The 144,179-nt window shown below is 38.9% G+C and overlaps 9 protein-coding genes across 9 annotated transcripts; 5 read left to right on the top strand and 4 right to left on the bottom strand.

Moving 5' to 3' along the window:
- Positions 1-28,115: 28,115 nt before the first annotated feature.
- On the top strand, positions 28,116-28,451 carry LOC114322186 (uncharacterized). Its single transcript, XM_028269451.2, has one exon. The coding sequence runs from the start codon at positions 28,116-28,118 to the stop codon at positions 28,449-28,451; it is 336 nt and encodes a 111-aa protein (XP_028125252.1).
- Positions 28,452-44,488: 16,037 nt separating this feature from the next.
- LOC114322179 (nucleolar GTP-binding protein 1) lies at positions 44,489-49,443 on the top strand. Its single transcript, XM_028269442.2, has 3 exons — positions 44,489-44,885; positions 47,002-49,058; positions 49,173-49,443. The coding sequence occupies exon 2, from the start codon at positions 47,024-47,026 to the stop codon at positions 49,046-49,048; it is 2,025 nt and encodes a 674-aa protein (XP_028125243.2). The 5' UTR covers positions 44,489-44,885; positions 47,002-47,023; the 3' UTR covers positions 49,049-49,058; positions 49,173-49,443.
- A 5,020-nt stretch (positions 49,444-54,463) lies between these two features.
- Positions 54,464-56,706, bottom strand: PRIN2 (Serine/Threonine-kinase). The gene is made up of 3 exons (XM_028269440.2): positions 56,207-56,706; positions 56,007-56,105; positions 54,464-54,913 (listed from the first exon to the last, which is right to left on the bottom strand). The coding sequence occupies exons 1-3, from the start codon at positions 56,540-56,542 to the stop codon at positions 54,716-54,718; spliced, it is 633 nt and encodes a 210-aa protein (XP_028125241.2). The 5' UTR covers positions 56,543-56,706; the 3' UTR covers positions 54,464-54,715.
- Positions 56,707-59,696: 2,990 nt separating this feature from the next.
- Positions 59,697-68,088, bottom strand: POL{LAMBDA} (DNA polymerase lambda (POLL)). Its single transcript, XM_028269439.2, has 14 exons — positions 67,440-68,088; positions 67,207-67,344; positions 64,747-65,103; positions 64,475-64,568; positions 64,253-64,383; positions 63,985-64,047; positions 63,436-63,615; positions 63,302-63,355; positions 62,618-62,706; positions 61,825-61,915; positions 61,100-61,180; positions 60,795-60,862; positions 60,261-60,345; positions 59,697-60,167 (listed from the first exon to the last, which is right to left on the bottom strand). Exons 1-14 carry the CDS (start codon positions 67,548-67,550, stop codon positions 60,069-60,071), a joined length of 1,641 nt encoding a protein of 546 aa, XP_028125240.2. The 5' UTR covers positions 67,551-68,088; the 3' UTR covers positions 59,697-60,068.
- Positions 68,089-79,624: 11,536 nt separating this feature from the next.
- On the bottom strand, positions 79,625-80,557 carry LOC145800835 (uncharacterized). The gene has a single exon (XM_082890580.1). It carries the CDS (start codon positions 80,555-80,557, stop codon positions 79,625-79,627), a length of 933 nt encoding a protein of 310 aa, XP_082746706.1.
- Positions 80,558-83,507: 2,950 nt separating this feature from the next.
- EMB3108 (DEA(D/H)-box RNA helicase family protein) lies at positions 83,508-91,075 on the top strand. The gene is made up of 8 exons (XM_028269437.2): positions 83,508-84,044; positions 85,716-86,003; positions 86,150-86,272; positions 86,366-86,805; positions 88,118-88,445; positions 89,265-89,417; positions 90,407-90,458; positions 90,756-91,075. Exons 1-8 carry the CDS (start codon positions 83,709-83,711, stop codon positions 90,806-90,808), a joined length of 1,773 nt encoding a protein of 590 aa, XP_028125238.2. The 5' UTR covers positions 83,508-83,708; the 3' UTR covers positions 90,809-91,075.
- A 2,941-nt stretch (positions 91,076-94,016) lies between these two features.
- UGT74B1 (UDP-glucosyl transferase 74B1) lies at positions 94,017-96,897 on the bottom strand. Its single transcript, XM_028269438.2, has 2 exons — positions 96,155-96,897; positions 94,017-95,123 (listed from the first exon to the last, which is right to left on the bottom strand). Exons 1-2 carry the CDS (start codon positions 96,800-96,802, stop codon positions 94,386-94,388), a joined length of 1,386 nt encoding a protein of 461 aa, XP_028125239.2. The 5' UTR covers positions 96,803-96,897; the 3' UTR covers positions 94,017-94,385.
- Positions 96,898-108,016: 11,119 nt separating this feature from the next.
- On the top strand, positions 108,017-109,066 carry LOC145800834 (uncharacterized). Its single transcript, XM_082890579.1, has one exon. It carries the CDS (start codon positions 108,017-108,019, stop codon positions 109,064-109,066), a length of 1,050 nt encoding a protein of 349 aa, XP_082746705.1.
- A 32,765-nt stretch (positions 109,067-141,831) lies between these two features.
- Positions 141,832-142,227, top strand: LOC145800832 (uncharacterized). The gene has a single exon (XM_082890578.1). It carries the CDS (start codon positions 141,832-141,834, stop codon positions 142,225-142,227), a length of 396 nt encoding a protein of 131 aa, XP_082746704.1.
- Positions 142,228-144,179: the final 1,952 nt, after the last annotated feature.

Genomic DNA, 144,179 nt, shown 5'->3' with positions numbered 1-144,179 from the left:
GCTGCCCAGCGATGTGGTTGGAAGCGACCACGTTCCTGACACCCGGCTGGTCAAATCTGCCGTGAAGTCCATGACCAGGGTAAGAATTTCAATCTTCTGCTTCAATTTTTACAAGTGTTTGCACGGTTTCTTCTCTGATCAAATTCTCATTTTGCAGGCCATCCAAAAGCAGCACTTGGTCGTGGAGCGCATCCACAGACTTCGGCAGAAGGCGAGTGATACCGCCAGCCAAGTCGAAAGCCTCCAAACTGAGCTTGGCCGAGCAAGGTCATCCCTCGAAGCCGCCAATTCCAACAACAACAGGCTGCTCGGCCAACTTGAAGCAGTCGAGAAAGAGAAAGACGGGCTCCGGGCCGAGCTTGACGAGCTTAAAAAGTCCAGGAAAAAAGACTGTGAGGACGCCAACAACGCCGGCTTCAACGAAGCCGAGGAAAACTACAAGAAACAAGTCTTTGCCACCCAGGACATTTACTTCAAGGCTGGATGGAAGGCTGCCTATCAACAGCTCGGTCAGGGTCCTGACACTGACGTGTTTTCCTCTCCACCGGCTGTCTTCTTACCGACCTACCTCATTCCATATGCCAATGACACCTTCAGCGCGCTGCAAGCTGAGGCCGAGGAAGGACTTGAAGAAGAGGGCGAGGCAGACTCTGAAGGAGAGGATCAAACCGAACAGGAGCAGGCCGGCCAGACTAGGACCGGTGTCCAGGACCCAACTGCCACAGTCAACCTGGAGGCTGATGAGGAATTCCCTGATCTCTCCCCCCTAGCTTAGGTTTCTCTTTTCTGTTTTAGTAAATGTAACCGGGCTAAGTTCCCCACCTTTTTTATTAACTTTTTATCAATGAAAAGCTTTGATTTCATCAAGTGTTTGGACGGTCGTCATCAACTCCATTTTCAGCAAAACATCTCGGTATAAATTGAAAAATTGAACATAACACCCAAGTTGAACTCACCAACTTTTCCAACCGGAATAAATCAACTCGGTTGGGGATCCTAAGTTGGGCAAAACACCAACACTTCCAACCGGAGTAAATCATCTCGGTTGGGAATCCGAAGTTGGACAAAACACCAACTCTTCCAACCGGAATAAATCATCTCGGTTGGGAATCCTAAGTTGGGCAAAACACCAACTCTTCCAACCGGAGTAAATCTTCTCGGTTGGGAATCCGAAGTTAGAAAAAACACCCGCTCTTCCAACCGGAATAAATCATCTCGGTTGGGAATCCTAAGTTGGGCAAAACACCAACTCTTCCAACTAGAGTAAATCATCTCGGTTGGGAATCCGAAGTTGGACAAAACACCAACTCTTCCAACCGGAGTAAATCATTTCGGTTGGGAATCCTAAGTTGGGCAAAACACCAACTCTTCCAACCGGAGTAAATCATCGCGGTTGGGAATCCGAAGTTGGACAAAACACTAACTCTTCCAACCGGAGTAAATCATCTCGGTTGGGCATCCGAAGTTGGACAAAACACCAACTCTTCCAACCGGAGTAAATCATCTCAATTTTTACATAAAAACAACAGTCCAAGTGCTAAAGCAAAATTACTTCTATATATTGACAAAAAGAATTATATTCTGAAGTGCAAGCCAAAAGATTCCTTTGCACAAGAAAAGAAAGCAAAAGCTTAGAAATAATACAGTTCCAAGTTGGCCGCATTCCATGGCCGGGGTATTGCTCTTCCCTCTAGATCCTCCAAGTGATAAGCCCCCTTGCCAGCCAGACCGGTGATCTTGTAGGGTCCCTCCCAATTTGCCCCTAGTTTGCCTTCACTTGGCACCAGGGTGTTAACTTTCCTCAAAACCCAATCACCAACTTTGAATGGTCTGGGGTGCACCGTCTTGTTGTACTTCTTTGAGAGCTCTTATTGGTAGGCGGCCACATAGATGAGGGCCTTCTCCCGACGCTCTTCCACTAGGTCCAGCTCCAAGGCAATAGCCTCGGCATTCAGTTCGGGCTCAAAACTCTCGCTTCTTAAGGTGGGCATGCCAACTTCCAAAGGTATGACCGCCTCCATGCCATAAGCCAAAGCAAATGGAGTTTCCACGGTAGATCACCGCGGGGTTGTTCGGTATGCCCAAAGGACGCTGGGTAATTCCTCAGCCCATTTTCCCTTTGCCTTCTCCAGCCGTTTCTTCAACCCAGCCAGTATAGTCTTGTTCGATGCCTCGGCTTGACCATTGGACTGCGGGTAAGCCGGGGTGGAGTTGTAGAATTCTATCTTCAAATCCTCACAAAATCCTCTGAATAGGCGACCGTCAAACTGGGTGCCATTGTCAGAGATCAAAATCTTGGGGACGCCAAACCGCGTGACCACGTTCTGCCAGACAAACCGCTTCACGTCTCTTTCTTTGATGGTTGCCAAGGGCTCAGCTTCAACCCATTTCGTGAAGTAATCTGTGGCAGCAATGAAGAATTTCCGGTTGCCCGGTGCTGTTGGCAGTGGCCCCACTATATCTAGTCCCCACATGGCGAAGGGCCAAGGACTGGTGAGGGGAAGAAGTTCCCTAGCAGGCTGATGGATCTGATGGGCGAATTTCTGGCATTTTTCTCACTTGCGGACGTACTTTTGTGCGTCGGCCTGCATGCATGGCCACCAGTATCCCTGCGAAATAGCTCGGTAGGCCAAGGACCTGCCCCCTATGTGGCTGCCACAAATGCCTTCGTGAATTTCGTACAAAAAGGCCTCCACACTACTCGGGTGCACGCACTTTAGATAGGGACCAGTGAAGGACTTTTTATACAACGCACCAGACGGAGAGAGCCAAAACCGCTCTGACTTCACCCGGACTTTGTGTGCTTCTTTCTTGTCAGTTGGTAGAGTCCGATCTCGGAGGAACAAGATTAAGGGGTCCATCTAGGAAGGACCTAGCGCGGCGCAGAGTACATCCGTCTGCCCGGCGTCTTCAATGCTTGGCCGTGGAAGAAAGTCAATTAATAGGGGGTTTGGAGATGTGCTATCTACCATCGAGGCGAGGCCGGCCAGCTCATCAGCTCAGCTGTTTTCCTCACGGCCAATCTGTTGGACTCTGATTGCCTGAAACTGCTTGATGTGTTCCCTGACCAGAGCTTGGTACTTCGCCATTCTGTCATTCTTTGCTTCGTAAATCCCAGAGACTTGGTTAACCACATGCTGGGAATCACTGTACACCAGTAGTTCGGCAGCCTTCATTTGAATAGCGCTCTTGAGCCCGGCGAGAAGAGCCTCGTACTCAGCCTCGTTGTTAGATGCTGGGAAGCCAAGCGTGATAGAATGTTCAATGGTTAGGCCATCCGGGGAGATAAGAACGATACCTAGGCCGGCACCATGACGGTTGGACGCTCCATCAACAAAAAGCTTCCACATTTCCCCCACAAAAAGCTTCCAGCAGTCTGATGGGTCCTGAGAATTGCGAAGGGCAATGGGATCACGGTTTCTTAGCTGTCTGGTTTCAAGTTTCGTGTTGATTGGTTCCACTCCAGCCCCCCTTGGTGATTTAGCACCGGACTCAACAAGTCGGTCTACAATGCTTAAGTCCGTAGGCGAATCACCAGGTTGCGGTATTATGTCGGCCGCAGGCTCTGTGCTGAGTAGTTCCATTACTTCACCCTGTGGCGACGCGGTACCGGACAGAGTGGGTGAGATAACAATACCCGACTCCGTCATCGCGTCACCGGTTAGCTGAATTGTACGAGTTGAGGGTACTACGGTGGGGCGCGCAAATTCCGCGTCGGCAACTCCACCCAGTTGTGGTATCTCGGTCAAGCTTGCAGTCCCTTCTTCTTCGGCTGCGGCAATATCGACCGGGCATACCGGATGAGTTCTTGGTGAAAATTCAGCAACGAAATCGACCAAAGTTTGGGCCTTTATGGCTGTGCGTGGTTGGAACTTTACATCAAACTGTCCCAATTCGACCGCCCACTTGAGAATTTGGCCTGAAAAGTCTGCCCGTTGAAACAAGGCCTTAAGGGGAAACTCGGTCAGTACGATGATGGTATAGGCGTGAAAATAATGCGCCAACTTCCTTGAAGCCATCATCAATGCCAACGCAAGCTTTTCCAGCGGCAAGTACCTCGTCTCAGCCGGTAGCAAGGTCTTACTGATATAGAAAATTGGGAGGTGCTGGATTCCTTCAGCGCGGACTAGCACCGCGCTGACTGCGTGCTGGGAGACGGCAAGGTAAAGGTAGAGTTCCTCACCCTTCTTTGGTGTAACCAACAGTGGCGGAGAAGACAGATACGCCTTTAGCTCGGCCAAAGCTCGGTCACACTCTTTGTCCCACGAGAACTTTGACTTCAAAGCTTGAAAGAAAGGGCGGCAGCGATCTGATGACCGGCTTATAAACCGATTAAGCGCGGCGGCCATCCCGGCCAGATGCTGCACGTCCTTGGCCGAGCTGGGCTGCTTCAACTCTTGCACGGCTCTAATCTGAGTAGGGTCTGCTTCGATGCCTCGGTTCGTGACTAGGAACCCCAAAAATTTTTCGGATCCCATGCCAAAGGCACACTTTGACGCATTCAAGCGCAGCTTGTGCTTCTTTAGAATGGCAAACATCTCGGCTAAGTTGGACAAATGGTTTGCCTCATGTCGGCTCTTTACCACCATATCATCGATGTAAGCCTCCATTGTCCGGCCAAGCAAAGGAGCAAACATTTTGGTCACCATCCTATGAAAGGTTGCCCCGGCGTTCTTCAAACCAAAAGGCATGACTCGGTAGCAGAAGAGTCCCCTTAGAGTCGTGAAAGAGGTGATCTCTCGGTCAGGCCCATGCATGGCGATCTGATGGTAGCCGCGGTAGGCATCCAAGAAACTGAGCCTATTATGTCCAGCCGTCAAGTCGACAAGCTGGTCAATTCGTGGCAAAGGGAAGCTATCTTTGGGACAAGCTCGGTTAACTGTCTTATAATCGACACAAACTCGCCACTTTTCATTCTTCTTGGGCACCACTACTGTGTTGGAAATCCACCGAGGGTAGTGCACTTCCTGAATTGCTCGTGCCTCAAGCAGGTTCTTCACCTCCTCCGCAACTACCTCGGCGTGATGCAGTGCCGATCTCCTTGTTCGCTGGATGGCTGGCTTTGCTCCAGGGAAGACGTTGAGGTGATGGCAGATAAAACTTGGATCGAGGCCCGGCATGTCGTAAGGCGACTATGCGAAGACTTCGATGTTGGCCATCAAAAACTCGACCATCTCGGTCCTCTCTTAGGCAGTAAGGCTGGAGCCGAGCAGGAAGAACTTATCCGGCCAGTCTATATCGAGTCGCACTTCAACCAGGTCCTCCACAGCTTTGTCTTCCGCTTTAGTGCCCACATCCTCCAGAACTCCTCGGTCTTCCGGTCCTTCTATCATTTGCACGAATCCTTTGGCAGCCCGGCTGCCGTTCACTGCCACGAAGCACTGTTTGGACATGACTTGATCCCCCCAGATCTCCTTGATTGCCCCCATAGCCGAGGGGAATCTCATCACCTGGTGGTAGGTCTACGCTACAGCTTGCATAGTGTGAAGCCATCCCCTTCCAAGGATAAGGTTGTACGTCGAAGGCACTTGTAGCACCCAAAACTCCACTTGCTTGACCACGGATCCCGCTTTGACAGGCAGGATAATCTTTCCCAAGGGCCACTCTGGTTGCGAGTTGAAACCAACCAGTGGCGAAGTTGCCGGAGTCAAGTCTGTCTCCCGGAGTTTGAGCTGCTTGAACGCATCAAAATACATGATCTCGACCGAGCTTCCCTGATCGATCAAGATCCGTTTAACATCAAATTCCTTGACGCATAGTGTTACTACTAGGGCGTCGTTGTGCGGCGTCTGGATACGCTCTAGATCCCTTGAGGTGAAACTAATCGCGTCTTTTTCTTCAGTCTTCCCCCTTTTGATGGCTGGCTGTACCGACAAAACTTTCCTCATATGCTCTGCCTTTTTTATCATGCTCCGGAATTCGCAAACACGCTCCGGCTCCACGATACCATGGATGACATTAATAACTCCTTGTGGTGGTGCGTCTCGGTCATCCTGTCCCCTGGGATCGACCGGAGCCTGATTCGGCTTTACGCCGCCATCAATGTAAAGGTCTAGGTGCCCGGCCGCGACCAGCTCTTCTAAGTGTTTCCTCAAAGGCAAACAATCCTCAGTCCGGTGGCCTCTCTCTCGGTGGAATGTGCAACGATACCGCGGATTGTAGCCCTTCTGACCATCGCCCAACTTAGCAGGAAACCGGACATACTCCTCGTCTCGGATTTCACTAAGTATGCGATAAATTGGAATCTTGAAGACCGTGGTGATGCCAGTCCTTGCCTTCAATCTTCTGTTGGCATCCGCAACATCATCTCAGGTGTAGTCATCCTGGTCGTTCCGACGTCCTCTACCCCGGTTCTTACGATTCGAGCCACGGTCTGATTCCTCTGCTCTGTCACTTGAGCGGCTGGACTCTCGCCCAACTGCGTGCACTTTGCCTGCCATCCTCTTGTCTGTTGCTACCGGAGTTGACTTCATGGTAGATGCTGACGCATCATCCTCGACCCAGATGTGCTCATTGATGCGCTGCATGAGATGGCCCATGGACGTCGGTTGGTGCATGGTGAGCGAGTCCCGCAGTCTATGTCCGACCGGGAGACCACGCTTGTATTGAGTGATTGCAAGGTTGATCGGGCAATCCAAGATCTCGTTGAAGGTCTCCCAATACCTGGAGTTATATGCCTTCAGTGTGTCGCTCGGTTCCATCTTGACACTTAGTAAGTGATCGACTTCCTCTGGTGTTTTTGTGTTGGTTTTGAAGCGCGTCACAAAGGTTTCGGCCAACTGGTGCCACCTTTGTATGCTCGCTTCCGGTAACCTCTCGAACCACTTCAAGCCCAGCTCGCCTAAACTTGACGGGAAGATAAGGCACATAAGCCCGTCATTTCACCGATGTCCGGCCATAACCTGTCGGAAGTGGCTTACGTGCATGTAAGGATCAGTTTTTCCGTCGTAGAGTGTGAACTTAGGCTGGTGGAAGCCTGTCGGAAGCGGTGTTGTTTCTATTTCTGGGGAAAAAGGGGTAGCGCTCAGCTTGGCCAGGTCCGTATCTACAAAGAGTGGCGCTGTTTGGCGGGGTGGAGGCATTCCGACCTCCTCGCTGGCGTGAACCCCATAGGATAGCCGTTGAAACGCCGGCACCCTTTGAGCCTCCCAGCGGCGAGCTCGTTCCTTCATGACTGCTCGCAAATCCTCTGAGGGAGCAGAATATGAGTACCTCGACGTCGTCACCGGACGCGAGGGCTGGTATGTGTTATCCTGCGTGCTGGAATTTTCTGCACGAACGCCTGAATCATCAACTTTGTAGCTTCTGGTAATGGAAATGGATGGAGTGTGTCGCTGACTCCGACTGCCTGAACGGCGGGATGTGGTGCGCTCACTGTGGTCTATCACTCCATCTACACCCTTCCCCTTGACATGCCGTTTCAGTTCCTTCATCTCCGCCGCCATTCGCCGGATGACGGCATCCTGGTCCTTCAACTTATTTTCCAGACGTCTGGCGTGTGAGTCTCTTCTCTGCCGGTGACCGTCTGGACTACGTGAATGACCATGACTTCTTCCGCGCTTATCCCGCGCGTCTCCCGACTGTCCTCCGGTGGGTGTCTCCAAGTCCGCCATTGGATGGATGACGGGAGGTCCTTCTCTCCTTCGGGTGAACTCCGGCGTGGCTCCGTCTATGGCAGACAACGGAAACTCCTCGTTGTTCGCCATGGACGGTGATCAGACGAGCCTGGAAGACAAGGTTTTGTCTGTCAAGCTTCCCACAGACAGCTCCAATTATACGGGGAGCGAATATTCAGGCAAGCCCGTATTTCTTTCTTCCAAGTTCCTGTCTGTCCGATCGACCTTCGAGCACAATGGCGGTGAGCTACCCGGCGGTGTGTGGCCGGAAAACCCCTCTGACGGTCAAGTTAGCACACACCTTAGGATAAAGAGAGAGAGAGAGAGGAGTGTTAGAGTGTAGGAGTTCCTTACAAAGTGTTCCTCTCCCCGCATGGGGGGCGCAGACATGCTTATATACCCTTCTGCGTCCCAAACCTGCTCCCAATGGTCTCTCGACACGTGGCTCTACTATCCCATCTGTCAGCACAAATCCTGCTGGGCGTCACCTAATCTCAACTGCCCGCTCACTCTATTGGGAGCTCGGCAGCCGAGCTGCACCATCTTGTCTGCCAACGGTCGTGCTATGCTTCATGTCCAAGCACTCCACTAGCTAAGCTTAATAAGGACCGGGCTAGGCAACATCTCGACAAAGCCGAGCAAACAGGTACCTCGGCTGACCACGCCTTTCCGGGCGCCGGTCACTTAAATTGACTTGCTTCGCCTCCGTCAAACATGTAGCTCGGTCCAACTAAGCGTTGCATTAACCGAGCAACTTCTTTCCAAACTGGGCCACACATCCTCGGCCCAACACTTGCCTGGCCAAAATCTGTCCGGCACAACTCTGTCCAGCCCAAATCTGTCCGGCATAACACTTTATCATTAATCTCCCTCTCACTAAGAATAACCATACATTAACTGTACACAGCCCAAAAAGATAGAGGCTAATTACATAATTAGAAAGAAAGACAAAGGATTTTTCATTGTTAAGTTTCCCACTTAGACTGGCGCACCATTGCAGCCTGGTCCTTGTGTTCCTAACATACTTTATAGCAACCAATGGGGTAGCACACATCTTGTCCCAACACAGATTAATGCAACCTGGAAGAACCAAGATTACACAAATATGTAAATACTGCATAACATTATTCAAAGCAATGGTCATAGTGTAAAAAATAAATAAATAATAATAATGAGACTCTCAATACACAGTAAAGACACATCTCAATAAAGAGAAAAAAAAGTTAAGGCTTTGGATAAGACCATGACAGTGTAAAAGATGTGAGTATTCTAAACTTGCAAACAAATCTCACTCCTTTGGATAACTAAGTCATTCAACCCACAAAGGTAAATAACACTCAGCAATGATAACAGGTAAATGACACAAAAGTAAATCCTAACACGATTGCCTAGGCACGAGAGACTTGTGGGAGAAGACGGGACTCGATTCGGGTTCCCAGTTTGGGAGTTAGAGTCGAATTTCGATCTAGGCAAATTAGTTCCTTAAGAAACTTAGTTAGAATTCGAGGTGTTGATGACCCAAAATACCAAATGGCGTCAGATTAGCACGAAACTTGGCACACACGACCGCCTAGGCATGAACGACTTATGGGAGAAGACGGGACTCGAATCAGGTTCCCGATTTGGGAGTTAGAGGCAGATTTTGGTCTAGGCAAATTAGTTGCTTAAGAAACTTAGAATTCGAGGTTTTGACGCCCGAAAATCACTAAACGATGTCAAATTAGCACGAAACTTGGCACACACGACTGTCTAGGCACAAGAGACTTGTGGAAGAAGACGAGACTCAAATCAGGTTCCCAGTTTGGGAGTTATAGTCGGATTTCAGTCTAAGCAAACTAGTTCCTTAAGAAACTTAGAATTCAAGGTGTTGATGTCTCAAAATCACCAAACGGCGTCGGATTAGAATGAAACTTGACACACATGACCGCCTTGGCACGAGAGACTTGTGGGAGAACACGGGATTCGAATCGAGTTCTCGATTTGGGAGTTAGAGCCGAATTTCAATCTGGGCAAAATTATTTATTTAATCATCTTTGTAATTATATAGTAGTTAAATTTTTACGTTTTTTTTGTAATTAACATATTAACACATAATTATACTGTCATTAATTATTTTTGTTTTTTGTTTTCAAATATTCCCGAGTAGGAGTTTGCTTCTTGTGGAATTCATGCTTGTGAAGAATGCGGTTAACTTTTGTTTTTGTTACCCACAGAGAACGATGAGGAAAACTTTTGTTTTTGGTATATGTTATTTTGAATTGTGAATAACATTATGAATTTAAACATTATATATGTATTATACAACTTTATATAGTGGGGTAATTTTGCTGATGTCTAGTTATGAATGCAAGAATATTTTAATTATGGAGAAATTATTATTTCTATAGATGAATTTTTATATTATTATGCAATTATTGATTTCTTTTTTAATTTTTTTTTCATTTAATACAAGTAATTTAAATATTTTTAATAATTTTATTGCGGGACATTTTTTTTTTTTTTTTGTGGCGACGGAACCACCTCGTAGCAAAAAACATTAGAGCTAAATGTATTTTTTTTGGCACATAGGCAATGCCGTTGTAAAAGAATTTTGGCGAGAGAGGTCATGCCATCACAAAAAAAAAAAAAAAAATCGCGACAGCATTTTTTGCCGTCTCAAATAAAAATTTTAGCGATGGTACAACATTGTCGTCGCAAAAGGTCTCATTTTTTACATATTATAGACGATAGTAAAACATTGTCGCAAAAGCCAACATTTGCCGTCACAAAAAAAAGGGCACGCTAAAATGTTTTAGGAACACCCTCTGTTGTGACCCGTTTTACTCTTCTATTTGCGTTTGACGTTTGTTTATAGTTTTCAAAAATTAATTTCACACTCACTTTTGACAACTTTTTCTTAGGCGGGAAAATTGGAGCTAACTGGTCGTCTTCCGGGACGTCCGGCCGGTTGACTAGAACAATGCAATTTTTTTTTTTAAATTTTTTTTTGTAACAATTGCCACCTGTTATTTTTTATATTTTAAATAAAAAAAAATTATGAGCTTTGAATAGAATTTTGAGTTGTGTATTTGGTTATGAATTGTAAGTTTTTGTATCAAATATCAAATGTCACATCAAAACTTTTTTCAAAACTTTTTTCAAAACTCATTCACCAAACAAATTTTTCACACTCAAATCATAATTCCAAAACTCACAAATTCAAAATACAACTCCTATTCTCAAATCATATTTAGAAAACTCTACCAAACACTACCTGAAATTTTTGTAGTGACATTTTTTTTTTCTCACTGCATGATCCAAGCAGCTTGTAAATCATTTTTTGATTGTTAAAAGTAGAAGTTATTACAGTAACAAAACATTCAACACCTACAATAAGAAATTGAAAATTATTTTTATATGAGTTTTTGTTTATATTTTAATCAATCTTTTGTAGTTTTTAAATACATGTAATCAATTTTACATCTAAAAAATAAAATAAATTTACTCAAATATTAAGAAAAAATCACTAAAAATAGATGAAAAGAACCATGAATATAGTCCATTCATTTTTTACTGTAAATGAAGAGTTACAAATTGAAGTTTGCTTACTGTTCGAAATATGAGGCAAAATAGAGGGATTGTTGATGATAATTGAGAAGAGGGAGAAGAGGCACGAGCTCGTTTGGGAATTGGGTTGGCTTTTTGGCTTTTTAGTTATTTTAACCTGCAGTTAAAAAATCTCGTTTGGGATAGGTTTTTTGATTTTTTTGACTTTTGTGAGAGAAAATTGAAATGATTATGGGTTGAATATGACATTTTGTCCTATTTAGCTAAAATAGTCTACTTTCTCTTATATGGCTATTTTAGCCCCAAAGGGCATGCCAAACAGAGAGGTGGTTGTGGTAAGGATGTGTGAGATTTTTTTTATTTTAAAAAATAAAAAATTTAGATTGAGAACTTGGAGGTCCTAGAACTCTCATAGTTAGAAATTTTCTTTCCCTTATATAATAAATTCTACAAAAATATTATATATATATAATAATGTAGCTGATTGTGGTTTTTTTATTTAAAAATAACGATGGTGCAATACACATCAATTACTATACTAATTAGTGTACTGTGGGTTTTAATTTTTGACCACACAACCAAGAGGAGGAACTCAGCTGGAGAGCACCGACAAAATAAATTAAGCCCAACAACCCGGACAAGAAGATAAGAATCTGGCGGTGGTTCATCCACCCGGGGGCACTCCGACAATCAAGTCAATAATCAATACCTCTCAAAGATAACAAATTGTGCTTAAACTTACAAGAAAGAACTTACTACTCATTGTGTATCACACACACCTGAGACCCACGAGGGTGTAGACATCCCATTTTTTACCGTCCTTAAGACTTGGACGTCATCGTTTGAACACTCGATGATTACCCTTGTTCGTGTTCGTCTTGAGTTCTCGGAGGTTTCGGCCGCGCGCCTTGCCTCAAGATCTCTCGACTTGTTTGTTTTGTGTTTGGTTTTGCATCAAACACTTGTTATTTTGCTTCTGAGGGGTGGAAATAGCTTGTAGGCCATCCCCACACCTCACCGGCCATGGCTTGAGGCCACCGGCCTTGTTTCCTTGCCACCGGCCATTGGTGATGGTCGGTCGGCACTATTGATGGTCGGTCGGCATTGTGTTTGGTCGGCCGGCCACTGATTTTGGTCAATCAGCCACTTTTTCTGGCCGAGACCTTTTCTTGAGGGGGTTTGAACCTTTTGGACCCCCTGTTTTAGTTTCTTAAGGAAGCTTGAACCTTTTGAACCCCCTGTTTTAACTTCTTGAGGAAGCTTGAACCTTTTGAATCCTTGGTTTTTAGCTTCTTGAGAAAGCTTGAACTTTTTGAACCCTTGGTTTAGCTTCTCCAAGAAGCTTGAGCCTTTTGCACCTTTCCTCTAGCTTCTCCAAGAAGCTTGAACCCTTTTCTAGTTTCTCCAAGAAGCTTGGCCCTTTTGTTTAGCTTCTCCAAGAAGCTTGGCCTTCTTGGCCCTTTTGCTCCAAGCTTCTAAGAGAAGCTTGGGCCCTTCTTCCTCTATAAATAGAGAGCCTCTCCTTCCAATACAAGGGTTCCAAGAAATTTGCCCAAGACAAAAACATATATCTCTTTTTATATCTCTACATCCAAGCCTCCAAAGTACTTGGTTCTTGACCTCTTTGCACCCCAACTCCTAAGCACACACCTCCACCATTCATCTAAGGTTCTTGGAGGGTCTTGTGGGGGCTCAAGACTTGGTTTTGACTCAGAAAAATCTGCTGGAGTGCTGGTTTTGAAGAAGGTCTTCAAGGATGAGTTTCTAAGCCTTAAATCCCCTGTTTTTGTACACACTTTTAGCCTGTCTTGCATGCTGTTTTGAGCTTAACTTATAACTGAAAAAAGTCTTATTTTTGAGTGCTTTAAATAGTTGTTTAAGGTCACTTTTATTTTTGGGGCTGTTTACCCCCTCTTAGGCCTTGTTTGGCCCCATTTTGTGCTATTTTTGGTGAGCTCCGGGACCACCTTGTTTGGGCCTCCTCACCACTGAAATCTTGAGGGATTTTAGTAAGAAGGAGAGGGCCATCCCCTCTCCTTGTTGTCTTCAAAACTTGTCATTTTAGCCTCATGTGTGAGCACCTTCCTTGAGTTTATGTTGGCCATGCCTTAAGTGTTATTTGTGCTTATTTTGCCATAGTATAGCACTGTTTTCACTTGGTTTAGACACACCATGCTTGCTTTGCATACTTGTCTTGTAATGCCATGAAATTGCCTTAACATGTATCTAGCATTTAGACCACTATGCTTCTTTTGGCTTAACTTTGTGAAGCTTTTATGCATGTTTTAGTGTGTTTGAGGACTGTTTTTGGTTGTTTGGGTCATCCATGGTTTGCTTTGTATAGCTACCATGTAATCTCCCTTGTAGGCCTTGAGTGTTGGACCCTCTAGCATGCTCTATTTGCATTATTTCAGTGGTTTGGAACCACTTGCCATGCCATTTTAGTCCTTACAGCATTCTTGTATGTTTGCATTTGATGCTCCTTTAATGCTTTAAGAGGTTAGTGTCTTATGCTCCATGTTTGGTCCCTTTTGCATGCCTTGAGAATTAGGTCATTTAGATGCCATCTAAGTGATTTTTGGGGCTTGCTTTTGCATGACTTAGGACTATTTTGGCTCACTTTAGTCATTTGCTTCATGTGTCACATGGCCATAGTTTAAGTCCTTGGGTTAGGTTGCATGCCTTGCTTGCATTGTTAGGTGGATTTGGTATCATCTTAACATGATTTTCAGAGTTTAATGTGCATACCATTTGTCCATGATTATCCTCTTTTAAGTGTGCTTAAAAGATGCTCTTTAATGCTTAAGTGTTGGGCCATGTTTGCATGCATTGTTTGTGTGTGTATTTGCCTCCATTCCGTAGCATTTTGGCTTCCTATTTAGACATGGCCGAGGCTTGTCCATATTGGTCTAAGTCCACCTTTCGCATGTTGTTCAAATGTGATCACATTGCTACATGCTTGCATGTTTCGGTTGCATAATGTTTGCATGCTCATTACTTGCATTGTTGACACATGCTTAGCTATATTGCATTTTGTTGCATGCTTCCCCCATGTTCATGTTTGCATGCTTGCCCTCATGTTCATATTGCATGCTTTGTTCACATGCCTAGGTTGCATTGCATTGAGCATGCATGCCTTGTCTCTTGATTAAGTGATAGAGGTTGGGCCTTATGTGTTTGTTTGCATTTCATTTGAAATCAAAATGCACAACTTGGCCTCTTTGGCCATCACGCATTGAAATGCGCGATTGGTGGTCCGAGGGTCAAGCACCATCCTCCTTTGAGTCATAAACAAGATAAGGAGTGTGGTTGGTGCAAACATTGCTTGAAATGCATTGCCATGCCATGTTTTGCCCTCTGCTGCTGTCAAAATAGGTTTCTGCAGGAAGCTTTGGCCGGCCGACCATCCTTAGTGCCGACCGACCAAATATGGATGGCCGAGAGATCAATCAATGGTCGATGATCATTACCAATGGCCGGTGATGATTCCCCTTAGCCGGTGGTACTCTACAGTGTCCATGGAGCATATTTTGGGAGTTGTGAAATTTTCAGAGGAGCAGAGCAAGGTAAACAGAGGCAACTTGTGCATGGCGACGGATTTCCAAGCAAACCCGAACACACGTGCATTGGACCCTCTTCCGAGGCCTTTTACTACTTTCTTAGCTTAGTTAATTTGCTTAACTAGTTAAATGGTCTGTAATATTTAATTAGCTTGTAGGTTAATTAATTTGTATTATTCTTTTGGTCCCTCCGAGCAAGGGGGAATTTGTAATAAGTGTGGGTGCGTGTGTGCATGTCTTCCAACCTCCACTTCTTTCTCCATTTTACTTACCTGCTTTCGAAGGTTAGTATTAGGGCATATTTAAATTAGCATACCTTATGCTATGCATGCGTGCATCCATACATTTGTCTTGCATGCACCGGGCTCGACGCATCATACTAACTGCATTGTATTTTAATTCTAAGTTGAATACGTGTTAGTTGTAGCATCATCATATGTCATCTTAGAATAGCCGAGCCTATTGTAGTTGCATCTTGCATGTGTTGCATTAACCATCTTAACATGAACTAGGATCATGCATATGATTACTAACTAGTTTCTATTTTGGCTCGGAGTACTAGGTGAGCATTTATGCTTTAGCATCTCACATGTGTGTGAATGTTAACATAATAGCATGCTTACCATGAGGCTATGTGCTTATGTGATATAACTGCCTGAATGCCTGTGGGTGAAGGTTGAGTTACTTAAATTGGAACAATGCATTGAATGCGAGTTTTAAGCCCACTTGAGAGTGGCAAAACTATGTTTTCTAAGCCCACCTGAGGGTGGCAAAATTCATATCTTAGCCTACTTGTGAGTAGCACCATCAAACCATTTTCAAATAAACAAACATGAAATGTTTTGTTCCAATTCAGGCGATCCAATCTATACTTGTATGCTGTGCGCAACACATAGTAAATCTAAACTAATAACCGGAATAAGAACACATAATGTCTTCAAAACTTGATATCATGGTTAGTAGAGGCCGATCTTTGATCGGGCGAGTGGGGGTGCTCATAGCTGACTTTCCCCAATCGTACCCAAGTTCCCGAGCCGAGGCAACTCTGGTGATGACGGACACGTGGCCTTAGGCAAATGAGTCAGGGTTTCCTAAATTTTCCAAAATAAAATATTTAGGTGGCGACTCTTTATCTGGCAAAGCAGTCCATGTTTGGCACTTCTTTTCTAAAAATTTATTTTTCTCAAAACGAATTGTCGGATTTGGACTCTTTGGTTCAGATTAAGAACTGACACGAATCGAGTCCGAACTGTAGCATGAGGCCCGAGGGCGCGTCTACAGAGGGTGCTCTGCTTTTATAGCCAGCACTGACCTGATCCTTGTAGAAGCCTCATTTCGGTAGACTCATGCTCAATACTCATCCTAGACTCTCAGCTAGATAGGGATAAACTCTCTAAGAGCTTTATCTTTATCCAGACGAAGATCCTTCCATGTTCTAGGATTCTTGTCTTTTATCCACTCATCTCGGATTACGGTATCTCCACAGATTGCCTTGACATTATGACCAAGCCACGTGGCACCTCGGTTGACACTTCAGTGTCACCTTGGCCACGTGCTGTCATTCACAACTCTAAGCCAATAAAATTATATCACATTATCCAGGGTAATTATTTAGTTTTCCATTAGTATACTAATTGATATGTCAATTAATAAGTATAACTTTATTCTAAAAATAATACCACATCATTTTTGTAATGGGGCTAGGCTTGCTGTTAGGCTCATGGGGCCACCATCGGTTTTGTTTTGATAATCTGAATAGAACTCATTGAGTCCTTTATCCTTGTAAAAAAATCGCATTGATCGGATATCGATAGCTACTTGATTGGATCATATTTTTGTCAACAATTGAGTTAAAAAATTATATTTATCATTTACAGAAATCTAAATTGATCAAGTAGCTATTAATATCCAATTAACGTGATTTTTTACAATGATAAATTACTCGACGAGTTTTGCATATTGCACGATTCAGATTATTGAAACAAAATCTGTGGTGGACCTCCACGAATCTAGCAACACTTTTCAATCCATTCTCAAACCAAAGAGAAGTTTGGCTTTTATAATAAACTCTGTATGAAAATCCTTATAGCTCAGTATTTTCATATCTATCTATATATTATATAAGGAAAATGGGGTTTCTAACTCACAAGCCTTGTGAGAACTCCAATATTCCAATTTTAATTTTCTAATTTTTTGATTTTTTTAAAAAAAAATAAAACAAACCTCAGCATTTATTGACATCTCCCAACCTACAATCTTTTTTAACTTCTTCCATACCTACTGTCACATCATTTTCAACTTCTTCTATACAGTTAGTGAAGTGATTGTCAAATTATTTTTATAAAAAATTGAAAAAATAATTTGTATATTAAAAAAATATCCAAAAAAATCTAAATTCTTATTAAAAAAATAATAGGTTGCAATTGCTAAAAAAAAGAGAAAAAATTATACTGTAAAAAATAATTTGTATATTAAAAAAAAATCTAAAACAAATATAAATTTTTATTAAAAAATAACATGTTGCAATTAGTAGAAAAAAATTATTTTCATTAAAATCTTAAAAAAAAATTCCATATTAAAAAAATATCTAAAAAAATATAAATTCTTATTAAAAAATAACAGGTTGCAATTGCGAAAAAAAGAGAAAAAAAATTACACTGTAAAAAATAATTTGTATAGTTAAAAAACATTTAAAACAAATATAAATTCTTATTAAAAATAACAGATTGTAATTGTGGGGGAAAAAAAGAGAAAAAAAAATACACTATGCATTTCATTAATAATACTCAAAAAATATGCTAAGTATTTATGTAAAGGTTTGACACGTGTCCACTCTCAAATTATTAAGTGAATATAGATGAAACCAAATAACTCAGTTTTAATAGCTAACAAATATTAGAAACCCGACCATTGAAACCTAATAACTATTAATTAATAGAATTCAACAATTCAAAGGTCTCAAATCACATCTAATTGTCTTCTCAAATGTTTCCCTTTTTTTTGGTTCACGCATTCAGTCTAATATTGATAGAGAAATGGGCGTGCGGAAGAGTAAAAGATATTAAAATTATATATTGAGTTATATAATTGTTACAATAAAAAATAAAGGTTGTATTTCTCTTCTATGACGATTTATCTAGTTATACCTCAAATTAAAACGTCAAGTGTGTTTCTACATCATCATTGAACGTTGTTTTTATTTTTTTTAGATACTTTGTCTCATAATTCTTTGTGTTTTGTGTTATAAAATTTATTACATATGTGTTTGCTAAAGCTATTAGATATGCAAGAAGTGCAAATTATTTTAATGTCATTATTAGGATTAGATGTACAAAAAACACATACAAAAAGTATATAAATAGATAAGATTTTATAAAATTTGTTTGTGAGTCTTACTTCTTGAAAATCCTAAAATTCCTTTATTTTTTGTATTATATTTTATATTTAGTTTCTGTACTTTTTTTATTATATAGTTTTCTTTATTTTCTTTAAAAGTTTATTTTAAAAAATTAATTAATAAACAAATAAATCATTTTCTATTTCAAACAATTTCATTTTTGATTTTATTTTTTATTTTTTCTTAAAATAGTTTTAGTTTTGGGCAATTACTTACTTTGTTTTCTATATATTGTAATTTTGTACATTTTAAGTGTATGATATTTTCGCTAATACACTCGGAGATACACTATGAAAGAAGTATCATGCGAAAATCAAGTAGGAAGAAGAAAAATAAATAAAACAATGCGATGAATGTGAAGCAAAGATCAAAAATCAGAATTCTCAAAACAAGCAAGCAAGTAGAATAGAATGTTTAACAATAAACATTTGAAAATTTGCAACCAAATTTTATAACTTTCCTTTTTGCTAAGAAAATTCTATTTGGCACTAATTAAATAAAATACTTTTTTTTTTAAAATTGAAATTAAAACTATAGTAAATTTATGTAAGCATAATTGTTAGCCACATTTTTTTACTTAATATGCAATATTTATATTGGTTATCATTTTCAGGTTTTTTTTTTAAGTATTTATATAGACATAACAAAATATCATTAAGAATAAATTTTTTCTTAATTTAATTATAAATTTTGTCCGTACGTTATTTTCAAATTTTGAATAAAAGTAAACATAAAATAATTAATTGAAAATATACTGTATTTGTTATATTTCTTTTTCTATATTCAAAAAAAATTAAAAATCACAATTTACATACACAAATAATTATAAATACAACTAGTACATAACACGGTGAAACACTAATTCAATAAAATTATCTAATGCAATTGTTAGTTAGTCATTAAATATTGTTTGTGATGACGTCTCTTCTTGGTATGGTGACGCTCATTCCATACGGTACTGATGATGTCAAAATCATTTATCAATTTAACTTTTTTTTTTTTATGTTTTACATAAAAACGAATATTAAACTCACTAAATTATAGGTAGCTTCGCATATGTTTAGATCTCACAACTATAAAATTACATTATTTTTACTCTTTAAAACAATATATATAACGACAATTAGATTTGACTCGTTGATATTTTAGATGCAGGTTTTATTGTCCTATTTGATAATTCATGTTTTGTTTCCCTCATTCTTCATTAAATTTGGTTATTGAGATGTATTGGTTGCATTTGGACCGGGTTGATTGCTCGTTTTAAAATTTATTGATGCTTAGAGTTTTATTCCTTCGCTCGAGCGACATTTCTTGCGCTCAAGCGGTCTTTGTGAATATCCAGTACTTTTGTAGGTCTGCAAAAAATACTAGGAGTTTGTATTCTTTGCTTGAGCGAAACTTCTTGCACTCGAGTGATGGTCTCTTGTCTGTAAAACTACTGGGAGAATGCATTCTTCTCTCGAGCGGTGATTCCTGTGCTCGAGTGACGGTTTCTTGTCTGTAAAACTACTGAGAGAGTGCATTCATGAGCTCGAGTGGTCACACCTTGTTGTGTTTGGTCGCTTGAGCGATACTTCTTGTGCTCGAGCGATCTATCTGAATTCAGCAATTATAAAATCACTTTTGTTCACATCTGGATCATTTTTCTCTCTCCATTTGCCATTGTTGAGCCTTCAAGCTCTTTCTTCTTTGTTTTCATCTACTTTTACATATCTTTGACCCTTAGTTCCATATACCAAAACGTAGAGCTCAACGAGGGCTTTTATTTAATCTAAGTGGATCGTGTTTTCATTGAAGTTGGATTTTCGGGCTTTCTTCTCTTCATTATTTGAGATAGGGATTGTAAGGCCCCGGTGTCCCACATCGGGAATGGAGGGGGAGTTCCTGGGCTATAAAAGTAAAAACCTGGACCCTTATATAGCATTGAGGCCTTTTCTCGGGTGGTGAAATCCCTAACAGAACTCCACAGTTAAGCGTGCTTAGGCTGGAGTAGTTCTGGGATGGGTGACCCACTGGGAAGAATAAATCCGTGCAAGTGTGGCCCAAAGCGGACAATATCGATGACGTGTGAAGGGTCGGGGCGTTACAAATGGTATCAGAGCCGACTCTCCGGAGTACCGAGTGTGGGCCCCTGGCGTCTCTCGGTGCTTGTGGGCGGGCTTGCAAGCTGGCAGGCTACTGCACGGGGACGTGCAGCCTTATGGGGGGTGGATTGTAAGGCCCCGGTGTCCTACATTAGGAATGGAGGCGGAGTTCCTGGGCTATAAAAGTAAAAACCTGGACCCTTATATAGCATCGAGGCCTTTTCTCGGGTGGTGAAATCCCTAACAGAACTCCACAGTTAAGCGTGCTTAGGCTGGAGTAGTTCTGGGATAGGTGACCCACTGGGAAGAATAAATCAGTGCGGGCGTGGCCCAAAGCGGACAATATCGATGACGTGTGAAGGGTCGGGGCGTTACAAGGATTCTTTTACTTATTTTCAATACCTCATCTATAGATAGATATGTGGTTGATTTTATTGCATAAAAATCGCATCTATTATAGATCTTTTGAAAATCATGAAAGCAGATCTAAGGTTTGATCTTCGGGTTTCAAATTGATTAAATTGGTTGTTGTTTGATTAGTTGGGGAGTGGTTTGTTGTGTTTATGTTAAGAGGAAAAAAAACCCTAATTTTGATAATTTGACCTAACGAACTAAAAATGGGTAAAGTTGATTAAAGATTGTGTTTTGATAGTTTAAGTTGTGATTATTGTGTTGTTAGTATAAAGAATGAATAAATTATGGTATTGAGAATTTATTTGGATAATCATGTTAAGTTAATTTGGATTATGGCTTGAAATCCTTAGATGTGGTTCTATTGAAATGTGGAAATTTGTTTTTGGAAAATAAAATAGTTGTTTTTGAAAAGAGAAAGAAACCATGGCGTATTGAAAATCTAGATTTGAACATGAGGTTCGGTTTTGAAACTTTTGAATATTGTTATTATCATTGTTGTTGGGCTTAAAGTCAAGGGAGTATCGGATTATCATATTATGTATACTTAAATACTTATGCTTTGAGGTTTTGTCATTGGTCATCAGTGGAGGGTGGCATTCTGATATTGAATAGATTATGTGTATGTAGTGCACTCGGAATTATCTGTATTGGTTGAATAGATTTTTGTGTATGTAGCACACTCGGATTATGTTTGTTTGTTGAATTATGTACTGGTTGAAAATGTGCACGCGCTAAGAATAAGGGATACCATTACCTTCCAGCTAGCGCCTGGAGAATTGGTTGCGCTGAGAATGTAGGGTGCCAGTACCTTCCAGCTAGCACTTGGAGAACTTGGCAGAGGTACCATTACCTTCCAGCTAATGACTGGTGAATTGGCATGAGTATTGAAAATGTGTATCCTTGGCTTACCGTGCTTGAGGTAGGTAAAGCGTTGTTGGGTTTTTTGTTATTATCGTGGTTCCATTTATGTATATCATGCATTGAGATGATTATTTTGTGGAGGATGTCAGTATCTTAAATGGTTATGTGAGGAGTATTTTATATGTATTGTCGTTATGTTCGTTTGGGATACTTCTAATCGGAAATTGTAAAGTGAAGTTAGTGTAAGTTCGGTATTCAAAGAAAACGTAATTGGGTTTTGTGGGTTGGTTTTGAAAACTTGTTGTCGTTGAGTAAGTATAAATTTGAAAAGGTAACAAGAAGAAAAAAAGACAAATGGTTGTATTGTCGAGCAAATTGAACATTATTTAGGGAAAATATCTATGTAAGTATATTTTCATATATAAACCGACACTTACGTATTTGGTATGACTTAAAGCACTCGTGATCATAACTATCTGTATGTTGTTATTATTTAGGATCATGTTGGGATTCGTGCTGAACTTTATGTTCATTCCACGTTGCCAATCGTTTTTTAGGTGGATATCGAGAAGTGTTTCAAGATCAAGGATCTTCATTATCTATTGGCCATGAGGCCTTTTAATTGCCAGCCGAATGCCATTGTCATAAAAAGGATTGAACCCTTTCTCTTTCATGTATTAATGTAAGCCTACGGGCGATATTGTAATTATGTCTTTTGTTGCATTTGTTATGTAATTGGATGAGAGAACCTTTACTTAATTGTCTTTATTGATGTATTGAAGTTCCATACATTACATCTAAAATTGTATTATAACAAAGGATTAGGTAATGTTACCAGTAGTAATAAAAAGTGAGGCGTTACAATATATTAAATTTAAGACACTCAGGTGAGATGTCAGACTTTGAAATTATTAGGCCAATAGCTTTAAACTAAATTTTTTTAGTTTAAAAAATTATTTGTCCAAAATGATAATTATTTGTCAAAAAGATTATCTATTTATTTATTTGTTCAAACATAATTCATCTGTCCAAATATTAGTTATTTGTAGGGGTGTAAAATTGGACCGGCCAGGACCATATCAGGCCTCGCAGGCTTCAGCTAAAATTCGGGTCAGGCTGGCCGGCCTACGGGCTAGAAAATCAGGCCCAGACCCAGGGGATATTCGGCCTTAGGCAGACCAGTGAGCCAAGTCGGCGGGCTTAGGTTTGGGCTTGGGCGGGCCTAAACAAGTATTTTTGTTTTTCTTTTAATTTTTTTCAACTAAAATTTTATTATTTTCCACTAAAAAAGACACTGGGTCTCGGGCGAACCAGGCTTTGAATGGCCTTAAGCGGGCCGATGGGCCGGGCTAGACTTCAAAATGATGGTCCAAGTCCAAGGTCTCAGGTTGGGCTCAGGCCCAAACAGGCTTAAACGGGATGGGCCCACCCCGGGCTGCAAGCCATTTTTACACTGTTAGTTATTTGTACACGTACCATTTATCTATTCATCAGTATATCCAATGTCACTTATCTGTCTATCTCACCACTACCAACCATTGTTGTCGACCATTGGCAACTTTTTCAGAGATTTTTCAACTTGTGTCCTTATCACAAACAAATATTAAACGTTGGACCAAATAACATATGGCCTCGTAAGTATGGTCTTTTCACCAATTAATTCTTAATTTTATATATATTTTTATAATTAATAGTAGGGTCATGTAAAATACGATCCAATCCACTAAAACTACCTAATTTGTACCGATCCGCCCACTAATCGCGGGTTGATTTGATTCGCGATTTGAAATTTATAATCTGCATTCGAAACCATGCTGTCCTACCATAGTTAATATGTTTTTTTTTTTTCAATGAAATATCAAAGTAAAAATTAATATAAGAGAGATCTGAGATTTGAAATTTGGTATAAATTAGTGTTATATATTATGCAAATGTGTGGTAATTGTTTAAAATTATTCTTCAACCAATGAATATGTTGAAACTACTCAAATCATGATTTGGTTACGGATAACAATTTTTTTAATCTGCCTTCATAATTTGATTTTAATTTTATCTTCAAATCATATCACACTGTACCACACGCACCCTTAATTAATAGTTTGAATGTATAATTATATACTTAAAAAGCAAGTAATATTAATGAAAATTGCAAGGATGTCCACGTAATCAAATCAACCCGAATCTTTTTATGGTGGGTATGAGTTCAATTCAATCCATCATCAGCATGGGATTCATGTTCTCAAAAATCATATCCTCAGATTTATTTCATTTCTTTATCGAATGATATGACATATTTTAAATTAAAATTAAGATTAATTAATTTGCTATATCATACAAGTCTGAGAAAGAGCACACGACAAGTAATTTGAGACAAGAATTCCAATCCCTCTGTGATGTAATAGTTGAAATTAAAGGAGTAGTGATTGCCTGTGATCCCAAATGATTTTTACCTAGTGCCTAAAATAAAAAATAGTTGCAAACATGGTGGAAGAAAGTATAGAATGAGCGTTTGGAATTGATTTTTTTAATATTTTTTTTTTGTTAATTTTTTTAGTGATTTTATTTTATTTTTACTTCAGTGAATTAAAAAAACAAAAAAGCTCTGCTTGGTTTATTTTCAAATTTTTTTCTCAAAAATTAAAAATTAACTTGGTGAAAAAATAAAAAAATAAAAAAACACTTATTATTTTTATATAATTTTATCTTTTGGAAGGGTAGAATAATTTTTTAAAATTTAAAAGTATTTTTTTTATGTTTATTTTTGTCAAATTAATTTTTATTTTTTCAGAAAGAATTCTAAAATTAGTGTCAGAAAATCGAAGCAAACATGACCTTTATATTTTAGAATATAATCGACTAGAAGAACAAATAAGTAAAAACAAAAATAAAATAAAATAAAATCTAGAAAAAATTCACTAAAAATAAATTTAACATAATTTGAAAAAATATATATTAAAAATAAAAAAATTGAAAAGAAATAGTATATAATTTTTTTAACTGAACACCAAACAAGGTGACGATGAGTGTGACAAAAGATGAAGTGGCATAGTTACATATAGACCCCCACCTTTGAGACACCAATGTGAAGGTGTGTCGTACATATGATTTGCAAATTGAAGTACTCAAAATACTCTTTTCACCTTTTTTGTGGAGCATAGTCATGATTTTACCTTTTGAACTCAATGCCAACCAAAAAAGTTGCAAATAGTTGGTGAAACAATAGTTTTATATTCTATGTAGTTTTCAAAATCATAAAATAATTAATCCATCTCTCTCACACTCTCTCCTAGAAATCAATTTACCTTTTCTCACATATTGTCATATAGATTCCAATCAGCAGTGAAATTATTCATTCATTCATCTTTATAGTCTTATGATGACCACAACATTGTCTCATATCCAAATCCATGGTTGTGCTTTGGAAAATTGCAAACCAATTATAAGCTTGTTATTGCCTATAGTAAATTAAAACTGGCTAATTCACTTCAAAGATTAATTTAAGTTGTGTTTGGATATAATAATTTTGGGAATAATTTGTGGAGCGAAAAAAGAAAAATTAATAAAAAAGGAAAAATGTGAAAAAAACTAATTAACTTATTTTTTTGTAACACACCTCCGGATATCTGATACCAAATCATCGTCCATTTTCTTACTTCTTCGATAATATAGAGTTGACTAATCGATTGTACAAGTTCATGACGAGGAATGGGCCAGTGAAAAGGGAGAACAACTCAATTGACCAAAAAAAAATAAAAGAGTATCACAATTTTTATTTTTCTCTTTACATGTCACTCTTCAAATTCAAGATTTAAACAATCACATAAGTTGTGTTTGAATCATTGATTTGAGTATGGATTTAGAAAAGAAAAAGAAAATTATGAGTAAAATATAAGTGAAATTTAATTATATTTTATTCACATTTTACCTTTTTTTTTCTCATTTTATTTCTAAATTTCTAACCAAATTCATGATTTGAATACAGTCATAGGATTTGGTCATGCATGGCTTAAGCACTCTAATCTTTTTTTTCTTTTTCTTTTTTTAAATAAATAATTTAATATTATGCAAACCTTGAAAAAACTACCATATGCAACTCTAGAAACAACTAGCATTGTACACACCAGACCTCTTTGGTGCCCTTCCAACCAACAATAGCCAACTTCAAGTGAAGTAAATGACCCCTCAATGTAGGGACAGTTTTTAGTATGGATCTCTCAAATGCTGTCTTCCAATAGTTTGTCCAATTGATGTTCTTTACATTTGGTAAGCTCTATAGGGGTACCCTAGAGTGACATAATTGTCACGTCACATGAACTTTGGTGCAAAAATGAATTTAATGTAGTTTTATTTTGAAGAAGTTCCTCATAAATTAAAAAAGAAAAAAGAGGGATTAGAAGACACCCTTGTTAGGACCCGTGCTATGCAGTATCTTTTCTTTTTTTATTTTTTCATTTAAACTTATACACATGGTCCGATTATTAACCTATGTTTATGGATGAAGAATGATTAAGAATTTTACTATCGAAAAAGGAGATATTACAAATAAGAGAGTTATCTCTTAATATCATCTTAAACAAGAAGTTATTTTAATATCGTAATTTCAATCTATAAAATAACTCGTAATATATATATATATATATATTAAGATTCAAATATAACAAAAATTGGGTTTTTTAGATTCCTACCGATAAACCACAAGTACAAACCGAATAGAATACCAAACGCAACGGGTTTATTTGGTTTGATTTTGGAAAAGTTATTTTTAAAAAAAAATTTCAAAATTTTGTTTGGTTTGTGATTTTTCTGAAAAAAATTTCAAAATCACTTTGGATTCGTTTGGTTTGTATTTCTGAAAAATTTTTGAAAAATTTTCTCTACAAATAAGTTTTTAAAAGTAATCAAACTAAACAAATTTTTTTAAAAAAATTTCTCAAAACTTGTAAACCAAACAAGTTTTTCAAACAAATCTCTCTCTCACACACACATCAAATCAATCACTTTTTCCAAAACCCTCTCTCAAAATAATTTTCCAAAACATCTTTTAAAAAAAACCAAACCAAACAACTTTTCGTACTTTTTATCTCTAAAACACATCTCTCAAACACAAACCAAACGTACCCTTTATCTCTCTTAAACATCAATCAATTACTTTTTCTCTCTTCTCTCCTTCTCAATCATTTTTTCTCTCGCACACATTTACTCAATTACAACAAAATATCAAATCATCTCAAACTCCCAAATTCCAAAACTACTTGCAAAATATACAACTAAATAAATCAAAAAAAAATTTAAACTCTCTCCTCAAATTTTTTTTAAAAAATCACTCTCTCAAAAGCAAATCAAACACACCAAACAATTTCTAAAGGAGCATTTGGATCTTGAATGAAGTAACACTGTTTTGCATTCTGTATGCACTGTAGTTGATGGAACAATTCATGACTCAACATTGGCCTATTTATTACTTATTGGAAAATATTTGAGGGACACAAAATTAGTGGCTCAAATGACTTAAAATTGTCAAAATGATATCGTTTTGCGTCGTTTTGTGCTCAAAATGACGTTGTTTTGACAAATTTAAACCATTTAAATCACTAATTTTATGACCCTCTAACATTGCTGTTACTTATTTGGGTAGTACTCCATCAAAGAAGAAAATAACTGTGCACCATGAATGCAGCAAAAATTATTTTAAAAAAATACAAAAACATGCACCCACTGTGTAATTATTTTCTCAAAAAAAAAATAAAATAAATCACTGGTCGTTTCAAAAAGTAATTACAAATGATTAACTTTATCAATAGGTATAATAAAAATTAAAAACTTTTTTTATTAATATATAATTACTTTTTCAAAATTTCATTGGGGTCCCCCCCTAAAAAAAAGGTTTTGCAGTTTAATAAAGAGTTAGAAGTCTTTTTCAGTACTAACAAAGAATTCGTTTGGGAAATGAATTGATTTTTTGATTTTTTTAAATATTTTAGTCTGGAATTAAAATGTCTCGTTTAGAAAAGACTTTTTAGTTTTTGACTTTTTATGAGAGAAAAAATGTAATGATTATAAGTTAGATGTGATGTTTTATCTTATTGAGCGAAAACACTTATTTTATTTTTTTGTTAGGCCTCGTTTGGCAAGTGAATTTTTTAGCTAAAAAGTCAAAAAGTCACTAAAAAAATCAAAAAGCCAACAATCCATACAAAAAAGTCAAAGATTTTGTTTTCTCTCTACTTTTTGCACATCTTTTCGTAAAAATCAAAAAGTCATTCCAAACATACTAGTTTTTTTTAGCTCATATTTTAGCCAAATAGTCAAAAAATTACTAAATTAACCTGTTCCCAAACGAGGCCTAAAATAGCCCCAAATCCAACCCAACCTTTCTTTCCAAACAAAGCCAAAAAGAATCATGGTGAAATTACACTTCAGTCTAATGTTTTAAAAATATTTTTAAATAAATGAGAATTTTTATGAACATTAATAATTAAAGGTATAAACTTTTTTATTTATTTATAGATCTTTAATTATTTTTATGTAAGAACTACTTGCATGTAATTTTTCCAAGAATTATTGTACTCATAACCTTTTATTGATAGTACACATAATCTTTGGGAAGTTAGAGACATGCTATAGCCTGGAAGCGGAAATGTGGGGCATTTACAGAGGTCTTCCCATAGTGCTCGAGAAAGGTCTTGCCAAAATTGTCATTGAGACTGACTCCACCATAGCCCAAGAGATGATCATAGATGGGCCACCCCCAAACTGCCTGTATAGAGCCATTGTGGAAGATGCCCGTCACTTCCTCCAGCGGTGCAATTGTTCCATCCAACACATTATGCAAGAGGCCAACCAATGTGCGGACAAGCTCGCCAATATGGATACAAATCAAGTGGAGCATCTGTTTGTTATAGAGGGACCTCCACCAGAAGTTAGAAGTTTTATTGTAGCGGATATGATGGGCACAGCGTATCAGAGGATCTAGCCTCTCTGCCCCTTTTGCCTTTGTTGTTTTGTTCTGTTTTAATTTCCGAAGTATTGAAAAAAAAAAGAAGATAGTACACATAATCTTAACATTGTAATCATGATAGAATTATAGGATAAATTACCTCCATAAATTATCTCAAAATAAGTTGTCTCACTCCTCCCTAAAATAAAATAACCTCAAATATACTGGATAAAAATAGCTTTCAAAATAGGATTTCTTGTATTACAAAACTTGAACCAAAAGAACAATTATATTTTAAAATAAAATAGTCTTATCCCATTTTTTTAAAGGGAATCAAACCTGCCCTTTGAATTCAGAAAGAGAGGGTTAGGTTAAGATATAGCGTAAGGGCATAATGAGAATAATAATTTTGTATACATACATCCCGAAAGACTATGAATTTGATAATCTCTTAAAAATAATTCTTTCTTATCAAACATCTTAATATATGAATGTATGAAATTACAAGTTTTATGTAACCTCAAACTATATGCTAATTTGATGTGGCAATGAAGTAGACAATGGACATTAGGTTGTTGGGAATGTCCCTCTGACTTGAAACCACATATTATAGACATCATAACCTCCAACATATGTAGATATTAGGGCAAATTATCAACACCTCCCTCGAAATTTGACTAAAATGCGAATTCCCTCTAAGGTTTGAAAAATTACAAATTTTCCCATGAGGTTTATATTTGCATAACAAATGAGAGGGCAATTTGTTATGCAAATATAAACCTCAAAGGGCGAGATATAATTTCTCAAACCTTAGAGAGGAATCCATATTTTAGTCAAATCTCAAGGGGAGTGTTGATAATTTACCCTAGATATTATAAATTCATCCAAGTATGAGCGTATTAAGGAACCACACCTACCACTTTAAGGTATCCTAACTCATCTCATGTCATCACAATTTATATATATATATATAAGAAAATGGAGTGGTGCCTATAGTTAAATATCATATTAATTTAGAGGTTGTTTGACAATTAAAGAAAAAACGTCAAATTAAAAAAATCAAAAAGCCAATAACTCTTTTGAGAAGATGGCTAAAAGCCAAATTTTGACGAAAAATTCTACTTTCACACACCTACATACCTCAGTGCACATCATTTTTTAGTGCACACACTTATAAATTTAATTAGGTATTATTTATCTCATTACACATACCACATATTTCAATTACAACCTTTAACAAGATGATAGATACTCTTGCGTTCACCACAATCTCCTCTTGTCTATGTATCAATGTCTTAGTACCATCTCCACCTTAACCAATGCTATTGACATAGGCCCTGTTTGGTAGAGCTTATTTCAGCTTTTAGTTTAATTTAAGCTATTTTGATGTGTTTGGTTCAGCTTAACAATACAGCTTATAGCTTTTTGTAAGTCAAAAATCAACTTATTCTTTGAGTGGGGGAGGAGAAGCTTAATTTATAAGTCAAAAATCAGTTTATGTTCATAGTTATAAGCTATAAGCTGTTAATATATAAGTTATAATCACTTTCCCACAGCTCTACCAAACGGGGCCATAAACTCATTTCAAGCACTCCACTCCTGTTGAATTGCACCATTTGAGCCATATATTGCAAGAATGCACTGATTTCAGAAACTTCCAGACTTGTTTATCTATCTATACCCTACTTCCAAAGCTTGATTTTGATGGGTTTATCTCTTTATGGAACAAGCTTCTAAGTCTATACTGTAAATGCGATCAGTTTTTTATTGCTCATCTAGTGTTTGATAAAATGTCTAAAAGAGATGTTGTTTCATTCAATACGATGATTTTGAATTGTGTCCGTTGTAATTATTGTCTCGAAGCTGTCTCTTTTTATTAAAATTATTTTTTGAACAAAAATAATAATTTCGACAGTCGATTTCCACAAAAAAAAAAAAAAAAAGGTAATAATTTTTTGAAAAGAGCTTTCCTAGAAAGCAAAGCTCATTGGAAAATCACACTGGTGGGTTTGTGACGATGGCAGCAAAAGCGATGATGATGAGGAAGAAGATACCGTTTGATTGTTGTTATCGTCTTCCTCTACCTTATTATGTATTTGATTTGTAACTGAAACAAATTGATTTGATTCTAAAGAGAGAGAGGAAGAAAACAAAAGGGGTTGTGGGTTTGTTTATTGTTGTTGGTGGTAGAGAGAGAGAGAGAGAGAGAGAGAGAGAGAGAGAGAGAGATATGAGATGAGATGAGATGAGATGGGTTGGCTAGGATTTTGATATCCATTATGATCATTTCATTGAAATAAAGTTTCAGTAAGTGTGTGCATTGAGATAAAGAGATGTGTGGAAATAGAATTTCATAATTTTGACTTTTAGCCTATTTTGAATTACATCACTTCTCTATTTTTTTATATTTTTTTTAAAAAAAAGTTAAAAAATCAACTTTTAATCAATTTTCCAAAATAACTTTAAATCAATTGTCATCAGTTAAAATTTTAAATATTACATCAACTTTTTTACTTACAAAAAAATAAAAAATAAAAAAAATTTAACAACCTCTTAAACGCATTAATTAAATAGCAATGCTAGGGATCCAAAATTTCTACCACATGTGTGAGTGTTTGGTACAAAATTTAGAATCTTTAACATTTTTGTTCACTAAAAACAACTACTAAAAAAATTCAAAAATTTATAAAATAGCAAATCACAAATGGCCACTTACTCTTTATCATTATAGTTGTATCAATTTTTTCCTTCAATTTTTTACCTCACGTCAATAGTCTAATAGATAATGCACTTTTGAAATTAAATTAAAATCAATTGGCAAAATAGTTCATTCACTCTTCTCATAGTGAATGAGGAATTGATATGTATCCAATTTAAATCGATCAATTCCCATTTGAATAATTTTTTTGCCCTTGATTTTGTCTAATTTCTTTACAGATATTATTAATTGGACTAAAATGACGTAATATGATAAATTAAAAAAAATTAATATAATTAAAATAATAAGAACCAAATTGATATAAGAGACAAATTATATAGACCACTGAGAGGGTGATTTATGATCTGGAGTTGGGCCGAGGTAACGGCCGAGCAGATTGAGAGCCCAACGGTGCATGGGGCCGAAATGATTGACCATCTGCCAAGAAGTGGGCTGCCAGCACTTGGGCCGGGCAGAACTTGGGCCAAGTGTGAGCCGCCCCGGACCGAAAAGGAGCTCGGCTAGATGGCGCTTGGATAGACCGAGCTGCCTGATCAGGGGATGGCTGAAGCCAGACAAGCTGAGTGACCGGCGCCCGGAAAGGCGTGGTCAACCGAGGAGACTGTTTGACCGGCAGGAAGGCCGACCAAAGGAGGTGCCCGGGCTAGGCTCCGCCGAGATGCCGCCAAGCCCGGCCCTCCTTGTGTTTATCCAGTGAGGTGCTTGGGTATGGAGCATAGCATGGCCGTGGAAGAGCAGCTCGGTTGCCGAGCTCCAGCTGTGAAGTCAGGCAGTTGAGATTAGGTGATGTTCAGCAAGGTTTATGCTGACAGATGGGATAGCGGAGCCACGTGTCAGGAGACGACTGGGAGTAGATACGGGGCACAGAGGGTATATAAGCATGTCTGCGCCCCCCGTACGCGACGGACGAACATTTTTTGTAAGAAATTACTTACACTAAACACTCTCCCTTCTCTCTAGCTATCCCCTGTGTGTGTTCTAACTTGATCGTTGGAGGGTTTTTCCGGCCACACACCGCCGGGTAGCTCACCCTTATTGGCTCGCAGGTGATCGGACAGCGACGGAGCTCGGAAGAAAGGAGCACGGGCTTGCCGGAACATTTGCTCCCCATACAACCACGGTTACAATTTGTTCAATAAAACTAGAAAACTATACTATATTTATATATGTATGAACCTATAACATAAACTTATGTATATATAAAGTACAAAGTTACATCCTATATGAATAGAGCATTATTGCCCATCCTGGGAATGAGAAATAGGGATTTGTTTGAAGGTGGGATGTTTTTTTATTCTAATCTCTTTCTTCTGCACTTGGACATGGATTTGTCACATAGCTAGTAATACCATTGCAGATACCTATACAATTCAAAGTGGAATATCATCTTCATCACTATTCTTTTTTCTTTTTTCTTGTTTTCGTTTTTTTTTTTTTTTCTCCTGTATTTAAGCCTTGCATTATTTGCCTCTCACAAACAAGACTTTTGGAGGGTGACTTTTCAAAAAAAATTATTTCACTTTCCTTCCGTTCTTTTGCTTGCCAAAGTTAAAAAGGAAAATTTTGAATAGACTCGCACCTTTTGGGGTTGGCTTATCTTGCTATTATCCTTTATATTGTTTCATATTTTATTTTGCGGCTCCACTTTAGGCTTATAACGATGATTTAAATCATTTATTTTTGTAAACCTTCTAGTGATAAGTTGTGTAAAAAATCAGTTTCATCAGGTATCTTTAGACACATGAACAAATTATATTTTTTTTAGAAAAAAGAAATGAATTATGAGTTTAAATTTTAACCATTCATTTTATAAAATAAATTGTAATTTGTTCATCTATTCATCGATATTCAATAAAATTAATTTTTTATACAAATGAACTTTATTACAAGATTTACGAGATAAATTATTCGAGAATGTGTTTCGAAGCTGATGCTACTGTGTTTGGTCTGCTGATGTTCTGCTTTCAAGTTGTTCTGTTTTGTTGACGGTCTGTTTGGCTGTCTTGTGTTGCTGAAGTTGTTCTGTTTGGCCTACTGTTCGAAGCTGTTTTTGCTGTGTTTTGTTCTATTTTTCATCTTTTGGTTGCTCTTGATTGGCTTCTCACCAATCTTTGTGCACTTTCCGATTTGTTGATGTAATTTTGCATGTTTCTTGCTTTATCATCAATAAATCTTTATCTTTGCTGTTCAAAAAAAAAAATTATTCGAGAATGTGAAATATGAAAAAATATGGTTTATAGTGTGCTATGAAGAGAGCCCTTCCCCCACCCTTAGATGAAGAAAGAGGGATCTTGCTTTTTTTTCTTTTTTTTTTTGAACAAGTAGGGAGAATACAGCAGAAACTAAAGAGGGATCTTGCTTTGAGATATATCTTTGGATTCTGGTATAAGTTCCTGTCTAGGTTTACTTCTCTAAATAACCCTATATAAGGACCCATTGAAACCCCCTTTTGGACTTTGGTCGGTGAAATCAGATTAAGACATATTCATCTTTACATTTAAAGATTAGTTTATTACCATTGAATATTGATGAACCATTGTTTTGAACTTTAGGTGATGGGAGTGCTTGTCACTTATCTTGAAAAAAAAAAAAAATACATTTTTTAATAAAAATGCTTGACTACATTTTGGTGCAAATAATGATTATTAATCCTAGTGAAAGTACCAACTAATAACCTATCATGCCACAATAACATGTTATGTTATTTGCTATGAGTTCATACTAAAAACAATTTATTGGACTGTCAGTATAATCATCATCAAAAATTTTAAAAAAAATAATTATATTTCCTTTAATATAAATTTTAGATACTTTTATATTTATATATATTGAAACTAATGACTATTTAACGAGATCTCTATAGCATTTTCTTCTTTATATGTAATCACTATTTGCTTGAGATTGCTTGCAAGTTTGGGAATTTTCCGGATTTGATTAAAATATTTGACATAATGTTTCAATGATTGTGGATCTATTTTCTTTTTTAGTAGCTAGAAAAACCAAATATTGTGTCTAGAGCCATGTGTTTTTTAATTCATAAATGTTAGGTAACCAAAAAAAAAAAAATTTTGAAAAGTGAGTAGAATTTGAATCTGTCTAAATGTAAACTTTGTGTAGTATAGGTCACATTTTGAATTTAGTTCACACTTTTCTAATTTTTGGACACGCAAGTCAGAAGTCAACTTTGGTTTTATTGGCCTAAACTTATATCTTTTTGAGTCAAAATGATATTATTTGTCTAAAAGGAAACTTATCTGTTCAAAATTTATTTACCTGTTTATCTATTCAAATACCACTTACTTGTATACTTGTCACCTATCTGTCCAACTATCTATTCAAATGTTCCACAATATATACACTTGTTTGTCACCTATCTTTTCATCATCTATTTGTCCACCTCACTATCACCAGCTACCGATGACTTTCTGGCCAATCTTCCCATGACTTTTTCTGTGTCAACGAGTTTTCAACACGTATTCTTATTACAAAAAAAGATTAAACCTTGGATTAAATAGTATGTTACCCCATAGGAATGACTTTTCACCAATTAATCCCAAACTTTTTACATTTTTTAAAATATGTAGTATTGTTGCGTCTAATTAGCAAAGCATAAATAAGACATTAAAAGCATATGCATCTTATTGGTGATACAAAAGTTGATCACATTAGGTGGATATATAAACTCAGGACCCAAAGAGAAAAAATGGATACATCCAATTTGGTCACTCCATCCCAAAAAATGTTAAATGTTTCACACACAATAAGTTGATGATATAATGACATGTCAACTTGATTTTGAGTCATGTGGCACGCTTCATAATGATTTTGATTTAGAAATTAAAATTATAGTTTTTCACGTCCTTGACTTAAGATAATAATTATTGGGAGTTTGCAAATCAAATTAGGTTTGATATCTCATCATTTTTATTTTATTTTTGTCTAGATTAAATACCCAAAAAAAAAAAATAAACATAAACATAAACAACAAAACATTGTCTTATAACAAAGTGTGTCCATGTCTTGCTTTTTCTGTGTTTTTTTTAGTGAGTATCTTGTGCATGGTCAATGTCATAGGTATGATTAAGTTGATGTTCCAACCCATTACCTAAACCTCACGACAATACATATAAATCAAATATAATATATATATATTATAAAATAAACAGTGATGGTGGTATAGACGAAGTGGGCTCATGTTGTAACTTTTTGGAGTAGATCTGTAACTGTTTGGAATAGTTTCTGACCCTATTTAACTGTTTCAATGCGTAATAGTCAATCTAATTGTTTCACTTGTGCCTACATGTAGTGTGTGGCAACACTACTAATATATATATATATATATATTGAGAGAGAGAGAGAGAGAGAGAAGGAAAAAAAAAAGAAAAAAAAAAAAAGATGGGAGAGTTTTTGAAGTTGGGTTAATGTCTATACAAGTGACAAACCGGCTTGTCCATGCTTGGAAACTCCCTTTCTCAATTAGTAGTTCATGAATGAGTCAATTATTATTCTTATTATTATTTTTATTATTAATTTGTTTGATCATATATATGATGATAGGATTTGGAGTGTGTTAAGATTATTCTATGGTAACTTAGCCATTAAGTGTTTAAAATCACTCAAATAATTTCTTCACATGGAATAAGATTGCATAAATGTCACATTCTCTAAATCCTCAATGACAAAAGTCTCGTCCATTGAAATTATTCGTTTTTTATTTGATGATATATCTCATGTAATATTCATAAGCCAAGTTTGATTAGCTAAAAAAAAAAGATTGACTAGGGATAATTATTTTTTAATTTTAATTTTTTAATGTAAACTATAGATGAGTATTCAGATTATCTTAAGCGGAATAAATTATCCATAAGTTCAGATCCAAAAGCTTGAATTATGAGCCTTCTCTTGCAAATTCTTCGTTAATAGAGAGGCTACTAGATTCTCTCTTGAGAAATCCACATTCCAAATTTTAAGGTACAACAATGGTGACTTTGGAAGGATGAATAGAGAGAAAAATTTATTGTAGAGAGATTTTTCAAGTAACCTCACATCTATTTTGATTTCTCTATATCTGATATATAAAGATATTAACTTGTAGAGAAGATGTTGTATATTTATTTACAACTACCCAATCTCCGAATGATAATCCCTTAGTTTTCTATATTTATTCAGATAATAAATATGTATGATAATTATCGTATAACTCATGCAGACGCTTTATGAGTTATGGACGTAATAGTTAGATCCTCTCAAATTTTTAATATTTAACGAAGAGTAAGACAGGAATAAGGGAATGAGAAACTGTACAGACTAATAATAAGATTTGAACTAAGGTATTACGTTTGATAAGGAAGTACCTTAGTAACAAATCTCAATGGACCAATGGACCTTTTTCTTGCAAATGAAATATATTTTTTTGGAATAATATTATATGTACTAATTGTTGGACAATCTTCACTGTATTTAAAAAATTTAATTCTATTGTGTACACAACAACAATTAGAATTTAAAAAAATAAAGAAAAGGAGAGAATTTGTTTGATTACAAAAATCAAACTCGAAATAAAAATAAATAAATAAAAACAGATTTTATTTTGTTACAAAAACAAAATTTAAATCTGATTTTAATAAATAAAAACAACACTGAAAATAAATTAAATAACTTACTTGATTTAATTTGTTCGAATTATTTTCTGATCAAGTCCAGTGTTTGACACTGTGTCCTTAAGACAGATTCGTCCGCTCCACGGTGCTTTTAGAATTTGGACGTCTATCTCCCAGGATGAAATGATCTACCACAAACAATAGCAGCACTGCAAATTGTTTGCCTTACGAACACACTAAGTGTTTACACTCTTTCTTTCAGAAATAAAATGCAACAAAATGAAGAATAGAATAAGCAGAGGTGAAATACGAAATTTCTGAATTAAAAACATCAAATGAGGGTGGTCCTATTTATAGATGTAAAGGTGGCTCTTGGTTTTAAATTGAACAGGTATGATACCTGTTGGTTTTGAATTCAAACAGATTTGAATCTGTTAACAATTCAAACAGATAGCAAAAACGGGAAGGGCCCTGTTTGGGTGTGCACTAATTGCAAACTAGTTTATTTCTGTTTGAAAACGGGAAGGGCCCTGTTTGGATGTACAGAAAATTCAAATCAGTTTAATTTGAATTCTGGATTTTATTTTACCAAAAAATAAAATTAACCACATACCCGGTTTTGAATTCAAACAGATTTGAATCTGTTAACAATTCAAACAGATAGCAAAAACGGGAAGGGCCCTGTTTGGGTGTGCACTAATTGCAAACTAGTTTATTTCTGTTTGAAAACGGGAAGGGCCCTGTTTGGATGTACAGAAAATTCAAATCAGTTTAATTTGAATTCTGGATTTTATTTTACCAAAAAATAAAATTAACCACATACCCGCGCCCAAGCCCAACCCGAACGGCGACATGCGTGTGGTGATTTTTTGGTCCAATGGGTCTAGCCCATTTTGCCCATAACCTCTCCCTCTAAAACACTTGGGTACCCCTTGGGGCACACCCTAAGTATCTAACCCAAACCTTATAAACCCTTTCAAAACTTCCCACCAAATCAATGTGGGACAAGCCATTTTACAACCTTAAGGAATTTCCACCAAAACTCCATTTCCATGGAGCACACTTTGGCTTCAATTTCCCATTCACTCGGTAATGGTTTTGAGCAACCAAATATACCACGTGAATCACAACGCGGCATAGAACGCGTTACCATTTTGACCCGAGTAAATCGACACTCGGGGCCCACCTAAAAAATAGACCAAACTTGAGAAAAAATTCTGGTTTTACCCAGAATTTTTTCCACCATTTCCAACACTAATTAGTGTATTGACTAGTATACCAATTGATGATATAACGTAATTTAAAATGTTTTTGGTATTTATAATTTGTATAATGAGTGGGACAATAATAATGTTATAACTAGTGTTGGTACACTAGTTAGTACACTAATTAGTGCATGTAATACCACCGATTTTTTTATCCCAAGACAATGAGTGAGACAATTTAATCTGAGACAACATTTTTGTTACAAAGTTTGAAAAATACCCTCTTCAAAATAAGTTATTTTGAGATTACGGTACTTAGATATCCGTCAATCAAATGTGACCATATATTCATGGATAAATCTAAAGGAAGAGTAGATTACGGTACTTAGATATCCGTCAATCAAATGTGACCATACATTCATGGATAAGTCTAAAGGAAGAGTAGATTACTGTACTTAGATATCCGTCAATCAAATGTGACCATACATTCATGGATAAGTCTAAAGGAAGAGTAGATTACTGTACTTAGATATCCGTCAATCAATTGTGACCATACATTCATGGATAAATCTAGAGGAAGAGTAAATAAAATGGATCAAAAATCAAAACATAAAAGTCACACATCAACAATGAAGGACGAATAATAGCCGATCTTTTGGCCTCTGGTTGCAGTACGAGCACGAGCATGTGATGCGCGTTTGAGATTTTCATAGTTTTATACCTGTGTGTTTATTTGATCTGATTTTTCTTTGTTTGGTGTAAGCTAATCTTTTGGATGGTTTCTTTTTGTAAGTGCCGTTTGGCTTGAGTAATGAACATTTCTTTCTGATCAAAAAAAAAAAAAAAAAGGACGAATAATAGAGCCTCTCAACTAAGACAAAGTCAATAAGCAACAGATAACCCAACTGGCCTCACACAATGCTGGAGACTCAACCTCTCATATCTCTCTGAGTGAGTGCGTGTCAATTAAAATAGATGGAATCTAGAACTGTGACGGAAACTATTCTTATTTAAAGCCAAAACTTATGGAACTATGACCCCCCCAACCCACAAATTCAAATCAAGAATTCAATGGTTTTGAAACTGAAAGGTTGATGATGGGAACTTGTTAAATGGTGGTCCATACACCCTCTTGCATATGTGCCATTAGTGGATTCATTTGTTTTCCTCCTTTTTCTTTTAGTTATATATATATATAATACATTTGTAAGATTATAACATTGCATCTACCTTTCAATTGTCTCAAGTTAACATCAAATCACCCTTTAAAAAAAATTAAAGTGAACATATACATTATGCACATGGGCGGAGTTAGTGGTGTTAATTGACTCTAGTGAATTTTTTTAAAAAATGAGATTAGAATTTCATCCAAAAGTTTTGGGTTTAGCAAATTGATCTCGGTGGAAGAACAAAATATTAATTTTTGGAGTTTTAAAAATTGACATTGGTAGGGTTAAAAAAGGTAAATCAGTCTTTCAAATGAAAATGTTATACAAACTAAACTAACAAAATTTACTAGAAGGAAATTTCTTGCTAACTAAGCTAAAATAAAATTTTTAAAAAAAATCACAAAATTTTCAAAATTAAAAATCTTTAATTAAGCTCAAATTTAAACACTAGAAACTTAAATAAACATGTCAAAATAAACGATAACTAAAACAAATTTTTTTTTTGGATAGAGTATAATTGTAAAATTGACAGCTTGTTGGGTCATTTTCAATTGAATATAGGCCTTTCAAAATTAATTTAGAGTGATGTTATTAGTATCTCATGAATTATTTTGGATCTCTCATTTTTTTGGACTTCGACTTATAAATTTTGAAATTCTTAAAATTTCTTCTCCCTCCAAATAAAACCAAAATTATCTTTAAACTTTCCAACCATTGAATGCACACTCACACACCCCCAAAAAAACATCCATTCCAAAAAACCGTAACAAAACTCACTAAGAAGAAGAAGAGTCTCATCCTTTTCAAAACTCACGAAGAAAGAGAATATTGTCTTTGTTGGTTTAACCATTGTCACAATTGGTATACTCTCTCTCTCTCTCTCTCTCTCATTGCTTCTTCAAAATTGAAACTACCGAACTTGAAAAAATAAAATTTCTGTGCGTGTTAAAAATTTTAACCGTTGAAAGTGTTAATAAATTTCCATGTTCAGACTTGCATTCCTGAACCAATAATCTACGTTCGGGAATATATTCACGAACAAATAAGTAATGTTCGGACCTATATTCCCGAACTTGAAAAAATGAAAATTTCTGCAAGTATTAACAATTTTGACCGTTTAATGTGTTAAAAAAATTTTATATTCAGACCTGCATTCCCGAACATTACTTGTTTGTTTCCCGAACAAATAAGTAATGTTTGGACCTGTATTTCCGAACTTGAAATATGAAAACTTTTGTAAGTGTTAACAATTTTAACTGTTCAATGTGTTAAGAAATTTCTATGTTTTGATCGTTTAATGTAGGTAATCAAATGGTTGTCACTGTTATTGTCGAAATATTACTGCCAAAAGATTTTCAAGGTTTTGAGGATGGGTAGATTTTTAAGGTGTGATTTGGAAAAGATGGATGGGTAGTGATAGAAGTGAGTACTCTCATAGACTCTAATTCATGATGTAGTGGGTATGTAGGTTCAATTGTGAGATGAAGTGTCTCAAAATTAATAATATTCTTTATAATAATTTTATTTGATATTATTATTGTAATAAAAAAAATTTCAAAATTAAAAATTTCAAAATAATTTATGAAATGTTAATATCAGCGCTCTTAATTTACCGAAGTCAATTCAAGCACTTATTTATTCTTTCGCTATTTCATACTCTAAATGGGCCAAATACGCCGCAGCCATCAAGAAGTGTGGGTTTGTGAATAAAGGACCCAATACTCTCTTCATTTCATGCCCATTTATAGGTGTCAATCCAAGACCCTCAAAAATAAAAAGGGGAAATTAGCCATAGGTCTCATGGGAAACATGTGATCTCCATTTAATCCCATAACTTTTTCACTACACCCAAAAGTCCTTTCCTCTCTCTCTCTGCTTTTTGCTTCCCTTCCTCTCTCGTTTTTTTTTCTACATTTTTCTGTCACCGTGTTTGTCATGGAAGAGGACCACCGGTGATCATATCTTTCTCCATTGATCGGGGTTCATTGATAACCACCAAGCATTGAAATCAACTCCGACGAAGAAGATGATATATTTTCCGACGAAGAAGATGAATGGATCTACTCAGATCTGATGTAGATCTACTCAAATCTATATCAGATCTGAGTAGATCTACACAGATTTGGTTAGACATCCGTCTTTCCCCTTCGATCTCTTTTTTTTTTTTTTCTCTCTCTGCTATACACTTCTGTTTTTCTGTTCTAATGGAGAAAATTTTCGAATTCTGAACAAGCAGTTTTCGAGTTTCAGTTACAGGCGGTGAAAACTGTAAAATTTTGCAATTTCAAATTTTTTTTTTTGTGCTGGAATGAATCATGGTTTAAAACTGTAAAATTTTGCAGTTTTATAACATTCTTTAGAACTGTAAAATTTTACAGTCTCATAACATGTTTTTTAATTTTTTTTTTCCGGCAATATTCTAGACATTCCGGTGAGTCTCCGGCGACCGTTAAACGGAAGTCCGACGGTAGTAAGATGTGAACAGTGTCTATAAATTAAAAAAAAAAAAAGGATTTTTTGGTAACAATTAAAAATGTGTTGGACTAATTGGTGCAAGTATTTTGTTTTGGGATTAATTGGGTTTTAAACTTGTTACATGGGACTTATCAGTAAGTTCCCCAAATAAAAATAATAATAATAATAACGAAAATGAAATGTGAGCCTTTAAGGTTTAATAAGTACTTTATATGAGTTTTATGTAACCAAACTACTGCATTAGTGATAAAAGATGACATAGTAGGGAGTAGGGGTATCGCAGTTTGATTTTAGACAGTTTGATTTGTGGTTTGGACCTATCTATATATGTGCGGTTTGAGAAAAATTAAACTTGTAATTGTTTGCAGTGCGAATTACTGTTTGTGCGGATAGGGTTTATGAACATGCCGGCGATTTGCGAATTAGATTTTTTTCTTTAAAAATTTATTTTTGGGCCTTTTTTTTTCCGTTTTGTAAATTTTTATTTTAGATCCTTTTCCCTCCATTTTCTAAAATGCTCAACATTAATAATTAATGAATTAAAACTTATGAAATTAAAAACATAACAAAATTAATTCCTAACACAAGCAAATCATTCAAAATCCTAAATTAAATCATTAAAATCATTCATTTCCCAATAATACAATTAAAGTAGAATCATTCAAAATCCTAAACTTACTTGAAAGTAATTCTTCATTAACTTTTACATTCATCCAAAATACAATAATAAAATAACAATAAATTGTTGTGAAACTTTATCCAATCCAAACCCATTAAATAAAATAAAAACATTTGCAAACTCGCATACTTCATCATGAATCACATTTGACTTTCAAAAATTCCAATTTCGTGCATATGTTTGATGAACTCTACACAAAAGCAAACTGAAAAGTATATAATGTAATCTTCAATCTTCATTATTCCTTTGACAAAAAGTGTAAAAGAATAAAATATTAAAAAGATAAACAAATGTGTATATATTGCATCACAATATAGTAAAAAAATGTGTTGAATACATGAAAAATTTACTAATGAGCAAATGGATATATTCCAGGTTAAAAAATAAATAATAAATGAAGTCTAAGTGTGGGCAAGTTCCTATGGGTGCAGGTAAAACCTGCAATCTGCGATAATGTCATATACCAAACCGCATCCGCCCATATTGTGTCTACGAAACCGTCCATTTATATACAGATCAATTTGAGTTGGACGGACTGTACAATTCAAATAACCCTATATCCTGTCCTAGTAGGGAGATAGTCTTTCGTTTTGTATAAGAAATAATAATTCTCATTACTTGAATTTGCATCACAACATTGGGAGTGACTAAATATTAGATATACAATGATATTTTGTAATGGTATCGCCAACCAATGAGGAAATTTATATTGTTGTAATGAGATTATATGATTGGATTAGTGAGAGACCAAAAGTGTTCACCTAATTCAATTTGTGGTATTTTATTACCCAGAAACACCATAAAAAGTTATGTCACCTTACTATCAATTGATTACTAATATATACTCATAGAATAATGATATACAAACAATTTTTGTATAAAATTTTCATACAGAATAATATGATTTCTTAGTATCCTTTCATTTTCTATCAAAAAATCTATCATTATCTTCAAAATTTAATAAATATTATTGACACATCATTGTAAATGTGCTTTCTGGATAAATTTTGTATTGTAAATCATTTTCCATACTCATAATTAGGGGTGTGCATAATACCGCCGAAACTGCTGAAACCGTTGAAACCGTACCGAACCACACCGCCAAGGCAAATTCGTTATTATTTGCCAATCGAACCGCCGGTTTTTTGTAAGAAAAATGGCAAATTTTAATGACACTTTTATCAATCTGCCAGTTTCTATTTTTCTTTCAAACCGCACTGACCCGCACTGCTATTAAATCATGTTTTATAAGATTCTAAAAATTCTTTTTTACTTAAGTTTGCTTGTTGTTCTATACTTTAGAATATAGTATTACATTACTGCTCGAGGGGAATTCAAGATGTCAGTAATCCAAAATAAAGTTGGATTCCAATTCACTTTTCAATTTTTTTTTTTTTGGCGATGTTGCAAACTTGCATTAGCTCACTTTTCAATCTAAATACTTTTCAACAGTAAACATTTTCAATATATTGTAAACCCTGAATGATATTAATTTTATGTATTGTATTTGATCAGTGTAGCTTCCACAGATGCTTGTAATGAACTGATGGCATAATCGTTGATATTATCATGTTGTTGCTACACTTGTTACATCAGAAGAAAGCTTCGTAAGATGCTTAACATCACGGTATCTGTCGTCTTTTTTTACTCTTTGATTTAAGTTTTGTAATTTGAATTATATTTTTTATAAACCGCCAATCCGCCCGAACTGCCAAGGCAAATCCGCCATTATTTGCCAACCGAACCGCCGGTTTTTGATAAGAAAAATGGCAAATTCTAGTGACACTTTCATCAATCCGCTACCCGCCATATGGTTTCTATTTTTTTCTCAAATCGCACTGACCCGCACCGCGCACACCCCTACTCATAATGCCATCTTAGCATGTTGAGTTCTATGGGCCGAAAGGATTTTGATTAAAGTCATATCAAAGTTGGGCTACAATGAAACAAGAGCTAGGTCTAGGCCCATAAATAAAAATCATATGGGCCCTTCCACACAATTACGTAGATTTGCTGATATTGATGACTTTAACGGGTATTTGAATACATATATATATATATATATATTAGATAAAGATGTGAAAGAAACAATAAAATAATTTATATTTAATTCACATTTTATTTTATTTTTCTTCAAAATTTCTACATAAATCAATCCAAATACGACCTAAATTAGTTCGGTGTGGCTTCATGTTACATAATTAGACCATACACAAAGATAGGGGTAAGCATACGTCGCGTTTGGTTGGAATGAAACTAAGCTTGAGCTACATAGTAAGCAAGAGTATAAATGTTATTCCAAATCCAGATTGGCTCGATATTGAATTTAATCTAATTATTATAAATTTTTTCTCAAAAATATTGTTAAGAGTGATTTTGTGGTTGATGTTATATATAGGCCGATGAGACTAGATAGGGTTAGAATTAGCAGTTTAGGCCCAACAAATAAACCGGCCCACTTGGACTATCTTCATCTTCCACCAAAAACCCTATAAAACCCTAGTGTCTGCAACACAGCCTCGTAAATCTCTGCAGCGTCGCTTTTGCGCCGCTTCGCAACTTTCTACCATAGACGATTTGCCCTCTTTCTCGGAAAACAGGATTCACTTCTCTTCTCCATCAGGTTTCGTTCTCGTTCTTTCTAATCTTCAATTTAAATTTGTGCTTTTTTGATTGTTTATTTGTGTTGTTGGTTATCTTGAAAATGTAAGATTAGAAAGGAAAAGAGACTGCTTTTCATAGATATTTTTATTAGTTTGTGATTGTTTGATTTACTACAAATACTTGAGGCAGCTGAGTTCAATTTCATGTTAACCTCATATTCATACTTGCTTTTCTTTTATTGAAATTCATGTTATTCATTGAGATCGTTGAGACAATCACTTGTACCCAAAAAAAATTCAATTTTGTTTATGGGTTTGAATTGTACTGGTAGTCTGGTTCTATGATGTGTTCAAGCTTAGTAAAATCAACGCACTTCTTCAAAATGCTAAAAACTCACATATATAGACTTATTTATTGTGCACACATATACAACTAAACACACAAGGTAACTTATATGAAACATATGAAATGGCCTCTTGCACTGCATTTGGTATAGTAAGCGTGAGAAGAAGTGATAAGATTATTGTTTCTCCCCATTTGTTTGGATGAAAAATAAAAGAGGATGTACGCATCTTTTTTAGTTTATTTACTTTGTATTTAGATGGGTAATTTTTAGATATTATAATTTTTTTTTTTATAAAGAATAATTTTTGTTTCTCAACAAATTTCTCAACTTGTAGTAAGAAACAAAACTTGAGTTTAAACCTATGGGTTGTTTGTTGCAGCTTAGTTAAACTGAAATATCATGTTTGATGTTGCTAATTGTAAACAGCTATATTTTAGCTTATTTGAAGCCAAATAAGTTGATTTTAAAAATCTGGCTTTGGGATGTTTCTTAGTTTTTTGCTTATGCAGGAATCTATTCTTAATTGAAAATTTACTTAAATACCATCATGCCCCTATATAAACAGACCAGCCCTCATTTCTCTTCTACTTCCGAGCTTCTACTGCTAATAATGGCGGAAAATACAATCACAGAACAAAATTCACCTCTTTGTGTGTACCTCTGACTTCTTCTTGTTGTGCTGTGTAGTTGACATAGGTAACTATTCTCTTTGTTTGCACCTCTTTCTCCCTCTCTGTCTCGCTCTCTTTGAACTCTCACTTCCTATTTATTCTACTTCCTCTAGTCCCTGTGCTCTCTATCTTCTCTCTTTTTTCGCTAGTCTTGTGAGTTCTCAGATCAACATTAGCTATGCTTTTCAGAGGGATAAGTTCTTGATGCATCTTGGTTGAGCAACTTGAGTTCTATTGTTTTGATTTGAATTTGTTTAGTCCATATGATGGGAAGATTGTTTTAATGTGTTTTTTGAGAAAAAATTGTAAAGAATGAATTAGTTCTTTATTTTTTATTTTTTGAATTTGTTACAGTTTTGTAATATCGAGTTTCAAAGGAATGAGATTGTGTAATATAATTGACTTTACATAAGGGTTTTAACTAATGATGAGCTTAAATTAGGTTCAGTATGGGTACTTCTTGTTTGTAAATAGATAAAGTAGGTGTTTGGGAAGTGGGTTTTTATGTAGATTTTTTTTGTTGTAGGATATTATTGGATAAAAAAATTTTGGTGTTTGGGAAGATAGTTGAGTTTTTTTTTGGTTGGATGTGATGCTTGTGAGAGAAAAAGTAAAATGATTATGGAGTTGGATGTGATATTTGGTTTGGATTTGTTTTTTTTGGTTTTGCAAAAACTGTCTTTTAGTGGAAAAAATCAAAAAAAATCCAAAACCAAATCTTGCCAAACACCACCAAAATTAGATTTGTCTGGTTTGTACTGCAAGCTTTGATTTGATGTGTATTGTTATTGTTCTTTATCTTGTGCTGCTGCGTTAGGGTTAAACTTTAGTGATTAGATTGTAGTTTTTCTGGGTTTTTCGGAGGATTCTTGTGCCGAAAGAGTTCTACTCTCTCCAACAGTCATACACACAAACAAATCCTCTTTATCTCTCTTCAGCACAAGAATCCTTAGTTGTCATTGTGTATATGGGTTATTTTTTAAAATGTCAAGCTGAAGATACTCCGGACCCCTATCTGCCCTGTTTACATCCCTAATGAAACATTTGTTGCATTCTCAAATGGTTTTTATGTTTCCTGTAATTTTCTAACATTTATAGTTTCTATGTTTGTATTGCAGAGGGAAACATAAATTATTAATTATGGTGCAGTACAACTTTAAGAAGATAACAGTTGTTCCCACCAGGGATGATTTCATTGATATCATCCTTTCCCGTACCCAACGTCAAACACCAACTGTTGTTCACAAGGGTTATGCTATCTCCCGCATCCGTCAGTTCTACATGCGTAAAGTGAAATACACACAGCAGAACTTTCATGAGAAGCTTTCAACTATCATTGAGGAATTCCCCCGGCTCGATGATATTCACCCTTTCTATGGTGACCTTCTTCATGTTCTCTACAACAAAGATCACTACAAGCTTGCTCTTGGTCAAATTAATACTGCAAGGAATCTCATTGGTAAAATTTCCAAGGATTATGTGAAATTGTTAAAGTATGGTGACTCACTTTATCGATGCAAGTCTCTGAAGGTTGCGGCTCTTGGCCGTATGTGTACTGTAATAAAGAGGGTGGGCCCTAGTTTGGCATACCTTGAACAGATCAGGCAGCACATGGCTAGGTTGCCTTCAATTGATCCAAATACAAGGACGATTTTGATTTGTGGGTATCCGAATGTGGGCAAGAGCTCGTTCATCAACAAGATCACTAGAGCTGATGTGGATGTCCAGCCCTATTCTTTCACCACAAAGTCTTTATTTGTCGGTCATACAGATTATAAATACCTAAGATATCAGGTAATAGATACACCAGGAATCTTGGATAGGCCATTTGAAGATCGAAATATCATTGAGATGTGCAGCATCACTGCCTTGGCACATTTAAGAGCTGCTGTGCTGTTCTTCTTGGATATTTCTGGGTCATGTGGATATAGTATTGCGCAACAGGCTGCTCTTTTCCACAGTATCAAGTCATTGTTCATGAACAAACCGCTGATTATAGTTTGCAATAAAACCGATTTGCAGCCGTTAGATGGCATATCTGAAGAAGACATGAAGTTGGTCATGGAGATGAAATCTGAAGCTATGAAGACTGTGATAGGTCAAGGTGGGGATTCTACAAATGATGAGGAGGTACTCTTGACCATGAGCACTTTGACTGAAGATGGAGTAATTGCAGTAAAGAATGTGGCTTGTGAGAGGTTATTAAATCAAAGAGTGGAATTGAAAATGAAGTCTAAAAAGATAAGTGATTGTTTGAATCGCTTTCATGTTGCAATGCCAAAGCCACGCGATCAGAAAGAAAGGCCACCTTGTATACCTCAGGCAGTCTTGGAAGCTAAGGCTAAGAAAGAAGTGGATCAGGAGAAGAGGAAGCTCGAGAGGGATTTGGAGAATGAGAATGGTGGAGCAGGTGTATATTCTGCTAGCTTGAGGAAACATTATGTTTTAGCAAATGATGAATGGAAAGAAGACATAATGCCAGAAATTCTTGATGGGCACAATGTATATGATTTTGTTGATCCCGATATCTTGCAAAGGCTCGAGGAGTTGGAGCAGGAAGAAGGTCTTCGTCAGGATCAGGATGAAGGTGAGGATGTGGATATGGATGGCACCGAACTGACCCCAGAAGAACAAGAAGCGCTGGCTGAGATTCGTAAAAAGAAAAGTTTGCTTATTCAACAGCATAGGATCAAGAAAAGCACTGCAGAGAGCAGACCAACGGTACCAAGGAAATTCGACAAAGACAAGAAGTTCACATCAATGAGAATGGGAAGGCAGTTATCATCTTTGGGGCTTGATCCGACTCTTGCAATTAACCGAGCTCGTAGCCAGTCAAGGGGACGTAAGAGGGAGAGATCTCTTGACCGTGGAAATAATGATGGTGGTGATGCCATGGATTTGGATGCCGAACAAGCTAACAAGAAGCTTCGGACCTTGTCTAGATCCCGATCAAGATCGAGGTCACGTCCACCTGGTGAGTTGGTCCCGGGTGAGGGATTCAAGGATTCTGCTCAAAAGGTGAAGGCCCTAAAAATGGCTAAGAAATCTGTCAAGAAGAGGAACAAGGATGCTCGACGTGGAGAGGCAGATAGAGTTATTCCCACTCTGAAACCAAAACATTTGTTCTCTGGGAAGCGCCCAATTGGAAAAACCAGTAGACGCTGATGAAATTAAGGTGCATCTTATACACATTTTGGACTTTTATTTTAGGGATTTCTCTTCAGCTTTTTTTTGTTTTTTCACTTTTCTCTTTTATCTTTAGTCTTGGGGTGTGTTTTGTTTCTTGCAGCCAAGGGTGATATATGTATTGCTGATAGGGTGCACTATAAGCCTGCAGGCTGCATTGTACTTGATATTGCACTTGGAGATTCTGGGTCTATGATGTTGAACCAGCCTTTGTTTTGTTTTGTGTTGCTTTTTTTTTTTTTTCTCTCAATGCAATTTTGAAATTTTGATCTCTCAATAATATTTTGTTTTTCAGTAGGTTTGGCAAAGTGACTTTTTACCATTTGTAATGTTGACATCTTTGCGTGCTAATCTTTATTTTGATATTTGTGGAATTTGTTGAGTTGTCAGTTTTTGTTTTGGTTTGGTTTGGTTTGATTTGAATTGGTTCTATTTGTCTGGATGGATTTTACCTAATTATGAAAAAAGGACATACTACTAGATGTCATGGTTCTATTCTTGTCCTAGTCTATACCAAAATAAATGAATAAGGATTTTGGAATTAGGGTTGATATGCATCAGGAATTTGGAATTTCGATGTTGATATTTATTTATCCAATATCAGTTGATATATAATTGTTAAGGATACCCGATATATTCTGATATTTAAAATCATGATATGAACTCAAATCCACTGGTTTTGAGATATGAAGCTTCAACTACTCTTGTGATATTTTGTTGTGCATACCCTGGATTCCCATGACATTAGATCTCAGTCTCGCCCTTGTGAGTTCAGAGCATTTGAAATCTGTTGTGACACTAAAACTTGTGGCATGAGAACTTGTAGTTCAGAGCATTTGAAATCTACTAATACTTTCATTAGTTAAGGTTATGTGTGGTTTATGGATTTGCAGAGGGATTTGGAAGCCCAAAAAAAAAGGCGTGTGAAATATAAATAAAATGTAATTATACTTTATTCATATTTTATTTATCTTTTTCTTTTTTTTTTTCAAAATGTCTCACTAAATTCATAAACCAAACACAGTTTAGGTGATGCCATAAAATTGTACGAGGATAGTGGTGCTGTTAGTCAATGAGAATTCGTAACATATATTTTGATCCAAAAAAAAAATCGTAACATGTATTAATAGTGAGTTATCACTTATAAATTTGAAATATCATACGGACAATATATTAAGATTGTGTTTGATTTATGAATTTGAAAAGGGATTTGAAAAGAGAGAGAGAGAGAGAGGTGCGTTCAATGTAGTTATATTTCATTCATATTTCAATTAATTTTTCTCTTTTTTTTTTCAAATCCTAAACCAAATACAACGCAAATACTTTTTACATAATATTCTAAGACTATTGAATAATTAACTGTGTGTTCTTTTTTGTTTAAAAAGAGAATAGAACCATGACCTCCAGTGTTTGGTACTGTATTTGACTTAGTTTGTAATTCTAAAAATTAAAAAGATTTAAAATCCTTGTAACCAATTATTTTTATAAAATAAAAAATTAACTTCAACTTCATTTTCTTTGGAGAAAAAAATATCAATAGAAAAATTACGGACGATTATTGGAAAATGATATCAAACAAAAAATAATTGTAAAGTACATAAGATTTATTTTTACAATTTAATGCATAAATTGCTTATTGTTCAAAATTCATATAAAACCAATCTCTTTTTTTTTTTCTTTCATTTTTTTTTAAATTTTTTTATGTTTAATACTGAACATAGCATAAAACTCAAACAATTTTAAACTAGTTTATAAATTTCCAAAATTTGATTAATTAGAAAATGCAAATGATATCAAATTGTTTTTAGTGATCTTATTTTAAAATATTAAGGAAATGAAAAAAAAAGGCGGTGCGAAACAAAACAAAACAGGAGAGTACAAGTGGACCAATGCAGCCGCAACAATAGGAGGTAGGGAAGCGGAGAGAGCAATACTTGGGGGGTGGCAATAGCAATCTTGAATCGCGTTCACTGAACTGAATATCATCATCAAATCAATACAATACAGAAAGAAGAAATCAAATCATCAACCAAGAAATACGAAGAAGAAGATTTAATCTTTTATTTAGGCAAGTTGTATTGTATTATTTGTGTAAGCTATATATTATTATTATTCAAGAACAAGAATTTGCATTTTGTAAAATAAACCAAGTTTTGTTCTTAATGCTGCTATCTTATCTTGCTTTTAAAAACTTAATATGATATTTGGAAGACGATCTGTGATTTTTCATCAACAGAAGACTGGTAATCTTTAGCAGCATACACAATAGTACTAGTATAATTATTGCAGACAAGAAACAAAGCCTCTTTTGTCTTAGAATAAAACAAAATCATGAAATTTTATTGTGTTTTTGTTGTTCAATGATGTTGCATCAGACTGCTAAGCTATATTATTATTGAAGAATTTGCATAATATCAGCTTGAAGAAGCCATCTTAAAAGCTGATTTGCTTTATAGTCCACATTGCAATTATGCTCTGCTACTGCAAAAGCAATGGGCTATGAAGGTTCTTGACTAGTATATTATAAACAGAGTCTTAGGTTGTGTGTGGATCATGAATTTGGATATGAATATAAAAAGGAAAAATGTGAGAGAGATGTGAATAAAATATAAACTAAATTTTTTCTCCATTTCCCTTTCCTTTTTTAAATTCCTATCCAAATTCATGATCAAAACACAACATTAATGTTTTTAATTTGGTCTCCAATCTCTGCATTGCAAACCCTGAGTTTCTTTGGCTTAAATAATCACAGTGCTATGTGCCTTGCCATCTTGCAGAACAAACCTGAGTTCATCATACTTGTTTTCTTTTGTGATTCACGTAGTTATATATATTGTATGCACCCATGGAATGCATTAGCAGCATAAAACATACAGGTGTTAAACTAGTATTTTTCTCATCTTTTTTTTCCTACTATTGTACTTTTGCACGGGTGAAGACCATGTTCTGTTGTCTTCAATCTAAAGCTGCTGAACCTTATATGAAACTCTGTGGCATTGACCGAGAGGATGTTCTTCGTCACTTCTTGTTCATTGAAGGCTCAGGTTTTTACCACCAAGGGTCCATTGGTTAGACTCCTCTCTCTCTTTCTACATGTCTCCATGCATGCTTTCATGTTTTGTGCACAGCAAAAAATTACTTACTCTTGTATATATGGTTTGTTTTTGACACGACTGAGTATATTTTGTTACCCAAAAAACAACTTAAGAGGGAGTGAATTAGGTTTCTACAAATTAAAATTAATAATACCCCAATAAAATTAACCACTAGTACAACAAATTATTAACAAGCACAATGATGAACTTAGCAGTAAATGATCAAGCAAAATAACAATGAAGTATAACTAACATACAGGGTAAATCAAATTATTAACACATGAATATTAAATAGTTATAGCAGAAGTAGGAAAGTAAAGAGATTAAGGAAGAGGAGACAAATAGATTTATAGTGGTTCGGCTTCAACCAAGCCTACATCCACTCCTCAAGCTTCACTTGAGATTTTTCACTATCTTTTAACTTCACAGGGGTGCTAGCAACCTTTTTACAAATGAAGCAATCCTCCACGGATTTTACACAGACTTTACAAGCCCAAACCCTTGCAAATCTTAGGTGATTCACAATCACTCTCAAGATTTCAAGAACACAATGTTTTCAACACTTTTACAAGATAAAATAATATTTTTGCTTTCAAAGAAAGTTTACAATAAATATTTCTTAAAGATAGATATATAAAATGAAGCTTTGATTTTTCTGTAAATCTCACACAGGAAAGATGAGCTTAATGCTATAAGGTTCAGTGTATAATTTCTGAGAAAAGATGTGAGTGATTACAGATCAAGTAATATTTTCAGATTTTTTGTAACTTGTTTACATTAGAGGCTTTGGTATATATAATGAAAATTGTAGCCGTTTATTGCCGTTGTATTCATTTGAATTTATGGCCGTTTATAGCCGTTGTATTTCCATCATTACCAATTTGAATATCTTTCACTCTATCATTACAAATTTGAATATCTTCTACTTAAACCTTTTGAATCTTTTGGCCTTTTGAACCTTTATAGTCGTTTATGGCCGTTGTACTTTCATCATTTCTAATTTGAATATTTTCCACTTGAACCCGACTTGTTGCTGTGCTAGGCTGTTTGAACCTTTGTTTTGGACTGTTTGAACTGCGAATTTAATCAAATATTAAATATATTCTAACAACATTTAGGATAAAGGTTTAGGTGAGAAATAATGGGACAAAATAAATTTTGATTCTATTTTTCTCTTTCAAATAAATCATCAAAATAAATTTTGGATTCTATTTTTTTCTTTCAAATAAATTAAAACATAATTAAATAAATCATCAAAATAAATAAGTCTAGCATTTTTGTTATTAAAAAACACAAAAAGAAAGAAATAAAGAAAGAAAAAAGAAAAGAAAGAGGACATGGTTTTTGAGGTTTTTTTTTTTTTTTTTTCCGAATTGGCTTAATCAGTAGTAGTCAATGGAAGAATATATGCCCTTTTGATCATCTGAAAAATTCGTCCCATGTTGAATACAATGTGAGTGCAGAACTGATTACCTCATTTGACAGAGGTAATACTTTTCTGTGAATTTTTTTTTTTTTGTGGCAACCATATCAAAAGGTCGAACTCTAACCTGTTCGCATTTGATATTGAAACAACAAATCTCATTTATAGTCTCTGTGAGAAGTTTTTGACATCTAATCTCTGTTGAAGATTTTTAATTACAAATGATTTTTTTATTTTTTTTTTAGCGAGTGCGCAAGTGCAATTTCAAGTCTCGTTTCAGTTATTTAACATTGCAGCTGCATTGAGAGTATTGTCGTAGTTGCCCTCACCTTATTCGGCGTTAAACACTCTGCTGGTAGTCCTGACTTCTTTAAGGGATGCTGTTTATGATTATGTTGCCAAGCAGCGCTACAACTGGTTTGGGAAGGAGGATGACTGTTTGGTTCTGCAAGAGAAAGAATTGCTCGAGCGATTTATAGATTGGGAATAAATGTTGGATCGTGGCCGACGTGATCTATGATTGGCTCCCATAATTCAATTAGCCACAAACCACATTTTGGATAGAGTTTTTGTTAGATGTCTTTGTCACTTTTCTCAGAAAGATACTATAATGTAAAGTTGTAAATGCACAGTATCTTGTGGAGTGTTGAATGCACTATATAAATGAAATTGCCTATAGTGAGAGTAGAACTTAATTTTTGTAGCAATGTGATCAGACAATCTTCTGATCAGCAAAGAAGAATTAAGAAGCACTGAACTCATGCTTTTGCTATAATCTATTCTAAACAGCTACACCAAACGGGCCAATACATCCATTTATGATACACATCCACTAGTGATTCGGCAGAAGAGAGTGAAAATAAGTTTTTCTCCAAGTTATAAAAACACACATTTATCATTTCTCAAAATTCATTAATCAAAAATCTTATACAATCCAGTATAAGCTCCCTATTACTGTCGCTACAATGAAACCTATCGAAAATTTCCACTCCAATTGATTTCCAATTTAACTATAACAGGGTAAATTACAACACAACTATTCAAAACTTGCTCAATAAACTTAGAATTCACTTGAAAACTCAACAATATGATAACTTCAGCAGAGTAGAGAATATTGAGGATGCAGTGTTATTGATTGCTATCAGCACTGGTCCATTCCTTCCAATCCTTGTCGACATGAGCTTGGGCCCATTTAACTGCTGCACGTGCGGCTTGTGGTCCTCCAGGCAAGCCCTGCTCATTCAAAGTATCAGCCATGTCGATAAAAGGTACCACCAAGAGTGTACCCGGACCCCCATATTCAGTGTGTAAGAAGGTGTTGAATATCTGTTAAAGATGACACATCAAAGGGTAAAATAGTTCAGCATCTGTATTCTGTAATCTAAATAGCATCGACAAAAACATTGTAAGCAGGTTATCTGATGAGCCCCCACAAACGAGAGAGAGAGAGTAAATCTCCAGCCAACAAGAGTAATTCCACACACAATAACATGACAGGTAGTTCACAATTTGATTATGAAGTCATTCTGAAGGGTCCTTGTACATCCTATTTCAAGCTTGAGACGACATTCTTATCTTACTTCTTTCCTTGTGTTTTCATATTATTTCAAAGCATCAAAAGTAGTCATAAATTACTTTTATCGCTCAATTTTCTGCTTTGTTGCACTTTATTTCCGACAGCAATGACACCCTGCAAGTGACCATTCCTTTTGGTCGTTGTACCTCTCTCTTCTCGAAAATGGAAAAACCCAAAATATGTCTTGCCAATCCCTACAAAATGTAGTTTTTCTGGAGGAAATTCCAAAGAGCACAATGGAGGTTTTCTTTGCCATTTCTTTGTCTTTTTCCATAATGATGTAAACAAACACGTTTTTCAAGGTTGTTTCTTGGGGGAGAAATCTATAGTCAGGGACATGGTATTTGTAGGCTGAATTTCCGAGTGGCTAAGAAAAATAACAATTTTATTTTGGTGGTTGTTTCAAAAGTTTTCTCAAGTCCTTGTTTCTTAATTTGCTAAAATACATTCGTTTGAGCCTATTCTGATCAGGAAGATAACAAAATCAGCGAAAAAGAAATACGTTCAAGCCTATTGTGATCAAAAGCTTTCATCTTGACCTTTAAATAAATGGGAGAGATGAAATTTATCGGATAATTTAACGTGCTTACTTTCGAAACTGTCTTCTACCATAAGAAACTGAAATAAGAAATTCTAAGGATTAAATAAATGAAATTGATAGTTCAGAATGAAATAGGAAAAAATAACCATAATTTCGGGGATAAAAGTGAAATTCAACATATATATGCAATCTCTCTCCTTTTTGCTTGAGATATGCAGTCTCAAAAACATACAAGAAAATTTTATAAAACCAACATAAAAAAAGAAAGGAAGAAGGGAAAAGAGAAGGAAAGAAAGAGCTACCTCAGTGCAGATTCCAACAACCTCATCTAAAGAATCTCCAAACAAATCATCCTTTTTGGAGAGTTTCTTAATAAGATGATTCCTAAACTTCTCTGTCTCCTATTCCCACATATTATTACAATAAAGCAAGAAAACACAAGCACTCAGTCACTGAAATTTAACACAAGCAAATCAACAAACAGGTAGAGGGCAATACTCACTGCGTCAGCAAATTCAGGAATTGGGTCTGGGAATTTGTACTCTGCAGCCCTGCAAATCAGCCTTGCGGAAGAGAAAGAAGAGTATGGGGTAGATGGGTAGTGAGAAAGGCTTTTCTTGCCCAGTGAAGAGAGTGTATGAGAGTGTTTGAAGCTAATGGTACTACTGGAGTGAACATTGTATGTATTTGAAATGTGAGCTAAAACCCAACAAGTATTTGTTGAGGAAGAGGAAGAAGAAGAGAAAGTGGTGTTCAAGAACAGTGAAAGAGAAGGATTTGAGGGTAAAGGAGGAGAAGATTTGAAAGTTAGAGGGAAAATAGATATAGCCGAAGCCATCTCTATTTCTTTACAAAGCAGAAAATGGCTCTTATCTATTAATAAAGGGAAATTTATTGGAAATGTTTTAAATGGTTTATTGAGAAGTTTTTATTAGATACAACAATGTGATCAGTCGGTTCTTTTTTAAATGTGGAGAAGTATTGGTTAGATGATATATTTTCACTAATTAATTGTGAAAGTTTTTTTTATTTTAGAATGTATAATGGGTATGGTGTGATATTCTAATGTGTCAAGTATTAATGTGACACTCTAACGCTGAAAAATTCAAAAAAAATTAAAAATTCTTTAGTATACTTTTTTTAAATGTGACAACGTGACAGATATGATAGGACACTTCAAAATTTTTACTTAAATTTAGTATACTTTTTCCACATATGACAATGTGACAGATATGATGTGACACTCTAAAAAAAATAAAAATTCTTTCGTATACTTTTTTTAGATGTGGCAACATGACAAGTATGATGTGATATTTTAAAAAAAATTAAAAACTGTTTAGTGCACTTTTCTTTAACGTGACATGTGACACTTCAACGTGACGAACCCAATTTGATTGAATTACTGCGTGTCTTCATGTCATGCGCCAAAAACCAACTAATAATGAATTCATGTCCTTACACTGCGCGGGTTAAAAACAACCAAATTTTAAAAAGCTAATAGTGCGCTTTTTGAACAACGTGACACACAAATACCCCAATCACTTTTCCTTTACATAACCATGCCACCTTTCCCCCAACTGTACTAATAATGGCAAAACAGTCAACAAATAATTTAAGGGATCACTCAGTCACCAAAAAAAACATTTAAGACCTTATGAATTACAAGTCTACAAAACGGAATTTACTAATCAATTCCTCATTAATAAATACAAAATAAATGAAGATATTTACTTTACATAAAATAAAAATAAAAAATGTCAAAATTACAACTTTGTTCTCATATTATGTCCTAATATTTTGAAAAATACTAGAGATACAAATTTTTATCATACACTCACATGACACATGTGAATATTTAGTAAAAATTTAAAATCTATAGCATTTTTATAATATTTTTAACCCACAAAATAAAACTCACGCCACCATTTATTATATTTGGTTTCAATTTTTTGAATTTAATTTTCTAAAAATTAAATTTTTTATTTTTTTGTATATTTTTGTTTTTAATAAATATTTTTAAAATTTTAAGCAATTTTTTTTATTACTTTTTTAGACGCACCTTACTTAGATGTATCTAAAAAGTAAAATATTTATAAAAAATAATAAATACAAAAAAATATAAAAATATAGTGAATTTTTGTAATTTTTTATATTTAGTGAATTTTTTAAAGATTTTTTTCACAAATATTATACCTTTTAAGTGTATTTATGTTAGGTATATTTAAAAATTTAAAAAAAAATTGCTTAAAGTATTTAAAAAATTCAGTAAAAATAATATATATATATATATATATACTAAAAACAAAAAGTTTAATGTTCTAACAAATGAATCCAGAATTATGAAACCAAACAAACTGATTAATTTTAGGAAAATGTCTCACACGCATATGAGACATTTGGTCATTTGTTTGGGTGTCTCTATTTACACACACATTTCTTCTCAAGACATACCAGTACTTAATTCACACCTTTAATAATTTAATAAATAATAAATTTGTACAATACACACCACAATATTCTAATTTTTACCCTTAATCACACTCTCCACCACTGCCGCCGCCGCCGCTGCTGCCACCACCTGCAACCCAGCTCCGTCGCCGTCGCCGTCGCCGGTGTAGCCCCTCCCCCTTGCCCTCTCTTCTTCAAGCCACCATTGCGATATGCCCTTCAACCTGCCCCACTTCAGATCTAAGGTTTCAGAAGGTAGAGATTTAGGGTTCAGAGGCGAAGGAAAGAAGAAGAAGAAAAAAAAAAAAAGAGGAGGAGGGAAAGAATAGTGGGGGAAGGGTATCGGAGGAAGGGGGCTGGAGAGGAAAGCTGATAGGAGAGGTGCTATAAGGGTGGCGCAGAGGGGTAGGAAGGATGGCACGAAGTTAGGGTGGCAGCATCATCACTAATGCCGACTAGGGTTTACAGTGGTACCATAGATCTTTCACCCCCTCCCCATCGCCACCAAAACCCCCTTCCACAAAAGCATGAGAGAGAGAGAGGGGAAAAAAAAAAAAGAGGTGCAATTTACCAGAAGGAAAGATCGCGAAATCTAAGTTATGGGGGAGTGCTTGTGACTGACGGAGAAGGTGAAAGAGGCACTGGCGGCTGCGGGAGAGGGGTTGATAGCGGCAAGAGATAGGAAGTCAGCAGAAGGAGGAGGTGCAGGTTAGGGTTTCGAAGGAGAGAGAAATAGAGAAAGTAGAAGAGGATATTTTGGTAATTCTTTTTATGGATAGAATAGTAATTAAAAAAATGATGTGGGATGAGTAAATTAGTGGTGTGTAAATAGAGACACCCTATTTGTTTGGTAAAAAATTTGATATCCCTAACATTACCCTTAATTTTAAGAATTTTTTTCTCTCTCTCTCTTACTATTGGTGCCAACCACCACCACCACTCCAACCCTTCCTTCACCCTCTGCCAACTCTTTCTCCACCTTCTACTACCATTGCTATCTCCACTCCTTTTTTCATCCTTCATCCCATTGTCACCCCCTTCCCTTTCTACCTTGCAACTCTCTCCCCCAAAACACTAGCCACCACAACCACCTTCAAACCCCAAATTCAGCCTCGTAAGAGAAATTCTATGTAGTGCAAGTAAAAAATGTGCACAGTACAAACAATAATTGAGGTCAGTATAAATGTTGATTGTCTTGTACAAGTCATGGTGACACCGATTCTTACTTACCTCTCTAGCTACCTCCCTTGGCCCTCTAACCCTCCCTACCTATCCTGCAACCCTAAACTTGCCACCCTTCTTGCAACCCCAATGCCCGCCCCTTTGGAAAGCCTAAAACCACCACACCCATCCCCAACTCTTGCCGCAGGATGGGATTGAAGATAGAAGGGAAAGAAAGAGGGAGAAATGGTATTTTAATACAAATTACGAGTTGTTCTTATTTTCACATCTCTCTTCCTCACTTATTGCCACTGCTTTTGTTTTCTAGGAGAACTGGTGTTTTACTACAAATTACAAGTATATCATGTTAGAAGCATTGTGAATGTTGGAAACAGCAATCAAGTGACTACTTTATAAACTCAAAATGGACTTCCTGTACAACTACTACTCCATCCTTTAAAGTTTTCAGCAAAAAACTACAAAAGCAATCACCCATTAGCAACATCTTCACTGAAATACCTCAACTCCGTTACCACTTAATTAACAAAATCAAAGTATATTTCACATATTTTACAAGATGTTGTGAAGGGGCAGAATTTGTGCAGAGTCCTGGAATTGGAAAGTCATTTCATGCCAAGTAAACCCATGCATAGTCTGTGCTAAACCATTTTTGACATTCCATTACAGCATGGTCACAAAACCTCAACTACCACAAGTATGCCTATGTACAGCATGGTCACAAACCTATTCACATGTCACAGATTCCTCTCATGCGGTTCAAACCACGGGAATCCCAGGAAATCAAACACTTCTCTTTCTGTCTTGAAACGCAAACTTGTGATAGCTCTTGTGCCCTGCATGATACATACACAAAGTGAGTGATGAAAGATGTGAGTCAACAAAGGGAGAAAGCAGAACGGGGATATTTATATGTGCCAACTCCTCACCCGTTTGCTGCTAGAACTCTGAGTAGCCGGAAACAGTCCTGTATCATCAAGTCGATATCCCTTGGATTCAGCAAGTAATCTCAGTCTGCACCAGGTTGACAAATTGGCCAAATATTAAATATGTTCAGCTAAAGACCAAACCAGAGAGATTTGAATTTCTCCCAAAAAAGAAAAAAGTTCACCGGTAAACTCCTTTGGGTCCACAAGCTAATAGGACAAACTAGCTATGTCTGGTGCTTCTAGATAACACAACCACAACCGCAGATTTGGCAGCTATAGAGAACGATACATACAGTTTATGAAAAAGTTCAAGAAAACTCTCTATGATTAGAAAAGGAGCTTCTTGCTTTTTCAGCAAAACTGGAAAAGTTGGTGAATGCACACAGCATATTCTATGTTCATGTGCAAACATCCAATCTTCATACATTTGGGCAGTTAACATGTAAAAAGAAGAAAGTAATCATACCCATGACAATCTTTGTATCATTAGAAGATAGGAAAGTCCGTTAAATCAGATGACAGAAGTGAACATACCTCCTATTTAATACATCATTCCCTGTCCAAGCTATTAGTCCAAATGCATATATGTCCCTGGGATAAACCTATGAAGCAGAACAGTAAATTAGGAAATACCAAAACAATCAAATTTCCGCAACTATCAGATCCCAAAAAGATCAAAGGTGGGTCTGTCAGGGAATTCACATGTAAACAATGACCACTATGAACGATTAATTATGCAAATCAGGGTTTCCAACTAAAGTAATAATTAAAAGAAGTTAACATAAGTCAAGAAAACAAATGCAGTGTCCTTTAACATGAAGTAGAAAATATCAAAGTACCTTCAAATCTATGCGATGTCGCAGTTCTCGACCAGGATACGTGCAAAGACCAAAATATGTGTCAACCCCTGCGTCAGTATCCTGTGTATTATCATATATATACAGGGACATATTAAAAGTACGCAATGACAAACATGAAAAGCAAAGACTGGATGGAATCAAGAAGGATGCACTAGATGAAGACATCCCAGCAAAAAGAACATGGAAATTAAAAAAGAAAAAGAAGAATTAACCTCTAGGAATCAAACAAAAGGACTGAAGGAAACCAGCTAGAGAAGTAAACATAATACAGATATGTCTCACATGCTATTAAATAATAATTTTCGCCTTCTCAAAATGATCTCTGAGATTCACGATTAAGGTCTCAGGGACCAGCATACAGTCCCAGAAACATTATGCACATACAACCAACCATGTGTTTTAATGATTTAAATGTTCCAGCTGATGCTGACAATTAAAAGATATATCCACTTCAAGATATCCAAAATATGCTTTTCAATATTTGCATACAGCCATATAGTTAACCACACAAACAAAATTGAGTAAGCACAAATTTTTGCTACTCATCACTGAAAAAGGAAAGGAAAAAAAAAAAAAAAAAACCAAAGCTCTTGTCAATTTTGGCACTTATCTTATCTGCAGGTATGTCAAAATTCAACAAAAACTACAGGGAGAAATAGATGAACACAAATTTATTTATACCTATATGTTCTACACAATATTACCTCCTCACTGTGAATACTAAAGATCAAGTCTTCCCTTAAGAACTTTATATCCTTCAGATGCTCTACATATTTCCGTAAAAACCCTATATGACTGGAAGAAGAAAGTAGATTGATCAGCCTTTCAGAAATAGAACGGCAGTGATTGAGAGCTCTAGTAGAGCTGCTCTAATAGCAACTCTACTGAGCTGGCAACCCCTTTTAAAAAAAAAAAAAAAAAAAGCAGAAAAAGATAAAACAAAGGGAAGAAAAAGACAATTTAATGCCACTTTAGAGCTACATTTTTAGAGCTCCAAAGCAATTTCCATAGAAGAAACATAACTAGTAGCAAGAAAGGAGCAAACTTTTAAACTCAACAAATTTAGAGAAAAAAAATGCTAATTTGATTTAAGTAGAAGTTACAGATAATATACTGAATCATGTGTTACATAAGCAGAAAATATATAAACCATCTAAATGCCTCAAAACGAGGAAGCAAAAATCCTCTGGCAATTAAAGAGAACATAGTTATGCTTTCTACAACGTGTCAAGGTATGGCGTTTTTGAGAATCTTATATATAACTAAAGGGAATATGAGTGTGGGTAAGATTTCAGTTTGAAGAAAGGAACCTTAAAAGCCCATTTGGTAATTCACTTAAAAATTTCTTAAGAAAAGAGAAAATATATAAACAGCTAAATAAAAGGCTTGAGCTCATGGGAAACACAAACTATTTTCCTTTTCTTTGCAAGATGTGACAGATACACACTAAAAAATGTAAATGCAATAAGCAAGGTATTAAAAGATTGATCTTTACACCTTTTTCCATCAGGATGTGTAATTACAATGTCCATATCCCCACAAGAAGCTTTTCCACGTCTGTATGATCCTCCACATACAACCACCACCTTCAGCACATAAATCAAGAATAAATGAGTAACCCACATATCAGTTATAACTACACATATGCATACTCTTGATTGCAAGCTAATCTTATGACTGAGGAATGACTGTTAAAGGATGTTTAAGTAATTCAAGACCTCATGCCTTCATATACAACTAGTTTGGTTCAACAAATTAACATTAAAATTTATAACTACCTTCTAGTTAACATTGATCATTTTTAGTATTTATTGATAATTTAGCTCAAGCTGACTCAACATAAAACCTCTTTTAATTGAATTTTTAGATTAAGAATTAAGTTATAAGCGATTATGCATTATCACACACTTAAAATTTTTAAATCACTGGGTATGTTCAGCTTTAAACACTTAATTTTGATACAAATAGTCCCTTAATACCAAATTCCACAATTATTATAAACCTTATATGTTAGGAGCCTCTCTCCATAGTTCATATTTGGCCTAAATTTGTAGTCCGATAACTAAACCATATCAAGCAATGAAGAAATCAACTATGTTTATTGCTAACAATGTACCACAACCCCAAATGCAAATAAATCAACTCATAAAGAAACTCGAGTGTATTAGTAATAGCAGTCACCTCAGGCAAAATTTCTTCAGCAGCTTTCTGTAGAAGTTGTTCCATCTCTTGAACCTATGTAATTAAGATGTGCATCAAAACAAAAATTACAACTTTCAAATCACAATCAGGTGTGATGAAGAGAAAAGTAAGACCTCGTGACGTGGAATCCTCGTTTTGATATCATCAAAATATTTCAATCCTAACCTCTGTGCATTTGTTAATGAATCCTCATTCTTCAGATCATCTAGAGTTCGGTGTCCTTTATCATAAAGTTTCAATGCAGTCGCTGGACCAATGCCCCATACTTCCCCAAATAGGCTGACTGTACGAACCTGTAAAAAGAAAACAATGAAAAGTAAGATAACTTTTGACTGGAACAACAATTTCCCTTAAACATAAGCAACATATTTCATCTTTCATGCAATGAATATATGAAAGTGGGGTTAAGTACAGATGTACTCCATTTTGTTCAAAACTGATATACTTTTCTTATTCATACTGAAAAAACTATTATGCATAAACATTACAGAAGGGATAAGGCTTCAGCCATTCAGTTATGCCACAACTAAATAAAAAATCAATTATGTATTCAGAAGTTGATAAAAAAGAGTAGAGTGTGGAAGATCTGTATGATATGATGAAAAAATTAGCACTACAGGTTAAAGAAACTATTTATTGACTTTTAAGAACCTTTACAACACCTTTTCATCTGTCTCAAAGTGCTCCAACTTGGAAAGCTTCCCGGTACTCACAATCTCCTGAATCTGCAACCAATCCGCCCTTTGACTTGTAGGGTTTTATATTTATATATATATAAACCCAAAATGACTGATTTCCAAAAGAAAATATAGTAATAACTAGTCACCAACACAAACAGCAACTTCGGATGATGTTAAAGTAGATAAGTTATCTTGCGTGCCAGGCAACAATTTGAACACTATAATTTTGAAATTAAATCTGTTCACCTACATGATCCTGCATCGACTTGCCAATTGCAGGTAGATGTTTGACCTGATCCATATTTTCAATTTTGAAGGGCAACTTCTCAATAACTGCAACGGCCTTGTAATAGCTAAAAGATCTCCGATCATCACCCAGTGCTGTTATAGGAAGCAGTTATATTGCATCAAGACTCCATAAAAGTGTCAAAGGTGGGAACCCCATAAAAATAAATAATAAAAAAAAATCCACCTCTATATGTGTTCACAAGCTTCCCAAATATCTCAGTGATATTCTGGTTTTGATCAGGTGGACTATAAGGCAAGGATGAGTCTGAAATTTCAACCTGTTAGACAAATGGTATAATCGTTTATTCAAAAAATGGGCCATAACAAAAAGGCCAAAATGATATTTAGTGCTACAGACTCATATGTGAAAGGGAGAACCGGAAGAAGAAAGATAAAAATTAGACAACAAAGATCATAACTTTCACAAACAATCTGACAATTGAATAACAATCTTACAGTCTTAGTTAGAGCATCAGGAGTAGTAGGACTGCTGTTTACTGGGCCATGAGTGGGAGATAAATCATCAGAACTGCTGACAGTCTTCCTTTCCTCATACACAGCAATGTTTACTGTATCGTCCATATCTTTAGTTGATGCAGTTTTGGGGTCCTCTGGAGAGGTTCTAATCTTTTTATGATGTGATGTTTCATCATCACTGGAACCATAACCATTAGAAGCTTTAGAACCACATTCCTTCAAAGATTTGTTTGATAAAGATCCTTCTCCTGACTCCAGAGTTAGAATGTAGGGAGCTTCGGATACTTTTACTCCCAAACTCAAACTACCCTCTAGCCACTGGTAAAGAAGAACACTCTGCAAAAAGTCATGATATATCAATTATTATCCAATCAACAGACCTATGCACATCACCTGTAAACTTGATATGAAGCCTCAACCCAACATGATTGCCCAATTATTCACAGGGCCATTGAGTGTGAAAAAATTTAGTTAGCCAATAAAATTCAGGATGCACTAATCTTCCTCCAGAGAAACTACAATAAAATCATTCACTAAACATTGTTTAAAATTAGTTCCGATTTATTGAACTATGGTGGAAGTCTAACATTTTACACCTGTGCTATAACGTCCTTCAAGTTGCTTGCTTCCCATGAAGTACAGCCATTGAAATTTTCTCCACAATCATAAAAGCAGTGGTTTAAGCAGGCTAGTAACTGTGAAGTTAAAAGGACTAATTGAAAAGTCCATTGAGGCAAGTTGACCGAGTCCAATTAAGTCAACACAAGCTTCAGGTATAAAGTTAATAAGGTAAACCGCTTTTTATTTGATGAACTAGTATAATTAAGCACTTGCAATTTTAAAAAGGTTAAGGTTGTGTTTGGTTCATGGATTTGTACAAGGGTTTGAAAAGGGAAAGGAAAAAGATGTGTGAAATGTAGTTATATTTCATTCACATTTCACCTACCTTTTCCCATTCTCTTTCCAAATCCCGCTCCAAGTTCATGAATCAAACACAACGTAAAGAAATATGGTATAGCTGTCAACATCACTGTTTTGCAACACCCTATGCAGGGAAGGAGCTACCTTAAGCCTAGGGGGGTCACGTGCCCCCCCCCTCAATTTTTTATATTTATACTATTACCCTTATAAATAATAATTATGTATTATTTATTCCTTAAAAAATTATAGTAGTGCCCCTCCTTAAATCATGTAAAACTAGCATTTTTAACATTTCAAGAATTCTCTATTCTATTCTTTTGTTCATTCTTGTATACACTCAAGGCAAAAATTGAATTAAGTGATCATTTCTTTCCTATGGGATTTGTTTAACTGCTTATTTCTCTCCATTGTGAAGACTTTTTGTTGAGTTGACAAAGTTGAATTTATTAATTGTAAAATTAGTTGTTTATTTTTCTCTATTGTTGAGTTAATAGATTTAATTGTTGATTGTGAATTTATAAGTCACGTAAATCTCAGGATAATTGTAATATTCTATCTCACCGATTGATAAAAAAAATTTAAAAAAAAATGTATAAGTTGAATAAAATTCCGTTGTTACTTGTTATAGGAGGGAAAAAAAAAAAATAATGTTGTGATTAATGTGTGCTCCCTCTAAGATGAATTTCTGACTCCGCCACTCCCAGTGGAAAGAAAACTCCAAACCAAATTTGCCAAGAAAACTCCAAACCAAATTTGCCACAAGATAATGTGTCCTAAAGTTAAAACTCTCTCGAATCCTTGACTCAAACTTATATCAAACTAAAATTTGGGTAAAAATCACTCAAAACACCCTCCACTAGACCCAAACTTCTACCAAATTGAGTTTTATTCAAATTTTTACCCAAATGAATGGAGACTCAAATGTTTATTAAAATTTTCCAGGCTATTTTGTGGGTCTCAAATTTACCATTTTGCTATTATGCTCCGTTTGTTTGGGTGGAAAACATTTTCTAGAAAATGCATATTTTTCATGGTCAATGGCAGAAAATATGTTTTTACTTTGAAAAGGTGAAAAATGTTTTTCGAACTAAAATTTTACCAATGTCACCGCACCACCACCACCACTTTCACCTCCACCACCATACCACCATCACTATGGCCACTGCCACCGCCGTTACCCCACCACTATGCCACCACCACCACGTAGAAAATGTTTTCCACCCACAAAAAGAACGTTAGTGAAACTTTTACTCAAATTTATGCTTAAATCTGAGTTTTTCCATTGGAGTGCTTCGCATCAAGGTTAAAGTGGTGATAGAAAGAAAAAAGTCATCTGGCAACCTCATCATAATACATAAATTAGGATTTAAAAACTCAAATTAACATATTTGAAGGCACAATTGATGAAAATAACTAATTAATTGTAAAGAAAATGTGGGAGATGCCAATACACAATTCCCTGAACAAGAATACAAGCAATCAAAACCTCATGAGAGAGAGAGAGAGAGAGTAGCTCACTCCTTTGAAGCGAGACAAGCGTTGTCGACCAATTTGCTGAAGAAGGGCTTCGGAATTCATGGCAAAAACATGAGTGACCTTCTTCGAAAGCCGGTCTTCAATGCTAGCCCCCATTTGCTCCAATTTCTGCTTCCAAATCTTCAAAACACCAAAACAAAAACAAAATTTATCAAAATCAAAACAATAAAATCAACGACAAAAAAACCAATAACAGAAGGGAGTAATGGTGTAGCCTGCAATCGACGAGGCTGAACTCCGATTTCCACGAGGAAGACGACCATTCCGGCGAACATTCCATCAGGATCGGACGGTGCTGATCGCTTCTTCGTTGCCTTTGGCGCCATTTCTCACTTGTTCCTTCTTCTACAACAAGCCAGGACTCTAAACTGAAAAATAGTTATTATCAGATACACTCGTCTCTATTTAAACTCTCCGTGTGAACGACCACAACTTGCTCAGTGGAGCGACACGTCTAAACTTACACTTCGACAATGAGGTATTGTCACTTTATCCCTAAAAAACAAATGAATCCACTTTTCAAAAAAAAATGAATCCACTTTTCAAAAAAAATAATAATTTTTAAAATTTTTATTAAATTTTTTAATATTTGAAACAAATTTTTAAATTTTTAAATAAACCCAATATAAATACAATTAAAAAATATATTATTTATAAAAAAAATTAAATTCACTAAATATCATAAATAAAAAAATTCAGTATATCTTCGTATTCTTATGTATTTATTAATTTTTAAAAATATATTTTTTTATAAATATTATACTTTTTGAGTATATCTGGGTTAGGTGTATCTAAAAAGTAAAAAAATTGCTTAAGATATTAAAAAAATCACTATAAATAAGAAAACACAAAAAAAATAAAAAATAAAACTCAATTTAAAAAAAAAAAATTGAGTTCAAAATTGGAACCAAACAAAATAATTTTACTTCATAATGTTTTTAATTTTTCTCACCATTTTGTAATCAAAGATAATGAAAAAGTAATATCTCAATTATACATGCTAATTTCATGAGCAAAATGTTTATTTCAAAATTGATACATTTACATATATATATATATATATATAAAAGTTAGGCATATATATGTATTATATTCTTCTACGTGGAATTATGTGAAAGAAAAATATATATTTACATTTCAATTTTATAACGAGAAAATTAGTCTAAGGTCTTTTTTCTATTTTTAATAATAGGAGAGATTTACAACATTATTTTGTAATGTCTAAGATCTCTCACCTACCCCCATATATCACACTCACTCTTTTTCATCACCATAAAACTTTCGTTCCTGCAATGTTATAGTACTATCGCCACCGTTTCTCAGTCTCTCTCTCTCTTCTTCATACCCTAACAACAACAACATTTGCATTCTAACACTCTCTCAAAACCAAAATCCCCAATCTCATCAAGACCAACACAACAAGAATCTCAACCATAACAAGACATCTCCCAAAGCAGGACCGAGTCATAGATTTTGGGAAATACAATGGGCAAATGCTAGAGACCCTTCATTGGACCTATCACAAATGGGTCTCCAACAATCTCCGAGCTCGGGACTTGCTAGAGTGGGTTATGCTCATAAACCAAGTCCTCAACAACCCCATTTACAAGGATCGAATCGAATGGGAGTTCGCACAAAAAAGTCCTAAATGGCGACAACGAAGTTGGTAGCTCTTGGAGATTTAAAACCTCCATCATCCAACCACTATAGCCCTTTGATAAAAGCAAGGAAGACAAATATGGTTGATAAAAACGAAACTGAAGCTGAGAGCAAAAAAGAGAAAGAGGAAGGTAAACAAGAAGGGCTTTCATTAGAAGAGATTTCCAAGTACAAACGAAGTGCACAACAGAATCCTATGGATGTCATTAAGGTTGCCGAAGAGAGGTATGTGAAGAAAACCAAGGGATTAGGATCTTGGGCCTTGCAAAATGTTAAGGAAAGTGCACAATAGGTCAATTCTCTAAGCCAAAGAAATTTGTGAATAATGCTAGAGAAATTTCAATTTTATTTGGATTTCTCTAGTTTGAACTCAAAGAAATTTCAATTTTCTTTGGAGTTCTTATTCAATGCATCAAATACATTTTGTGCATTACTTTTTAATTAAATTATAGACGTGCAAACTAGAGAAAATTGGACGTAAATCAGAGAAAAATGGTCAAAAAATATAGAAAATTGTGAGCAAATCAAAAAGAAATTTGTAAGCAAACCAGAGAAAATTCTCTGTGGACTGTGTAAATTTTCTCTAAATGTGGGAACTGTGTGAATTTTCTCTGATTGTGATCATTGATTGTAATTTTGTGACTTTTCTCTAATTGTGATCACTGTGTGAATTCTCTCTGGTTTGTGGTCATTGTTTGTAATTTTGTGAATTTTCTCTAGCTATGGTCACTGCATCAATTTTCCCTGGCTATGATCACTGTATGAATTTTCTCAAACACTATGGGATTGTGATGTGTCAAGAGAAATTTCAGTGAAAATGCCCAGAGAAATCATGAACATGAACATACAAACATACTCAGAGAAATTCTAAGGGGATTCTGATGTGTCTAGAGAAATTTCAAACATAAACACACAAATACAGTGTTCTGTGGAAATTTAGAGAAATTCTCCTTTCAGTGAGTCTCTCTTTTTCTATATATATATATGTATATATATTGGTTGTTGTTGTTGCTTATTTGGGTAATCAATTTGTGTATTGCACATCATGATTGGGAAGATAGATAAATTTTTTGGTTTAAACCCAGAGAAATTTTTGTGAAAACCAAAGAAATTCTATAGAAATCCAGAGAAAATCTCTAGATTGGAATTTAGAGAAATTCTCTGGCCTTCTCAAAATTTCTCTCCAATTTCTCTAGAGAGAAATTCTCTAGGAAGAAATTCTCTGGGAAGTCTAGAAAAATTCTCTGGATCAATATTGAGGGACCTTGGACATTATGAAAATATTAGACGTCTTTTATGCTATAAAATCTTAATATCAGGGACCTTAAAACAAAATTCCCAAACTAAAGTGAAAAGTATATACATATTATTCATATGTATGTATATAAATTTTATTTTAAATAAATATTTTAGAAGTTATTTGGAAAGGTGATAAAAAGGATTTTTTTTTTCTAAGGTCTCTGATATTAAGATTTTATAGGATAAATGATATGCAATATTTTCATAATGGTTAAGATTCCTCAAAAAAATTTCTAGTTTACTCAATTTCATTGATTTTCTCTATGTTTTGATATTTTCTTTGTGTTTTGAAATTTTTCTGAGTTGAAATTTATCTGGTTTGCTCATAATTTTCTCTGTATTTTGACCAAACCAGAGAAAATTGAACTACAAACAAGCATATTTTTGCACAACATATACAAACAAGTATGTATATCTATTGGTGTCTTCATCATCATCGAACAACATTACCACGCCAACAATGCAATCTCAATTGAGCACTACTCCAATCACAAAGACCTCTAATTTCTTATTATGGCTTCGCTTGTTCTTCATATCTATATCTATACCTCTGCTCGCAAAAGAAAGGTCATCGACATTGTAAGGGGGCGAAATATCCTCTGTTCTCCGTACTCCTTGGTCGTCAAGCTTCTTATGATGACGTCTAACTCTGCAACACAAAAATGGTGAGCTGCCCGGCGGTGGTGTGTCGGAAAGACCCTCCGACGATCAAGTCAGACCACAAGCTAAAGGAGAAGGCTATCAGAGAGAGAGTTTTTGATAGAATGAATTCGCTTACCTCCAACGTCCCTCCTCCTCCTCCTCCATATTTCTAGGCTGGCCATGCAGCCTCAAGATTGTGCGCGCACTACTTCTGCTGTCCTTCCCTGGACAGGTGGCAGTGCTCGCCTCTTACCACCTTACGCGTGTAAAGGCTTAGTCCTCCCTCCAGTACACACAGAACTACCCAACGGTATTGAGGCGTGCGCGGAGCGGATGTCCTCTCCTTCACGTCATTGGCCCAGGTGGCATACTTAACCGAAGTACCACGACCGACCTGCCACTTGTGGAGAGTCGCTATTACATGCTCATAACCGAGCTATGTGTCGCCGACCTATAACTTGGAATCAGGCGAAAGCCTGCCCACCTTGGCCGAACCATCATTGGTCGGTTCATCATGACCATCCGGTTGCGAGGCATACCGGCCTCCAACCGGTCTACCTTCAATCTTGGTCACACGAAGCCACTTTATATCGACTGACCGATCCAAGGTGCACCGGCCTTGATCGCACCCACGGACTAGCTCGGGCTGCCTTTTAGCCCGGTCAGCATCCGCTAACCCAAGCTCCGTCCAACACGTTCAAGACGCAGCTCAGCTATGCCAGTTGGTGCCTGACAGGTCAATATTTCCGACCGTGCAAGGCAGGCCGCTGGCCATGTCAACAGAGATTACCTCGGCGCTACGCGGTCCGTCACACCTGACGTTATCTCAGCTCGGTCGTACAGTCAGGTACAAATCTCCCCTCTCAATTGCCCCTTAAACCCATCCGAGCTATCGTGATTGGGTTTACCTCTGTGACCGAGCTAATCGGTTGAATTGCGCCATTACCGAGCCGAGCATCATGGGGAAATATCTAGGGCCGAGCCGGCCATCGTGTCGGCAGTCTTGTCAAGGGTCGTACGGCCGTACAGCCGTACTGACAGCCGCGTTTCTAGTGCCAAGTGGCTTCACGCCATTGGGTCGTGCAGCCAGCTTTCTGCACACGCAAAATTCAAAGGGCTGCGCCGTTTGGGTGGTTTCCCCCCTTTTTATGCGCAGACCAAGGTTCATTCGAACCCTGCACTCTCCATCTTTTTCCAGAGCTCCAAACCCTAGCCTCCCATCGCTCCAAGCTCCCAACTGTTGCTGCCCCTTGTTGTGTCTGCCATTCCTGATGTTGCAGTCGAGCTCTCGAGGCCTAACTCACTTCTCATTCATTTTCGGTAAGTCACACTACCCCTCCATTGTATTTTCTGCTCTCGTTTTCCAGTTCTCCTTGCGTTTTTTTGCCACTGTGCTTGGTGTTCCCTGCCTAGGACCTTTAAGGTTCCTGATTTTTAGTCCAATAGTGCCATACCTTAGGAAAACTGGAACTGGTGGAGTGGAGGGGGCTTTCATGCCCCTGTTTCCCCTTAGTTTGAACGAATGAGCCTTGAGCATAGAATAAACGAGATGAACAGGATGAACACTGTTCAAAACCGAGCTAAATGCTCGTTTAAATCCGTAGAGAGAGTTTAAACCGAGCAAAAATGGTTTGTGGATGCTCGCTGAGGCCGCAACCGAGCTAAATGCTTAATAAAATCGACAAACAAGTCTAACCGAGCTAAAACTTGCCTTGACTAAACCAAAGATAGAATCAGATCCAAACCAGAAAGGCTAAATCAGCCGTGCCGTCCAGCCGAGATAGGGATAGACCGACCAAAAACCCAAAAACATTCACCGAGCTAAAAAATCCAGCGTGAGCCGTGCAGTTTATGCCGTGCAGTTTATGCCGTGCTAACCCTTGAAATTCTTTCTTAATCAATGCAGAACAAACTAGGACCGACCAAGCCCTTCAGCGTTACCACTAGTGGAGCTCAAAGTCTGAGCAAATACACTAGCATTTTTGACCGGGATACATACTAAACCAAATAGAACCGAGATAATGGGGAAGTACCGATTTATGGTAAGCTCGCCTGGCGCGATGGCCGAATTTAGAAGGGAGTACAGCGTTCCTGATGGCGTTATCTTAGAACTCGCCAAAAAAGGAGACACACCATGGGGCGACTTAGACCGGTGCCCCTTTACAGTCATTTCCATTGTTGAAGAAGGGCTTCGCTTCCCCGTGCAACCTTTGATCTGCAAATTTTTTAGGCAGACGAGGCTTTGCCCGACCCAAGTTTCAAATAACACAAACAAAATAATAAACGGCGTCGCCGAGCTGAATCGGAGGCTCGGTTTAAATCTCTGTCTTGCAGAAATTTTCCACCAATATAGCCTAAGTAGAAATAAGAGTGGGCTTTGCTGGTACCTCAAAGTCAAGAAGGGCCGAGCAAAACTCATTGAAGGCAACCCAGACAAAGAAACTAACGACGACGACTTCCTCTGGGTGTCCAGTGCTTACGAGGACACCAAGGCACCCATACCGGGCTGGTACATTAGGAAAAATTTTGGCAGTGCTGGTAAGTAGCCCGGCTGACTGCACTATCCTCTTTCTGAATTTCATTATTATAATTTTGCACCGGTCTAACACTTACCTCTTTTCTGCAGATAAGTACCTAGCAGCGGACTACCACCAGGCCAACCAAGAGGCCATTAGAGTCCTGTTTCGCCATCCAGCCAAGGAGAGGGAGGCATCAAAACTTCTCGGTTTCGACCAAACCTACCATTACCAAGGGCCGCGCAAGAGCAGAGTCACCGACTTCCTACGTGTGCCATCCCCTGAACCAGATCCCAACTTGCCATCAATCAGATTCGTCCCCCTTACAGCCGAGCAAGAAATGGCCAAGATAAGGGTGATCAAATCAATGATTACTGGAGAGGAAGGGGGGTCCCAGCCTCCAGAGGCGACCGGGGGAACATCTTCCACCCCAACCGGGCAAACAGAAGGAGCTGTGCTTGCTCTCGCCAACGAACAACCGGCTAGCCGATCAAAGAAAAGGACGAGGAAGGAGATGACCGGGCAAAACCTCGTTGATGAAGATTCAACTGAGGTCGCCTCAACCGAACCGGGGGACCGGACCGAGCAACCGCTGGCTGGCAAATCCAAGGGTAAGGGCCCAGCCACCCCCCCGGTCTGGGCGCCCGAGTTCAAATACCAGGGCCGGGCAGTTTCTTCTGAGGACTCCGTCTATGTGGACAAAGATTACTCGCTTGGTTTCAATTTGACCAAGGGGTTAATCTTGCCCGCTGATATGAAAAAACATGACGAGCTTTCTGACCTCAAGGTCCTCCGCTCGGCGGCGAAATCCATAGTGCTGGTAAGTTCTCTATTTTTTTTATGTCAAACTGTTTGCTCGGTTTTTCGAGTACTAACGATCTCTCACTGGTTTTCAGGCCGCGCAAAAGAACTACTTGGCCCACGACCGGATGATCAAAGTGTGGTAGAGCCTGCCCGATGCCATCTCGGAGAACAAGGCCCAGAAAGGCGAGATAGCAAAACTCAAGGCCGCGCAAGAAGCAGTCGTGGCGGAGCGAGATACCTTGCTCCAAAAAATCGACCGAGCTAGCAAAGAAAAACAACGAGCCGTGAAGTTGACGAAAGCTCGGTATCTCGCCGAGCTGTGGAAGCTGCGCGACGCCCATAAGGAAGAAAGGGACAAAGCGGTCGATGAGGCAGAGGACCGTGGATACAAGCAGGGGGAGAAAACCTATGAGCACCAAGTCCAAGCGACCAAGGACATCTTTTTCCAGTGCGGCTGGAAGGCTGCCGTGGAAAAAGTTGGCCTTGGTCAAGATGCCGAAATGTTTGTGAACCCCCCTGCAGCATATATCCTGGTCTATATGCAGGCCTACGCCAATGCTACCCAAAACCGGCTCATTGCAGAGGCAAGGAAGGAGGCCGAGGAAGAAGCCGCCGCCGCGCAACAAGCCGAGCAAACCACTGCCGAAGTATCTCAAGATGACGAAGTGGCTGATCGGGATGTTGTTGTGGGGGATGGAGCTGACGACGACGCCGAGGAAAATTTGCCCGAGCAGACAATCGATATGGCTGAGCAGACGGTGGAGGCAGCCGGACAAACTGTCGATCTTGAAATGGATTGAAAGTTTCCCCTTTTTTTTTTTGGCATGTAACCGGGCCAGGCCCCACCTTTGTACTGAATTTTCTTCAATCAATGAAACTTTTGAACCTTTTGTTAGTATATCGTCTATTTCTTTTCGGTTGGCTTGTGTACAAATGTCCCGATTTAAATGTTGATAACTCACAACTGGCAGGTCGGCTGAGCTGCACAATATGCCAAGCTGAAATCACCCAGAATGTTTTTCAACATATCTGGCAGCTCAGCTCCTTGAAAATTTAAATGAACTGACATTGTAACTTGGCCGAGCAAAATCCGCTCGGTTTGAAATGTTTGCAGAATCATACATTTCCATTACATCAATGAGACCGAGCAAAAATCAGCTCGCCTTGTGAGTTGGTTAAGCTGCCAACATTTCCTTTCGGCCGAGCCAAGTCAGCTCGGCCGAGCCAAGTCAGCTCAGCTTCTTATTAGTTGGACAAAACGCCAGCACCGAGAAATCCTACCGAACAAAACCCGCTCGTTTCCTATATTGGACAAGACACCAATATGCCGACTGGGCCGAGCAAAATCAGCTCGGCCCTTACATTGGGCAAAACACCAATGTTTCAGCTAGGTTGGTCATGACGCCAACATTTAGATCGGGTGAGGGAAACCAGCTCGGCCCCAGGCTAATGCGAACTTTTCCCTACGTAAACTTTTTGTGCGATCTGTCTCCATTCCAGCGAGATGAAATCAGATCGGTCTCATTCAGGGCGGTCTCCTTGCCCCTGGCATCCATGATTGCCTTGTGTCCTTGCGATTTCATTGTACAGAGATGTAATACCAAACAAGAGTGCTATTTTTATTACAAAAGCATTGCTATCTTTTACATCTAGTGCCAAGAGGCTAGGGGTCTGGAAAAGCTTAAACAACATAAGCTAATTACAATTCAAAAGTAAAAAACCTTAAGGTTGGCTGCATTCCATGGTCTGGGGACAACCTTGCCATCCAAATCTTCCAGATGGTCTGCCCCTTTGCCAGCCAGACCAATCACCTTGTATGGTCCTTCCCAATTCGCACCGAGCTTTCCTTCGCCAGGGACCACCGTGTTGCCAAGTACCTTTCTCAAAACCCAGTCCCCAACCTTGAATAGCCTGGGGTGCACCGCCTTGTTGTATTTCTTGGAGAGTTCTTGTTGATAAGCTGCGATGTGGATTAGTGCCCGCTCCCTTCTTTCCTCGGCAAGGTCTAATTCCAATGCCACGGCTTCATTATTCAGATCAGGCTGGAAACTTTCAGAGCGGATTGTTGGCATGCTAATTTCCAACGGGATGACTGCCTCCATGCCGTAGGCCAAAGCGAATGGTGTTTCCTCAGTCGACCTTTTTGGGGTAGTACGGTATGCCCAGAGCACGTTAGGAAGTTCCTCAGCCCATTTCCCTTTGGCTTTTTCAAGCCGCTTCTTTAGCCTATCCAAGATGGTCTTGTTTGAGGCCTCTGCTTGACCGTTAGACTGAGGATAGGCCGGCGTCGAATTGTAGAACTCGATCTTCAACTTTTCGCAAAATTCGCGAAAGAGCTTCCCATCGAATTGGGTGCCGTTATCTGAGACGAGGGCCCTGGGTATACTGAAGCGAGTAATGACGTTTTGCCAAACAAACTTCTTCACATCCTTTTCCTTTATGGTCGCCAGTGGCTCGGCCTCCACCCACTTGGTGAAATAGTCGGTGGCGGCGATGAAGAACTTGCGCTTGCCCGGCACTGCTAGGAGTGGTCCAACAATATCCAATCCCCAAAGCGCGAACGGCCAAGGACTCGTGAGAGGGAGCAAATCTCTAGTCGGCTGGTGGATCGGGTGAGCGAACTTCTGACACTTCTCACACCTGCGAACATATTTCTGTGCATCCGCCTGCATGCATGGCCACCAGTAACCTTGGGAAATTGCTCGGTACGCCAAGGACCTGCCTCCAGTATGGCTTCCACAGATGCCCTCATGTATTTCGTAGAGAAAAGTCTCCACTTTGGCGGGGTGGACACACTTCAAATACGGCCCGGTGAAGGACTTCTTATACAAGGCTCCAGATGGGGAGAGCCAAAACCGCTCTGACTTTGCTCGGATTTTGTGGGCTGTCTTCTTTTCTTCCGGTAGAACTCTGTCTTTTAAGAAGACGATGATGGGATCCATCCAGGAAGGACCCAAGTCGGTGCAGAGCACCTCGGTTGCTTCCGGTTCCTCAATGCTTGGCCGGGGTAAAAACTCTATCATCAAGGGGTTAGGAAAAGCTGTCTGAGTGGAGGTGAACCCAGCCAATTCGTCAGCCGAGTTGTTTTCTTCACGGTTGATCTGTTTCACTCTTATCGCAGGGAACTTCTTGATTTCTTCTCGCACCAACGCTTGATACTTGGCCATTCTTTCATCCCTTGCCTCATACTCCCCTGATATCTGATTGGTCACCAGCTTGGAGTCGCTGAAGACCATAAGGGCGGTGGCTTTCATTCTCAATGCGCTTCTCAAACCGGCGAGGAGGGCTTCATACTCTGCCTCGTTGTTGGACGCCGGGAATCCGAGCGTAATTGCTTGCTCAATAATCAGCCCATCTGGTGAGGTCAGCACAATCCCCAGCCTGGTCCCATGCCTGTTGGACGCTCCATCGACGAAGAGCTTCCACATCTCGCCAATGAACAGCTTCCAACAATCAGACGGGTTTTGGGAGCTTCTCAATTCAATGTCTCTGGCCAGCTCGTTCTGGTCTTTTTTCTCGTCTCCATTGGGTTCGTCTTCCAACGAGTTGTCGGACTTTGCTAGTTCGGTCAAACTTTGCCCTTTTCCCACGTGCGAGCCAACGCTCGTCTCCGCTGCCAAAACCTTGGGTTGTGCTAAATCCGCACCAACCAAATCAATCGGGCAAACTGGATGCGTCCCAGGGGCAAATTCTGCCACAAAATATGCAAGAGCTTGAGCTTTGACCGTGGTGCGCGGGCGGAACCTGATGTCATACTGCCCCAATTCCACGGCCCATTTCAGAATCCTCCCGGTGAAGTCGGCCTTCTCAAAGAGCACCTTGAGAGGGAATTCAGTCAGCACAACTATTGTATGGGCATGAAAATAGTGTGCCAGCTTTCTCAACGCCATCATTAGGGCCAGCACCAATTTCTCCAAGGAAAGATATCTTGTTTTGGCCGGGAGCAGGGTCTTGCTTACATAGAAGATTGGTAGGTGCTGGATGCCTTCAGCATAAATCAATACCGCGCTCACCGCGTGTTGAGAAACAGCCAAGTAGAGGTACAGCTCTTCGCCCGGCTGAGGCGTGACCAAAATTGGGGCTGAGGAGAGATACGCTTTTAAGTCCGCCAGTGCACAGTCGCACTCTTCATCCTAGAAGAACTTGGACTTCAGAGTTTTGAAGAAGGGCCTGCAACGATCCGAAGACCGGTTGATGAATCTGTTCAGCGCAGCTGCTATCCGGGCAAGATGTTGCACGTCCTTTGTAGAATTCGGGCGCTCTAACTCTTGTATCGCTTTGATCTGGGATGGGTTGGCTTCAATCCCCCGATTTGTAACCAGAAAACCCAGAAACTTTCTAGTGCCAACTCCGAAGGCGCATTTGGAGGCGTTCAGATGAAGCTTATGGTACTTAAGTATGGCGAACATTTCTGCTAGGTCGGTGAGGTGTTCAGACTTCTCCTTACTCTTTACCACCATATCGTCGATGTAGGCCTCCATTGTTTGGCCCAAGAGAGGAGCGAACATTTTTGTAACCATCCGCTGAAAGGTTGCTCCAGCGTTCTTTAGTCCGAACGGCATGACTTTGTAACAGTATAATCCTCTAGGGATGGTGAACGATGTAATCTCTCTGTCCGGTTTATACATGGCTATCTGGTGGTAGCCGCGATAAGCGTCTAGGAAGCTAAACCTCTGATGGCCAGCGGCCAAGTCCACTAGCTGGTCAATCCGAGGAAGGGGAAAGCTATCCTTAGGACAAGCCCGGTTGACAGTCTTGTAGTCAACGCAGACTCGCCACTTGCCATTTTTCTTGGGAACAACCACCGTGTTGGATATCCACTGAGGGTATTGCATTTCTTCTATAGCCCCGGCTTCCAACAAGTTCTTCACTTCTTCCGCCACCACTTCAGCATGGTGCAGGGCTGAACGACACGTCCTTTGAATGACTGGCCGTGCGTTGGGAAAAACATTCAACTGATGACAGATGAAGCTCGGGTCGATGCTAGGCATGTCGTAAGGCGTCCAGGCAAAGGCCTCCAAATTGGAAACCAAGAAGTTGACATAATCCGCTTGCTCGGCGCTAGACAAAGATGATCCCAAAATGAAGAATTTAGTTAGATCGTTTTCGTCAAAGCGCACTTCCACCAAATCTTCGACCGATTTTTCCTCGGCCTTCCTTCCCACGTCTTCAAGGACCTCTTTTTCCTCAGGCCCCTCGATCATTTGGACAAACCCTTTGGCTGCTCGGCTGCCATTTACCGCAACGAAGCATTGTTTTGCCATCACCTGGTCTCCCCAAACTTCCTCTATTTGCCCACTCGACGCCGGAAAGCGCATGACTTGGTGGAAGGTCGAGGCAACCGCTTGCATGGCGTGCAACCAGCCCCTACCTAAGATCAAGTTGTAGGTGGATGGAACTTTGAGCACCCAAAACTCCACTTGCTTTACTACTGAACCCGCTTTGACCGGCAAAATAATTTTTCCGATTGGTCACTCCGGCTATGAGTTGAAGCCGACCAAAGGAGACGTCGCAGGGGCCAAGTCCTTGTCTTCTAACTTCATCTGTTTGAACGCGTCATAATACATGATTTCGACCGAACTCCCCTGGTCGATCAAGATTCTCTTGATATCAAAGTCCTTGACGCGAAGAGTGACTACTAAGGCATCATTGTGCGGCATCTGAACTCTTTCCAAGTCCTTGGTTGAGAATGAAAGGATGTCCCTTTCTTCGGTCTTTCCTTTCTTCACAGCGGGCTGAACAGAGAGCACTTCCCTCATGTGCTCGGCCTTCTTGATCATCCCCCAAAGCTCGCAAACCCTGGCCGGTTCAATGATTCTGTGGATGACGTTGATTACACCTTGCGGGGGCGCTTCTAGGGCGGCCAGGCCGTTTGGCTCGACTTGGTCTGCTGGCGTGGCCTTGATGCCCCCATCTATGTATTGGACAAGATGCCCCGCCGCCACCAATTCCTCTAAGTGCTGCTTGAGCGGCAGACAGTCCTCTGTTCGGTGCCCCCGTTCTTCATGAAAGGTGCAGCGATATTTTGAATTGAAGCCTCTCTGGGCACTCCCCAACTTGGCCGGCCAACGGACGAAGGGTTCGCTTCGAATCTTGCTCAAAATGCGGTAGATGGGGATTTTAAACACCGTGGTGATCCCAGTCCACGCCTTCAATTTTCTTTTGGCATCCTCCGCTACATCACGGGGAGGGTCTGCCCGGTCGTTTCGGCGGCCTTTGTTTCTGTCATCACGGTTTGGACCATGGCACTGGTCTTTCGACCGGTTGTTTGGGCGGCTATCCTCCTGCCCAACCGAGTGGACTTTCCCCGCGACCCTCCTATCTGCCGTGACCGGATTAACCTTCTCGGTTGCGGAGGCGGCATCATCCTCCACACGAATGTGCTCATTGATCCGCTGCATCAATGACTCCATGGTTGTAGGTTGATGCATCGTGAGTGAATCTCGTAGCCTATGTCCGACTGGGAGACCCCGTTTGTACTGAATGATCGCCAGATTGGTGGGGCAGTCGAGGATCTCATTGTAAGTTTCCTAGTATTTCGCATTGTATGCCTTCAACGAACACCCAAACTCCATCTTGACGCCCAGGAGATGGTCGACCTCCTTCGGCGTTCGTGTGTTGGTTTTGAATCTGGTGACGAAGGCTTCCGCTAGCTGCTGCCACCCCTCTATACTCCCCTCCGGGAGCCTTTCAAACCACTTCAGACCCAGCTCTCCCAAGTTTGCTGGGAATATGAGACACATCAGAGCGTCGTTGCGCCGGTGGCCAGCCATCACCTGCCGATAATGACTCATGTGCATGTACGGATCCATTTTGCCGTCGTACAAAGTGAACTTTAGCTGGTGGAATCCGGCGGGGAGTGGCGTACTCTCAATCTCTGGAGACAGCGGCGCGGCTGTAAGTCGCGCCAGCTCTTTGTCCTCCAGCGCAGGGGCCATCACTTTGGGGGCTGGCATCGCCACTTCCTCACTGTAACGCACTGGAGCGCTTAACCTCTGCAGTGCCAGCACTCTTCGAACCTCCCGACAGTGCGCCCTCTCTTCCAATACATCCCTCAAGTCCCGGGAACGTGTGGAGAAAGAGGATCCCGACGTCGGCGTCGGGCGTGAGGGGCGGTATGTGTTGTCGCGAGAGAGGGACCTGTCCTCCCCTTGGCTGGAGCCTCTAACCCCATAGTTCCTGGTGATAGAGAGAGAGTGAGTCCTCCCATGGCAGCGACTGCTCCAACGAGGGGACGGGGTGCGCTCACTGAGGTTGCCCTCTCCAGCAACACCCTTCCCTTTGATCTGGCGTTTCAGCAGCTCTATCTTCGCCGCCATCTTGCGAATGACGGCGTCTTGGTCCTTGAGTTTGTGCTCTAGGCGCTGTGCATGGGACTCCCCCCGGCGTCTGCGGCCTCCAGGACTCTGCGAGCGATCAGCACTCCTTCCGCGTTTGTCTCGCGCACTCCGCAAAGGAGTTTCTAGGCCTGCCATGGCTGGAATATTCAGAGGACCTTCTCTCAAGTGGGCGTACTCAGGGGTGACGCCATCGACGACGGACAGTGGGGCTTCGCCGTTGTTGGCCATGGAAATGATCGAAGAAGCTCTGAGAACAAGGGTTGAGTATCAAAAAACTTCCCACAGACGGCGCCAATTGTAAGGGGGTGAAATATCCTTTGTTCTCCATACTTCTTGGTCGTCAAGCTTCTTGTGATGGCGTCTAACTCTGCAACACAAAAATGGTGAGCTGCCTGGCGGTGGTGTGCCAGAAAGACCCTCCGACGATCAAGTCAGACCACAAGCTAAAGGAGAAGGCTATCAGAGAGAGAGTTTTTGATAGGATGAATTCGCTTACCTCCAACGTCCCTCCTCCTTCATATTTCTAGGCTGGCCATGCAGCCTCAAGATTGTGCGTGCACTACCTCTACTGTCCTTCCTTGGACAGGTGGCAATGCTCGCCTCTCACCACCTTACGCGTGTAAAGGCTTAGTCCTCCCTCCAGTACACACAGAACTGCCCAACGGTATTGAGGCGTGCGTGGAGCGGATGTCCTCTCCTTCACGCCATTGGCCCAGGTGGCATACTTAACCGGAGTACCACGACTGGCCTGCCACTTGTGGAGAGTCGCTATTACATGCTCATAACTGAGCTATGTGTTGTCGACCTATAACTTGGAATCAGGCGAAAGCCTGCCCACCTCGGCCGAACCATCATTGGTCGGTTCATCATGACCATCCGGTTGCGAGGCATGCCGGCCTCCAACCGGTCTACCTTCAATCTTGGTCACACGAAGCCACTTTATATCGACTGACCGATCCAAGATGCACCGGCCTTGATCGCACCCACGGACTAGCTCGGGCTGCCTTTTAGCCCGGTCAGCATCCGCTAACCCAAGCTCCGTCCAACACGTTCAAGACGTAGCTCAGCTATGCCAGTTGGTGCCTGACCAGTCAATATTTCCGACTGTGCAAGGCAGGCCGCTGGCCATGTCAACAGAGATTACTTCGGCGCTACGCGGTCCGTCACGCCTGACGTTATCTCAGCTCGGCCGTACAGTCAGGTGCAAATCTCCCCTCTCAGACATTGACCTATCCATTTTCCCAGAAAATGACGACGATGATGATATTCAAATTCTCAATTCTTCATTAGCTTCTGAGCAGTCAGCGATTCATTGCAGTCTACGAAATTTGCGTGGAACCAAAGTCTTTCAGCGATTCATTTAGCATGATGGGTTGCACCCACTTTTACTGTTCTAATTGTAATATCAAGTTCATGGCCTCGAAGCTCCAGGATAATATTACCCAAATTCAATGTTCCGTCCCTGACTGTGGGAGAGAGAGAGAGAGAGAGAGAGAGAGAGAATGAGATAGCGGGTGTGATATATGAGTGTAGGTAATGAACCTTAGGTTACAAAAAAAATATATATATTGTGAATCTCTTCCATTATTAAAAGTTAGAGAGGGATGTTAAAATATATCATGATAAAATAGTCAAAAAAAATCATTAAAAAATAAAAGTCTAAACTCAAAAAAATAAGAAGTCATATAAATAAAATAAAAAAAACTTTCTTTATCTTTATTTTTTACACTTTTTTTTTTTCCGTATAAAGTTAAAAGTCAATTTTAAACTCTTCAATTTTTTCATTTCATATTTTAATAAAAAAAAAATCACTACAAAAATATTACTTGCCAGACTAATCCTTAGTCATAAAATTAGCATTTACAGCTCACAAGTAATAATTTTTTTTTTGTCTTTTCATAAAAAAAAAATGTTAACAAAAAACTGAAATTTAAACAGATCAAAAAATTAGAGGAGCTAAAAGTGACAATTTTTTAATACAAAGAAGAAAATGATAATAACTCATAATTGAGGGGTAAAGAGTAATTTGCCCAAATCTTTAACTCATGTCCATTCAATTTTCAGTTCTTTTTAGCTAAAACTGAAAAGAGGGTTTATCATAAAACCCTAAAACACAACCTCCATTAAAGATACCTCATTTTTACACACAAAACACACACACACACACACACACACACACACCCGCACACATCTTCGCATTCAAGTCCATTACAGCTCAAAGCTGATGATTTTGCAGCAGTATTGTTGTGTCTCAATGCTCCATTTTCGCAGATTGTCATCTCCACACAGACTCCTCTTACCTTTAACCCATTTTTCACAATCATCATCATCATCATCTTCTTCTTCTTCAAGAAAGGTAAGATTGTGTTGGCTTAATCAACCATGCCGGAGTAGAATTAGGTCATTAGGGACCGCCACTGCGGTGGCCGAATCTGCAGATAAAAATGGTACCGACACATTCTTCGCCCAAGAAAGCATTTCGTGGAATTCGCTTGGAGTATCGAATCGGCTCTCCGAAGCTCTCTCTAATATGGGCCTCGACCGACCTTCTCTGGTTCAGGTCCGCCATTCCACCACTGATCTTTTCCTTTTGCATAATTATAGAAAGGAAAAACCCATTTTCTAAATCTGATGGGTAAGTGATATGATTGGTTGATGATTGGAGAATATACGAGAGTATTGTGTTTAATATCCTAATTGATTGGCAGATCATTGCCTTGAAAATTGAGTCTAATTTTTGGTCTTAATAACAATGCTCTTGTGGAAATGCGTCTAACAAGCACAACCACATAGGAGTAACTCAATAACTTAGAACAATTAGTACTTCTCTTTTGGATGTCCCATGGAAATTAGAGTGCTGTGCTCTGTTTGTTTTTATTGCAAATTTGTGCAAAAAAAAAAACTGGGTTACACTGAAACAAAAAGGGTTGCCATCATCCCAATACTACAAATTGATTACTTTTTACTGCATGAAATTCTAGTGAAGATTTTTATTTTTTTTTGTTAAGTTCAATGCTAAGAGCAGCTCCAATCCTTATTCTCTCTCTCTCTCTCTCTCTCTCTAAACTCAAACTTATCCTAAAATCTTCCATTTTTTTTTTATAAAAGAAATCCATCCCTAAGAGCATCTCCAAATCTTCATAAAATTTTTCATCTAATTTGATTTCAAATTTGAGTAAAAAGCTTGATTTGATATGAATTATTCCAATCCTTTCATCAAATGTTATCAAAATCTTTTTAAAAATTCCCCTCTTATCTCAAATTTCACTTTTCCTCAAATTTGATGAAATGCTTCATCTTTTAAAATTTCCATCAAATTCAAATTTGATGAGTTCTCAATTTGATGCGAAAAAAAAAAAAAAAAATGACTCTCCCTTGATTGGATGAACATTTGATGAAATGATTGGAGATGATTTTTGAGCACTTTTTCATCAAATTTAAATTTGATAAAAGAAAAGGTGAAGGATTGGAGATGCTATAATCCTTACCCTTTTTAAAATTTCACAAAATTTGATTAAAAATATGATTGTTGGAAATTTGGTGAAGGATTTGGTTCATCCTTGATTTGGAGAAAATTGTCATTCCGATGATGTGATGCAGATTTGATGAAATGGTTGGAGAACACTATTAGCCATTTTTCATAAAAATTGAATTTTATGAAATTTTTGATGAAGGATTGGAGATGCTCTAATAATGTCTTCAAGATTATTTAGTTATACCATTTGAAGTGATTGAATTATGGCTTGAATGTCATGTGAAAGACAATAAATGCATACAATTTTCTGAGGATGTGCATATGCAATTATGTACCCTTAATACTATGACACCTTATACTATACCTTTATACTATGACTCTTAGGCTCTATTTGGTTCACTAGAATGAGATGGAATTGAATGGTCAATGCTTACGTTCCCCTATGGAATGATCATTCACTTAGAATGATGAATGATGATTCCATTTGCAATGTATTTTTTATTATTTTTTTAGTTAACCAAACATGGGAATAGATATTTTGATGGAATGATCATTTCATTTCATTTCATTCCCGTGAACCAAACACTACCTTAAAGTGTGAATATAAGTGTCAGAGTTAACCTCTGATTCTTGTTCACATTATTGGGTATGAAATGAATATTCCATTCTATTACAAGGCTCATCAAATGAACCGTGTCACCTTTTGTTGTTGAGGATAATGTGATAGTTGTTGATATATGTTTGTTTGCATTTCAGGCTTCTTGTATACCATGTATACTTTCAGGAAATGATGTAGTGGTTGCAGCAGAGACTGGTAGTGGCAAAACACATGGTTACCTAATTCCATTAATGGACAAGTTATGTATTACGCCTGATAATTCTGTGAATTCTACTGCTGACCTTGAATCAAACCTTCCTCATCAGCTATCTCTTGTTCTTTGCCCCAATGTCATGCTGTGCGAGCAAGTGGTTCGGATGGCTAACTGTCTTTGTGGTGATAATGGTGAACCACTTCTTAGGGTTGCTGCTGTGTGTGGGCGACAGGTACTCACATTTAGTTTCTTTTCCTTGATACAACACATCATCTATCCGGTGCTGGAAGAATTTGTTGTTAATGTGTTACTGGATGAGTATGGTGCTTTGTTTTCTAGTAGTTGTTTGATATTTACAATTGAACAAATTGACTCCAGGGTTGGCCAGTTGAGGAACCAGATATAATTGTATCGACCCCGGCTGCTCTTTTGAATTACCTATATGCAATTGACCCGGAGAGGCGCCGTCGTTCTGATTTTATACGCGGTGTCAAATACGTGGTAATTCTTTTTCCACCTCCTCTGTATATATCCTCTGGTTGCTGTAACAATTGCAAGCCTTTTGCTAATTTGATTATTTTTCACAATTGGTAGGTGTTTGATGAAGCAGACATGTTGCTCTGTGGGAGCTTTCAGAATCAAGTTATCCGTCTCATAAACATGCTTCGTTTTGACGAGAAGCTGTTATCACGGATGAGAAGACCTGTAGTTGACAAGCCAGTGGACTCATATTCTGATTCTCCTATGGATATTGAATCTGAAGATGATAAGGACCTGCAGACTGAGATAGTCCCGGAAGAGGATGAAGGTGATGAGGGTTCCTCCGATGACATAACAGAAGGAATTGAAGCTGACTCCACAAAGAAAAGAGATTGGAAAAGGGTAAGAAAAATATATGAGCGCAGTAAGCAGTACATTTTTGTTGCAGCCACTCTTCCTGAAAACGGAAAGAAAACTGCTGGGGGAGTGTTGAAACGGATGTTTCCAGATGCCAGTTGGGTTAGTGGACATTATCTCCACCATCACAATCCAAGGTGCCCCCTTATTCCCTGATTACTGGCTGTCTATTTGTCTTGATTTTGTTGATTTATTTGCCAGTTAAATGTTAATTCATGCTTCTTTGTTACTGGTTTGCATGCTTAGATCTTGAACCCCTTTGTTCATTGTATTGCTGGACACATCTTAGAATTGCATTCATTTCCATTTGTTCGTGGCCAATTTAATTACAAGAGAGTCCATTTTGTTTAGCCCTTAAGGCTGTGTTTGGATCAAGAATTTGAGGAGGGGTTTGTGGAGTGAAAGGAAATAGGAAGGGAAAAGTGAATGAAATAGAAGCTACATTTTTGTTATATTTCCCTTTTCTTTTCCTTTCCCTCCACAAATCCCTCCTCAAATCCTAGATCCAAACGCAGCCTAACTGTTCAGAAGAACTTGGTGTATAAATTAAAAAGTTTTTTGTTATTATAATAAATTTACTTTTAAAAAAACAATTTAAATAATAAGAATGAATTGTATTGCAAACAAGAAAAGCTCCAAAACGGGTGCACCCTTGGTACAAAAAGAAAAGGGTTTAAAAAAAGCTCAACACAAAAGTTGAGCTCAGCTAAGGAATCTACAAGTAGAGAAGAAAACTAAGGATGCAAAATACAAAATACTCATCTTCAACTTGTTTAAGCCTAACTCCATCTCATCAAAAGTACGTCTCTTTCATTATATATAATCATTGCTGTTCAATAACAGCATTGCTTAGAGCTGCTATTGTTCTTCCAAATGTACACTCATACTGACAAAAGTACTTGGTCACTCTGTAGCCTTAATGCACTTCTGGCAGTTTCCCTCTGCTATCCTGTGTACATGTTCGATTAAATTATCCGTATCAGTCTTTAATCTACTTGTTCCTTCATTAACCAAACCTATTGCTAATGAAGTTCTTTGATTAATAGGATTCTTTTGCCAGTCCTCTTAATGGTAAATGGTTCTAGTTTTGAGTATTTAGAAATTAATTTTTGTGGATAAACTGGGAGACAAGACATAAGAGGGAGTTTCAACATCAAATGTTTTCTGTGGTTTAGACTGCACAACATTATTAACTGAAGTGATGAATTTTCTCCGTTATTGTCCAGTTCTTAACTGGAGATGAGGCATGCTTATATGCTTGAGAATAAAATAATGAATTTGTGCTCTTTAAAGTGGTAACTTGACATTTTTTTTTTGTTTTGTTTTCATGATTTAATGTTGCAACCGATAGCCTTAAAATGAAAACTATTTGACAATGGACTCATCTTCAAAAGTGGAATATAATCTTGGTTACGTTTATTTGTTTTTCCCTCCTTTTTTCTGTTTCAGATTGGAGCAGAGGTGGATCGAGGTTACAGTTGATACACAGGTGGATGTTCTCATAGATTCTGTGAAACAAGGACTCAAATCCAAAGCATTTGGTCCTGATTCTGGATTCAGACGAACAATGGTGTTTGCAAACACCGTTGAGGCTGTTGAAGCAGTGGCTAAGATATTGGTGGGAGCTGGGATTGAATGCTTGCGTTACCACAGTGATACCTCTTTTGAAGAGCGTGCAAAGAACTTAATTGATTTCCAACAAAAAGGTGGTGTTCTTGTGTGCACTGATGCTGCTGCACGTGGACTTGACGTTCCAAATGTTTCACATGTTATTCAGGTGTACATACTTGCCAAATCAATTATGTTCCTGCTTTATGCTTTGGTTGTTTTATAGTAAGAGAAAAACTAGGGGAATTTTGGGTTCCATTATAGAAAATGATCAACATAAACTCTTGTAAAGCAATCATAAAACAAAATTCAGAGCGACTAACACAAACTAGAAATTCAGCTTGGAAATTACATTTGAAGTAGCAGTTAGATGTACTTCAGCTTTGCTAAGGCATATGTTATTCATTTATTTCTTGTTCTTTTATGTCTATCTGTGTATGCCTTTGTGTGCTTTTACATTTTTCTGTTAAATTGGATCTTATATACAAGGTTGAGATTTGAAGACCGAAATATTGAACATTTGCTGACACAGATATTCATGTAAATAGCTCAACCCTACAAAGCCACTTATAATTACTAGGAATCAGTTACGTGTATCTGGTTTCTGATGGCTTTATTAGTGACAGAGTTAAAATCCACATTCTGTGCTTTGCTCATTTGCAATTGACTGTAGTAACTAAACTGTTTCTTTAAGATCTACTTTCTCTTTTGTCATTATGTTGGTGAACATTTCTTACCACATAGTTCATATTTTCAGGAAATCTAACATGTAATCTTGTGATTTATTATTTCTTGCATGGGTTGTTTGTGAAAGCTTTGATTGGCTGTAATTAGTTGTGCCGATTTAGAATCTTCCTTGGACATTGGCTGTAATTAATTACTAACACGTCTTTAAGATCCTTTTATTTATTTTATTTTATTTTTTTATCTATTTGTATATTTATATTTTCAGGGATTCTAACTCTATGAATCTTGTGATATATTCTAGGCAGAATTTTCAATGTCTGCCGTAGATTTCTTGCATAGGGTTGGGCGGACTGCTAGAGCAGGTCAGCCTGGACTTGTCACAAGCCTGTACAATGAATCCAACCGATCTCTTGTTGCTGCTGTTCGTCAAGCAGGGACACTGGGACAGCCTGTGGTAATATTTTGAGTTTCTAATTATGGTTCATATTTGTTCTTGGCCTTTTCTCTCTGTTACCGGAGAGTGAAATTCTCACTCCATAAAATTGTATGGACAAAAGTTTTTGTTTTGGTAATAATCTTGGAAAACCTTAGAATAATGTCTAGTTTGGCCATCAATTTTCTCCGCTATCTTTTTTTAAGAACCGCCTAAAGTTCCAACTAAAAAGATGAAATGATTTTTCATTATAATTGAAGCGACAACCCTATTGGGAGGCTCTTACTTCAATTAGGCCCCCTGTCCCTTGAATGGATCTCTTATGCTATGTTTGGTTGGAAGATTTGGAAAGGGAAAGGGAAAAAGAAAAGGTAGATGAAATGTGAATAAAATATAGTTTTACACACTTTTTTCCTTCCTTTTCCTTTTTGGGTACAACGGAAAGATAAACAAACAAACTAGGACTACGCCCTATTTCCCTCCTCAGAGAGGTGCACAATATCCTCAATTAGCATATTACGGATTTCCACCGGTGGTTCATTAAAAATCAGAAGATCGGTTGGTTGATTTTCGCCTAATTTCGCCAAAGCATCAGCGCAGATGTTGGCCTCCCTCCTGATGTGCTGGATGGAGCAATCACAGCCTCTCATGATAATGCATGCATCCTCCACAATTTCCTTCTTTTTCCAAATCCCTTCCCAAATCCCTCAACAACATTAGTTGTTGAGAAGGTTGCCCAAAAGCAGTGTAATTCTATTTAGACTATGATTTATCACACCATAAGAATTCTCAAATTCTTTCAGTTTTAGAGTTATCAGCAGCAAACCTCTTTTCTGAGTGTAGAATGTTACTGGTGAATTTAGTTTTGTTGCTGATGAAGAACATAATTTTTGTGAAGTTTTAGTATGTCCACAGTAGATGCATAGATTTTACGTGAAATTTGGTGATTGGTATTGAACTATTTGTGCACCTTCACGGGTACCATCTCAAATCTTTCCTTATGGCTGCAGGAGAAAGCATTTAGCAGGAAGAGAGGCTTCCGGAATAAGCTTAAGAAAAGAGGTTACTTTTCTATGTACTTCAGTTTGGATCTCATTTCAGATCCAAATAATTTACGTCATATTATATCTTACACGTCATTAAAAAAAAAATAAAAAAGATGTCATTTGAGTATGAAAGGTTTCAGAAATGGATTACAATTTGTGTGCATATGCGTCAATGCATACCTAAATTTTGGAATAAACAAGTGGGGCTAGCCTTTGGGCTCAAGTTGAGATACAATTAGAATACTTTACATTAGTGGTAACCTCCATTTAAAATCATACTAAATTTGAGCCGATTTATCGTTATTTTTTGTAGGTTCCAGCAAACTCAATGACACAATATCTGTTGGGGATGGAGTTCTAGCATAATTATGAGGTGAGTTTGAGCGGGCTTGTAAAGTAAACCTGGCATACAAACACTCAACTGGTAAGTGTTCCTCTTAGAAATGTAAATTTCATATATTAATTTTGTTAGCAGTAAATCCTTAAAAGGCCGATTGAGTAAGAAACATTACAAACGACAAACACCTGGAGGCATGTGGTGTGTGAACAAAGAAGCCCTAGAGGACAATCTGTTGAACACCCCTCCCCTGCGTACATTGTATTAATTTTGTTATCGTATTGATCATTAAAACAGGTCTCTCTCTCTCTCTCTCTCTCTCTCTCTCTCTCTCTCTGTGGCATGTTCACTAACCCTCATCCATTTCGGACACACAACCCAATGCAAGCCTTGTCGGACCGTGGCCAATGGAATGCGTACTTTTCAGGATTTGGGGTCTCTGCAGGGTTGCAGGTGCTATGCCTCAACATTGAGTTTTGGATCCCAGGCGGAAGCAGACCAAAGGGACCCGCAGAAGGTGGACCTTCTCTATCCAAACAGCCTGGCAATTAAAAACCATTATTTAAAAAAAAAAAAAAAAATTAATTACCAGGACATTGTTTATAGTTTTATTTTTTGTTTTTGTTTTGTGTTTTTAGAAAACATCAAAAACTTGTTCAATGGTCTGTTTTTGAGATTTTCTTTTGCAAAACAACCCCTTTTTTGACAAACAGTAAATAACTGTTTATGAATTTTTCAAAATATTTTCCATACAATCCAAAGAATGATATGAAAATGATGGTTGTTTTTAAATTTTTTTAATTTGTAAAAGAGAAAAAAGAAAAAGAAAAAAAAGAGCACACAATCAAACTAATCTTCAGCTGTTTTTCAATTATAGAATTTTTGGAAATGAGTCAACTGGGACAAATTAGTTAGTCAATTTTTACACCAAGTTTAGTATTCAAGTCTTCTCACACGTAAAACTCACTTTATTTTAAAAAATATTTGGTAGTTCTAAAATAATAATTCTAAAATACTCTAATATGTGAATCTTACTTGTGATGTGATTTTTTTTTTATATATTTTATTTACGTTGTCATATCATTAGAGCTTTCTCCTTAAGGTTCTGTGTCATTGTTGATTTATTTTTTCATATGATACATTTTTTTATTTTGGAGCTTTAATTGAGCTTTAATGATGTGACAGAGAATAAAAGAAAAATTAAAATCAAAATATCACATCATAATGAGTTTCACCTCTATTAAAACTCATTTATTAGAACTCAGAATCATTTTCTTATAAGGAAATATATTTGCCAGTAGAGTTCACAGTATTTATTGGGGTGGGCTCTATGCTCATTGTGTAGGTGATAGAAAATAATATGTTAAATAAATGCTAAAAAAATAAAAAAAAATAAACAAACAAACAAACAAACATAAAAGTTGGTATCTTCCATAATTATTTGGACATGTGAACACATCGGTACTATTTTGAGAAGTGGGTTAAAAATCACTTCTTAATTTTTAGCTCACTTTCCTCTCTCACAAAAAAAGTCAAAAAATAATTTTAATCATTTTCTCAAAACACTCACTTTAGAAAATGTCACAAGAATAATGTAATAATGTCATATAAAAGGGTAATTTACACTAACTTCTTATGAGATTGGAGAAAATATAAATACTTTTATAGTTTTGATTTAATTATGTCAATTTTTTTTAATACAAAATTAATGTAAAGAAACAAAAAATAGATAATAAAAAATATATATTTCAATGTAAAAATGATAAAAATATCATATTTTTTTCTTCATATGACTCATAAATTATTAATGAAAAAAGTCAAAATATTATATGAATTAAAACTTTAAAATACTTAATATAATTATGCTAAAATTATAAAACTTATATTATATATATATACTTTTTTTTTAAATCTCAAAAAAGATTAATCTAATTTACCCTTCATGTGAATTTGCATTGTCCTGTTTGGTAGGGTTCATTTCCATTTTATTTTAGCTTTTAGCTTAATTTAAGCTATTTTGATGTGTTTGGTTCAACTTAACAATACAGCTTATAGCTTTTTATAAGTCAAAAATCAACTTATTCTTTGAGTAGGGGAGAAGAAGCTTAATTTATAAGTTAAAAATCAGTTTATGTTCACAATTATAAGTTATAAGCTGTTAGGGTATAAATTATAATCACTTTTTCAAAACTCTACCAAACAGGACCATTATGTCATATCTCTCTCTCTGTAATTACTTTGTTCTAATGTAAATCACAAAGATATATACATAAGTTTGTTGTTTATATATATCATTACTCCTCCACAACTGGTGACATATGTTAACACAATGATTTTGTTCATGATACATGATGATTCATGTCGATTTTCACTTCTTACATAGAGTTACAAAAATATGTCTTTGTTTGGATGGTACATGAGAAAATGATTGCTTACACTTTTTGAGTGCGTAAATAATGGTAAAAACTTATACATTTATATTCATAAATGCACTTATAATGATGGAGTATGAGAGTTGGGCCTACATCATTAAGTGTATAATAAATTAAAAATTAATACATATCTTGCTATGTCATTGTAAATAATGGTAAAAACTTATACATTTTTATTCATAAATTCACTTATAATGATATAGTATGAGAGTTAGGCTTACATCATTAAGTGTATAATAAATTAAAAATTAATACATATCTTGCTATGTCATTGTAAATAGAATGGTGAGTACCTTTTGAAAATCTCAAATATTTTTCATATATAAATTATGAATAATTAAAAAATATAAATTTGATATTTGAGAAGTGTTACGGTCTCATTCAAAATGATAAATCTTATTGTTTTGTATTAATCAAAAAGTGTATTATTTATACAATTAAAGAATGTGTGAATAAAATTAAACTCCTATCAAAATTATGGATATATTAGTTGTTTTTGAGGATTACTCTTACAATTATACTACAAATTTAAAATTATTACCAAAATTGAATCCAAAATTATCGATGTATAGTAGTGAACTATTAAAATTTCATGGTATATTTCTTCACTCAAGTTGGGGTCTCTAGAGTTTTTTGAGTGTTGTACAATAAAGTATTGCTGAACTCAACTAGAAAACCAAATGATGTGAGAAAGCTCAACTGAAAAAGGCCAGTTTATTTGAAAATAACAGGGGAAAAGGCTTCCTAATCATTTGGCACTTTAAAAAACAGGGGAAAGAGGGGGTGGGAAGTACAATAAAGGAGATTGTCCATAAAAAAAAAAAATATTTTAAAAATGCTTACAGGATTGCTCAATTGTTCCACATTGATTGTTAAACTAAAAACATGCTATAAACAATCCTTTCTCTCCACTCCCAAAACCCACACTCTTAACATATTCAAAAAAAAAAAAAAGGAAAATGAAAAAACCAATTAAAAACACAAATCACACAAAAACACAGACATACACTTGGTTAAGAATTCTGTGTCTTTAAAATTTCTATCTCTCTATCTTCAATCAATTCTTAACCATAAGATATGAAAAATTTTAAAATATATAAATTTTATGAATAAATAGATCCTCTATCCACAATCCATGCACAAATTCATGTGCTTCAATGGTGACATCTTTGATCTATCCTTTGTTATTACTACTACACTTCAATTGCTCCACAAATTCATCAATGCACTTATCTGAACTCCCTCCTTCACTAATAGCCTCCTTTGCCAACCCTTTCCATTTGCTTTCATTCTTTCTAATCTCAACACTTCTCTCTCCTTCCATGACTTGCTTCAAACAAGACATGAGCTCTTCTCTCCTCACAACCCCTTTCTCATCCTCCTTAGCCCTCACACCAACCTTCCATATCTCGTCTATGTACTTAGCATCGGTCAACTGGTCCGCCCATTTGGGTACCCCAACCATTGGCACTCCAAGGCTCAACCCTTCCAGAGTCGAGTTCCAACCACAGTGTGTCACAAAGCAACCTATGCTTTGGTGAGCCAACATGTCAAGTTGGTTACACCATGTCACTATCAAACCCTTATCTGCTGTCGAATCCACGAACTTCGAGGGCAATTTATTGAGCTCAGAATCCCTAACTACCCAAATGAAGTCCAAATTGCTGCCTTTCAAACCCCATGCTATCTCTTCCATTTGTTCATTTGTCAATGAGACCATGCTTCCAAAGGACACGTAGACTACTGACTTGTATGCCTTCATTTTTAGCCATTTGGTGCACTCTTCGCTGAGTGGCTTCCATAGACTCGCTCCGTATCCTTTGTCCCCCTCAATTCGACCATCCAAGTGAGCCGATGGTACCATTGGACCGATCAACTTTGCCGACCAGAGCTCTGATGCACCTTTTGCCGCCTTCAACCAGCACACAACACATGGAATATGCTATTGATATCGTTTCCAATTTATTGATGCAAATATGAAAATTGTGCTTTTTGTTTTTGTGTGCGCGCTTGAAATGAAAGTAAAAAACATGTTTTCAAGAACTTGTTTTTAAAATAAGTGAGGAGGTGGTTGTCCTAGGGGGTGATAGGCAGATGTGTGTGGTTATGGGTGGAGGTGATCGGAGTTAGGGGCCAAGGGGTGGTGGCCGGAGGATGGGAGAAATTAAAAATTATTTATGAAACAAGAAAAATCTTTTTTTTTTTTTCGTTAAGTAGAATTTAATAATAAATTTTGAAAATTATTCCCATTTTTTTTAAGTAGTAGAAAACATACACCAAGTTTTGCTTTTCGGTTTTCAAAATTATTGTAAACATAAAAACAAAACTGTTACCAAACGCGTAAATGCACTGGAATTTCAAAATTAAGAGGATAGTCAATTACAAAGATATAAAAGGATTCGCCTATAAATATATAAAAAAAAAAATTAAAATTTGAAAAAAAAATAAAAATGGAAGATTAGCCTAAGCCCTGCATTCACATTTATGTAAACAAGTTGGCTTATTTTTGTTTTTTAGTTAATTTTTTTGATTTTTTAATTTTAAAATCTTTTAGTCAAATAGGCCTACAAAAACTTAACTCAAACTCTTACCCCCCCCCCAAAAAAAAAAAACATTTATAAAAAAAATATGTTGATCATAAAATCAGATATAATTTTTTCACTGTAAGTTCTACTTTTATAGTCCAAAAGGAAATGAGTGAGAATATCACTAATGATGTGATAGTAGGTCCCACCACTATCGCAGTATTTTTTATTTTTTTATTTATTTCATTAGTGATGGGTTAGAGCTACCAAATTAGACGCCTCTAGCATGATTGAGTCCAAAATCTAATACTTCATTTTTAAGTTGGGAAGCACATAAAGATAGAACTCATATCAAATAAAATAATTGTGTTTGATTTTGTAATGATATATAGAAAATTTAAAAAATAAATAGGTATACCTCGCCTTCCAATTCTTCAAAGGAGTTACAAAAAACCCAGTCAGCTTCATCCAAATTCGAATACTGACTCAGTTTCATCGCCAAGTAAGCCGGATAACTCTCCGGCGCCTTCAAAAAACTCGGCAAATCATCAAAACTCAACGGCGGCAACCCCGGCACCACCAACGGCAATTGCTCCCTCATCACCGGCAACCCCAAAACTCCCAAATGAATCCGACAAAACACCGCACACACCGCCACCGAGTTCGTGAAAAACGGGGCTCCAAACACGCCATGTTGCTTCGCCACATCGAGAGCCCAAGGAAAAAATGAGTCGTAGATGACACAATCAATGGGTGTGCTTGAAGAGTTGTACTTTTCAATGAGTTGAGAGAGAGTTTTGGAGCCATGGGTTTTGAAGGATTTGAGGTACACGTCGGTGTTGCGTGCTTGAGAGAAGCCGCCGTGGTCGAAGCCATCGGAGATGGATTCGAGGGAGATGGAGGGGGCGGAGATGGAGGAGAGGGTGTAGGGGGTGGTGGCGAAGGTGGCTTTGATGCCTTTGGATGATAGGCGTTTTGCAAATTGGAGGAGAGGGTTTATGTGGCCTTGGCTTGGGTATGGGATCACTATTACGTGGCTTTTGTATTGTTTTTTTACCTCTTCCATTGTTGTTATTGGAATGGAACGACTTGGGATGTTTCTCTTATGCTTTCTTTTCTACCAGTTTGTTTCACAAAGGGTCCTATTTATAGGCATAATATTTTACTCTAATGAGGTTTTTATAACTAGTCACATTTTATTCTATAGGTGTTAAATAAATAAATGATTAAATATTTCAAATGTATGCAGGTCTACAAAATTACGGATTCCATATATTTGATCATTTATTTGGTAAAAAATTTAGTTTCCCTAACATTACCCTTTGTTCTAATCTTTTGAATGGATTAGTCATTATAATAGTTATTTTAATAAAATTCTTTTAGACATTACAAAAAATTAAGATTTTAGAGACCAAAATTTAGGGACAAAATTATCTTTTAGGAACCAAATATTTTTTGTTATAAAAAGTGTCGTTATTATATTTTTAGCAATGAAAATTATAGATTAGTGATGAATTATTATCTTTTTGAGACTAAGGGTTATTTGGGGTGTCTTAAATAAGTGCACTTTTTGTCTTTTTGGACTAAAAAATTGAGGAAGAAAATACGAATGTTTGGGTTAACTTTTTGACTTTTTATGAAAAAATATGTAATAAAAAATTGTAAATATTGATTTGTAGGGAAAAATCAGGATTGGGAGTTGTGTAGCCGTAATTGTTGACTTTTGGTGAATAGTGTTAACTTTTTAACTTTTTGACTTTTTGACTTTTTGACTTTTTTGCAATATGCCAAACTTGGCCTAAATTCTTTGTCAAAAAAAAATAAATAAATAAATAAATTTTGAGACTAAATTATTTTGTTCTTAAAAGTGTATTTATTAGTGACATTTTCAAATTTTTGTCGCTAAAAGCCTTATTTTTGACTTTTGAGGACAACCTTTTAGCAGATATCCTCACGACGATAAAAATTGGTCTCTAAATGTCTTTTGCGACAAAATTTTTACTTTTAGAAACAAAAAAATTTGGTCTCTAAAACTCTTATATGTTGTAGTGAGATTAATTATATTTAGGTCCTATTTGGGGATTTTGAGGTTTTATCCAAAAATTCACTTCAAGTTATTATATTACCCGTTCTATTTTTTCTTTGGCCTTTTTGTAAAATGTCAAAAAATTGGTTAAAATAATCAAATTCTCAAAGGCCGCCTTAGAAAGTGTTGAGACTCTCTTTAAACAATTTTGTGTAGGTAAATAGATAAATAAAAATAGCGTTAGAGAGCGTAGATGAAAAATGATAAGTTAAAATAGAAAGTGTTCTTTTTCTCTACTTTAGAATTGTGAAAAATAAAGAGTAGATTTAGAGTTACTCTAATATTTATCAGGAAAGCTATTAACCCAGAAAAACTATTTACTAGGAAAGCTATTAACCTAGAAAAACAGTTTAGGAAATGAAAAATGCTAGAAATACTAAAAGATTGACCAAATCATGAAAACTTTGGTCAATCTTTTAATGTCTTTAACATTACGCTTAGGGGATTTATTTAGAGAATGATAATAGGTGGTGTGGATTGAATTTTGGACCCATCTACTAAATGCTCTTTAAATACTCTGGCCTCCTAACATTACTGAATATTTACATAGAGTGTGGGTCTCATGTGATGTGAGTTTCACAAAACTTATGTGATGTGATCATTGAATGCTCTTTTTAATAAATATTTTGAATTTCTAATATTATTGAATATTTGTTTAAAAAAAAATATTATTGAATATTTACATAAGGTGTGGATTCCATATGATAAGAGTCATGAAATTCATGTGATGTAAGTATTATAATTTTTGATAATTTTTTTGAAATTCCTTTCTTTTAACGAGTTTTTTCGAATTCGTAACATTGCTGAAAGTATAAAATCCTTTTGGTCATGTTTGTTTGGGGAGCAATGCTAGGATTTTGGAAAAATTATCCAATATTCTGCACAATACTCATATACCTTTGTTTAGAATGTTTGATAATTGTTTTGGGAGCTATTGGCATTATTTTTAGGAATATAGAAACCAAACACAAAATTAAATACAAAATATACATAAACTAAATGAGGATCCGACTATTAAATTTTGTAAAATCTTATCTATTTATGTATATGTGATTTAGGGGTGCTCAAGGATCTACAACAATGTGATTGCCATATTATTTTTGTGTTGAATTTTGTATGAATATTATTTTTCTTCTTTAAAAGCGCCTATTAAATGAAATAATGAAAATATATGGGAATGGACTGTGTCAATCGAGATGCGTCTAATCTAATTTGGACACCTAATTATTAAATATATATAAACTTTTGTTAATTTGTGGATATATAAAGGAAGCATTTAATGAGTATAATTAACTCCATTTGTGTAGAAAGTAGCAAAAGTTTAAAAGCTATCTAAAGTAAATAATTTTTACAACATGGCCTCGTTTGGGACGCAGTTTTAGTTTAAAAGTTAAAAAGTTATTAAAAAAATTAAAAAGTCTATAATTTATATTAAAAAGTCAAAAATTTTATTTTATTTTATTTTACTTTTTACATATCTTTTCGTAAAAAAATAAAAAGTCATTCCAAATATACTAGTTTTTTTCTCATATTTTAGCTAAAAAATTAAAAAATTACTAAAATAATTTATTCCCAGATGAGGCCTAAGACTAAAATATCCTTTTTGCTTTCTCTCTGTTTTACTCTTTCACCTTTTATTTTTTTATTATCTTTTCACATCCGTCTAAATTTAATATGTTTACCTTACACTATTTCAAATGATTTGCTTAAAATTTTTCATTACTATAAAGAACAAAAAAAAAAAAATCAACTAAAATAATCAATTCTCAAATGGACCTTAGAGAGTGTTGAAACTCTCTTTAAACAGTTTTATATAGATAGATAGGTGAAATAAATAATAGTGCTAGAGCATGTAGATGAAAAATTGCAAAGTTAAAATAATAGTGTTCCTTTTTACTTTAGCGTAGTGAAATATAAAGAGTAGAGTCAGAGTTACTCTAATATTTACCAGAAAAGCTATCAACCCAGAAAAACAGTTTAGGAAATATAAAATACTAGAGATCTCAAAAGATTGACTAAAATTTATACAAATATTTCATATGGGTGTGGGATCCATCCATATGAAATATTTGGTAGACATTTTAATTAATCTTTTGATGTTTCTAACATTACTTTAAAGGATTTACCTAGTGAATGATAACAGATGGTGCGGATTAAATTTTGTGTAATGGGACCCATCTTTGAAATGCTCTTTCTGAATAAATGTTCTAGACTTCTAACATCACTGAATATTTACATAGTGTGTGGGTCTCATATGATGCAAGTCTTACAAAACCCATGTGATGTGAGTATTGAATACTCTTTTTGAATAAATATTATGGATTTCCTAGCATTATTGAATAGTTATGTATGGTGTGAGGTCTCTAAACATTGCTCAAAGATATGTGAGTATTATGTAGAATATTTGATAATTTTTTAAGTCCTGTCATTACTCCCAAAACAAACATGGACCCTGTCAATTAGGTTAATCTCTTTCGACAACAACAATCACAGAGTATAAAAAGAAAAATCAACTCTACAAAGGTAGTAAAGGCAAACGAAATATGATAGGCTGGTGGCACACTTAAAACATTTGACTTGATTTTTTCTCCTTGAGTTCAAAACTTCAAGAGATATTGCATTTTGTTTAAATGATTGCTTAGTCACATATATCAAAAAAAATATATTTGATACCATTGACAATGATATTCTCATTTCACATTTTCAAAATATGAAAACTCGTCGAATTAAATTATTGAAACAATAATATGAATATATTAAAAACATTTCTTCTATTTATGATTTGAATATTAAATTTAGTTTGTTGTTTGTTGCCAATGAAAACTTAGAATGTACACTTATGAATAACCCATCTATTAAAATTTCTGACGTCTTCACTAATTGTTTTGGGATATGTTGGCATTGTTTAGGAATATAGAAACCAAACACGCACTCAGATACAAAATATATATGAATTACTAATTTTTTTTTAATGAGGATCCTATCAATAAATTTTGTAAAATCTTAACCATTTATGTATATGTGATTTAGCGGTACTCATGAATCGGGTTGGGTCGGGTGACCTCTGATCCGCCATCTGTCTGAACTTAAGCGGCTTTGGAAAAATCAATCCGCATCCGTCTAATTCGTTAGCGGATACGGATTGAGTGGATCGTACGGATTGGAGGATGAATGTAAATTGGTTTGTGCTTGATTGTTTTGGTCATTTTTTAAAGTTATTTTCTAATAATTCTTCACTATTTTGAGCTCAAAAATTTTTGTTGTTCATTTTTTATAATAAAAATAAAGACCCAACTTTTATATTTATTAAATAAATAAAAAGTTATTTTAACACAAAAAACATAAAAGCATAACTTTATTTTTTAAGAGTGTTAGCGAATCAAATTATATCGACTAGTCTCCCATTCGCCATTTGTCTGAACTTAGGTATTTGTATTGCTAGGTTTGAAGATGTGACGAGAATTAAATAGGGACATTTACTAATAAATCATATTTTCATGACTTATGGGCCATTTAGTCCTATAAATATTCTTATGATACCATTAGTCCTATTTCACATTAAAAACTCACAAATGAAATATATTCACATTTGAAAACGTAATAAAACAATAATGCACACATTAGAATGATGTTCCATTATCACATTTTCATAATGACGTATTTGATAAAAGTTTAATAAGACAATAGTGTACAAATGTCTCATTGGCATATTTTGAAAAGAATGACACATTTGAAAAAAGTTTAATAAGACAATAGCAGACACATTAGAATAATGTCTCATTGTCATATTTTAAGAATGATACATTTGAAAAAAGTTTAATAAAACAATAGTATACAAATGTTTCATTGTCACATTTTAAAAAAAATGGCACATTTGACAAAAGTTTAATAAGACAATAGTATACACATAGATTAAATCACATTGTCACATATTAGGAATGATACATTTGGCCAAAGTTTAATAAGATAATAGTGTACAAATGTCACATTGTCACATTTTAAAAAGAATGATATATTTAACAAAAGTTTAATCCGACAATACTTTACACATTAGCGTAATCTCAAATTATCACATTTTAAGAAGAATGATATATTTGACAAAAATTTAATAAAATAATAGTGTACAAATGAAGCCTATTTACATTTACAATCTCTCAAAAATATAGTAAAAGATCTCATGATGTACTTTTTGAAATTCAATAGGACTTAGTTTACAAAAAAAAAAAAAAAAAAAAAAATTCAAAAGACTTTCTGTATATACCTTTCTAGGATGAGATTTCTGAGTAAATTTTCCAATTAAATACTCTGTCATTTAATTTAAGGAAAGTAACTTCTTAAAAAAAATTTAAAATAAAACTTTTTTATTTTTCACTCAAATAAAAATAAAAATTAAAAAAAAGTAGTAGCCACCCATTTTAAAAAAGTAATTAAAAAAACCTGACTTCTGTTCGATTGATTTTGAACTTCTCTTAACTTCTTAATGATTCATTTTAATTTATAAATTGGCGATTTTATTTTTATTTTCTTTGGTCATGTAGTGGCCTCAATCATGGTTACTTGTGTTAGAATGTTTTGAAAAAATTTGGGTAAAAATAGAATTTTTCATCAATTTTGGTCTAATTTTTAGGTAGGACTCATGCGTCGATTTTCGCAGGTCAAAGTGGTAACGCGTTCTATCCCGCATTGTGATTTACGTGGTATATTTGGTTGCTCAAAACTATTATCGGGTGAATAGAAAATTGAAGCTAAAGTGAGCTCCATGAAAATGGAGTTTTGGTGGAAATTCCTTAAGGTTTGTATAATGGCTTGTCTAACGTTGATTTGGTGGGAAGAATTTTGTGGGTTTATAAGGTTTGTGTTTGGAAATTGGGGTAGGTCCCAAGGGGCACTCAAAGTTTGTAGAATGGAGAGGTTATGGGCAAATTTGGCTAAATCTATTGGACCCAAAAATAACCACACACGCATGCCGCCATTTGTCCAGGCTGGGTTGGGGTGCGTGATGTGAGGTTGGGTTGGGCTTATCCGGCCCAATACTAATCTTTTTGGGCAAAAAACATTTGGAATTAATTTTATTTTTTGAAATAAAATCTGTCCAACTGTCCAGAATTCAAATTAATTTCGGAAATAATCTGTTCTGATTTTTCCCTACATCCAAATAGGTCCCTGCGGTTTTTATCTGTTCAAAATTTGAACCCAATAGATTTGTATCTGTTTATTCAAACTGAATAGGTATCATACCTATTCAAACAGGTTTTGCACTTGTTTAATTCAAAATGAAAAGCCACCAATCCATCTATAAATAAACTAATCCTTATTTGATATTCTCATTCAATTTTTTTCCATTCTAAATATTGTCTGCCTTCTCTGCATGTTTTGCTGCATTATTTTTCTTCTGAGAAAAAGTGTAAACACTTAGTGTGTTCGTTGTGCGAATAAATTGTAGTGCTGCATTTATTCGTTGATAGATCATTTTATCCTGGGAGATAGACGTCCATATTCTGAAAGCACTATAGAGAGAAAAAATCTGTTTTAAGGACACAGTGTCGAACACTGGACTTGATCAGAATATTATTCAAGAAATAAATCAAGTAAGTTATTTAATTTATTTTCTCTTTTTATTTGTTTATTTAAATCAGATTTTAATTTTGTTTTTGTAATAAAATAAAAATCTGTTTTTTATTTATTAATTTGATTTTTGTAATAAAACAATCTCTCTTCTTTCCTATATTTCTTTTGTATTCTGTTTGTTATTTAATACACAAATATAATTTATTTATTAAAATATAGTGAATATTGTCCAATAACTTAAAACTTATCTCATGAGATTTGAATTGGATCGACCACAATTTCACACTACATTTTCAAATGAAAGCAAGGTAAAAGCGTGGTTTGAAACCAAACTTCTTCTTTTGTCTCTTTTATTTTTTTTTCTCTAATTTTTTTTATTTTTTATTTTTTTAATACGAGAACTGAGGGAATCAAATCTCCTAACCCAATGATTAACTATATTTTAATAGAAAAATGCTCAAAAACTTTTAAAACATCACTCTTAAGTTGACTTGGACGGCATTTATTGAATTATTTACGAATCAATAAATTAAGACACAACTTGAATAATACTATATAAATGAAATTTGTATATAAAAACATAGAATGATGTGTTTATTTACGGTAATACTAGGGTACGTATCCTTCAAAATGTGCATATGCACCCTATTATATATGTTTATAGTGTAAATTACATGTTTTTATGATAAATATTACATAATTTTTATTTTTATTTTATAGAGTTACAATAATTTGTGATTAAAAAATGAAGTCATACATTTTATGGTAATGTTACACATTTTTTAATCCAAATATTTTCTAACTAAAAAATATGTAATATTACCACAAAAATATGTAATTTGATTTCTGAATCATAAATTGTCATAATTCTATAAAAAAAAATACATAATACTTACTTAAAAAATGTATAACATACACCACAAAAATGTGTAACAGAGTGCATACTTATTTATTGGAAGTCAATATACCCATCTCTTTTATTTACAATTGTAAAAATATCATTACCACATCATTTTTGTCTTAAATTCTATATGAAAAGTATGTATGAATATTTTTTTCCTTTTTTAGAGCACCTATTAAATGAAAATATGTGGGAATGGGCGGTAAAGGTTTGTCCAGTTCTTAATTTCAGGATTTTAAGATTAATTGAGGTGCGTGTAAGTTGATTTAGACACTCGATTATATATAGGGTTTGACTTTTTTCAAGTTAATTATCTTAACTTGAGAGAGCGTTTAAGCTTGGTAGACCCATTTTAGGACCAATTTCGGTAATCCAAATCATTCACTTTTAAAGACTCCTTAAATAAAATATTCACGTAAAAAATCAAAATGATCGGACATTAGTAACTATATGTTTGAATAAGATTTGTATTACAAAAAATGAATGCCTTTTCTTGAAATTATATTTGTCGTTTATTTTTTAAAAATAAATATGATTCAAATATACATCTATCGATATCTAATCATCTTAATTTTTTGTATGTATATTTTACTCAACGAATCATAAAAAGTAAACTATTTAGATTACCAAAAATCGATCTACAAATATTTTCTCCAGTTAAAATGACGATTTAAAAAAGACCACCATTGTTTCATTAAAAGTGATTGTCATTGGAGCATCCGTTTCAAAATAGATAAACAATGTAATAACAATTAGTGGGACCTACGTTAGGTCTTATTAAGTAGATTTATTTTTCAATAAGTTTTATAATTGTTAATGACATTTTTCATCATATACTATTAAAAATTGTCACTAATTATTAATTTTCAGCGATAGTTTAAAAATTGTGTAAAAAAAAGGTCTCTAATTATAAGTTTTAGTAACAGTTTAAAAAAATCGTCACAAACAAGGTTACTAATTTTTAACTTTTAGCGATAGTTTAAAAAATTCGTTATAAAAACAGTCACTAATTGTAAATTTTAGTGACAATTTATTAAAACTCTGACAAAAAAATCATTAATTGTCAATTTTTAATGACATATATAAAAAATACGCACAAAAAATTATTTTTAACAATAATTGTAATGGGACTTGTTTTCAGTAGGGCTTGATAGGACTTGATGAGAATTAAGTTCTATGGGTAGTTTACGCTAACAATTATTAATATTCAACTCATAATTAATTATTTTTCAAAAAAAGAAAAAAACTCAAAATTAATTAGCTAGAGCAAATAATATTAATTGCCAATTAATGATCCATCCTTTAATGTGTGTTTCACAATTTTCAAATTACGGAAAATTAGTAAAACATTCATCTTCAACTTTGACTAGTAGGAAAGGTCTAATATATTATTTTTATTTTTATTATTAACTAAGGTTCCTCAATGAAATTACTTTGTAAAGATCAAAATTTCTGTCATAAGAAAATTTCTTTGCAACAAATTTTTTTTGTTCTCTGGAAAAATATTAAGCGAGCTCAACTACTATAAAAAAAAATATGATTTGTCTTTTATCTTGTTAAACTTTATTATCAAATTTTTTTATAAAAAAATTCTCCTTTAAATTACTAGGATGAAAAATAGAAAAAACAACTAGATCCACCAAAATGGTGCATTGAATCGAGCACCGGAAAAGTGGTCCAATTCTTCGATTTGTTCGACGTTGAATTTTGTACACCATTTTAATGCACATAGCCAAACTTTTAATAATGATATTATATATTAGTCCTTTATTTTATCTTTTATTATTTTTAAATAATAATTTTTTTTTTAAAAAAATAGAAGGGGCTGAATATGAAATAGGTTGGATCCGAGCTTTGGGCCGTCCCAATCCATTAAAGCCCCAAATCCAAATGGATTAGATGAATATATGGGCAAGCCAATTGAGCCCAAATCCTCGATCAACAGTCTGCCCAAGTCCTCAAGCACTTAGACCCAACCCGCAGTGGGAAGGCTAATCCAGCCGTGATGCTGGGCTGGGCCGAACTGCAGAACCTAATCCATGGGCCGAATATAAACGGGCCGAGCCCATATAAAGATATCCGAATGGATCAGCCCATCTCCATGAATGATCCTGTAAAAGGCCGAGACAGGGCATAATAATGCCCAGCTGAGGCATAACGGTACCGAGCTGAGGAAACCTCACGGGGAAATGTGGAAGTTGTGAATGTGTGCATGTGCAAGTTGCCACCTCTGTTGGTCCCCTACATTTAGAATCACGGAAGTTGTTGAACAAAAGGAATGTGGTTAGTTATCAGCATGACTACAATGAGTATATGCATTCAATGACAACTACCAAGTGGTCCCCCACCTTGAGCAATGCTAAAAGGACACTTGGCAGCATCCAAGCTCCATGAAACCACCTTGAGAAGCAAGCAAGGAACACTATGTATACAACATGAACTTCACATTGAAGGTAACTGAACTATTCCAAGCAAAATCATACTTAGATACAAACTCAACTCTCTATACACTTCTTCTCCGATCACTAATTCCCCCACTGGAGGGGTTATCCGGCCAACCCTGGCCGGGCAGCTCTAACGGTACTTCTTGTAGCAGGAACCTCAGTCCTTGGATAGTCCAACCGAGTGCGAAGCCCTGATCCACTTTCATCTAGTGCGGAATTCGGTACGCACAATTGGTGTGGTGAACGTGGATCACTTCATCTCTAAGCTCTGCGTGCAGTTCCGGTGATGGGGATTGAGGACATTCCGCTTTCAACACATACCCCACAGACGGAGAAGACAAAGGAAAAAGGCCTGGCACTCCCAACAGTTCTGGAAGAACAAATTGGAAACAACAACCGGACTCTTGAATCCGTTAAGCATCGATTGCCCTTTGCTGGAGGTTCTTCTCATCACTTTCTTCTGGAAAAGGATTATAGGGATCGAATCATAAACTCCATGGAGATGGAGATACAGGAGCTGAAAGCCCAACTTAAAAGGGTGCTGGGCGATCCAATGAAAAAGAAGACGGAAGCGGAGCCCTCTCGTTTGTGACGGAGGAGCTCATCCAGAGAGCCGCCAGTGAAGAAGTTCCCCAGAAATGAGTCTGGGCAACAAAGCCAACCTATCCCGGTACAGAGTGAGGCAGCAAGCAGTCACACCCGTGGGTCGCGCCAGAGAAGGGCTAAGAGGCAGAAGATGGTTAGTCAACAAATTGAATACCCCCCTCAAGACCTTCGTACTTGGTTGATTGGCAACAAGTAGAGCGAACAACATTGGGATCATCTTGACCATACTGTTCACCAGAGAGAACACCGAGCGCTGGATAGACTCGTCTTCCTACCATTCTCCCCAGAAATTGAGGCCATGAGACCTCCAAAGAAATTCACCCCACCAAAGTTCACTTCATACGATGGGAAATCGGACCTGCTGACATATATTAGCTATTACAGACAAATGATGTCCCTATGGAGCCGAGATGAGGCATTGATGTGCAAAGTCTTCCCATCCAGCTTGGGAGAAACCGGACTCCGATGGTTCGATCGACTCCCTGCTGGATCGATCCGTGGTTGGAAGCAACTCTCCGAAGAGTTCCTAGCCAGGTTCGTCTCCAACACTAAGATTTCGAAAGAGCCGGATATGCTGTTCGGCCTTCGAAAGGGGCAGGAAGAAACGCTGCGCAGTTATGCTAGGAGGTACTGGGAAGAATACAATGATCTGAGGAAAATGTGTGTGGTGAACAGATGGTCGTTTTGTCTTTCAAACATGGCCTGCGCCTGGAAAGTAAGTTGAGGCAATCACTTACCAAGCGCTCGGCCACAGCATTAAAAGACTTGCGTGCCAGGATTGAGCAATACGCTCACCTCGAAGATGATCAGATCCCCATTGAGGTAGCGTCAGCAGAACAGATAGCTCAGCACAAGAAGAGAACAGATCGAGGAGAACATAAAGGGATCGCAGTGAATGAAGTGGATAAGTCCAAATCCCACGAAGCTGTCGTGACTGTATTCAAAGAGCCAATTTATCGAATCCTGGAAAAGATCAAGAGAGAGCCCTTCTTTGTTTGGCCGTCGAAAATGTTGGGAGATCCGGCTCGGCGCAATCAGAAGCTCAGATGCACTTACCATCAAGATAGGAGGCACATGACTCAGAACTGCAGGGCACTGAAACAACACTTGGAAGACTTGGTAGCAGCTGGACATCTCTGGGATTACATTGATCAGGATAAGGAAGTGACCGAACTGGGGAACCCACCACCAGAACCAAATATTGAGCATCCACCTCGGCTGATAATAAATGTGATCCATGGGACAGCGACTCAGGAACCTGAGGAGACATTGAGAGAAGAGATTGCTAAGGCTGTGCAAATCCAACAAGTCATGTTAGTGGAGCTTGCATTGAAAAAGGTACGCGCGGCACCCAAATCCCCATTGTGCATTGTTTTATTTACTAGAAAGGATTTAGAGGGCATACAACACCCACATACTGATGCACTGATTATAACTGTGGGAATTGGAAAACGATTTGATGTAAAACGAGTCCTGGTAGATCAAGGTAGTGCAGCAGATATATTGTATTATGACTTGTTGCGAAAGCTTGGTCTCTCCGAGCAGCACCTCACCCCAGCGACAGCCCCGTTGGTTGGTTTCAATTCACAGCCAGAATGGCCGCTTGGCAGAATAGTGTTGCCATTCGTGGCAGGAACAAAAACCCTCCAAATAGAGTTCTTAGTTATTAATACACCATCTCCTTACAACGCCATACTTGGCCGTCCATGGATTCATCAAATGTAGGCGGTCCCTTCAACCTACCACCAGCTCATCCGTTTCCCAATGGAACACAGAGTAGAGCAGATCTCAGGGGATCAAGTTGCGTCCAAACATTGCTTCATGGCAGCATTAAAGCCAAAGCAGCTCTGCAATCGGGTATAGACAGTAGAAGTGGCCGAACAGCCAGTCTTGGAAGATGTAGGGAGAGCCCCAGAGGAAAAGATAGTAGAAGATTTAGAGAGAGTCCTGGTAAAGGGGGATGATCCAGAAAAGTATTTCCTTGTCAGTACCTCGCTAAGCGCTGATGAGAAACTTCAGTTGCTGGAACTGCTGAGGAAAAATATGGAGGTATTCGCATGGTCAACATATGATACTCTAGGGTTGGACCCAGAATTTGCTTGCCACAAGCTCAACATCAACCCTTCAGGTCGGCCTGCTGTGTAGAAAAGTCAGAGATCCTCAGTTGAGCACACTGAAGCAGTAATTGTCGAAGTCGAAAAACTCCTGGCATCAGGAGCAATCAGAGAAGTTCAATACCCGCAATGGCTGTCCAACACAGTTGTAGTAAAAAAGAAGAGCGGAAAATGGAGAGTTTGCGTCGACTTCACTTGCTTGAACAAAGCCTGCCCTAAAGATAGCTTTCCGCTGCCTCGCATTGATCAACTAGTAGACTCAACAGCAGGGCATGAGCGCATGAGCTTTTTGGATAGTTATAGCGGCTATCATCAGATACCACTGTTCGGTTTGGATCAAGAAAAGACAGCATTTATCACTCCGAGAGGAACTTACTGCTACAAAGTGATGCCGTTCGGCCTCAAGAACGCCGGGGCAACCTACCAGCAGATGATCACTCGGATGTTCAAAGACCAACTCGGGAAAACCATGGAAGCTTATATAGATGATATGGTAGTAAAGAGCAAGTTCGCTACAGACCACCTTACAGACTTGAGACAAGTTTTTGGCATCCTGAAAAACCATCAGCTTCACCTCAATGCCTCGAAATGCGCTTTCAGGGTAGGAACATGGAAGTTCTTGGGATATATGGTCACTCACAGAGGAATCGAGGCGAATCCAGACCAAATAAAAGCAATACAAGATCTTGAAGTACCAACAAAGGCTAAAGAGCTGCAGAAACTGGCCGGCATGGCGGTCGTATTGAATCAGTTCATCAGTAAATCTTCAGATCGGATGAAGCCCTTCTTCCAGCTTTTGAGGAAAAGGGCAACATTTGAATGGAGTTGCGAGTGTACCGAAGCACTGCAAAGTCTCAAAAGATACCTCAGCACACCTCCTTTTCTATCTACTCCAGAACTAGGAGAGGAGCCGTGCCTCTATTTAGCAGTCTCAGATCATGCCGTAAGCGTAGTATTAATTTGAGAAGTTAACAAGGAACAGAGGCTTGTATACTACGTTAGCAAGACTTTACTAGATGCCGAGACACGGTATCTACCATTGGAAAAGTTAGCTTACGCGCTGCTTATCGCCTCAAGGAAGCTACAACATTACTTCCAGGGGCATACCATTAATGTCCTCATTGAATTCCCCCTCAGATCTGTATTTAGCTGGGCCGATTTCTCTGGTCGAATAGCAAAATGGGCGGTAGAACTTGGTGAGTTTGGCATTCGGTATCAATCCAGGACAACAATTAAGGCCCAGGTCTTAGCAGATTTCGTCGCAGAATTTGCTCCCACCCAGAGTTCCGAACCAAGGAATCCTAGTTTGGCACAGGTGCCACACATCATCGAACAAGGAAAGCCCTGCACTTCGGAAGCCTAGAAACTCTTCATTGGAAACATCTGGCAGCTCTATGTTGACGGGTCGTCCAATAACCGAGGTTCGGGGGTAGGAGTAGTACTTATCTCACCAGAAGGATTTATCTGGGAACAGGCTCTCAGGCTCGGTTGGAAGGCTTCGAACAACGAGGCAGAGTACGAAGCGTTGTTGGCTGTCTTATGTAGTGCCGAACACTTCAGTGCAAAGCAGCTTCTTGTTTTCAGCGATTCACAGCTAGTGCTAAACCAGCTTTCTGGGGTCTTTGAAACGCGGGATGAAAGAATGGCCATGCACACAGGCAAGGCCAAAGAATTACTCAAAATGTTTCAATCCATACGAGTGGAACGAATTAGTCGGGACAAAAACAGCCATACTGATGCTCTGGCTTGTCTCGGCTCATCAGTGGATACTAAAGATGCCAGAAAAGTTTGGGTTGAGTTCGTGCCAGAACCAAGCATTGCATCTCCAGTCCTCTGCAGCAGCGTAGAGCCGAGCTGGATGGATCCAATACTTGTTTTTCTAAAATCTGGTACTCTCCTCGAAGACAAAAAGGAAGCCAACAAAGTCAGACATAAGTCAGCTCGATTTTGGATCTCACCATCCGGGAAGCTGTACAGACGCTCCTATCTTGGCCCTTATCTTCCATGCGTGCATCTAAATCTGGTCGAGAATGTTCTCTATGAAATTCACGATGGGATTTGTGGATGCCACGTTGGCGGAAGATCACTGGCGCACCGAGCCCTTACTCACGGGTATTGGTGGCGACGGATGCAACAAGATGCGCAGCATTACGTACAGAAGTGTGATAAATGTCAGAGGTTTGCTCCATTCATTCATCAGCCAGCCAAAACTCTCACTCCACTCACCAGCCCATGGCTCTTTGTCCAATGGGGTCTGGATATTTTCGGACCATTAGCGCGAGGCACTGGGAACAGGCGATTCTTCATTGCTGCAACTGACTATTTTACTAAGTGGGTTGAAGTCGAGGCATTGGCAAGTATCAAAGAAGTGAATACAAAGTGGTTTGTCATGAGAAACATGGTGGTGCGTTTCGACATCCCGCGGGTACTGATTGCAGATAATGGAACGCAGTTTGATGGTAAGATCTTCAGAAAGTTTTGTGCCGACCTCAGGATCGAGTATAGGAACTCTTCTCCAGGGTACCCGCAAAACAATGGACAGGCAGAAGCGTCAAATAAAACCATCATCAATGGATTAAAGAAGCGGCTTGAGCATGCCAAGGGAAAATGGGTTGAAGAGTTACCCCACATGCTATGGGCATACTGAACCACAGCACGACGCTCAACGGGGGAAACACCTTACTCCCTAACTGATGAAATGGAGGCCGTCATCCCCCTCGAAGTAGGTCTCCCAACCTTTCGGTCTGAATTGTTTGAGAACACCAGTAATGAGGAAGCTATTGCACAAGCACTGGATATGGCAGAGGGCCGAAGAGAAGCAACACTGATTAGACTTGTAGCGTACCAGTAACAGCTCATCAGGAGTTTCAACCAAAAAGTTTTCCCAAGGCAATTTACACCAGGAGAACTAGTTTTGAGGAAAGTTATGGATCACAAAACGGTGCTTGGCGAGGGCAAACTTGGGCCTAATTGGGAGGGTTCCTACAAAGTCACAGTTGTTGTTGGAAAATGGAGCTTACTACCTAGAGGATCTGAAAGGCAGAGCTATACCTCGGCCCTGGAATGTAGCAAATCTCAAGAAATACTATCAATAGAATTATCCCCCAACTTCTCTATCAGAATGTAAAGGCATTTATCTGTTGACCAATGCAAATGCTTCCCCACTTCTCTCAAATTTATCAAATTCTTGTAATTAGCTTTGATGTTTATCAAACGGAATTAGCTTTGGTTCTTACCAAACGAAATTAGCTTTGATGTTTATCAAACGAAATTAGCTTTGGTTCTTACCAAACGGAATTAGCTTTGATGTTTATCAAACGGAGTTAACTTTGGTCTTTACCCAAATGGACTCAGTTTCAGAACGACTGTACGGAATTTAAATTTAGTTAGCACTCAAACATGCCAAGTGGTATTGCTTGGTGGAATAATGTTTGGCAACTAAATTGGACTTTAGCCAAGTGGAATTGCTTGGTGGAAACCACACTAACATATCTTAAGTAAACATATTTGAATCCACAGAATTCCTTTAGTATCAACACATCAGCACTTCAGTACTGATACAAACAAACAGAGTTGGAACAAAGGCGACCAAGCTCTGTCAGGAGCAAACTTCCAGCATTAGTCTTACTCAAACTCCAGGTGGGGGAAAACAATTATTTTTTCAAACCAACCTGGACCTGAGTAAGACACCTCTCCATGCTTTTATCCCATTCAAATGCATTTGTGCTATCAAAGTTGAAACAGACTTAAGCAGTCCTACCTAAGAGCACAATCTTCAGTACCAATCTTACTTAGCTTCAGGTGGGGGCAAACAATTATTTTTTTTAAACAAAAAAAAAAAACCAACTTAGACCTAAGTAAGACCCTCTTACGAACTCAAGCACAGCCATACCACATATTCGTTAGCCACACCGAGCATCTGTTCGACCCCGAGGTCCCAACAATGCTCGGCCGAGGGCAAACAGTACAGAACCAGACTGAGCCTCTATTCGGCCCCGAGGTCCCAACAGTGCTCGGCCGGGGGCAAGCAGTACAGAATTAGACAGAGCATCTATTTCAAGCAGTACAGAACCAGACCAAGCATCTATTCGGCCCCGAGGTCCCAACAGTGCTCGACCGGGGGCAAGCAGTATAGAAAACATTAAGACATAAAAGCCAAACAACATCAGATTGCAAATTCAAGGAGAAAATCTTGTCATCCAACAAAAGGCACAGGTGGCCTCATAACCAGCAACAAAGAAAAGAAAAGAGAAAAGTAAAATTGTCTTGACAAGTGCAGAAAGAAAGCTTGTCATGGAGACCGAGCCACAATACATCAAAACAGACAGGCAAAAAAGTTCAAATCCTTTCAACTTCAACTTTCATTAACAGAGGGAACCTCAGGAGCAGCATCCGCAATTTTGTCCAGGCCGCCTTGGGGAGGAAAAGTAGAGGCAGCTTCAACTTCCTGAGAAGTAGAAGCCTCCATAACCATATCTCTCACGGCTTCGGTCTCCAGGGTTTCAATCCCTTCAACATTCACCGTTTCAGCGAGAACATTACTGTCCTGAGTCTTGTTTGCAGAATCAACTTCTGGGAAAACTTCGGCTGGAAGAACAGCGGGGGCGGAGACAGTCGTTGAGCCTAAGGATCTTGAAGGAACTGGGACATCCTGAAACAGGGAAGAGCCTTCAGGAACCAGCGCAGCAGCCAAATCACTCGTCCAACCCTTTAGAAAGAGCTTATCTCGCAGCACTAGCACCTCTTCCTTATAGGCAGCCCCAGCCTCATCCCAGCCTTGTTGCTAGTGTTTGGCCTCCAGCGCAGAACGCTCGGCAGCCATCATGGCAATTGTAGACGTCCCCAAACGTCCTGGGAGGGAAATCCTGATTTGTTCATTTGGGCTTACTACAGTTCGGACTCAAATTATCACGGTTCTTAATCTGAACCAAAGAGTCCAAATCCGGCAAATCGTTTTGGAAAACAGATTTTTGTAAAGAAGTGCCAAACATGGACTGCTTTGCCAGATACAGAGTTGCCACCTAAATATTTTATTTTGGGGGAATTTAGGAAACCCTGACTCGTTTGCCTAAGGCCACGTGTCCGTCATCACCAGAGTTGTCTCGGCTCGGGAACTTGGGTATGATTGGGGAAGGTCAGCTATGAGCACCCCCTCTCGTCCGATCCGAAGATCGGCCTCTACTAACCATGATATCTTGTTTTGAAAACATTATGCGTTCTTATTCCGGTGATTAGCCTAGATTTACTATGTGATGCGCACAGCACAAAAGTATAGACTAGATCGCCTAATTTGGAACAAAGCATCGCATATCCGTTTGTTTGGAAATGATTTGAAATTTGCTACTTGCAAGTAGGCTAAAACACGGATTTCAAGGAGTTGTTCCAACTCAAACAATCCAACCTTCACCCACAGGCATTCAGGCAGATATATCACATAAGCATATAGCGACATGGTAAGCATGCTGTCATGTTAACATTCACACTCATGCGAGATGCTAAAGCATAAGAGCTTACCTAGTACTCCAACCCAAAACAGAAACTAGTTAGCAATCAAATGCATGATCCTAGTTCATGTTAAGATGGCTAATGCAACACATACAAAATGCAACTAGAATAGGCTCGGCTAATCTAAGAATGGCATGTAAAATGCGACAACTCGATACACGTATTCAAGTTGGAACGGGAATACTATGCAGTTAGTATGATGCGCCGAGCCCGGTGCGTGCATTACGATTGAATGTATGCAAACATGCTATCATGAGTATGCTAATCAAGACATGCCCTAAACTAACCATCGAAAGCTAGTAAATAAAAGGGAAGAAAGACGTGGAGTTGGAAGACATACATACACTCACGCACACTTAATACACAATTGCCCTCACTCGGAGGGTCCGAATAAATAATACAGATTTAACTAATTAACTAGCTGACTAACTAATTAATTAATTACAAAACTTCTAATTAATCAACAAATTAATCACAAAAAGAAGGTGGCCGCAGCCCCGCCTCGGAATGATGGGATGATGCATGCTCGATTTGTCGCACCCGGAAACCCGGTACCATGCCACTGTTGCCTCTGTTTACACTGTCTTGCTCCTCTGAAAGATATGAAAGTTTCCAGAACTGCTTTGAACTTCTTCCTAAGTGTTTTGGATTTCCACCGGCCAGAACAAAATTCCACCGGCCATGGGAATGGGATTATCGGCCAAATCTTGTGTCATCGGTTGGACAATGATGGCCGGTCGGCACAAAAAGTGGTCGACCAGCCATTTCTATCTGCAGAGCCCTGTTTTGACAGCAGCAGAGGACAGACAGTGCATGGTATGGAATTTTCAAAGCAATGTGTGCATGGCCACTCTCCTAATCATGCTATAGGCTCAAAGGAGTATGGCCCTCGATACTCGGGCCACCAATCACGTACTTCGATGCATGGTGGCCAAAGGCGCCAAGTTTGCAACTCAATGTAAATGCATGCAACAAAACAAATGAGTGCTAACGCCCTATCATGTTGAGATCAAGGGGATCGGCGACCGAAGAGTGAGACGTGTTTCGTCACTTTAAGTACAAACATGTCTCATTCCTCATGCTCGATTTGACACCCCAAACCAAGCAAAAATGCAATGCATGTGTGAGATGTGACTCAAGTATGCACATGAGGCTAAAGTACCAAAACATGCCAAATGTAACGTGACCTATAATGCAAGTATGCAATGTGCCAAACATGCGATGCAAACATGATGTGCAAGTAGCTAAGCAACAATGCAAACATGCAAAGATGATATAACGCAAACATAAGACCAAAGTAATGCAACATGTCAAAACATGCAATGGTGGACTTAAACAAAAATGGGAGGCCTCAGGCATGCCCCAAAACAGTGGCCATAGATGATGCATAAGGACACAAATCATGCATGCAAGCATGCACATACCGAGGCCTATCACCTAAGCATGGAAGGGGCAAATTTCAAGGACACTTAAAGGTGATAAATATGGACATTAAACACTCATGTTAAACTCTGAAAAGCATGGGGGGGATGATGCCAAAACATGCTAGGAAATGGATGCGAGATGGAAGGCATTCAAGGCCACAAAAGAGGGCATTACTCAACACCTACCCTAAGCAAACATGGCATGGATTTTTCAAGGCAAAACAGAGTTTTATCATACACAAATGAGCCCCAAAACCCACTGATATGGCAACCCAAAGTCTCAAACACATAGGCATGCACAATGCTTCATTTCAAGGCACAAAAGGACACCTCTTCAAGGCATGGAAGGAATGATGAATGTAAGCATACAAGAATGGATTATGGACTAAAATATGATCTCTAATGATGCCAAATCATGAGAATAAGCTAAGTTAAGCATGCTAGTGACCCACACACTCAAGGCTTACAAGCCAAAATGCAAAGAGGCTATATCAAACATGGCAAACAGGATCAAATCAGTACCCAACAGACCTCAAGCATGATGAAATATGACCAAAAGGTTCACGAAGTCAAGCTAGAACATACAAGCATGGAGGCCTAAATGCATGGTACCCTTCTAGGAAAAATGGAGGAATGCAAGGCAAGTACATTGTGCATGCAAGGGGCCATAAATCCGACCAAAGACAGAGATATAATATGACCATATAACACCCAAAAACCTCTGAAATGGAGCCAAAAACAACTAAGCATGCATGCTACCCTTGTGAGCCAAAAACATGAACAAATGAGACACAAAGGGAGAGGGATGTCCCTCCCCTATGGAAGACATCAAAACCTCTTCTTCACCACTGAAAATCCTCTGGATTTCAGTGGTGAGAAGGCCAATGCACAAAGGTATTCAAAGCTTAACAAGGGGAGCACAAAAAGGGCCAAACAAGGCCTAAGAGGGGGAGGCCGACCCCCAACACCAAAATGACCTTAATGAAGTGTCTTAAACACAAAAAAAAAAAAATATAACTTTTATATGTTATACACAAAGCTCAAAACAGCATGCAAAGGGGGTTAAAAACTAGTGCAAGATTGGGAAAAATAAAGCAATAGTGTTACCCTTGAAGAACACTTCAAGAACAGCAAGTCCAGCTGCCTTCTTCTGATCAAAACCAGCTCAAAACTTCAAGAACAAACCCTCAACACCTCCAAAGTCGAAGTATGGTGTAATGCTAGGGGACTTAGTGCAAAATTAAGAACAAAACACACTTTTTGGCTCTCTAACACACACAAATGAAGAGAGAGAGGGAGATATAGAGAGAGAAGGTGTATATATCAGATATATATGTATTAGGTCTAGTTTTTTGTTGAACCCCTCAAAGGAGAGGGAAGGTCTTCTTATATAGAGCAAGATGGAGGCTTAAGCTTCCAAGAGAAGCTAACAAAAGGGGTCAAGGCTTCTTAAAGAAGCTAAGGCAAAGGGGCCAAGGCTTCCTTAGGAAGCTGAGACAGGTGTCTAAGCTTCTTGAGGAAGCTAAGACAAAGGTCCAAGCTTCCCCAAGAAGCTAGACCAAAAGGGTGCAAAGGGTGCAATTCCTCCATACACGTGTTTGGAGGATAGGTCCGTGCACTCCAGCTGGCATGCACAATGCCTGAAAAAGGAGAAAAGGAGGTGCCGGCCAAAAAAAAAGACCACCGGCCAAATACATGGTCGGCCGACCACACAAAATGCCGATACACCTCAAATAAGTGCCGACCGACCAAACATTTGGTCGGTAGGAAAAAGGAAAGGCCGGTGGCTTCATGCCACGGTCGATGAGTTTCAGGGATGGCTAACAAGCCTCTTCCCACCCTCAGAAGCACAAAACACAAGTCCCTGGTGCAAAACCAAGCACAGAACAGGCAAGTTAAGAGATCCTGAGGCAAGGTGCGCGGCCGAGGCCTCCGGGAACTCAAAACGAACACGAACATGGATGATCACCGAGCGTTTGAACGGTGATGTCTAAGTCTTAAGGACGGTCAAAAATGGGGTGTCTACAGTTGCCCCTCTTTGACAGAACTTGAAAGTCATAACAATGACGAGAGTGAATGTCAGAGCCCAGAGACGACCCATTTTTGACAAAGCCAAAGACTTAGACAAAGCACACAAGCTACAGATAAAGATATGCGCCCGAAGGCAGGGGCAAAATGCATGACAATGCACAGAGCCGAGCACAACTTATGATCATGCAAAAAAAGCTGTAACGAAGCATATACATACAATAAATGCGACAGTTTAAGCAGTCTAATCATAAATCCAACTACATTACAATGCAGAAAGGATGTAAGAGAATTATGTATTTCTCGCTACGTTTCACGCGGAGAATACAATACCTGTGCGGTTCACCTGGTCGCGCCAGCTTCAAATTAACCGAATATACAATATCGTGCCTGTAAGAGAAAGAAAACTTAACTGGTACAATATTGTTAGCAGTATGCATAACAATGCAATTGAAAGTGCATGACAACGCAAACCGAGTGGGAAGCATAACAATGCGACTCGGGGCAAGCATAACAATGCTATGAAGGCACAAACATATGTAAGTAAAGAACACATGACAACGTGCACAATGCGTGAAGATGTAGACACATGTAAGTAAAGCACATGCGACAACGTGCACAATGTGTATAAAAGGGAACTTGAACACATGTAAGTAAAGCATAACGGGACAATGCATGCAATGTGTATAAAAGGGACTTGAACACATGTAAGTAAAGCATAACACGACAGCGTATGCAATGTGTATAAAAAGGACTTGAACACATATAAATAAAGCATAACGCGACAACGCATGCAATGTGAATAAAAGGGACTTGAACACATGTAAGTAAAGCAATACGCGACAACGCATGCAATGTGTATAAAAGGAACTTGAACACATGTAAGTAAAGCATAACGCGACAACGCACGGAATGTGTATAAAAGGAAACTTGAACACATGTAAGTAAAACATAATACGACAACGCATGCAATGTGTATAAAAAGAACTTGAACACATGTAAGTAAAGCATAACGCGACAACGCATGCAATGTGTATAAAAGGAACTTGAACACATGTAAGTAAAGCATAACGCGACAACGTATGCAATGTGTGAAAAGGAACTTGAACACGTGTAAGTAAAGCATAACGCGACAACGCATGCAATGTGTAAAAAGGAACTTGAACACATGTAAGTAAAGCATAACGCGACAACACATACAATGTGTAAAGCAAGCAAGGTATGAACACATGTAAGTAAAGTACACGCAAAAACGCATACAATGTGTATAGTAATGCGAAAATGGGACATATTCAACTGAAACATGGTAAAGACATGTTATTCATGATGTTGAGATGCGACTTCAAAGTAAGATGAGGCATCGCTCGACGTAAGATGTGTAATGAACATAATTGAAGCGAATTGTGGAATTCGCAAGATATATAAAAGGATACAAGGAAGGATACTCTTTGCGCGCACTGAGCATCACACACAAAAGACACGGCTTGAGGTCAACTCGAAGGTCTACCAATGTTCCAAAGTGCACATTCTTGCATTGCCTTGAGTAATGAAGGTGCCAAACCATATAATTAACCCGAACAAGGGCGCAGGAGGTGCATCGACCACAAGAGGAGGCCACCGGTATTAATCCAGACATTCTGCTGCCTTTCTCCTTTTTTGCTTCACTTTCCTTTTTTTACTGTTAGTTTTAAGCACATTGCACTGCCTCAGGCAGGTCTTACTTTTTCAAAACCATGTATTTTTGCAAAAGACATGATGAAAATGAAACATCTATTTTGTCCAAAAAGGTGCTACACTTGTACTTTTCATGCATCGCATCGCATGACATCACATAACAATGTGAATGAAATTGAACTTCGTTGAAAATTAAGCACTTGCATCGTAATAATCAGGTAGTGAACCGACTTACAATTCGATAAGCAAAACAAAGAAACTCGATAAGCTAACCAAGTGCGAGTATAACTCGATAAGCAAAACAAAGACTTAAAGAGAGTGAAATACAACTCGATAAGCAAATATACAACAACTTGATAAGCCAATAGGCGTGACTCCGCAAAATCAATCACTAAAGACACTGGAAGTGGAACCAGTCACAAGTTTTCAACATTTTTAGCAGATGGACAAACTCTGAGGATAGGAGGGAAGGCCATCGGCCAAATAAAGAGGTCACTGGCCAGAATAAATGGCCATTGGCCATTATAACTTGCCGATTGGGCAAACATGGTGGTCGGTCGGCATTATTTATGGCCGGCCGGTCAAAAATGGCAAGAACCACCAGAATGTTGACACCTGTCCTCCACCTACCTTATCCTCTACAAAAGGCCTCATCTTCGTAGTTTTTCTCAATTCAACACTGATTTGCTCCAAATAGAAGAGTTTCTTGCCTAGAATCTCATGGCTTGGATTGCCAACTTGGACGGCTCGGAAAAGCTGAATTTCCGGGCTTCGACATAAATACACTATTCACTCTGAGTCGTACCCCACTGCACTTTCCGTTCCTTCATGTCGTGGTGAGGTTTTGGAACCCGATAACACATGTCTTTAGCTTTGGCGGGCAAGAGGCATGTCCTACCTTCGAGGATTTCCAAGCTTTGATGGAATCTGAGTGCAACGAAGAAGTCTTGCCTCAGCTTCGTTTCGGCCACGCCCAAGCGTTAGGGCGAATATATGGGCTCACGATGCACGATGCTCGCTCTTTGATTTGTGACGGAATGCTGGATGTTCTGAGTTTGATTTGCCGGTTTTCTGATGCTGGTGACTGCGGTGATCATCATTGGCAGGGCTTTCGGCGACACGCCCTTTGTTTGTGTATGCTGTCTCATTTCCTATTTGTCTCGGGTTCCGGAGGGTCTAGTGTCCGGTTGATCAAGGTTGCCCAAGGTTTGAAGGAGGGCAAGAGCTGCATTGCCATGATATTGGCTGAAACATTAATGGGCTTGGACGCTTTCCATCGTCGAGAAACGACCAGATTTGTGGGGAGTCCACTACTGTTGCAGGTAATGTTTCCCGCCCAATCTCACATATGTATTGCTCACATCACTCGGCCCTTAGGCTCGGTTTTTCTCACAAAACCCTTTTCTCACTTTTCTCTCATCGTACATTTCTCTATTCTTTATTCTCTCATTTTTCATCCCTTCTCAGGTGTGGTTGATGGATAAGTTGCAGATTGTGGACTCTTGCCCAGCGTATTCAGCTCGCAGCTACTTCTTCCGGCAACGCCTAGTCGATGCCTTTGATGAGGGATGGTGGTTCGATTAGATGTGCAACTTGTCTGCGGACCGTATAGCTTGGTGGTGCCCTTGGCTCAACCTACCGGCAATGAGTTACAGCATGTCCCGACAGACCGGGATTCAGTTGATTGGCTTAACTCACTGTGTGTTCTACTTCCCATTCCTGTTCCAGCGCCAGTTCGGCCATGACCAGATTTGCCCGCCAGAGGGGATAGAGTACCCAGCTGCATTTCCGGTCCGAGGCGCACAGCTTGCTCGATATTCCACGGCATGGGGAACTAGAGAGCTCCTGGCCCTTGCTCCCACTTTCAGTTGCACTTTGTCTGTTGAGTGCATAGATTGGCTCAATGAAGAGGCACAGATTGGGCCTAGCTTGGCATCAAAGGTTTCGACCAGCTCTGGGAGGGGGCGCAGGAATACCTGACTTATCTATGCCTCAGATTTATTACTTTATTAGTACTTTCAAGTTTTCTTTATGAATGTAATAAAAAGCAACTTCAATTTGTATGCAAGAGCAGGAGAACTCCGTATTGAAATCAATGAAATTGAAGGTTGTGGGTACTGAAAATTTTCCTCTTTGGTCAAAAAATGGTCTAAGTTGTAAAAAGATTAATTTTGAACAAAGTCAACTTTTATTAAAACTTTTCAAAACCATTTTCGATATGGATCAGAACTGGACACGCCTGAAATCTGTCACTGAGATGCACAACCTCGGATCCTAGCAACTGGAAAGTTGCCCCTAATCTGAATAGTACCGCGGCACTGCAAGGCAACGGAAAGTTGCCCCTAGTCTGAAAAGCACTGCACCGGAGATCATAACCGAACTCTTGAATGCTGAATAGACAAAGATGGCAGATATGATCGAATGGACAAAGTTGGTCGGGGAAAAGTTTATGGCTGACCTTCAGGATGAAGTTGCCTACGTATCCCAAAGATGGGAATCAAGCCTTACGTAGTTCAGGCTCGGGTTCACTCGAGTATTTTCACTCTCCTTTTACGCTCTAACTTTTGCCAAGGCCGCCATTTGCGGATTTTCAACCTTGCGAGCTCAGTTTTTATAATTTCAAATTTTTTGTGCTCTGACTTTTGCCTAGGTCGCCCTTTTGGGTTTTCGGCCTAGCAAGCCTCTCAGGGGTAATATTTCTTCAACTTGTCCATGTTGATCGGTTGTGAGAACTCTAGGCCATCTAGGTCCATCAGAACGACAGCTCCACCCGACCAGATAGACTTGATGATGTAGGGACCAGTCCAATTGGGTCTGAACTTGCCCCTAAGGTCGTGGATGGGAGCTCGATTGTCCTTGAGCACCAAATCTCATTCTTTTAGATTCCTGGACTTAACCTTCTTGTTGAAAGCCCGGACAATTCTGTGCTGATAACCTTGAACATGGTACAGTGCTTTCAGTCTTCTCTCATCAAAGAGCATGAGTTCTTCAAATCTGCTCTGCTGCCAATCTACTTCGGTTATTTGACACTCAGCCAACACTCGTAAAGACGGAACCTCAATCTCGATAGGTAGAACGCCCTCCATCCCATAGACTAATGAATACGGAGTCGCTCCAGTAGAAGCTCGAATTGACGTCCGGTAACCCCACAGAGCAAACAGCAGCTTATCTGGGCAATCCCGGTAGGTTTCCACAATCTTCTACAGTATGTGCTTGATATTCTTGTTGGCGGCCTCAACAGCTCCATTGGTTTGCCGCCGGTATGTGGACGACTTATGAAAAGCCACGTTGTATTTCTCCAACAAGTCAATCACTTCCTTCTTGAAGTGGGAACCGTTATCTGAAATGACCTCGTTTGGGACCCCATAACGACAGATGATGTTGTTTCTGATAAAATTTGCAACGTGCGACGCCTTCAACACCGCATAAGATTGGGCCTCAACCCACTTCGTGAAATAATCTATCGCGACTAGGATGAACTCATGCCCATTCGACCCCTTCAGAGTAACAGCCTCGATCATATCGATTTCCCAAACTGAAAATGGCCATGGTGAAGTCATATTGTACAGCTTCGACGACGGAATGTTCATGCGGTTTGCATGGATTTGACACTTGTGGCATCGCCGAACAAAGCCGATACAATCCTCCTCCATGGTGGACCAATAATAACCCTGTCTGAGGATCTTCCGAGCCAACGTCACCCCGTTCATGTGTGCACCACATTCCCCTCCATGGATGGCCTCTATCAGGAGCTTCGATTCTTCGGCTTCTACGCACAGCTTATGCATTCCCAGATGACCTCTCTTATACAGCTTACCCCCGCAGATGATGCACTGAACGACCATTCTTCTGACTGCCCTTTTATCCTTGGCATTTGCCCCTGGTGGATACGTCTCTTTCTCCAAGAAATTCCAAATGTCGTAATACCAGGGGTTCCCGTCCTGAACCTCATCTATGGCAGCAATTGATTCGTATGCCAGCGCAAACTTCTGGTCAATGATGATCAGATGCATCCGGACTCCAGACGGGGTGTCTATCATGGAAGATAGAGTTGCTAGTGAATCTGCGAACCTGTTGTTCTCTCTTAACAGATGAGCAGAATTTAGCTTCTCAAACCGAGGAATTAACAAGTCCAAGGTCTCGTGGTACATTATCATCTTTTCTTCTTTGACTTTCCAGTCTCCTTTTGCTTGAGACACAACAAGGTTCGAGTCCCCGATGATGTCCAACCGCTTTGCCCTACTTCTAGGGCTGCTTCTAGACCGGCAATGCATGCCTCATATTCTGCTTCGTTGTTCGAGACCCTTGAACCGGAGTTTGAAGGCTAGACGGATACGGGAATTGTCGGGTACTATCAGCAACACTCCTATCCCATACCCATATTGGTTTGACGCTCCGTCAAAGTACATCGTCCAAGTTTCATCATCGATATGCAAAATGGCCTCATCTGGGAATAAGTACTTAACTACTTCACCCCCTTCCACTGGATGATTGGCTAAGAATTTTGCTACTGCCCTTCCCTTGACTGACTTGCGCGTCACATATTTCAGATCGAATTCGGAAAGCAACAGCAACCAACGAGCTAGCCTACCCGTAAGTGCCGGTTTCTCGAAGAGATATTTGATGGGATCTAGTCGTGAAACCAACATTACGGAGTGAGTTAAAAGGTAGTGCCGCAGCTTCTTGATAGTCCATACCAAAGCTAAGCAAGCCTTTTCCAACGGTGTGTAGCGAGTCTCATACTCCAGCATCTTCTTGCTAAGATAGTAGATGGCTCTCTCCACTTTGTCCTTTGATTCTTGCGCGAGCATGCACCCCATCGTAGTCTCAGTTACTGAAAGATACAAAATCAACGGTCTCCCCAGCTCTGGCGGTGATAACACGGGCGGGTTCTGTAAGTATTCCTTGATCTGTTCAAAAATAGCTTGGCATCGGCCGTCCCATTGGAATTTCTTTCCTTTCTTCAGGAGGCCAAAAAGTGGTTCACAAATCAAGGTCAATTTTGAGATAAACCGTCTTATGAATTTCACTTTACCCAGAAAGCCTCGCACTTCCTTTTCAGTCCTTGGTGGTGGCATTTCTAAGATGGCCTTGATTTTGGAAGGGTCGACTTCGATACCTCTCTGTGTAATCAGAAACCCCAACATTTTTCCCGCTGTAACACCAAACGTACACTTCTGAGGATTCAGCCGCAACCGAAATTCTCTGATCCTTTGAAAGAACTTTTGCAAGGCGGTGTAGTGGCCCTCTCTTTCTTTGGACTGGACAATCATGTCGTCCACATACACCTCAACCTCTTTGTGGACCATGTCGTGCAATATTGTGGTCGCGGCCCGTTGATATGTAGCTCCAGCGTTCTTCAGCCCAAATGGCATTACCCTGTAGCAATAAGTCCCCGACGGGGCGATGAAAGCAGTCTTCTCCTGGTCTTCTGGTGCCATCATTATCTGATTGTATCCTGCGAAGCCATCCATGAACGAAAGCAAAGCATGCCCTGCTGTGAAGTCTACTAACTCATCGATATGCGGCAAGGGGAAGTCGTCCTTCGGACTGGCTCTGTTCAAGTCCCTGAAATCCACGAATACCCTGATCCTGCCATCCTTCTTCGGCACCGGAACGATGTTGGCCAACCAAGTCGGGTATTCGGATACCAGCAGGAACCCTGTGTCAATTTGCTTGGTGACCTCTTCCTTAATCTTAAGGGCCCAGTCCGGGCGGATCCTTCTGAGTTTTTGCTTGATGGGTCGGGCCTCGGGGTCAAGAGGGATCCGGTGCTGTACAATCTCAGGATCGATTCCAGGCATGTCTTCGTAAGACCACGCGAAAATATCTTTGAATCTTTTAATAAAGCGACTAAGCACTCGCGTTCCTCCGAAGACAATGTGGACCCGATCTGGACCAGCCGCGGGTCCTTATTAGTACCAATATTCACAGTAGTGATTTCATCCATTAAGGGTTTAACAAATCTCTCCTGCTCTTGCTCAATTAAGCGTTGTAAAACCGGAGGAATTTCTTTCTCGTTGTTTTCATCAAAGTTTTGAAAGTCTGAGTTAATGCAATAAATCAAGGGCACAGAAAAGTACTTAGAAACCACAGCCACATCATTCTCATTAAGCACATCCAAATCGTCCGATTCTTTGGTTACAACAGACTCAAAAGAGAAAGAAAAAGACGACTTGGACAGGACTGTGGCATCCGGGTTGTCGCCCCCAGGAATACCGAACTCAGACTCAGTCGAGCTGGAACCTGATTCCGACTCACAAGACTCAGTGAAATCAAATTCTGGCTCACTACCTGACCCGGTGCTGCTTGACAAAAATCCCTCTTCATACTGCCAAATGAGAGAGGGTGCGATAGATGCATCCAAAATGTTTGCTGTAAGGCCCGCAGCCGTTTCATTCTTGATCATGGACACCGAGAAGTTATCCCCCAAGCACTTCTATTCGATCGGAGGATCTGAAAGTAGACAAGCCAGTGCTACCCCTATTTCAATTTCAACGTCCTCAGACTCCACTTTCTTGCTCTGCTCAGCCTCAGCTAATGGGTCCGTCTGCTCTTTGGCAACATCATCCCTGGATAACTGCAGGTCGAAGAAGATCTCAAACCCCGGCACACGCTTCCTCTCCGCGTTCAACCATGGCTCTGGGAAGCCACAAAATGGAAAGTCCTCCCCCTCTCGGACGAAACATCCGTTTAGGGTACCCTGGATGGGTCGGTGCATTAACTCAAAAGGCTTCCCTGCCCTCTTTGCTTTGGCTCTCCCAGCCATCTCCTTACCTTCTTTATCCAATCCTCTTTGGTGGGCAAATAACCCAAACCAAAGGTATGTGGGATGTGTGGCACTTCGGCCAACGCTGCAACGCCCTTCCGGCCACTCTTTCCCAATCCCATCTCGGGGGTGTGTTGAAGCTTGTTCATGAGGTATACTGATTGAGCACTGACATACACCCCCTCATTAACAACCAAAATGTTCTGCACGACTCGGGCCTCAGCTAGAGTGAAACCGAATAAGAACACATCCTCCATACCGTGCTCAATTTCTGGGACTGGTGTAGACACCTCTGGCGGTGGATGGATTGATGAATTCCCAAAAACAATGGCTACTCCCTTCCCATGGGGGTATTTCACCATCTGATGCAAAGTGGACGAAACTGCCTTTACATGGTGCAACCACGGCCGCCCCAAAAGTAAATTGAAGGTCGCAGGAACTTCTAAGATGGGAAAGTCTAACTCATGCTGTCTCGGCCCAACCTTGGTCTGAATTTGCACGGTCCCCTTCACCTCTCTACTTGTATTTTCATACGCCCTTATCACCTGGGTGGTTGGCGCAAAGTCTGCGGGTTTCAACTCGATTGCATAGGTTGTCCTTGCCGGGCACACATTGATGACGGATCCGGTATCAACAAGAACCACCGGTATCCATTTGTTCTTACACTCCACAGAGATGTAGAGTGGCTTGTTGTGATTCGCACCTTCAGGTGGCAATTCTTTGTCAGAGAAGGTCAGTATCGGGGAAGCTCCTCCCGGAAAGACCAGTCCCACCAATTGTTCCGGCGTGGTTTCTATTGAGAGCTTGGCCTTATCCATTGCCGATAGGACGGCCTGTCAATGAACACGTGATGCCATAAACAGTCCCCAGATGGAGATGTCTGCTTGTATCTTTTTCAACTGCTTCAGTACAGCCTCTTCTTCGAGTTGCTTCTCTTTCTGTTTCTCCGTCTCCTTATCTTTCCCAGACGCCTCTGGCTGATCTAGATGTAGGGGCTTAAAACACCGCCCGCTTCTAGTCATATGATCGACTTCGCCGATGTACCAGGTATCGTCTGGTTGATTGCTCCCCCAATCCTCATCCGTGTGGGCAAGACATAAATCATCGTCCTCCCACCACATTCCATCAGCAGCCGACAGACACCTATCCGGCTCCATTATGACTGTTCTCGTACTCGCAGTACCTCCCATCCATATGCTTGTAGCACTCCCTGTTCTCATGTATACAGCACTTTTATTCCCCTCATGGGCTTTAGCTTTTCGGATTCTCTTAGACTCTTCACTTCTTTCCTGTTCTAGCTGCGTCAATGCACTCTGCTGTACAAAATTCCCTGTATCCAAAATGCCTAGATCCTGAGCGAAATTCTTGGCCCCGACGCTCTCCGGCGACATACTCTAATCTTCGGCCCTTCCAGCCACAACTGATATCCTTGCCCCTGCCGGGCCCTGTTCCAACTGAGATTCTTCAACAACGTCTGGTAGGTCATCAAGCCACCCGGTAACCTCTGCTGACTCTTCAAAGTCAGACCAGTTGAGCACCATGCCCTCTAGGTCTTGTTCATTGAAAAACTGGAGGTCAGCAAAGTCCCTTTCCACAGCTGCTAAGTCCTCTGATCTCTGATCAAATCTATCTCCCTGTATCACACAAAGCTCTGCCCCTGTCGGCAATTCCACATTTGGTCCAACCTGGCCTACTGACAGAATGTAGTCGCTCAGACTGTATACCTTCTCAGTAAAATCCCCAGATTCCTCAGATTCTAACAGAGCAGTACCATTCTCCACTGAAGTCTCCCCTGTTCTGTCTTCGACAGTCACCACCGTTGGCTCGGGTTGGGTTCTGGACATGTCCAACATGCACAAGTCAGTGCAGTTAGGAAAGAGCACCTCCGGCTTAGGTAGGCGGGACGAGGTGATATAGATGCTGGGGTCGTATGACGTGACCTCGGTTTGGATAAAGTTGATTCGTTTGAGAGGTGGAGCTTGGTTGTGTGGTGGGAGAGGGTTGGTTGTGACGTTGGGCTTTTCTGGAGGCACAATCACCCCATTATCAATGAGATCTTGAGTCTCATGACGTAATTGGAAGCATTGGTCGGTGTCATGACCGTATTGCTGGTGAAATGCGCAATACTTGGCTCGGTTGTGGGTAGGGAGAAGTTTTTCCGGTAAAGACCGCCACTCTAGGGGCTTCAAGTGCCGTTTTTTGATTAAAACCCCCAGAGCTTTGGACAGGGGCATATATAGTGGGGCGAAGGTTCTTTGGTTTTTGGGTTGGTATTTGGCTGTTTGTGTATTGCTTCCAGACGCACCGGAGAATGGCGTAGCTACCATGGTTCTTGGAGGGGTGTTGGTGGTGACCATGCTCACTTCTGAGGCTCTTGTGGTCGCAGCGCCACTCGGGCCTGTATTGGTATTACGGTTGAAAGTTCTCCTGGGTTATTCTCTATCATTGTCAATCAAGCCCTGCTTCAAGGCATCCTCAATCTGTACTCCTATCTCATGCAGATCCGAAAAGTTAGGAAAGGGGAGCACGATCATTTTCTGCATCAGCTTAGGCTGAAGATTTCGTACAATCATCCGAATTTGATCTTTATCGGTGGACCTTAGGGTCATCATTGAGGCCTTGGTCCTCCATCTGGTCACGAACTTTGAAAAGCTCTCCTTAGGCTCCTACCTTGTCGTCTCGAGATCACGGGTCGTAATTTCGATTTGCGTGTTATAAGAGTACTGTGCAATGAATGCCTCGGCCATCTCATCCCAGTTTCTCTTAACATCATCTTTTAATTTGGCGTACCAGATGGCCGCCACACTCGACAGGGTCCGACCGAACAAAGATAGCTTCTGTAGTTTGGTGAGGCCCATCGGCCTAAAGATATCTGAAAACAACCGTAGATGTAACATGGGATCCCCGGATCCATCAAAACGGTCAATGTGTGGCATCTTGAATCGATCTGGCAGCGTCACAGCCGCGTCGGTATACCCGTCCTCGATATCTGGGATGGACTTTACCTCTTGGGACTTCTTGAACAACGTCTCAAGCTTGCTCAACTTCAATGTTGTAGGGTCTACCTCGAACTCGAAGGGGGAGTCCGGTTGATTGATAGGCGTGAGTGCCTTGGATAGTTGCGGTAAAATCGGAGGCGGAGCCAATCCTGTTAGGATGTCCGTATCTTCTTGGGCATTCTGGACGTATGCCGTCTCCTCAGGTGTCAGGACTCTTGTTGGGGGAGGAACCTAGTGTGAAGCGGATGCTCCGGTTTGCTGCTGTAACTGGGTAATTAGCTCTGCCTGTTGGGCCATAACAACGGCTTGCTGTTTGGCGAATTCTGTTTGACGAACAGCGTCCTCTTGCATGGCTTTCATGCTTTCCTGGAGCTGGCGCACCATGTTTTCCATCCCTGACATACTACCCTGATTTATCTGAACTGCCGGTGTATCTACCTCTGTAGTAGGTTCGGAAATCTCAACTCGACTGTTCAAAGACCACTGATCTGGCAGTCTCGGTACCGATACACTGCGTCTTCTCGACCTCCGTCTGATAACCGGGGGTAAGGAATAAAACACTGGTTGTCCGTCGACCAGATCCTCAGATCGATTGAGTCGGCGACCTCTAATCCAGAGTGCTTAGGGAATATCTGCTGGGTCGAAAGCAATCATGCTAAACTACCTAGTAAGAAGATAAATAAAGCAATAATAAATAACCAGACAAACGGACAGCATAGCAGCGTAAAATAAACACACAACACACAGTTGGGCATCATAACACACGGTTGATAAGTTGAATACACTGTTCCTCAGTACTGATTATTGTCCCCGAATCACTGTTCCCGAAAATCGAATCTGATACCTGCAGATAACTGACTCCCAAAATACTGAGCTGGTGCCCGCAGGCCTGATACCCAAACTTGTGAGCTGATATATGCATTCTTATAGAGGCCAACTCTAAAGCACATAACAGATAAGTGAGAGCCAAAACACCCCTATGTTGGGGTAGGGTTTCCCTATCCTATTTTGTCAGGAGCTAAGGTTTCACTACGCACGCAACGGTTTCAAACAACCTAACATCGGGTAAGCAACCTGTCCTAGTTTGGAATGGTCACTACGGATTCCGAATATGCACTAGGTCGAATGGTCAAAAGGGTGCCCCAGTAAAACCGGGGTTTGTGTTTCCATATTGGCAGAGCCCGTAACCGATCAACCTTATGGCAGGCAGCCTCAGGCTAACCGCTCAGGAATAGCAGATGGCAAACACGGTATCCTAGGCGCACCGATGCACATGCAATGCAAAGAAACACATAAGTGTAATTAAAACAAGATATCACGAGTTCGAGCCAAGCTCTCTAATTCCCCAGCAGAGTCACCAGAAACTGTAGACGTCCCCGAACGTCCCGGGACGGAAATCCCGATTTGTTTATTTGGGCTTACTACAGTTCAGACTCAAATTGTCACGGTTCTTAATCTGAACCAAAGAGTCCAAATCCGGCAAATAGTTTTGGAAAACAGATTTTTGTAAAGAAGTGCCAAACATAGACTGCTTTGCCAGATACAGAGTCGCCACCTAAATATTTTATTTTGGGGGAATTTAGGAAACCCTGACTCGTTTGCCTAAGACCACGTGTCCGTCATCACCAGAGTTGTCTCGGCTCGGGAACTTGGGTATGATTGGGGAAGGTCAGCTATGAGCACCCCCTTTCGCTCGATCCAAAGATCGGCCTCTACTAATCATGATATCTTGTTTTGAAAACATTATGCATTCTTATTCCGGTGATTAGCCTAGATTTACTATGTGATGCGCACAGCACAAAAGTATAGACTAGATCACCTAATTTGGAACAAAGCATTGCATATCCTTTTGTTTGGAAATGATTTGCAATTTGCTACTCGCAAGTAAGCTAAAACACGGATTTTAAGGAGTTGTTCCAACTCAAACAATCCAACCTTCACCCACAGGCATTCAGGCAGATATATCACATAAGCATATAGCGACATGGTAAGCATGCTATCATGTTAACATTCACACTCATGCGAGATGCTAAAGCATAAGAGCTTACCTAGTACTCCAATCCAAAACAGAAACTAGTTAGTAATCAAATGCATGATCCTAGTTCATGTTAAGATGGCTAATGCAACACATACAAAATGCACCTGGAATAGGCTCGGCTAATCTAAGAATGACATATGAAATGCGACAACTCGATACACGCATTCAAGTTGGAATGGGAATACTATGCGGTTAGTATGATGCGCCGAGCCTGGTGCGTGCATTACGAATGAATGTATGCAAACATGCTATCATGAGTATGCTAATCAAGACATGCCCTAAACTAACCATCGAAAGCTAGTAAATAAAAGGGAAGAAAGACGTGGGGTTGGAAGACATACACACACTCACGCACACTTAATACACAATTGCCCTCACTCGGAGGGTCCGAATAAATAATACAGATTTAACTAATTAACTAGCTGACTAACTAATTAATTAATTACAAAACTTCTAATTAATCAACAAATTAATTACAAAAAGAAGGTGGCCGCAGCCCCGCCTCGGAATGATGGGATGATGCATGCTCGATTTGCCGCGCCCAGAAACCCGGTACCATGCCACTGTTGCCTCTGTTTACACTGCCTTGCTCCTCTGAAAGATATGAAAGTTTCCAGAACTGCTTTGAACTTCCTCCTGAGTGTTTTGGATTTCCACCGGCCAGAACAAAATTCCATCGGCCATGGGAATGGGATTATCGGCCAAATCTTGTGTCATCGGCTGGACAATGATGGCCGATCAGCACAAAAAGTGGTCGACCGGCCATTTCTATCTGCAGAGCCCTATTTTTGACAGCAGCAGAGGACAGATAGTGCATGGTATGGAATTTTCAAAGCAATGTGTGCATGACCACTCTCCCAATCATGCTATAGACTCAAGGGAGTATGGCCCTCGGTACTCGGGCCACCAATCACGTACTTCGATGCATGGTGGCCAAAGGCGCTAAGTTTGCAACTCAATGTAAATGCATGCAACAAAACAAATGAGTGTTAACGCCCTATCATGTTGAGATCAAGGGGATCGGCGACCGAAGAGTGAGACGTGTTTCGTCACTTTAAGTACGAACACGCCTCATTCCTCATGCTCGGTTTGACACCCCAAACCAAGCAAAAATGCAATGCATGTGTGAGATGTGACTCAAGTATGCACATGAGGCTAAAGTACCAAAACATGCCAAATGTAATGTGACCTATAATGCAAGTATGCAATGTGCCAAACATGCGATGCAAACATGATGTGCAACTAGCTAAGCAACAATGCAAACATGCAAAGATGATATAATGCAAACATGAGACCAAAGTAATGCAACATGTCAAAACATGCAATGGTGGACTTAAACAAAAATGGGAGGCCTCAGGCATGCCCCAAAATAGTGGCCATAGATGATGCATAAGGACACAAATCATGCATGCAAGCATGCACATACCAAGGCCTATCACCTAAGCATGGAAGAGGCAAATTTCAAGGACACTTAAAGGTGATAAATATGGACATTAAACACTCATGTTAAACTCTGAAAAGCATGCGGGGGATGATGCCAAAACAGGCTAGGAAATGGATGCGAGATGGAAAGCATTCGAGGCCACAAAAGAGGGCATTACTCAACACCTACCCTAAGCAAACATGGCATGGATTTTTCAAGACAAAACAGAGTTTTATCATGCACAAATGAGCCCCAAAACCCACTGATATGGCAACCCAAAGCCTCAAACACATAGGCATGCACAATGCTTCATTTCAAGGCACAAAAGGACCCCTCTTCAAGGCATGGAAGGAATGATGAATGCAAGCATACAAGCATGGATTATGGACTGAAATATGATCTCCAATGATGCCAAATCATGAGAATAAGCTAAGCTAAGCATGCTAGTGACCCACACACTCAAGGCTTACAAGCCAAAATGCAAAGAGGCTATACCAAACATGGAAAACATGATCAAATCAGTACCTAACAGACTTCAAGCATGATGAAATATGACCAAAAGGTTCATGAAGTCAAGCTAGAACATACAAGCATGGAGGCCTAAATGCATGGTACCCTTCTAGGCAAAATGGAAGAATCCAAGGCAAGTACATTGTGCATGCAAGGGGCCATAAATCCGACCAAAGACAGAGATATAATATGACCATATAACACCCAAAAACCTCTGAAATGGAGCCAAAAACAACTAAGAATGCATGCTACCCTTGTGAGCCAAAAACATAAACAAATGAGACACAAAGGGAGAGGGGTGTCCCTCCCTTATGCAGGACCTCAAAACCTCTTCTTCACCACTGAAAATCCTCTAGATTTCAGTGGTGAGAAGGCCAATGCACAAAGGTATTCAAAGCTTAACAAGGGGAGCACAAAAAGGGCCAAACAAGGCCTAAGAGGGGGAGGTCGACCCCCAACACCAAAATGACCTTAATGAAGTGTCTTAAACACAAAAAAATAGAACTTTTAAATGTTATACACAAAGCTCAAAAAAGCATGCAAAGGGGGTTAAAAGCTAGTGCAAGATTGGGGAAAATAAAGCAATAGTTTTACCCTTGAAGAACACTTCAAGAACAGCAAGTCCAGCCGCCTTCTTCTGATCAAAACCAGATCAAAACTTCAAGAACAAACCCTCAACACCTCCAAAGTTGAAGTATGGTGTAATGCTAGGTGGCTTAGTGCAAAACTAAGAACAAAACACACTTTTTGGCTCTTTAACACACACAAATGAAGAGAGAGAGGGAGATATAGAGAGAAAAGGTGTATATATTAGATATATATGTATTAGGTCTGGTTTTTTGTCGAACCCCTTAAAAGAGAGGGAAGGTCTCCTTATATAGAGCAAGATGGAGGCTTAAGCTTCCAAGAGAAGCTAATAAAAGGGGTCAAGGCTTCTTAAAGAAGCTAAGGCAAAGGGGCCAAGGCTTCCTTAGGAAGCTGAGACAGGTGTCTAAGCTTCTTGAGGATGCTAAGACAAAGGTCTAAGCTCCCCCAAGAAGCTAGACCAAAAGGGTGCAAATGGTGCAATTCCTCCATACACGTGTATGGAGGACAGGTCCGTGCACTCCAGCTGGCACAGCTGGCGTGCACAATGCCTGAAAAAGGTAAAAAGGAGGTGCCGGCCAAAAAAAGAGACCACCGGCCAAATACATGATCGACCGACCACACAAAATGTCGATACACCTCAGATAAGTGCTGACTGACCAAACATTTGGTCGGTAGGAAAAAGGAAAGGCCGGTGGCTTCATGCCACGGCTAATGGGTTTCAGGGATGGCTAACAAGCCACTTCCCACCCTCAGAAGCACAAAACACAAGTCCTGGTGCAAAACCAAGCACAGAACAAGCAAGTTAAGAGATCCTGAGGCAAGGTGCGCAGTCGAGGCCTCCGGGAACTCAAAACGAGCACGAACATGGATGATCACCGAGCGTTCGAACGGTGACGTCCAAGTCTTGAAGACGGTCAAAAATGGGGTGTCTACAGTAATAACGACCTCCAGTTCGCCACCTTTCCCTCGAGTTGAGCCTTTGTCCTAATAGAAGCCTCCTTCGATTTTTCAGCTGAAGCGACAATCTTGTTCAAACGAAATGCTTCACTCTCCGCAGTTCGGCGTCCTTCTTTCTCTGTCTCCGAGCTTACCGTCAGTCTCTCAGCGTTCATTGCGGCCTCCAGCACAGCCCTTTCTAGCTCTTCAGCACGGGTAATGGACAGGTGCATCCTCTAGATACACTGCAAAGGACAACGAAGAATTAAGAGAAAATAAAATAGCAACACAACAATAAAGACAAGTAAAATGAGGAAACACTTACAGCAGTCATCATCTGAAGGGTCCCCTTCAGGATAGGAATATCACGGGGCCCATTATGGTCAGCCATGTCAATCGGCGTCAACAAAAACTTAGTCAAATCAAAAGCAAAATCTTTTGAACCAACAACTTAATAAGAAGTGGAAATGGGCCTGCCTTTATGCGACATTGGCGGCTCCCATTTCTCAAATGCCTCATCCTCAGCAGGATCCTCAGAAGCTTCCCCCACCACTGCTTTGCCAGCCTCTCTTCTTCTCTTTTTTGCTCGCGCAGCAACCGAAGCTGAGGGCTCGACAGTAGATGCAGGGGTCCTAGAAGCTCCCACCTCCATCTTCACTTCCATAAGGCTCTTCGCCTCGATCTTTTCTGGAGGGGTTTCCAAAACATCGGAGGCTTCAAAAGCCTCGGCCTCTAAATCCACCAACACCCTTCTCTTCGCCACAAACCCATCCCTTACGAAACTAGGGGTAGGAGAGGGCGTTCTCTCAGAAAGTGTACCCTGTCTCTTGCGACGATTAGTAACTAAAGGAGTGAGAGATGTGTCAGTCTCGGTATCAGAGTCCAGAAGAGAAGCAGCGAGCCTCGCCTTCTTTGGAATGGTGGAGCGGTAAGTTGACTGGTAATCCAATAACTCAGGTGCAGATCTCTTTTTATACCTCAGGGCAACTTTTATGGCTTCAGCTTTTCCTGGTTTGGTCTTTGCTGGAAATGAGACGCCTCTGCAAAAAAAAAGTGACCCATTAAAGCAACATCCAAAATAAAGTAAGAAATACAAAAGGCACTAGAAGAAAAGGCCTGAACCTGGATAGTCGTCTTTCTGAGGCATCCGCTCAGACTGGAACTCAGTTCCGGCGGGAAACTCCCAGTTGCAACAACTTGCAGGAAATCATCGTTGTGTTTATCCGAATCGGGCAACCTAGTAACCAAACGACAATCGAACGAGCGAACACACAAGTAATACGTGCTGTGGTCTTTGTTATGGGAAAGAGTGTAACAGCCTAGGATATCCCATATGTCAAGATTCAAACCCAACCGTCTATTAAGGGCGGATACGCCGCAGACAACACGAAAAAGGTTCACGGATGCTTGTATTGCGGTTAGCTGGACTTGATGTAGAAATTGGCACACCAACGGGTCAAGGGGAAACCAAGCCCCTTCCTCGATAATGGCCGCAATCGGAAAAGCGACGATATTCCTCGTGCCCATACGCTTGGCGTCTACCTTCACCAGTGAAAGGGTAACGTTGTCGGGAATATTATAGTCCAGGCGGAACATAGCCATGGCCTCGGGGGTATCAACTAGAGAGTGAAACTTCCCCATCTAACAAACCTAATAAGACAGGGGTAAGACTCAGATAACAAAATGCGGAACAAAACAGAGCAAGGGCCAAACAAGATGATTGAGACAGAGAGAGGCAAGAAAAAAAGAATCATAAGAGGACTTACAGAGATTAGAGAAGTGGTAGCAAAGCACGACCAACGGCAAACAAGTCCGAGCAGAGCACCAACGAGATTGGTTCAGAGGAATGGGAAAGGTTCTTCTCCTCTATTTGAAACTCTCTAAAAAGAACGAAGAAGCAGATAAAAAGATTTGTATTGACAGCCAGGGCATTTATTGCACTAGCCGGCGTGAAGGTACACGAAGCACGACCTTCAATATGGAATTAACGCACTATCTTTGCACGCCTATCCCACGTCGCCACGTGTCACCTCGAAAGGACGCATGCAGGGGTTGTGTGTCAGGATTGAACCGTCACCAAGGCCAAACTGGGGCAGAACCAAAGTGACACGACGCTTAGAGAGCAGGACAATAGCTCCCCCCTAAGGGGAACCTTAGCGCGAACTAGGGGGCAAATGAAGGGGCTGAATATGAAATGGGTTGGGTCCAAGCCTTGGGCCGGCCCAATCCATTAAAGCCCCAAATCCAAATGGATTAGATGAATATATGGGCAAGCCAATTGAGCCCAACTCCTCGATCAACAGTCTGCCCAAGTCCTCAAGCACTTAGGCCCAACCCGCAGCACCTTACCCTAGCGACAGCCCCGTTGGTTGGTTTTAATTCACAGCCAGAATGGCCACTTGGCAGAATAGTGTTGCCAGTCATGGCAGGAACAAAAACCCTCCAGATAGAGTTCTTAGTTATTAATACACCATCCCCTTATAACGCCATACTTGGCCGTCCATGGATTTATCAAATGGAGGCAGTCCCTTCAATCTACCACCAGCCCATCTATTTCCCAACGGAACACGGAGTAGAGCAGATCTCAGGGGATCAAGTTACGTCCAAACATTGCTTCATGGCAGTATTAAAGGCAAAGCAGCTCTGCAATCGGGTACAGATAGTAGAAGTGGCCGAACAGCCAGTCTTGGAAGATGTAGGGGGAGCCCCAGAGAAAAAGATAATAAAAGATTTGGAGAGAGTCCTGGCAAAGGGGGATGATCCAGAAAAGTACTTCCTTATCGGTACCTCGCTAGGTGCTGATTAGGAATGGCAACGGGGCGGGGTGGGGTCGGGGATCATAATCCCCGTCCCCGGCCTCGATCCCCAACGGGAAACCTACCAGTGTCCCAATCCTCGCCCCCTAACGGGGATCGGGTTTCCCTGACCCCGAAAATCCCCTCACAAATCTGTTTCAACACCACCATCAACAACAACAGCAACAGCAACAGAATCATCATCATCATCATCATCAACAGAATCATCAATATCAACAAAATGATCAACAGATCATAAACCAAAAAAAAAAAAATAGACAGACGACATACATGTATAGATACATACACAAACAGATCTAAACAGATCTGAGATCTTTGTCACTGTCACAGAGAGAGAGAGAGAGAGTGGACGATCGGCATCATCAACAGACGCCGCCTCTGACGCTGACTGCTTTGTCGCCGACTGTCACGTACGCCGACTGCTTCGTCGATTGCTTCCCCCTGTCACGTACACCGACTGCTTCCCTTCATCAAAGAGAGAAACCGAGAGAGAAGATAGAGAGAGGGAAGAGAGAAACCCAGAGAGAAGATGGAGAGAAGCAGTGATCATTGTGTAATGTTTTAGGGTTTAATTATATATATATAAATATAGGGGTAAAATGGTAATTTTATGTCAGGGACAAACCGAGGATGAGGACGGGGATGGGGATGGGGATGGGGATGGGGATGGGGATGGGGACGGGCCGGGGACGGTGCTCGGAACAATCCCCGTCCCCGGCCCGAAAGTGATCGAGGATTGATTTTTTAATACCATCCTCGTCCTGTCGGGGGTATTTTTTGGGAAAAAACCGTTTAAATCGAGATCGGGGGGTCGGGTTCCCGTCGGGCCGGGTTCAAATTGCCATCCCTAGTGCTGATGAGAAACTTCAGCTGCTGGAATTGCTGAGGGAAAATATGGAGGTATTTGCATGGTCAGCATATGATACTCCAGGGTTGGACCCAGAATTTGCTTGCTACAAGCTCAACATCAACCCTTCAGCTCGGCCCGTTGTGCAGAAAAGTCAGAGATCCTCAGTTGAGCACACCGAAGCAGTAATTGCCGAAGTTGAAAAACTCATGGCATCAGGAGCAATTAGAGAAGTTCAGTACCCGTAATGGCTGTCCAACGCAGTTGTAGTAAAAAAGAAGAACGAAAAATGGAGAGTTTGCGTCGACATCACTTGCTTGAACAAAGCCTGCCCTAAAGATAGCTTTCCGCTGCCTTGCATTGATCAACTAGTAGACTCAATAGCAGGGCATGAGCGCATGAGTTTTCTGGACGCTTATAGCGGCTATCATCAGATACCACTGTTCGGTCCGGATCAAGAAAAGACAGCATTTATCACTTCGAGAGGAACTTACTGCTACAAAGTGATGCCGTTCGGCCTCAAGAACGTCGGGGCAACCTACCAGGGGATGATCACTCGGATGTTCAAAGACCAACTCGGGAAAACCATGGAAGCTTATATATATGATATGGTAGTAAAGAGCAAGTTCACTATAGACCACCTTACAGACTTGAGAGAAGTTTTTGGCATCCTGAAAAACCATCAACTTCGCCTCAATGCCTTGAAATGCGCTTTCGGGGTAGGAATAGGGAAGTTCTTGGGATATATGGTCACTCACAGAGGAATCGAGGTGAATCCGGACCAAATAAAAGCAATACAAGATCTTGAAGTACTAACAAAGGCTAAAGAGCTGCAGAAACTGGCTGGCATGGCGGCCGCACTGAATCAGTTCATCAGCAAATCTTCAGATCGGATGAAGCCCTTCTTCCAGCTTTTGAGGAAAATGGTAGAATTTGAATGGAGTTGCGAGTGTACTGAAGCACTGCAAAGTCTCAAAAGATACCTCAGCACACCTCCTCTTCTATCCACTCCAGAACCAGGAGAGGAGCTGTACCTCTATTTCGCAGTCTCAGATCATGCCGTCAGCGCAGTATTAATTCGAGAAGTTAACAAGGAACCGAGGCCTGTATACTACGTTAGCAAGACTTTACTAGATGCCAAGACACGGTATCTACCATTGGAAAATTTAGCTTACGCGCTATTTATCGCCTGGAGGAAGCTACAACATTACTTCCAGGGGCATACCATCAATGTCCTCATTGAATTCCCCCTCAGATCTGTATTTAGCCAGGCCAATTTCTCTGGTCAAATAGCAAAATGGGCAGTAGAACTTGGTGAGTTTGACATTCGGTATCAACCCAGGACAGCAATTAAGGCCCAGGTCTTAGCAGATTTCGTCGCAGAATTTGCTCCCACCCAGAGTACCGAACCAAGGAATCCTAGTTCGGCACAGCTGCCATGCATCACCGAACAAGGAAAGCCCTGCGCTTCGGAAGCCTGGAAACTCTTCATTGGAAACATCTGGCAGCTCTATGTTGATGGGTCATCCAATAACCGAGGTTCGGGGGCAGGAGTAGTACTTATCTCACCAGAAGGATTTATCTGGGAATAGGCTCTCAGGCTCGGTTGGAAGGCTTCGAACAACGAGGCAGAGTACGAAGCATTGTTGGTTGGCTTACGTACTGCCGAACACTTCAGTGCAGAGCAGCTTCTTGTTTTCAACGATTCACAGCTAGTGGTAAACCAGCTTTCTGGGGTCTTTGAAACGCAAGATGAAAGAATGGCCATGTACGCAGGCAAGGCCAAAGACTTACTCAAAAAGTTTTAATCCATGCGAGTGGAACAAATTAGTCGGGACAAAAACAACCATGCTGATGCTCTGGCTTGTCTCAGCTCATCAGTGGATACTAAAGATGCCAGAAAAGTTTGGGTTGAGTTCGTGCCAGAACCAAGCATTGCATCTCCAGTCCTCTGCAGCAGCAGCTTAGAGCCGAGCTAGATGGATCCAATACTTGCTTTTCTAAAATCTGGTACTCTTCCCGAAGACAAAAACGAAGCCAACAAAGTCAGACATAAGTCAGCTTGGTTTTGGATCTCACCGTCCGGGAAGCTGTATAGACGCTCATATCTTGGCCCTTATCTTCTATGCGTGCATCCAAATCTGGTAAAAAATGTTCTTTACGAAATTCACGATGGGATTTGTGGATACCACGTTGGCGGAAGATCACTGGCGCACCGAGCCCTCGCTCACGGGTATTGGTGGCGACGGATGCAACAAGATACGCAGCAGTACGTACAGAAGTGTGATAAATGTCAGAGGTTTGCTCTATTCATTCATCAGCCAGCCAAAACTCTCACTCCATTCACCAGACCATGGCCCTTTGCCCAATGGGGTCTGGATATTGTCGGACCATTGGCGCGAGGCACTGGGAATAGGCGATTCTTCATTGCTGCAACCGACTATTTTACTAAGTGGGTTGAAGTCGAGGCATTGGCAAGTATCAAAGAAGTGGATACAAAGTGGTTTGTCATGAGAAACGTGGTGGTGCGTTTCGACATCCCACGGGTACTGATTGCGGATAATGGAACGCAGTTCGATGGTAAGATCTTCAGAAAGTTTTGTGCCGACCTCAGGATCGAGTATAGGAACTCTTCTCCAGGGAACCCGCAAAACAATGGATAGGCAGAAGCGTCAAACAAAACCATCATCAGCGGAGTAAAGAAGCGGCTTGAGCATGCCAAGGGAAAATAGGTTGAAGAGTTACCCCACGTGCTATGGGCATACCGAACCACAGCATGGCGCTCAACGGGGGAAACACCTTACTCCCTAACTTATGGAATGGAGGCCGTCATCCCACTTGAAGTAGTTCTCCCAACCCTTCGGTCTGAATTATTTGAGAACACTAGTAATGAGGAAGCTATTGCACAAGCACTAGATATGGCAGAGGGCCGAAGAGAAGCAGCACTGATTAGACTTGTAGCATACCAGCAGCAGCTCATCAGGAGTTTCAACCAAAAAGTTTTCCCAAGGCAATTTACACCAGGAGAACTGGTTTTGAGGAAAGTTATGGATCACAAAAGGGTGCCTGGCGGGGGCAAACTTGGGCCTAACTGGGAGGGTCCCTACAAAGTCATAGTTGTTGTTGGAAATGGAGCTTGCTACCTAGAGGATCTGAAAGGCAGAGCAATACCTCGGCCTTGGAATGTAGCAAATCTCAAGAAATACTATCAATAGAATTATCCCCCAACTTCTCTATCAGAATGTAAAGGCATTTATCTATTGACCAATGCAAATGCTTCCCAACTTCTCTCAAATTTATCAAATTCTTGTAATTAGCTTTGATGTTTATCAAACGGAATTAGCTTTGGTTGTTACCAAACGGGATTAGCTTTGATGTTTATCAAACGGAATTAGCTTTGGTTCTTACCAAACGGAATTAGCTTTGATGTTTATCAAACGGAGTTAACTTTGGTCTTAACCCAAATGGACTCAGTTTCAGAACGACTGTACGGAATTTAAATTTAGTTAGCACTCAAACATGCCAAGTGGTATTGCTTGGTGGAATAATGTTTGGCAACTAAATTGGACTTTAGCCAAGTAGAATTGCTTGGTGGAAACCACACTAACATATCTTAAGTAAACATCTTTGAATCCACAGAATTCCTTAAGTATCCACACATCAACACTTCATTACTGATGCAAACAAACAGAGTTGGAACAAACGCGACCAAGCTTTGTCAAGGGCAAACTTCCATCATTAGTCTTACTTAAACTCCAGGTGGGGGCAAACAATTGTTTTTTCAAACCATCCTGGACCTGAGTAAGACACCTCTCCATGCTTTTATCCCATTCAAATGTATCTGTGCTATCAAAGTTGAAACAGACTTAAGCAGTTCTACCTAAGAGCACAATCTTCAGTACCAATCTTTCTTAGCTCCAGTGGGGGCAAACAATTATTTTTTTTAAAAAAAAAAAACAAAAACAAAAACAAAAACAAAAACTAACTTGGACCTAAGTAAGACCCTTTTACTAACTCAAGCACAGCCATACCACATATTCGTTAGCCACACCGAGCATCTGTTCGACCCCAAGGTCCCAACAGTGCTCAGCCGGGGGAAAACAGTACAGAACTAGACCGAGCCTCTATTCGGCCCCGAGGTCCTAACAGTGTTCAACCGGGGGCAAGCAGTATAGAATTGGACAGAGCATCTATTTCAAGCTGTACAGAACCAGACCGAGCATCTATTCGGCCCTGAGGTCCCAATAGTGCTCGACTGGGGGCAAGCAGTATAGAAAACATTAAGACAGAAAAGCCAAACAGCATTAGATTTCAAATTCAAGGAGAAAATCTTGTCATCCAACAAAAGGCACAGGTGGCCTCATAACCAGCAACAAGGAAAAGAAAAGAGAAAAGTAAAATTGTCTTGACAAGTGCAGAAAGAAAGCTCGTCATGGAGACTGAGCCACAATACATCAAAACAGAAGAGCAAAAAAGTTCAAATCCTTTTAACTTTAACTTTCATTAACAGAGGGAACCTCAGGAGCAGCATCCGCAATTTTGCCCAGGCCGCCTTGGGGAGGAAACGTAGAGGCAGCTCCAACTTCCTGAGAAGTAGAAGCCTCCTTAACCACATCTCCCACGGCTTCGGTCTCCAGGGTTTCAATCCCTTCAACATTCACCGTTTCAACGGTAACATTACTGTCCTGGGTCTTGTTTGCAGAATCAACTTCTGGGGAAACTTCGGCTGGAAGAACAGCGGGGGCGGAGACAGTCTTTGAGCCCGAGGATCTTGAAGGAATTGGGACATCCTGAAACAGGGAAGAGCCTTCAGGAACCAGTGCAGCAGCCAAAGCACTCGTCCAACCCTTTAGAAAGAGCTTATCTCGCAGCACTAGCACCTCTTCCTTATAGGCAGCCCCAGCCTCATCCCAGCCTTGTTACCAGTGTTTGGCCTCCAGCGCAGAACGCTCGGCAGCCATCACGGCAATAACGGCCTCCAGTTCGGCCACCTTCCACTTGAGTTGAGCCTGTGTCCCAATAGCAGCCTGCTTCGATTTTTCAGCTGGAGCGACAATCTTGTTCAAACGAAATGCTTCCCTCTCCGTAGCTCGGCGTCCTTCTTTCTCTGTCTCTAAGCTTACCGTCAGTTTCTCAGCGTTCATTGCGGCCTCCAGCACGGCCCTTT

This window comes from Camellia sinensis, chromosome 10 (genome assembly GCF_055761805.1).
Source record: "Camellia sinensis isolate YWXY chromosome 10, ASM5576180v1, whole genome shotgun sequence".
Lineage (NCBI taxonomy): Eukaryota > Viridiplantae > Streptophyta > Magnoliopsida > Ericales > Theaceae > Camellia > Camellia sinensis.
Note: the sequence above shows the minus strand (reverse complement) of the source record. Positions and strands in the feature narration are given on the sequence as shown.

What these genes read in the sequence shown, in the direction of transcription:
- LOC114322186 (XM_028269451.2), top strand. Translation starts at nt 28,116, where the DNA reads ATGTGGGGCATTTACAGAGGTCTTCCCATAGTGCTCGAGAAAGGTCTT.
- LOC114322179 (XM_028269442.2), top strand. Translation starts at nt 47,024, where the DNA reads ATGGTGCAGTACAACTTTAAGAAGATAACAGTTGTTCCCACCAGGGAT.
- EMB3108 (XM_028269437.2), top strand. Translation starts at nt 83,709, where the DNA reads ATGATTTTGCAGCAGTATTGTTGTGTCTCAATGCTCCATTTTCGCAGA. An exon ending in ACCGACCTTCTCTGGTTCAG is followed by an intron (nt 84,045 to 85,715) that starts GTCCGCCATTCC and finishes TTTGCATTTCAG; the next exon opens with GCTTCTTGTATACCATGTAT. An exon ending in GGACACTGGGACAGCCTGTG is followed by an intron (nt 89,418 to 90,406) that starts GTAATATTTTGA and finishes TTATGGCTGCAG; the next exon opens with GAGAAAGCATTTAGCAGGAA.
- UGT74B1 (XM_028269438.2), bottom strand. Translation starts at nt 96,802, where the DNA reads ATGGAAGAGGTAAAAAAACAATACAAAAGCCACGTAATAGTGATCCCA. An exon ending in TTGAAGAATTGGAAGGCGAG is followed by an intron (nt 95,124 to 96,154) that starts GTATACCTATTT and finishes TGCTGGTTGAAG; the next exon opens with GCGGCAAAAGGTGCATCAGA.
- LOC145800834 (XM_082890579.1), top strand. Translation starts at nt 108,017, where the DNA reads ATGGTCGTTTTGTCTTTCAAACATGGCCTGCGCCTGGAAAGTAAGTTG.
- PRIN2 (XM_028269440.2), bottom strand. Translation starts at nt 56,542, where the DNA reads ATGGCTTCGGCTATATCTATTTTCCCTCTAACTTTCAAATCTTCTCCT. An exon ending in TTCCTGAATTTGCTGACGCA is followed by an intron (nt 56,106 to 56,206) that starts GTGAGTATTGCC and finishes ATGTGGGAATAG; the next exon opens with GAGACAGAGAAGTTTAGGAA. An exon ending in TTGTTGGAATCTGCACTGAG is followed by an intron (nt 54,914 to 56,006) that starts GTAGCTCTTTCT and finishes CATCTTTAACAG; the next exon opens with ATATTCAACACCTTCTTACA.
- LOC145800835 (XM_082890580.1), bottom strand. Translation starts at nt 80,557, where the DNA reads ATGGAGTCATTGATGCAGCGGATCAATGAGCACATTCGTGTGGAGGAT.
- LOC145800832 (XM_082890578.1), top strand. Translation starts at nt 141,832, where the DNA reads ATGGAGGCCGTCATCCCACTTGAAGTAGTTCTCCCAACCCTTCGGTCT.